Raw genomic sequence first — 137,037 nt, 5'->3', positions numbered from 1 at the left:
AATTGATGCTTTTGAATTGTGGTGTTGGAGAAGACTCTTGAGAGTCCCTTGGACTGCAAGGAGATCAAAACAGTCAATCCTAAAGCAAATTAATCCTGAATATTCATTAGAAGGACTGATGCTAAAACAAGCTCTAATACTCTGGCCACCTGATGTGAAGAACTGACTCACTGGAAAAGACCCTGTTCTGGGAAGTACTGCAGATAGGAGAAGGGGTCAACAGAGGGCGAGATGGTTGGATGGTATCACCGTTTCAATGGGCATGAGTTTGAGCAAGCTCTGGGAGAAGGCGGACAGGAAAGCCTGGTGTGCTGCAGTGCATGGGGTCACAGAGTCGGACACCACTGAGTGACTGAACAACAACTACTACTTTCAAAGGATACGCAGGGGAAAATGTATTACAATGCTACACTCAAATTCCTACCCATATAGCTACATCTTGGGTTTAGTCTTTCATCCCAAAGTGCTTGACACAGCCTTATTTGGGGATAACTCCAGCCTTCAAGCACAGAATCATGTGTCTTCATCCAGCAGCCATCAAGACCCTTTCTGTTCTTTTGGTTGAGCAGATAATAAGCAAGGGGACCCGAAGAACAGTTGGTTATATTCAGCATTATTTCTGGCAAGCTTTAGGCTAGATTGGTCATGCTGGATTTTCTGTATGGCAGATGTGGGAGGAGGTGGAATTAATATGTCTTGCCCAGCGGTCTGTACAAACTCACACTGGCTCTGGCTCAAGACATGCTTTTGTCCTGCTATATATATTATATATATTCAGTGGTTAATATTAATAAGTATTTCAAGTGTTGTCAAAGATTTTAAATGAAACTTCAGAGATCAAGCTCACATTGCAATTTTTTACCATGGAAGGAAAAAAATCTAACCAGAGTTTTCTCAGGTCTTTTAAAAAATGGAGAATAAATATTTAATGATATTTAACAAAAAAGGCATGTTGGCTTTGAATGTGTAGTAGAAAAAATTTTGATTATTGGGAATTCTTCCATCAGCTAGAATTTACTCAGTGTCCAAGTTATGGTTTATACCTTAGACTTTTTGCATGAATGCTAAGTTGCTTCAGTAGTGTCTGACTCTTTTGTGACTCTATGGACTGTAGCCTGGCAGGCTCCTCTGTTCGTGGGATACTCCAGGCAAGAATACTGGAGTGGGTTGCCATGCTTCCAGACTCAAGGATCGAACCCTTGTCTGAGTCTTCTGCCTTGGCCGGTGGATTCTTTACCACTGGCGTCACCTGGGAAGCCCTAGACTCTTTGAGTCTACGATGTGATGCTTGGACACTCCAAATTCTGAATTTCTCTGGACTGTATCACTGGTTGATAAAACCTTTCTCCATTTGCTTATATTTCAGTCTTTTTGATAATCGGTCATGCTATGAAATGCTATAATAGATTGGCAGTGGAATATCAATAACTTTTATATGAGACAACATGGATGTTTCATTTTTCAAGCACTCTGTATAGTGGTTGAAAGTTCAAAATCCCAAGGATTAAGGTTCTGGATTTTATGCTTTAAACCAAGTAATGGGTTTGGGTAATACATTTTCATTCTTTTAAGCTTTCTCTTAAACTCTATAAAATAGTGAAGATAACATTTTTAATTCCCAAGTGGAAAAGATTCAACAACTTGCATGGTCATCTTGTACATTGTTCAAAATATTAATTTAATCATAATGTAGAAATTATACAATTGAAAAATATTTTCGATGGATATAAGGTAAATTGGACTTTATATACAATGTGATAATGAAACTTTCACAGCGGTAAAGATGGTCACCTATAGAAATTTATAATTACTCTTTAATTAGCAGGAATATGAACACACATACGTGAATGCAAATTCCAGTGACTTAAGCTAATGTTAAAAGCATCAGTATTCTATTATTTTGTTACATATAGAACACTGCAGTGACTTATACTGCCTGCAATACTGGAATAAAATATCTAGTTTAACTAAGAGTAGTAATTAACTTTGTTTATAAAAAGATCAGTTGTAACTATAATCATTACAAAAAAGCTGAAGTTTCCAACATGTTTATAAACTATAAAAATCATGGTTCTATTGAGGCTGCTTTACTGTCAGTAGGGGCTTTAAAAGATAAAGTCTTAATAAATCCATTCAACAAATTTTGATGGCTTCCTGTTGAGGTATTATGATGGGTGGAGATTACATGGTGAGCAGCAAAGCAAAGCAAACCAAATCAAATGAAACTCAACCCAACAAGGAGCTTACCTTGGTGAGATTCATGGTTCAGCTAAAGGATATGTCCACTTCTACATCTCTTATTTCAAAAGAAATAACTTTACCAGGGGGGTCACTGGTGTGCATTTTATTGAAAATGTTCTGGCTTGTGTACATATTGTCTAAACTAATATAAAACCTGGTATAAGACATGCATGAACAGATGCAAGAATCAGTATGAATTGCAGTGATCTAAAATGCAGGCACTGTGTGTGTGTGTCTAAGGGTGAAAATGTCCATAACCAGTGTGATATCTGCACATGTTTATGTGAACAGTTTGATTGCCAAAATATATAGTCCTCAAACATTGTTGATATACATTTTTAGTACAGAGGTATAATTGTAAAATCTTTAGAATCTTCTCATCAGAGCATCTCCCAGCTAATTTAAATAATCTCCATATGCTAGGCATTTCCACTTACTCTTTCAGATCCAATTTCTTCCCTTCTTTGTGTTATGTATAGGCTCACCTTTTATCAGAGAAGTCCTTCCACTCTGGAGTCTGGTTGGTTCCATCAGTGGGAGGTGGGCAGGTGATCTAGAGAGTCAGAGAATAGTATGGGGTTGTTTGTTTCACTTCCTGGAGCCCGATCACTGAAGATCACAGCTTCCATGAGCTAGTCTCTCCTCTGCCTCTTCAAGATAAAGCAGGGTGAGTATCTAACCCCTAGAGTGTTCAACCATACTCTGTCTCTGTTAATTAAATTCTCAACTAATTGCCACTTTTCTTTGAGTGTGTCACCACTTTCCTACTCTTCCATCACTAACATAATTGCTCTGACTCTTTTGCAACCCCGTGGACTGCCAGGCTCCTCTGTACATGGAATTCTCCAGGCAAGAATACTGGAGTGGGTTGCAATTCCTCTCTCCAGGGGATATTCCTGACCCAGGGATTGAACCCAGGTCTCCTGCATTGCAGGCAGATTTTTTTTTTACCATCTAAGCCACCAGAGACTTAACCCCTTAGAAGTCTACCTAAAATCTGAGCATAGTCTGTTTTTTGCTACATAGGAAAAAAAATACAAAAATGCCTATTGAATCCTTATTTAGAAAGTCAGTATTATCTTAAATTATCTTTTAAAATAAAAAATAATCATAACAAAATTACACATTACAGAACAATACAAAACAGAAGTCTTGGAAACAGCTACACCACAGAAAATGTGGAAGCAGAAAGACAAACCTCCCATGATTTCACCATTGTTGTTATTTTGGTATGTTCCCATCTGATCTATTTTTTATGCATATTTTTTCAATGTATAATTTACTGTTCTTTCCTATAAATATTTCATCATAAATGTTTTTCATGTTAATATACAGGCTTCTGAGTGATTTTAAATAGTTGCACAATATTCTCTTCCATAGAGGTACTGTAATTCATCAAACCATTCTTCCATTGCTGTATAGTTAGGTGTGTTTTCTAATTTTTCTGGTAAAACATAATGTAAATAGCTTAGCTCGTATAGCATTCTCTTGTATCTTATTGTTTTCTTTGAATAAAATCAAATATTTTGAATAAATCAAGGAGTCAGAATTTGAAAAAAAATTATGCAGTTGTACTGATTTTTAAGTATGTCTACAAATTCTTTGATACTCCTCCTTTCAAGAAGTAGAGGTTAATTCTCTTCCTTTTGAGTGTGGACCAGACTGAGTGACTTACTTTTAATGAACAGAATAAAGCAGAATCGATGGTGGATGGCTTAAAAATCTAGGTTAAAAAAGACACTGTGACTTCCTCTTCTCTCTTCCAGATCACTTTCTCTGGGAGAAGTTAGCTGCTATGTCAGGAGCAGACTTCTGGAAGGGCCATAGCAAGGGACACAAGCCTCCCGTCAACAGTCATGTGAGTGAATCTTCCTGGAAGTGGATATTCAAGCTCTGGTCAAGTCCTCAGTGTCTCTACCATAGAATGCAGTAGAAGTGAGAGAGGGAAACTTCAGAAACTAGGTCCTAAGACACTGTGCCTCTCCCCTCTCTCTTGGATCATTCATTCTGGAAGAAGTGATCTGTCATGTCATGAGCAGCTCTGTGGGTTGGCCTAAGTGGCAAGGAACAGAGTGCTCCAACCAAGAGTCACGTGGGTAAGCTTGCTCAGAAGTCGATCCTCCAGTTCCAGCCATACTTTTCAGATGACTGTAGTCTTAGCTGTCAGTTTGACTGCTCATCATGAGGGACCCTGAGCCAGAATCACCCAGCTAAGCTACCCTTGAATTCCTCTCAGTAATTGTGTAAGATAATACACATTTTCCTAGACCACTGTATTTTGGGGTAATTTGTTACACAGCAGTAACTAACAGAGCAGCAAAGGAAATGCTGTTTTGCAGCATTTGTCTAAATAAGTTCAAATATGAAACACTTAGTGAGGATCCCAATTCGTGATAATCATGGCAAATTATTGCCACTAAAGGTATACGGAAAAAAGCTGGTGAGAGCCATGGGGAGAACAAATGAGGAGAGAAAGGAAGAGGGAAGAGGGGAAAAAAGAAAGAAGGAATAAAAGAGAAAAAGCAAGAGAGGGACATGGGAAAGGTGACTATATGTCTTGGTTTTCCCAGGACAGTCCCCGCTTGTGGTGTGATCCTGGTGTCATTATGAATGAGTTCCCTTTCATTTTCAAATATATCCTGGTTTGCATGATCAATTATCTGACTCTAGATACAGGCCAGCTTTCTGTCTTGCTGTTCCTTTCCCCCATGCCTCATTGATCCCTTCTCAGCAGTCTGCTCAGAAGCCTGTTTCTCACCCAACCATAGCTGCCACTGACACCTCTTCTAGGTGTCCTCTTCCTAGAGGAAGTCTCTCTTCTGCTTCCCAGTAATCAAGTGTCACAGGAAGGAATTTATCACAGCAGTTAAAAGACTGACTCAGGAATTAGGCAAACTGGGGTCTGACTCTTGATTTGATACTTAATGGCTATTTGACTTTAGGGGAATTACTTAAATTCTTTAAGCCTCAGATATAAGCTGGGAAATATATTAGTATCTAGTACCTCATAGGGTTGTTGAGGATATTAATGAGATTATGTAAGAAATTCTCAGCCTCATGCCCAGCCTATAGGGAGATGTTATATACACAGAGCATGTGTATATGTGTATACTGTTCTTAAGTATTTTATATGCATAAGATATATGATGGATATATGTTAGCTACTGTCAGCATTTACTGTCACAGAAGGCAAATTCATTTCATTGTGGCAGAAGCAATTTAGTTATGTGTTTTACTAGGAAACTCTCAAGTATGTGAGTAATTGTATTTATTAGTTTTAATATTGGAAAGAAGAGGCACAGTTTAGGAAATGTGTTAAGGAGTAAAAGTAGAAGTCAAGCAAAGACTGTGTTCTTCAGGCTTGATATGCCTTACTTTATTTATTCACATATTCCATAGGTTTACCCACTTATTCTTTCAACAAGTGTGTACTGATAATTCACCAGATCCCGGGTACTATGCTAAGGGCAGGATTGAGCAATGCTTTTCAACAAGAATAAAGCTTCATTCCCATTTCTTGAATATTACATTAAAAAGATATAAAAGATGTTTGTGTGGGACTATGAGTGACAAGGGATCTGCAGGCAAATTTTAAATATATACATATTTTATGTTTTTCAGGTTGAGTGGGTTTTATTCTAAATTAGCTTTGAGCAATTTAAGCTATTTTCTGCTATAAAAAGCAATGCATTTTAGTTTTTGACTTCATGTTGTTTTTTTAAAAAGAGTCAGAAAAACCAAATTATGTGAATATATAATTTGGAGTCCTGAAATATCAGCAGAAGGAACTGACGAGAGATAGAATTTTCTTTTTAGCCGTAGGCATTCCGCTTTTTTGTTTTTAGAAGCAAGAAAAACTAGTAGACAGAAACAGTCCTAGGTACATGGACTATATATTTCACATGCGCAGCATAAAATATTCAATAAAGTTAAGAAGGTGCCTGGAAACCAAGAGGATTCAGTAGACGAAGATAGTGTCAACAACTACAACAGGAACTACGTACAGGATCGGTTTAAAGTGCTTTGCTATATTTATCAAAAGAAATTTTTAAAAGATACTTTCTTTTTGCTATTTTTAGTCCACTTTAATAATGAATACCACTTTATATTTTTCAGTAGCTCATGAATTTCTACCTTTGTGTTCATCCTCATGGCTAAGTTGATGAACCTGATTACAAATAAGCAAATTTTAAATGAATAGAGACATCATTTAGGAATAATAATAACTAACATTCATTGTCTGTTTGCTAAAGTCAGCTCTCTACAGGCAATTTCTCATTTAATTTTCACAACTATCCTAAGACTCAGCTGCCATTGTCACCTCATCTTACATACAAAAAAGTTTAGATATGTAAAAGGCAGTAAGAGCTTTGCTTAACTACAAAGGTAGAACGTGACAGTCAGGATCTGAACCACTGAAGCTGACTCAAGACCACACCATTCTGAATGGATGGGCTAACTGTATCTCACCTGTTCATGGATATTTTCCAGTAAGTCCTTTTTGAAATAGCTATGTCATCTTGAATTCTGCCTTAAGTCTTTTCTCATTTTCTCAATTCTATTCAAGCATCATTTAACTTTATAATTATGCAGGTCCACACCTGTCTGAATGATACACTGACTCATACATTTAGTTGAAAGGTTGAAACCAAATTGACTTTTAAAAATACCATAGGAACCTAATTGAAAAATTGCATGAATCATCTTAATGAGAAAATGGCACCAGGATATCAAGTACAGACAACCTCAGACAATTGCTTTTTGAAAAGTGCTAATCAACCACCTATTCACCTTGAATGAAAAATGCCTCTCTAGCAAGACACTGACAACAGTGATTACTGACGCACTGGATGTGAGAACCATTGCAATGGCTTTTAAAGAATTGTTCCTTATTCTTTTCTTCTGTTTGGAGAAGATTTGTCTATTTATTACTGAGGTGACCAGAATTCTTTCCAGTATTGGGTACATTACAAAGTTGACTTCGTTATTTGCTAGTTCTTGCTTTTTTTCTTTCTTTTCTTTTCAGCTGTCATACATTTCCTTCCTTAGTTTGTTCCAAGGTTAGGTTATCTACTGGGGCTTTCCTGGTGGCTCAGATGGTAAAGAATCTGCCTTCAAGGCAGGAAACTCAGGTTCAATCCCTGGGTTGGGAAGATCCCCTGGAGGAAGAAATGGCAACCCATTCCAGAATTCTTGCCTGGAGAATTCCATGGACAGAGGAGCATGGCGGGCTACACTCCATGGAGTTGCAAAACGTCAGACACGACTGAGCAACTAACGCTCACTCACTAGGGTATCTGTTACAGTTGTTTGCCCAGAGCCCACAGCTCAAACTCACAGTTGAAGGTATGTTCTGTGGGTCTTTTAAACCCCTTTTTACCGAAATCCCTTCCGCCTTGTGAAATTTAAATGTTGTAACATATTGCTATGATTTATTCTTTATAAATTTACATTCTGCTTTAGTTATAAACTTAACTTCATACATTTTCTAAAAAGTGAACCCAGTTGGAATTTTTTTTGTTAAGTAGGGTCCCTAAGTCACATAGTCAATACTCAAGTGGTCAGTTCAGACCATTCATCAAAACTGCTCTCTGGACATCAAGTTCTCCTAAGGCCTTAATGCTGTGCTGTTGCCATACACCTTGGGTGTCATGAGCAGCACACTTACCACCTTAGCCTTCTTTTCTCTTGTTTTTTTTCTAACACAGAAACCATTTTCTTCATTAGTGTTTTGAGAAACTCAAAGTCCACTCCCAAGTAGCATAAAATATTATTCTTTTGTTTTTTTTTACCATCCTGGATCTCATCAAACCCACAGACACCCCTGTACAGTGGCCCCAGTGTCCACATTCCAGGGAAGGACTGGCTACATAATTTTTGGAGCCTTGTGCAAAATGAAAATGCAGGGCTCTTTGTTCAACAAAGCAGAAAAAAGGGCTAAGGTATTAAAATATAAAGCTTTTTCTTCCTTCCATAGTCTCTCAGAATGTCATGATGTTTTTAATTGGCTATTTAATGTCATCTTAAGTAAATAAAAATTTAAAATTTTAAGTTATTTGCATGACTCTTACCATTCACCTTTATATTATGCAGTGCGTTTAAGGTGCAAATATCAGAGCGTTTACCTTCTAAGTGAAATCACTGAAATAATATAATTCATATTTAATGGCACAGCTTCTGAGAATGCTTCTGAGGCATCCCGAGTCAGACTCAGGAAGGCTGGGAGGAGGAAGAGACGCTTCATCCAGCATGAAGCAAGCCAAGGGCATGCTCCTTCCAGTACAGGGATGCTTCCAAAGTGAGTGCGTGCCTCACAAGTGTCCTGGGCCCCCATCCTGTGACTCAGGGTACACACATACCTGCTCATGCTGGCTTCTGGAAAGATGCACCAGGCTTCAGCTCGGGGAGCACCTTGGAGAAGTTCAGACAGTTATTTCTTCTTCCTATAGGCGTGGTACCCCAACCCATAGTGGATAAGCCACCCTCAGGGTATTGAGATGTCAAAATTAAAAAGCTCCCAGTCCTCAGGTTAGGGGCAGGTTCATCTAATCAAGCCATGCCCTTTGGCTGGCTGCCTGCTGAGGCACCATGGCACCGCTAGTCCAGGGCACGATGGTCTCCACCATACTCTGCCCCAAGGCTCTGACTGGTTGTGGGTGCCCTTCCCCATTCCTACCCATACCTACACACAGACCCCTGCCAAAGCACTGGATTCTGGAGGCAGTTGCTGCTCAGGGTGGGGAAGGTGAAGCTGGGCAAAGGAGAGGGTGGCCAAGAACCCATCCTGGGGAGTGGGAAGGAGGACTGGGTGTGAGCAGAGGCTCTAAGCCCCTGAACAAGCTCCAATGTCTCACTGACTTCACTCACAAAACAAAAATCCAAGGGTAACATTATTAATTTCAAGATGGTGACTGCAGGGCTAAGCATTTTATATAAATTTACTTTCTATGAATTATCTCATCTCATCCTTATAACATGGGGCAGATACAATTTTTAGCTCTAATTTAAGAGATAAGGAACCTGATATAGGAAAGGCAACCTGTCTAAGACCAGGAAATGAAAGAATGGTCTACTGTGATCAGAGTTTATTATGACAGTGTAAGATCATTTAATACTAGGAAGGCTACAAAGCAGATATATTGCATGTGGAGATCAAACTGGAAAAATGTTTAATTATCTCAGTTGAAGCTGAAAGGCATTTGAGATGATTCAACACTCATTCCTTTTTTCAAACTCATCCAAAATAAGGAAATAAAGGATAGTTTAACATGATAAACTATTTGTCTCAGATTGACAGGAAAATATTATGCTTAATTTGAAACATTAGATATAATCCTATTGAAACAGGAAATCAAAAGATTCCTGCTATTGCTATTAGTACTTTACATTCTTCTGAAAGCTATACTCAATGCAATAATAAAGGAAATAGAAATATGAGCAGTAAGATAGGAATGGCAAAGACAGTACTATCATTTGCATATAATATGACTGACCAACAGAAAACTCAAGAGAATCAATAGAAAAAAAAAATGTCAGAACTAGTAGGAGTTAAGTGGCTGAATAAATCAAATTGCTTTTCCATATACCAACAGTAATCAGATAGAAAATCTACTGGGAAAAATTCCAACTCTTAAAAGCAACTGTAAGTATGCAGTAATCTAGAAACTAGTAATCTAGATCTAGTAATCTAGATCCGTTAAGTATGCAGGATCTAGAAAAAGACCTTCTAAGTATGACTTAGATAGCAAAAGCCATAAATCTTAAGAATAAATAACTGAAATAATTGTTCCTGGGTGGGACAAAAGTATTGTAAAGGCATTGTAATGTTCCCAAGTCTCAGGAAGTCCTGAGAACCAAGAGAGCTGAGGGTTTAGTTCCAGTCCAAAGGCTGGCAGGCTCAAGAGCCAGTGTTTCAGGTCCAAGGGAGGCAGGCAGGAGGAATTCTGTCTTACTTGGGGGAGAATCAGCCTTTTTGTTTTATTTAGACCCTTGACTGCTTGGATGATGCCCACTCACACTAGAGAAGCAATCTGCTTTACTCAGTCTACTGATTTAAATGTTCAGTTCAGTCGCTCAGTTGTGTCCGACTCTTTGCGACCCCATGAACAGCAGCACGCCAGGCCTCCTGTCCATCACCAACTCCCGGAGTTCACCCAAACCCATGTCCTTTGAGTCGATGATGCCATTCAACCATCTCATCCTCTGTCATCACCTTCTCTTCCTGGCCTCAATCTTTCCCAGCATCAGGGTCTTTTCCAATGAGTCAGCTCTTCGCATCAGGTGGCCAAAGTATCGGACTTTCAGCTTCAACATCAATCTCATGCAAAAAAAACACTGTCCCAGAAACACCCAGAATACTGTTCGACCAAGTATCTGGGTACTCCATGACCCAGTCAAGATGAAACCAAAAAAATTAACATTACACCTCTATAAGCTGAGTTTTCTGTTGGTCAGTCATGTTATATGCAAATGATAGTAACTGTCTTTGCCATTCCTGTATTATTGTTCATATTTCTATTTCCTTTATTATTGCATTGACTATAACTTTCAGAAGAATGTGAAATACTAATAGTGATAGCAGGAACCTTTTGATTGCCTCAGTAACTTTTCCTTTTTGTGTATCAGTTTGGATAGTCTGTATTTCTCTGCCTTCATGTTTACTCATCCTTTCTTTCTCTGTCTCAAATCTTCTATTATGTCCATGTGATGAATTTTTATTGTAAATGTTATCTATTTCAATCTTGGAGTTTCCATTTGGTTATTTTTCATAGTTTTAACTTTACTGTATGTAATTCCCACTTCTCCCATTATGCTCATCCTGTCCTTTAAACCTTTTAATACATTGGGTTCGCCAAAAATTTCGTTTGGGTTTTTCCATAACATCTTACAGAAAACCCAATACTTATAAGAAATTTTTTAAAGTTCGTATCTACTAACTCAAACATTTGTTTCCATTGACTGCTTTTTCCCCTGGTTAAGGGTCACATTTTCTTGCTTAGCATATATACTTGTTTACTTTACAGCAGGTATTATGGATATTTTTTCTTTTACTTTTTTGTTTTTGTGAGTATATGTACTGTCTTTTTTTTTTTAAATATTTATTTGCTAATTTATTTCTGGCTGTGCTGGGTCTTTGTTGCTGCACACAGGCTTTCTCCAGTTGTGGCGACCAGAGGCTACTCTTCAATGGGGTGCACGGGCTTCTCATTGCAGTGGTTTCTCTTGTTGCAGCATCGGCTCCAGGTATGTGGTCTTCAGTAGATGCACTTGGGTTCAGTAGTTGTGGCTCACAGGCTCTAGAGTGCTGGCTTAGTAGTTATGGCACATGTGCTTAGTTGCTCCGTAGCATGTGGGATCTTCCCAGACCAGGAATCAAATCTATGTTCCCTGCATTGGCAAGTGGATTCTTAATCAGCAGACCATCGGGGAAGTCCTGTTGTGGATATTATTGAAAATACGGATTTTTGCTATTTTCCTTTAAAGAGTACTGAATTTTGTTTTGGTGGGTAGTTACTATACTGGCAGATCAGCTTGCTCCTATTGAGGATTAATTTTAGGTTTTATTATGGTCTAGAGTAGTCTTACTCCTAAGGCATGTCCTTACTTTAATTCTTGGGTTGTTTGGTGAGGACTTTACACGCTCGATGATTTGAATTCCAGCGTCTCCCAGCCCTGTGTAACCTCCAGGAGCTGTTTTCACATCTCATTTCTTCCATCTTCTGTTTTCTGTTTGGGCTTCATTTCTCCCTGTTGCAATTTGGAAAGTGCTTCCAGGCAGCAAGCCAGAGTGAACATAGAGGTCGCTGCATGAATGTTCTTCCTCTCAAGGATCAAAGCCTTGAAGTATTTGCTGCACAATGTTATAGTTTCTGCTGCTGCTGCTGCTAAGTCGCTTCAGTCGTGTCCAACTCTGTGCGACCCCAAAGATGGCAGCCCACCAGGCTCCCCCGTCCCTGGGATTCTCCAGGCAAGAACACTGGAGTGGGTTGCCATTTCCTTCTCCGATGCATGAAAGTGCAAAGTGAAAGTGAAGTCACTTAGTCGTGTCCAACTCTTCGCGACCCCATGGACTGCAGCCCACCAGGCTCCTCCGTCCATGGGATTCTCCAGGCAAGAGTACTGGAGTGGGGTGCCATTGCCTTCTCCGATAGTTTCTGACAGAACACTAACTCTAATACCAGTTAATCACAACTGGACCCACAACTCTTGATTGAGTTTTTGATTTAATGCCTGCAGGTTCCCTATCATTCTAGTTTCAAGCACCTGTGAACTTTGTTGCTCTGGCCTGAGATCCTCACCTATGTTCCTGGTTATTTCCAGGGAGTCCAATTTAGGCTACGAGCTACCTTAATCTACCTAGTTAATTGGGCTTGGCTCGTGGATTATTTAAAATTTTACTTTTACTTTTTTGGGGGAGGGGAGTCTAGTTATCGTGGAGGAAAAGTTAACTTCTTCTGAGTCTCTTAAAATATTAGGGAGCAAAAACACAAGCATTAACATTATAATCAGAAAAATAACAGAAAAGGACAACAGGTATCTGTATGAATTAGTAATGTACATATTTATGTGGTAATTAATCACTATGAGAAATTGAGTTATTAGTATAATCTACTCAGCATTTTGTGCTGCTCAATTTATTTCTCAAGTTCAGATACTAGCTAAAGGACACTTTCCATAGACTTGAATTTTTGTAAATTTTAGGAAAACATATTTAAGTTGACAAATGAAGACTGACATTTGGCCATGCTTTAATAGGCTGAACACCAAGCAAATCCTATTCCTTTATTTGTTCATTTTGCAATAAGTCTTGACATCACCTTCTCCACTTTCTTAAATTTGCTTACTTAGCAGGGCACAATGCAGTTCTGATGTGCAATCTGATTTCAAAAGAATCTTTGAGACAGCTAATCTTCTGTACACTCACTGTAATTAAATATTATAGCACAAATGGTATATAAGATACTCACCTTCTTGAGAATCTCTTAGCACCAAAGAGCAACGACATAAAAAAAAGTATAGATTTTCAGCGTGTTTTTTGGGTAGATTTTTCAGCTTGAACTTTTAACTCTTATAGCACCTAGAGCTTACAAGGAATAAAGCATTATATACCATGGATTAGAAATATCTTTATTAGTTGTCTTTCCTTCTGTCCTAAACTCTCATTTTACCACATTTTAAAATCTGCTAGAAGATGAATCTCCTCAACTGTCAAGCTGCCTGCTCCATCCTTGAAAATATGCAATAGGAAATGCTGTACTGAATTAGACTAGTGGTCCAGTTCAGTTCTTTGTCTCTTCTGTAAACATCACCAAAATACATTTTGTAAGAGAGTACGGCTGCTATCTTTAACTTTCAAATCCAATAACTGATATCCACTGGCTTTCCTTTATCAATTAATGTCTTTCTCATCCCTGCCATCCAAGCTTAAATATGCGGTGGTTCCATAAGTCCACAATCACCATTATACTTTAATTTTTCTTAAAACTGTTATTATCTGGTTCAAGAAGAGGTAACTTAACTCTGGATTTGGTAAATAAATCCATCTAGCACATGACTTTCATGATTTAGTTTCATTTTTTTCCAGTCTGAGGTCCTAAGTTTTTAAAATATGCTTTTCTCGAAAAAGTAAACAAAGACATGGTGAAAACATTCAAATTGCTCAATAACAGCTCATTAAATATATGAGCTTATGGCTCCCTTCATTAAATATACCTATGGCTCCATCTTCAAAGGGCCTTCTGAAAAAAACAGTAGCCAGGCTGTGGACTACCAGGTAGGAGAAATCTGACCAGGCAAAGAGAAAAAGACCTAGCAATACTGATAGTCAAGGTGCCTCGCCTGAAACGGCCCTGCCAAAACAGCAGTGAGCAAAACCCATCAACCAAAACTCATTCCGTGCACACAGCTTCCAATTTGTTTTAAAATACAAACATACAGCAAAATAAGACCAGAGATTTGAGAAAAACCTTTAATATGAGACACCCAAAACACAAATAGGATAACAGAATGAGGCAATGAAGAGAGAAGAAAACTTCAAAGAAACTGAAATTAAATAACCAGAGAGAATAAAAGCTAGGAATATACAAAACATGAACAGCAGACAATAAAAAGTAAATTCAGAGAAAAAAAGTTTTCCTATACATACATACTTATGATACAGATGAATTTACAAATTAGGTACAGAAACTAATAATAAAATAGAACAACTGTAACAATATACTATGATAACAGTTACATGAACATAGCCTCTCTCTCTCTCAAAATATCTTCTTATACAAATTAAATGACTTTCCCATCTTAATTGGGCACTTACCATGCTCTGTAACTTTTGCAGCTTGAGGTGTGACAGTAAAACTGGCATGAATTTCTTTTTCCTTCTTCACAATTTCAGGAAAGGAAGATTTGTTCTTAGAATGGTAGATCTTAGCAACCTCAGCAAATGATTTGTATTCTTTTCCTTATTAAGTTGAAAACTTTCACCTCACTTAAAAGAAGCACTGTACAGCTTCTTGGGCTTCCCTAGTGGCTCAGATGATAAAGAGTCTGCCTGCAGTGCAGGAGACCTGAGTTCAATCCCTGGGTCGGGAAGATCCTCTGGAGAAGGAAATGGCAACCCACTCCAGTACTCTTGCCTGGAGAATCCTATGGACAGAGGAGGCTATACAGTTCATAGGGTTGCAAAGAGCTGGACGCGACTGAGCGACTAATACATTCACGTTCATGGCTTCTCCTTAACATATCCAAATTGCCAGCATCACTAATCTTGTGCTTTGGGGCCATTATTAAGTAAAACAATGGTCACTTGAACTTAAGCACCATGATACTATGACAATCGATCTGATAACTAACAGCCAAGAGATGCTGACCAAAGGGCTGATTCACAACTCAGGAAGGACACAGTGGGATTTCATCCTGCTACTATGAATGGCATACAGTTTAAAACTTATGGATTATTTATTTCTGGAATTTTCGTTTAATATATTTGGACCCAAGTTAACCACAGGTAACTGAAATCATAGAACGTGAAGCCGTGGATAAAGGAGGACTACTGCAGTTTATTTTGGGAACTGGTAGATTTCTAGGAGTTGTCTTGGTAAGATGATGCCTACAAGATACCAACACTAATCAAAAGGGCTGCTGTAGTGCTGGTATCGGAGAAGGCAATGGCAGCCCACTCCAGTACTCTCGCCTGGAAAATCCCATGGATGGAGGAGCCTGGTAGGCTGCAGTCCATGGGATCACTAAGAGTCAGACACGACTGGGTGACTTTACTTTCACTTTTCACTTCTCACTTCCATGCATTGGAGAAGGAAATGGCAACCCACTCCAGCGTTCTTGCCTGGAGAATCCCAGGGACGGGGGAGCCTGGTGGGCTGCAGTCTATGGGGTTGCACAGAGTCGGACACGACTGAAGTGACTTAGCAGCAGCAGCAGCAGCAGTGTTGGTATAATTATTTTAAGCCATTTAAATGGCCTACCTACAAAGCAAAGTTGATATTCCATTCACACGTAAACTTTCTGAAAGTTTTCCGGTACCAATGATAATTCTATAATGTATGACTCCTATTAGGCACTTTGAGAGGTTTTATGGCTCTGTGATTTATTTACTTATGGAAGTGTTGAGGAGATTAATTTCTTGGCCTGTACTGATATAGCAGACGGCATAAGATCAATGGAGGTTTGGTAACCAGCAAAGATTTTCAAGGTTTATATGTGACATTTTTCAGAAAGACGTTATTTAGTTCACAAATATACATAGAAGCAAAGTACTACATTTCTTGATTTGAGAGCAAGTATATTTATTTTATGATAACATAAGAATGTAAGACAGGTCACTTTACAGTTATTTTTTATAATAAGAACAACAGACTACAACTTAAGTTAAATGAAATTCTTAGTATGAAACGATTTTTAGCAGACCATTAACCTTTTATCATAGCCTCCTGTAAACAGTATGATACTAAAATTTTATGAATAGCTTCATCTTTCCAAAGAATAATTTGCAGAAGATACTGAGAACTGCATACATGTACTTACTTAGTACAGTACTATTTTCAAAGCATTTAAAATTTCTTAAATTGATGTAAACAACAGTCCAGTGAGATATTTTTACCTCCCATTTTATAGATGATAAAGTTCAAGAGTGATAACATGGAGAATCACCATAGTTTACTACTCTTTCCCATTTCAATTGATCAGAATACTTTATTTATTTGCAGTTTAATATTATGCTGCAGTTTTAGATGAATATCATTGTGATAAGCAATAATGAGTAAAGTTTGCACAGGTAGTATTCCTTGGGAGAATGGCAGAATTATTAATAATCATTAATAATCTTAATGAGCTAATTCAGTTTTAATCTTTATTGATAGGACTGTTCTAAATATCAATTTTTCCATGTATGCAAGGTAACTTAGGTTATAATCAAAGATAAAAATAAGTTGCATTATTTCCATTATTATAATTTTCCATTAGTTCCATAAATTCTTTGCATATTTTCCATTATTTCTCCATTATTTTTGATAGTAAATAATATTGAGGACATTCAGTGTAAGGTAAAATAAAGCTGGGCATGTTAAATGAGAAGGTATTTTCATGTAGTCAATCACAACCTTCAAAGCAGGTGAAATTAAATTATACTATATGAAATCCTAACACTTATGAGTCATATATTTCTATATCAATATAATAAATAAGTCAGATAAAGAATATAAAAAGTCTACCAAATGCAATGTCAATGCTAACAGCGTTTTCTTGGAAATAATAATACTTTTATAAATAGGCTGATGCAGAACTATCAATTTCACATTTAATAACTTACAAAACCAAAGTCAGTATTTCTTATTTTCCTGTGCAAAGCAAGGTAATAGTTGGAGTGTGTGCAATTTATATTTAATATATTCTAGAAAAGAAGATAAATTAACCTATCTTCCACATACAGTATATAAATTAAATCCATTGTTCTATTTTTGTATAGTATCCTTTTATAAACTACACTCTTTAAATTGAACAAATTTCCAATAAATAGTATTGAGTTATTTTCTCCATGTGAATATTGAATTTTTTTCTTTTTCAAAAGAAAGTTTTTCTTTTATTTTTAAAGACATTTAAAAATAATGAATTATATTTAAATTATTCATCATTACTGCCTGTTGGGCTCACTATTCCATGTGGTCCTTTCACAAGAAACAAAACATTAACTTCTACCTAATATATACATCAGTCTTCTAAACCATTTTATATTAGCCTTTATAGTATTCATTTTGACACTACAGACATATAATAACAATATGCAATAAGTTACAGTGCCATAAGATACTAATTTTATTAGTGTAATTAACATGTACCATCTGCTGTCGGAGCTGCACCGTGTTTAAAACAATAATGGCAATAACAGTGACTACTGCTACAAGAACTACCACTGTTTCCACCATCAATGTATGACTTTTTTTGAGAAAAAAAGATCTACATTTTAAATTTCTTTACTGTACACATAAAAGAATACCAGATAGTCTGTTGACCTTGGTAAATGAACAAAAACTTAAAAAAAAACTTTATATGATTCAAACAATAACACTAATTAAGTACTTTTAAAAGTTAAAAGTACAATGTAAACCATCATATTGTACAGTAGCTTAACTTCTACTTGTGTTTCAAAATTATTTCAGTGTAATTAAAAACGTGGTAAGTAATGGAGATCTATTAATGATTCTAAGGGCCCTAAGATAAATCTCAAGGAATATTCACTTTCTGAAAATAAGTTCACAGTCCAAAACCAAAGGGAATATGTTGTTGTTCATTTTTAAGTTATCTAGATCCCAGGAGTCATACATTATTCAAAAATGAGACAAATTTCTAATAAATTAAAAAAACATTTAAAATACATTCTTATATAGTCACTGGAGGAATCTATACATTTATGAAGGGAATGAAAAAGTGCAGAGTTCAGTAAATCAACACAAAAGCTCAACATAACACTCAACATCTGTAATTAGTAAGAAGATGCATCTTATCTGTCTTATGTTCAAGAATTCAGTTCAAGAAAAAATTATAATTAGCGTTTCACCTTTTCCTTCATTTCTACAAGTTCTGATTTCAGGTTTGCTTCCACACCTGAAATGTCTGCTTCTTGCATTTTCAAGTAGATAATAATCCTTTAAACTCTGCTGTAGCAGTACCTAATTAAAAAAATATGTAATAACATAAAAGTAACATTTATTTAGGATGAAATTCGGACATGATGGCATTGATCAGTTATTATAATAATGACAAGAAACAGTAAGGGGCATAATAAAAACACCCAACAATACAAGAATACAAGATAATACAAGAATCAGACTTATGAACTATTTCCTTTAACTTAAAAGTTGAATGTTTTACTAACTTATCTAATCCTCAATCTTACAAAGTTCTAGAATCTATGTAGTCATTTTTAGCTATGGTTCTATATTCTACTACACAGAATCAATGATGTTAATGGGACATTATTTTAAGTTGGTTAGATACACTATCTATAGGAACATATAAATAGTACAATCCTGCTGCTGTTGCTGCTAAGTCGCTTCAGTCGTGTCAGACTCTGTGCGACCCCACAGACTGCAGCCCACCAGGCCCCGCCGTCCCTGGGATTCTCCTGGCAAGAACACTGGAGTGGGTTGCCATTTCCTCCTCCAATGCATGAAAGTGAAAAGTGAAGTCGCTCAGTCATGTCCAACTCTTAGCGACCCCATGGACTACAGCCTACCAGGCTCCTCCGTCCATGGGATTTTCCAGGCAAGAGTACTGGAGTGGGGTGCCATTGCCTTCTCCGAGTACAATCCTACTGCTTTTTAAAAAAATGTTTAGTTTAAGTTTTTATAGTAAGGGTGATATAAAGTTCCCAGAGATTAGGAAGACCTGACTTCTGTTAGCTCAATCATGACAGTTACCACCTTAGCTAAGTAAATAAGCCTGGTGGTGGTGGTGCTGCTGCTAAGTCACTTCAGTCGTGTCCGACTCTGTGTGACCCCATAGACTGCAGCCCACCAGGCTCCCCCGTCCCTGGGATTCTCCAAGCAAGAATACTGGAGTGGGTTGCCATTTCCTTCTCTGATGCATGAAAATGAAAAGTGAAAGTGAAGTTGCTCAGTCGTGTCTGACTCTTAGCGACCCCATGGACTGCAGCCTACCAAGCTCCTCTGTCCATGGGATTTTCCAGGCAAGAGTACTGGAGTGGGGTGCCATTGCCTTCTCTGAAGTAAATAAGCCTACTTATCACTAAACATTTTAGACCAGCAATCCCCTAATTGAGTTCCATAAAACATTAGGCTTCAAAGCTTTGTGAAATATCGAATACTGCTGTTTTCTTTTAGGGAGACAAATCAATAGTGGCATGTTAAGATCTTAGTCCTATTTAAGTAACATTTAATCATGTTTATTATGATTGTTTATGTTTCTCATAGTTATTTCTAAATAGCTTTTGGTCTTCTAAGTAACATATACTGATATTATATGCATATGGACCTCATTGGTAATGATGCTATAGACAAATATAAATGCTTTAAGCTTGAGAAAAATAGGAAAAAACAGATATTTGCAAGCATGTAAATGAGCAAAACTTTCATTTTCCAGAACTAATCAGCACTCACAACTGACCAAAATTTTATAGTTGACTTTTTAAAGAAAAAAGAAAAAACTGAAAGAAAAAAGGAAAATCAAATCTCTCATTTTGGAGATCATCAACAAGTTTAAGGTATTTCTTTGGGTTGATACAAACTGAACAAATCTCCTGTATATTTCTCAACTATTTCATTCTCTGGTGATAGTGCAGTAAATAATAGCTAGGATGGTTTCGTCATCACATAGAATGAGGTTCAAATCCTGTTTTGCAGCTGAGTAGCAAGTTATCTTGGGTAATTGACTCACCAAGTCTCTCTTTTCTCTGCTGTTAAATGGGATTTCTATTTGTAAGGAAGAAATGAGATATTGCATGTAGAAGAACACCTAGAATAGCGCCAGGCACCCAAAGTAACTCAACAAAAATCAGTTGTTATTATTGTAGATGTTTGGACTCATGATTCTAAAAAACAGTAAAAGATATCCCTTAGAGGCTGATGATCCTTGATTATACGAATGCAATCTGGATTCATTCTACTGTACCTGCTCAGATACAGAACTGCAGGTTAAACAGAAAACTTTTCAGTCAAGACACTCCATGAGAATTTCAGCTGGATGAGTATTCCAGTTCATTTTTAGATCACAACTTAATAGTGGCAAACTAATGCTTTGTTATAACAACTATTCTTGAATTATAGTCCAAAATGAAATCCTTAAAAGACTGACTCTGAAATTGAGTCAGTGACCTAAGATTTAAAAAGAAATTATAATTCCATTTCTTTTAGCTATTACCTAAATGTTATAATAGAAAAACAAATGACCCCTTTCTTTTATTGTTACTGAGCAAATTTTGACAAATAGAGGTGCTAACATACTTATCTACTATGAAGTTCCTTCTTCAGACAGGATTTGAAAGTGGGGTACTTCTGAACTGTTTTATAACCCTGTAGAACAGAGGATTAAAAGTAAAGTATAAATAAAATATGGAGTCATAGATATGCAATAAATAAAGCAAAAATAAAAATGCATAACACCTGAGAGAGGAAGACAGTACCAGGGGTTTATAGCATATACATAATTTATGTGTTAATTTGATCTTGCTACTCTAAAATATTTGAGGAAAAAAATGATTTTCACTTGACTTGTGCCACCAATGCGAATGTTAACAACTAACCACTAGGTGGCAGTTAAATACACAGTATCTTTATCAAGGCAGTTTGGACGAAAACATTGTCTATGATGAATCTTGATTTTTTGTACATATATTTTTTTCTCTTTTTAAATGTATAATACTCAGAGGTATTCTTACCAAAGAAGGAAGACTGAATATTCTAGCTGAATAGACAACAGTTTTTTTTCTTTTTCTATTTGTGGCATATCAAAATAAATGTGTAAACATGCACTGATTTATGCACCATTTCACTCTTTAAAATATATTTTTGACATAAAAATCATTGAATTTCTTGAAATTATTTCACAGTGTGAGATGTGAACAGGAACGAACAGTTCAACAAACAAAAAAACACTTTTTACCTATTTTCCATATAAAAAGTACTGAATATGCAGTGACTTAAGAACCTCATGTTGCCTAGTGGAAATCTGCATCATATAAAATAAGAAATGGTAATATTTCTTTGTATATTAACAAGTCTTAAACAGTCAGTGTTCAGACTGAAGTAATAAAAATGTTTGGCAACACTTCCCCCCTCCCACCCCAAACTGGGATAAATACATTAAACTAACTGAATATGAAAACAAGTTTTTGAAATTTAAACTGATTTTATATTTTAAAAAGTATGACCTTTTATCACCTCAAATTATTTTTGAAAGTAAGTAGGACTTTATGTTTTACTTTTCAAATATATAACATTTCATGTTTATATACTTAAATGTTCATATAAACTATTTCTGAAACTTAGATGGATTTTCCCCCCCCAGTTTTTAAAAGGAGAGCAATAGGCTTGAAATGTATAGGTTTACCCGGAATCCTCTATGGAGTCTGTCTTTCATAATTCCAATAAATTCTTTATAGCTTAATTGATCATCTTTGTCAACATCAAAAATCTTGAAGACTGTGTTCACTAAATGTGGTGAAAGTTTGAGGCCAGTGGCTACATAGACAGCACGCTTAAATTCATCTAGATAAATGACACAGAAAAGGGGTAAACCATTAATATTATTTTTATAATATGTGTTAGTTATCAGCAAAGTTACAATGGAAGTTTTTTTTCTTTCCCCATAAACGTGGGTCATGATCATATGTTAATGCAACTCTTTTCATTAATCATCCTATCTTTTAGAGAGCAAAAAATTTTTGTGGTTTTGGTTAAAAGGGCCTGGTATCAACCACAGATACTTTAGAGGTTATTAAAGTGAATAAGTTCTCAAGGAACTTACATTTCAGATGGGAGATGAGACACCTGCCCAAATAATCACTGCACAGGATCATGCAGAAAGCAGCAACAGAGCACCATGGAAATTTGGAAATGTATGGTGAGTGTCCTGTAGTGTGGAGCCAGGGAAGGATAGAGAAGAGAGCCATCAGGGAAGCCTGCCAGTTTGTACATGAGCTGAGCCCTGAATAGAGGACTTCATCTTGCAGAGATGAGAGGAAATGGCAGATGAAGACATGGAAGAACACAGGTGGGGACGGGGCTGTGGGGATGAACAGGAGCAGAACGCACGTTCAGAGCATGCGCAGTCTGTACACACAGAGGCTGGGACGCTCTGACTTTGAGGCTCTGACTTTGAAGAACCTGTGTGTTCTTCAACAGACAACTGGGGAACTGAAGAGTTTTCGGTGTGTCAAGAGTTGACAAATCTGTTTTATAGGAAGGTTATTCTGTGCGTTGTCCAGGAAACATGGAAGAGGAGAGTGGATAATGGCGGGAGTACCACTGATCTGGCTCCAGCAATAGTTCTTTTTAAGTGGTAATAACCTGAATTAAGGTGCTAGAACTTGCAACAGAAAAAGAAAAAGAAAAAAAAAAAAGGCAGATCTATTCCTAAGCACCTGCCAAGAATGATGTTTTTCATTTCCTAGTTCCACAAAGTAAGAGCAGCCTTCCATTCTGAACCAGGTAAGTAGGTAGGCTCTTTCTCTTTTTTTTTTTACTGAGTAAGTAATTTTATTGATATTTTCCCTTATCTTCTTTTTTTTTTAAATTTTATTTTATTTTTAAACTTTACATAATTGTATTAGTTTTGCCAAATATCAAAATGAATCCGCCACAGGTATACATGTCTCTTTCTCTTTTTAAGGTTTACTCTCTTCCCTGACTCATTGGAAAAGACTCTGATGCTGGGGGGGATTGGGGGCAGGAGGAGAAGGAGACGACAGAGGATGAGATGGCTGGATGGCATCACTGACTCGATGGACGTGAGTCTCAGTGAACTCCGGGAGTTGGTGATGGACAGGGAGGCCTGGCGTGCTGCGATTCATGGGGTCGCAAAGAGTTGGACACGACTGAGCAACTGATCTGATCTGATCTGAGTAGATTTATTGGGCTTCCCTGGTGGCTCAGATGGTAAAGAATCCGCCTGCAATGCAAGATACCCGGGTTCAACCCCTGGGTTGGGAAGACCCCCTGGAGAAGGGAAAGGCTGCCTAATTCAGTATTCTTGCCTGGAGAATTCCATGGACAGAGGAGCCTGGCAGACTACTTGTGCAGATTTATCATGGTAATAAAACACTGGTGTGTTAAGGCAGGGCTCCCAAAGGTTTTGGTTTTAATTTTTGATAAAAAGGTTTTTTGGCTGCACTGCATGTGAGATCCTAGTTCCCCAATCAGGGATCGAACCCATGTCCCCTGCAGTGAAAGCATGGAGCTTAACCACTGGCCTGCCAGGGAAGTTCCAGGTTTTGGTTTTAAAACACTAAAATGTGTTAAGAACATCGAGATCAGTCAAAGGGTGAAATATGAAAATTTTTCAGGTTTCTTTTTACTCAATGAAAAAGTGAATAAAGCTATGGAAGGGATTCACTGTGTTTTGGAGAAAGAATTGTCATGTAGGGGCTCCAGTGTGCCCTCTCCCTGGAACTTGGTAATAAAATAATGAGACTGTCCTCTGAAATTAAACTGGGGGATTAGCACTTACTAGGTATAACATAGGTAAAATCACTGTAAAGATATAACCAAAAAGTCCTTATATGGCAAGAATATTTAAAAATGATATGACCACAAGGGAAGGGAAAATGGCCACAGAATCCTGGGAAAGGACTTGACTTGTAAAGCCTCCCCACAGGGAAGGAAGGAGCTGGCCCTGAGGACAACAGCATTCTGAATTCTAGGGCAGCTGTAGTTTTTAGTAAATTAAGTAAAACTGTCATTTTTATATAACATTCTTTTTTTTTCTTTTTTTAATGTTTTATTTATTTTTTTATATGATATTATACATGTTTTAATGCCATTCTCCCAAGTCATCCCTCCCCCCTTTATATAACATTCTTAAAACTTGGTTAATTTAAGTCCATCTCTAAGAGGTGGCATTGCTGACAAAATTCAGGTTTCTGAGCCAGCAGAGAGTACGGGTCAAGTCAGTAATACAAACAAATAATATGAATGTCAACTTGTGATGATGTGTGTGGCATGGCTGGCTGGCCCTTCTATAGGGAGACACATACCCCTCTATGTTACTGAGCAGCCATGAGGTTTTTTCCTCTTTGAACCTTTACAAACATCATTAGCTTTTCCCCATAATGTGCGATGAAAGGCAATAATAAGTTTAATACCAAAATTTAGACTGTGCTTAGGGAAAATGAATTTCCCATTGAAGTATACACCAAACTTTCAGGCAAATGGATGATGAATATGACAGACATATCTGTTAACTTGTTGTCAAAGGTTGCTAAAGAATTGTGGTATGCTTTTAATTTTTGGAAGTTTATTACTTACCTTGTCCTATAGAACGACTTGCAAAATTATACATATTCAAAGCTATTGCAAAGTCTTCTAGGTTGTTCAAAAACTGGAAAAATGACCTGAATTCATCAAATGTAATGCCCTATATTGGGAAAAATACATGTAAATATATTTAGCATTGTCAAATTAATTAAAATAAATATCCACACTTACTAGAAATAAATACAGTAAGCCTCAGCAATATATCTTCTAAGTAAATATTTCCAGGGTACTTTCTGAAACCTTCTTTCTCCAAATGGAATGTAAAATTCCACTCAATTTTTTCCCATGGGTAATGTTACTACTATTAGCAATGATAGGTGAAAACACTGTCATATCAGCACAGAGTTTAAAAAAATGCTACAATAAAAATAAAGTTTCAATTTTATTTCAAGCCTGGGTTTTTTAAGCCTTAAAAGTAAATATGATCATTAAGAAAAAAAATTTACAAACTTTCTCCTGTACATGTATTATTTAAACATATTTTGGCATTAGGTCATTAATGCCTTTATAATGACAATGCAAAATAAAAATGTCCAAAAACCCACAGGAGTGTGTTTTTACTTGTTCCTGCTATGATAAGGCTGCCAGGACAGTGGAAGGAGGTACAATGCCAAGTAGAGCTCTGGGAGGCCCAGCATGGGGCTTGGGGTAGGATCATGGATAGGATTCAGTAATGTTATTTACATAAAATGAAATTATTACCACTGTTATAGCTTCAGTTAAACAGGAGAGTTACTTAAGGTAAGCACAATGTATCTCTGATAATACAAATTTGGACACGAAGAGGTGTATTTAATTAATGTGTTGTTCTTAGCAAAATGAACAAAACTGAGAGAGAAAAATAAACTGAGAAAGGAGCAGAGGGCCAAGAGCTTAGGCTTAACAAATTCTGATCTTCCTGCTGGGGTAGCAAGGGAGGGGAAACTTATATAAATAATATTTATATAATAGGTAAGTATGTATTAGGTTGGAAGGATAGACTTCATTGAGAAGTAATGTAGTGAGCCATGTGTGTATCTAAGAGAAGAGCTTCAGGGACTGTCTATCTCCTTTTCTAGTCCTCATGACCTTTGGTCCTCTTCATAATATTTACCATTATCTGAAAAGATATCATTTACTATTTTTCCTTTACTTCTTTGTTGTATCTCTCCAATGAAATGTATTCCATGAGAGAAGGATTTTGTTGATCTTATCACTTTATCCAAAGTGGCTAGAATAAGGCCTAGTAAACAGTAGACTAAAACCTGCTGCTGCTGCTGCTGCTAAGTCGCTTCAGTCGTGTCTGACTCTCTGTGACCCCATAGACGGTAGCCCACCAGGCTCCCCCGTCCCTGGGATTCTCCAGGCAAGAACACTGGAGTGGGTTGCCATTTCCTTCTCCAATACATGAAAGTGAAAAGTGAAAGGGAAGTTGCTCAGTCGTGTCCGACTCTTTACGACCCCATGGACTGCAGCCCACCAGGCTCCTCCGTCCATGGGATTTTCCAGGCAAGAGTACTGGAGTGGGGTGCCATAATACTATAAATAATAGCTTAATATCTCCTAGACAAATGAGTGGAAATGAAAAAGCATTTTAGAAATGTAAAGTGCTATTGAAATACTATTAGTTGTTATTCTTTTGGAGAGATGGAAATGACAGGAGAAAGGAAAGGCAGAAGTAAGATGTGGTAGAAACAACACTGGCTGAGAGTCTTGGGTTTGAATCCTTGGCAAGTGTCTTAAGTGCCCGAGAGCCTCAGGTTTCCATTTTCTAAAAGAAAGTTGTCAATATCTGGAAGGCTGCTTTAAGGATTGATGAGATAATGCAGAAAAAAAGAGAAAAAATCAGTGAGAATCAATGCTGGTTCACCTGCCATATTTTCCTTTTCTCATTGTAATGATTTGTTATGTCTAAGATGTGCTATGCTTAGTCGCTCAGTCATGTCTGACTCTTTGTGACTCCATGGACTGTAACCCACCAAGCTCCTCTGTCCATGGGATTCTCCAGGCAAAAATACTGGAGTGGGTTGCCTTGCCTTCCTTCAGGGGATCTTCCCGATCCAGGGATTGAACCCAGGTCTCCTGCACTGAAGGTGGATTCCTTACTGTCTGAGCCTCCAGGGAAGTCCAAGAAAACTGTATGTTTAAGATATCTCTATCAATTAAAAGTTTTCAGAAGCTGAATTTAACTTGAAACTTTGTTTTTTATTTTTTTGGCTATCCCACGTAGTTTGCAAGATCAGAGTTCCCTGACCAGGCCATGGCAGTGAAAGCACTGAGTCCTAACCACTGGAATGCCAGGGAATTACCCAAAGAAAATTTCTTATTTTGAAATAATTTGATATAAAAAAATAGCTACAAAGAGTTCACATGTAAAAATGTATATGTAAAAAACAGTACAGAGAGTTCCCTACACACTTCACCCTATAACTGAGTTTTTTGAATTATTTTTATAATTTTCCACTGGATAAAAGAGAAAAAGCAGATACCTCAAGGCCCTAAATAATACACCAGTAGCTTGAGAAAATAGTACAGTTTCCAATATTTATTCTTAGGGAAGTGTCTATGAATTGGAAGAAATTTAGTTCAACATGTAAAACAGATTAAAAAAAAAAAACAAACCTAAGAGATTATATAAACTAATAGTCAAAAACATCAAATCCTTTTTTCCTCATTCCATGGGGCCTGCAGAATTGTTAGCACCGTCACAGTGTATTCATTTTAAACAAAGTCAAACTGTTTGCAAGTTTTCCTTGGATAGATTAACTTGATCCTTCTACAAACACAAATAGAAGGCAATACATCCCAAACATCCCATGCGTTGAGAGGTGCTTGTAACACCAGTTCTATTCGGTTGCAGCGATGCATTCAAATACCACTAGATAATGTAACTGCTCAGAACTGCTGACAAAATATGTGCCACTAAACAAACAGACACTCAGTTGTCCCAGGTTCTTAACCATCATGCCGTCCAAACTCTTTGAAAAACCTCACTTCAACTACTGATAAAATCATTCACTCATCAATAGCTGTCTTCCAGTGACCTTTTATTAAGGGTATTAGGGAAGTGAATAAAGTGTGACTGAAATGATGTCAATATAAACTATTTTATATGAGGTGATGCTTACATAGTAGCCAAAGCATATAGCTCAGCAGAATTCTCTTGTGATATTCATAATGTGATATTCATAATGTGAATAAAACAACTGTTGATAACATTAAAGGTTTTCAACATGTCTAAGAAAAATAAGGGTAAAAATAAATAAAAAATTTAATAATTTTTAAAAAAGAAAAATAAGGATATGTACCCAGAATTTTAAATTCATCAATTTTTAAAATTTAGCAGAGCACTTAAGACACACAGGAACAAAGAGTGGAATATATTCAAAGTATGTATGAATCCATAGGGGAGCAGAACTAACAGGACAATATATTTTACAGACCTATATAATTACAAGCTAATAACACACTGTTAACAAAATAAAAATGAGGATCAGATACCTTTTCTTCAGGTATACTGTAACGCACATTCTCCAAAAATACTGATGTATTTTCCACATTTGTATATCGCAAAAGAATATGAGCAAAGTCTTCTTCACTGATAGTATTCATCCCATTAGAGTAGGAAAGGAATTCTATTTCTAAAACTTCTGTTTGGAGGTTATCCATGAACCTATGACAAAAAATACATAAGCAATGAATAAGATAAGTGAAGAGTGATGGTAACAGATGGTACTTGGCCTCTGAAGACTTTTGCTCCTTACTCTGTAAAATGGGCATAACAACAATACCTTGCAGGGTAGTGATCAGACTTAAAGGAGTTCATGTGTCCTGCCTAGTACTTACTATCATAAACACTGTATACATGCTTATTACTAGTTATTGTTACTGTGGCTTACTCAGACTAAGGAATTGGTAATATTCTTTCATCTGAACACATAGGGAATAATCCAGATATCTAGACTTTTTTTTTTTTATCATTCAGTGACTTCCTATTATATTTATCAATATGACTACTGGTACACAGGCACTGATGGAAGTGGATATTTGTTGTTACAGAGAGTATCTTTAGCTAAAATGAAAGCAGCAAAGAGGTGAGTGTCACTGCATTAGATGACTCCTTTCTGACTTTAGCATGTTAACATTTTTCAATATGAGTATAAAAATTAGGCTCACCTATAAAAATCTTCAAAGTTGAGCTCAGCTTTTCCTTTCTTCCCAAAAAAGTGTACAAGAAGTGTAGTATCTGTTACTAAGTTTGTAATGTCATCAGCACGCTTAAAAAAAAATCACAATTTGAAAGTTAGTTACAGCAAAACAGAATAGGAATATCCAATATTCCCCAAAGAATGTAAATATATTAAAATTAGAGTAAAAAGCATAAATATGTATCAACGCATGCCATTACAATTAATAAGAAGTTCAAAATGTGAAGACAGAATTATAGATGAAATGATGTTTATCTTCAAAAAGCTTAAAGCTCTGATTAGATAAGAAGTATTCAACCTCACATTGTGGTTTGAGTCTTTCAAGGCCCTTTATGTGACAATACAGATACTAACGTGTTAGTTGCTCAGTTGTGTCTGACTGTTTGCAACCCCATTGACTGTAGCCCACCACACTCCTCTGTCCATGGGATTCTCCAGGGCAAGAAGACTGGAGTGGGTTGCCATGTGCTCCTCCAGAGGATCTTTTTGATCCAGGGATCGAACCCAGGTCTCCAGCATTGCAGGCAGATTCTTTACTGTCTGTCACCAGGGAAGCCCCTATGTGACACTAGATTAGTACAATTTTTGAGTAGTGCTTGAAAGGCACTACTACTTTTACCCATAACTTTAGGTTGAGGAGATAGACTGATGTAATGGGAAGAGGACAGGATTTGAAATCAGAAGACCTGAGCTTACTGACTTTTTTGATCATCGGCTTCCTTACCTGTAAAGTGGGAAAAACCCTATCTGTAATAACCATTTTGAGGATAAAACTAGAATGTGAGTGTAAATGAAATATACAAATGTCCTTATTGGTAGTCATAAGATGTTTTGGCAAAAGCATTACAACTTTTGGAGGGGGAGAGAAGATATCTCCTGTTAATTACAGACATTCTTCTCTGATTGTGTATAATCAACTCTAGTCAGTTTATTATCCAAGGAACAGCTTAACTTAGTAGGGGGAGGAAATATCAAGATATTGAGAAGCATGCCTAAATGGAGCATAAGAGTGGAGGCTCAAGCTGATCAGAAGTCAGCAAGAAGGACTGGAGTATCCATCTGCAGGCCAGAGGGATGGGATGTGGAAGGGGTCAGGATGGCTAAGAAGAGGAGCAGGGGACAGGTTTTAGAACAAGTTGCTACTTCACAAATAAGCAGTAGTGTGATGAGCAAACAGGAACAATGAACTCAAGAGTCAGATTTCTGAGCTTTAAATCCTGACTTTTCCCCTCATTGGTTAAGTGGCCTTGGGGAAGTTAATCTCACTGAGGATATTATTATCCTCAGGAATAACAACAGTACTTACCTTAAAGGGTTGTCATGAGGATTAGATAACCCCTGTTAGTCAGCACTATCACTGACATATTATAAATGCTCAATAAATGTTAGCTATTATTATTCATTTCTGTCAAATCTGTATATTCCAAGAAGTTGAAAAAGGACTAGATAATACAGGAAATAATGTTGGAACTTAATGCAAAAAAATATTTTTACATGGTATACTCTTACTTCTTTTGTGTTACTGAAACTACATATATTATACAGATCTAACTAACAAACTGCCTTACAATGAGAGGATATAGGAACACTAAAAGTTAGTGAACTCAGATAACATAATTACAAATGTTTTCCTCTGGTGTTGTCATGTTCCTGACCTCGAGACATAATACGCTGAAATGAGATGGCTTTGTTTCACACAGCTTCTAAATAATGACCTCATTCGGCCAGTTTTTCTCATGCCCATTGAGCAGAGCAAATCTTCATTTACAGTCTTTCATCATCAAAATCTTATTAGACTTAGGTTGCACTTATCCAGATAATCCAGATCCACAGAGGCATAAATAACAGTTGGACATTAGAGAGAAAAATTAGAAAATGGAAATGGTGAAAACCTTTTCCCCTCATTCAGTGAAACAGAGTACTGTTGGCAGTCATTGAAAACTATACCAGTGTCCTTGGTATCCTAACAGTGTTATATAACTTAAATCAAAGGAGTACTGAGACAAAAATAGAGACTTTATCCCTTTGATTCTTGTGCTTATTGTTAAAATAAAATGAATTCAGGTGTTTCATAACAAAGCAAAAAAAGAACCCCATGGGCCATTTACATGAAGAGCCATTATCTAACTCTGTTTTGACTAAAAATTACTTTAAATGACTTCATCAAAAATGAAATAAATTAAAAAAACCTGCATAAAATAAAAATATGTCAAATTATTAAAGAGTTTTAAGAAATTCTTTCAATGTATTTTTATTGATTACTATGTGATAATAATCTTATCAAGCTCTATTCAAGGGCTGGAAGAAACCTTCAAACTCTTGATATGTTAGTTAAGATTTTAAATAACCTACTAAAACTTACTAAGGGTTAGTAATGTTTTAAGTAAATAAGAAAAAAATCTAAATTTCATCTGTAAAGCTCAAAACAGTTTGTATAATTCCAGTACTCACAGACTGTACTCAACAGTTGCACAATAGACATATTGTACTATGAATTTATTATCTATTATTTTGGTTAGAAAGTGGTATAATTTTTCTGAAAGCAGCATATTCAGATTTTCATTATCACAGGGTTTTACTATCATTGAAAAAAATCTATGGTTAGAAACAGCTCTGAAATAAGCATATGAGAGGCCAATCTCAAGTTTACCTACCTTATGTAAAGAGACCTGCTTTACTCTCAATATTTACATTTTAAAAATAAAAGAAACAAAGAAATACAAATATATACAGATCTAAGCTTTCTTTCTGAACTAATTTGAATCCTGAAATACTGATACTATTAACAATTCAGTGGCATCAGTAATAACTGATAAGGAATTATAATGGGTTGGAATTTAACTACAGCTAATTCTCTATTATCCTCTCTAATGTTAGGAAGGTAGTAACAGAGATAATCCCTCAATAATTATTTTACCTGAAAACACAAGTTTTGTTTTCTTTTCATTTTTCTTCATACTTCCCTCCATCCAATTTATTTTCATGATGTTTTAATTAAATTAGCCAGCTTATGATTATAGCTGTGGATTGATTACAGTCAATGGTATGCTAGTAAACTAGCTTGCAAAGTGGAAAAAAAAGCCAGATTTGTGGTGTTTCCAATGTCTAATACACTCCTATCATGGCCATTTTGAAGGTACCCAATGGGATGTCACAGAATGCTGAGTTGGGAAGAGATGTGCTGTAAAAGCCAGCCCTAGCACAGGTCTGAAAGAGTGATAAACATCTTCAAGAGATCCTATGTGAATCTTATATATAAGATCTTTGAGTATATGTATGAGCCAACTGGTCTTCTGATATTAAACCTCACAAGATTTAAATTAAAGCAGATTGTGTCTAACTGTGAGAATTTCTTTCTAGCAGAGCTAAATGAGATTAAAGATAGGCTGGAGGCTGAGAGGCGAACAGTCTGTGCTGGAGAGAGATAGCAAGACAGAACTGCTAATTTGAAGCTGGGCACAGCTGGCTTGTAGGGACTCTGAGGACTAGTGTCCCCAGTTGCTCTTACTTTTAGGCACTGACTACTATGTGCCTACATAAATGATTATAGAATTAAGCACTTCTAAAATATGTGTAAGTGGAATATCCATTAGCACTTTATGACCCCAAATAGCTAGAATTTAAAAAGGTGATTTTTAAATATTAATTACTAGCCATAATCACATCATATTTATATATCACATACAGACTAAATATAGGGCAAAATGCTTTATTTACTTGTTTTAGGATTTTAAAATTGAGCACAAGTGGCAAAATTAGCATTTCTAAGTGTCTACCATGCTCTCGAGATGTCAGTTGAGTAACACTGTATATATGGGTAACAGAAGTCATATCTGATCCAGTTTACTTCTCTAGATATTTTTAAGTGTAATTTTTAAAAACAAAACTTTAGAAAAAGAAATGAGAAGCCAACTTTAAAGACAAAAAGATAACGAAAAATACATTTCTTAGTATTTACTGAAAAAGTCCTTTACGATAAGCCAGCCAGCCATCTCTAATACAGTTCTTAAAAATTCTTAATAGGAAACATAGAACAGTATTCAACCTATAACACATAGCCCATCTTTTAAAATAACAAATTCCTATTAACGGGCAAAAAGAGAGTGGGGTGGTGGGAGCCGTCTGCCTGAGTGCAGCAAAAAGGTACATGTCTCTATGGAATTCAAAAACAATAATGAGTGATGTAATGGTCGGTCTGCTTTTAATTTTCCATGCACTGGCAATCCTAACCAATATCAAGGAAAAATGTTCCTCCCTTCCTGGACGGACTGCTCTTAGCACAATTTCCCCATGCCCACCCTTGGTAAGCTGCTCACTATGAATAGTGGGAAACTGGATTGTTTACATATATTGTAACTCTAAAGCATTAGATATCTTATACTAAGTTCATGTAACATTGAAGTTTATAAGGTTAAAAGAGTCAGTGAAACTATAAATAGTATTTTCAAATTTCCTAAAAGTGATCCTAAAGTGAAAAATAATATTTCCCTTTAATTAGGTTGGAAAGTCAAGTTTTCTACAACAAGCAGGTAGATTTAGACAATTAAAGGTGACCTTGCAGCCCCTGCCAGCACAGCTGACATATTCAAATATACCAATTTACATATAGGAATTATTGCTTTCCTAGAGAAAAGGGAAAATACAAAATACATTTTTGGTTTCATCACTGTGACTCTAAAATGAAACAAGGACCAGATTAAGAAAGTGGCATGTGGTACAAGGACCTGGTTGAGGTCCGATTATACCTCTGCAAGATCTGAGAAGAGTGCTTGGCTTGTGTTACGTCTCAGTGTATCCCAGTAGCTTCTGGAGACGAGTTCCTCAGCATCAGTTTTAAGTACCTGTGGAAGTTTTTAAGAAGCACAATTGAAATCTAAAGAACAGTCCCAAACAATGATAATTTATACACTCTAATCTCTTCTAGCCAAACTTGAAAGAAAACACACTAGCTTACCTTTTTTGTTTTCTGCTGCACACAACAGTATTGTATTACATCGCTGGTAAACCCAGGCCATTTTCAAAGCGGTAACGTATATAACCACTATTTCTAAGTACAATGTGGCTTTGTCAAAAAATCACCTTCTTCACTCCCGGGCCCCATGCCCTTCTACTGAGACACACATCACTTCTAAGAAAGTGTGAAATAAAAATTTTATTCACACCTGTGTGAAGTAAATTCATTTGGAGGAGATTTTGGTAATTTTATAGCAACCTAGGAAAATTCTGCTTAACTTAAAAATGAATTGTTAGCTAGCATATGTTAGTGCATCAAAGAATCAAAATGACCACATCCATACGTTAGAGAAAATTTAGATTAATCCAAAACTTGTCAGAAAGAAGTACGTGAGTTTCAGGCAAACCACTCAGAGCTAACCAAGGATTTGGTAAGTGTGTCTATGGTAAATAGATCAGGTACTTTCTGGTTTATCCCAGGGGCACAGCACCAGCTTCCACCTCAGCACAGGCTAGTCTGAAGGTGATAATCAAGATGAAGAAGTGTTGTCTAATCTTCATATGAACTGTAGAACTTCAAGCTTAACTTGGGCTGTATAAACAAAAGTAATTAAATCTGGTTTCTGTCAGAATTTATCAGGGAAGATTTCACCGATTCTCAGGCTTGGTCTTCTTTGGGTTACTGTGAGAAGAAAAATGCTGCATAATGAACGTAGGGGTGAGTGGCTGACGATGAGAGAATTCTCATTTCTTGTGTTTGTTAATTTTCAAAAGTCCAGGGCCCCTAATGAATTATAAGCATCTGGGAATTATTTCAAAGACCTATATTTTAATTCATAATTATGAACTAGAAAACACTGCCTACTGCCCATATTTTAATAAACTCTTAATAAAATGTTTATAATAAGGTATCATTAAGCAGGAGTCACTTATATAACATAGATGTATTTACTACCATAACAGTAAACATAGTAATATGGCAAGAGAGTGTGCTCATCACCCCCTTTAGTAACTAAATAAGCTTTCACCAAGTAAAATTAGCTGAGTGGAGAGCTAACACAGTTCTTTCTCTTTTCCATAGATATAATAGAACTTTGATAAATGGTTACTAGATTAAATACTCTGCCAAGTTATCTAAATATTTTGACCGTGGATATATTTTTAAACTGTAACTAGAAAGTTGGTATACCATAAAGAAAAGGATTGTTAAACCTAAGAAACTAGAAAATAAGGCTTACTGCACAATTATTAGGAGGATAAAAGGAGATTTGTTCTATGAAGCCAGGCCTCTCCCCTACTTTCAAACACTGGTCACCATCACCCCTTCCAGCCATCACACACAGACTTTGATGACATTAAAAATATTTACAACATATGAAGGGATAAAATTAGTTTGACAACCTATACTGACATGGATCGCTATAGGAAAAAATGTATGTTCTAAGAATAGAAAAGAGAGAGAAGAGGAAGAAAGGAAGGAAAAGAGGAAGAGAGAGAGGAAGGAAGAAGCTAGAATGTGAAGAATTCAGGTACTGGAACCCTAATCCCCAAGGTGATGGCATCAGGAGGAGGTGGGGCCTTTGGGAGGTGATTAGGTCATGAGGCCAGAGCCTGCAAAGATGGGATTGGTGTCCTTAGCAAAGGGGCCTGAAAGACCTCCCTTCCCCTTCCCACCACCTGAGGATGCAGTGAGAAGGTGCCAGGAAGTACGCCCTCAGCAACTACCGCACTGAGGCTGCTGGCTTGCTGACCTTGGACCTCCAGCTCTCAGAACTATGAAAACATGATCATTCATCATAAGTCATCCACTTTATGGTATTTTTTATATTGCAGCTCAAGCAAACATAGAAGGAAAGAAGCAAAGAAATAAAATAAGGGAGAATGGGAGGATAGAAGAAAGGAAGAAAAAAGGTGGTTAGAGGGAAAAAAGACTGATTTAGAGATGGGAATATACCACTGTGGGAAGCAGAACAGTGGTGTCCTAAGGTTGTTTATGTCCAGACAGGCAAATAAATTATATATATAGTATATTTGAGAAAGGTTATACCCAGAGATTAGGCAAACTAGAGGGAAAAAAATCCCCAAATAGCAGCCCATAGAATTGGGCAGGAAACTGTCTTTGCTATTAGTGATATTTAATAACACACAGAAACATAGAACACACAGAAAACACACAGAAAAATAGAAACAAAGAAAAGAAAATTACATCTTTATAATTTGGGCCAATACAACAACTGTGCCCTGAGACACCATAATCTGAGAATTGTAATTTAAAGTCACACGGGACTGCAGGTCTCTGCAGTGTATCACAGAAATACACCCACACACAAGTCTTCCTGGAAAACACACACCCTTAACCCAGGCCTTCAAGAATCACCACAGACACATTCCAACAAATACATGCTCATAATATGAGATCGTGTGTGTGTGCTAAGTCACTTCAGTCATATCGGACTCTCTGCAACACCATGGACTTGTAGCCTGCCAGGCTCCTCTGTCTGTAGGATTCTCCAGGCAAGAATACTGGATTGGGTTGCCATGCCCTTCCATGAAAGAACGTAAGTCACCACAAGTAGGAACTAGCAGAAAAAAACAAACAATAGAACCAGAGCTGCAGATTTCAGATGTTGAAATGATTAAATATGGAATACAAAATAAGCTTAATAAATTTAAAGAATATGAAGTTGCATGTGACAGGATTTTTTAGGAAAAACATACTACTGGAAATTATTAGGCTGATTAGAAAAAGTAAAACTTCTAGAAATGAAAAATGAATCACTGAAATTTAACTGAACTGAACTATCTACAGCTAGAGAGAAAATCTAGCTGTAAAGGTAATATGAATAAACTATACAGAATGCAGTGTGAAAAGAAACAATGTGGCAAATTAAAGAGGAGTTGACAGACATAAAACATGAATATCTATGAAAGCTCTAGAAAGTCACAGTTGAGAAAATGGGAGGGAGGAAACATTCAGAGAGACACTGGCAGTAAACATTCAAGAAATAATGAAAGCAAATAATCCTCATATTTGAGAAGCCCAATAAATTTCATGATAAGTAAAAGCAGAAAGATAGATTGTAAGAAAATTGTAGAATAGCAAAGGCAAAGAGAACCTTAAAAGCACTCAGAAAGAAAATAGATTAACTACAAAAGAATAATTAGACCCAGAGCGGACTTTTCAATTTCAACAACAGAAGCCAGAAGACTAGAATGACATCACAATTTGCTGAGAACACATGCCAATCTATAATAATATACCTAGTAAAATTATCTTTCAAAATAATGGCATGTATACATATATTAAATAATTATACACCTGAAGCTAATATAATACTATATGCAAATTATGTCTCAATTAAACAAACAAATCCACAGAAATGGAAGAGACTGGTGGTTGCCAGAGGCAAGTGGCTGGAGGTGGCAGGGAACTGGGTGACGGTGGTGAAAAGGTGCAAACTACCAGGAATAAGGTAAGTCAGTCTTGGGGATGTAATCAACATACAGCCTGGTAACTACAGTTAACAGTACTCTACAGTGTACGGGAAGCTGCTAAGACAATACATCTTAGTTTTCATCACAAGGAAAAAAAATTGTAACTATGTGATGGGACAGATGTCAACTAGACTTACTATGGTGATTATTTTGTGATAAATACATATATCAAATTATGTTGTACATCGGAAACTGATATCATGTTATATGTCAATTATATCTCAATAAACTGGAAAAAAAATAAGGGCGGAATAAAGAGATTTCCTGAGAGAGGGTTTTAAAAAAATTATCAGAAGATCATCACTTGGGGATATACTTTGTGAGTATAAGATTATGAGATTTAAGAAGGGGAGAAATTAAAGAGGTAATTACTGAGAAAAGAATAGCAAATATATAAGTAATTTGAAACAAATATGGCTGATACATATTTTAAAAGTCTAACTTGGTGGATTAAAAAATACAAGGGTAGACATTATTGTTTTAAGTATACATGCCAGGAGCAGAAAGAATGGTACTAAAGAAATTTTAAACTCTACTTTTGAGAAAGAGAATAAAGTTTAAAAATAAAATAAAATTTAAAAAAATAAATAAAAAAAATTTTAAAAAAGAGAATAAAGATACGGTCCAATCTAAGACTTTATTATTTTAAGTATATTTACTAAAACTTCAAGAATAACTACATAAAGAAAAGAAATACAGTGAATGTCTTCTAAACTAAAAATAAATCCAGTTTGTATAAATACAAATGAAGAAAGGAGGAAAAAAACAGTATATAGAATGGCAAAAGTAAATCCAAATAAGTTAGTCATCACAGTAACATAAACTGAATTTCCAATTATAAAGCCCATGTTATCCACCCAGAAAAAAGAAACCGATAAAGTACACAAGATACACTTAAAAAAAGACATATCCAAAATATAAGGGAAAAAATAGGTTGAAAATGATAAACCACGCTTCTAGTAATGAAAAGCAAGAAAACAATGCCAATCTCCTCACTGAGAACAATTGAAAGAACTAGACAAAATATGATACAGATGTATCTTAAAGCATCTTAAAGACACTATCTGCCTTTTGTACTATATTTTCAGGTACAAAAGCAGTGGTGGGTAAAATTTCTGAAGCCTTAGGACAATGACAGCAGTGGGACCAAAGGCCAAAGTCATTACATTTTTCAGAAACTGTCACATTCTTCAGTTTCATATACTCACATGAAAATAAAATTCACTTAAGAATATACTTGCTGAAGAATAGAATTCGTAATTTTGTTAATTTGATCTTTGAGCACACATCTTTTTAACATTCAGTGTGAAGGGAAGCAAGCATAAAGCACTTCTGCTAATGAAGTACTATGGTTGTCTTGAGAAAAAACATCCAGGTGGTGATTTGTGTTGCAAGGTAAATTAGCCACTTTTTTCATGAACCATCATTTTTACTTGAAAGAACACCTGATAAGACCAACTATGGTTATTTAGACCTTGGTATATGGCACACATCTTTTTGGAAAATGAACCCAGTGAGCCTGTCGCTTCAAGGGAAACAACTGATAGTATTTGTTGCCCAATTTACTGAACAGATTGAATACAGAAGCATCTAAGAGAAACTGGCTGTCTTCTATGAAGTCAGGTGTTAAAGAGGTTTGAAACAAATGTAAAAATACTACTTTTCTCATTACATTTTTGAAGTTATTTTTCATAAAAAATGTTTAGGATAACACGTGTTTATTATTTTTAAATATATGAATAACTACCTTAAAATTTCTGAGTTTTAATTTCTAATATGGTAAATATATCCAAAATATGAACAAAACTTCTTTGGATTCTCAATAATCTTCAACAATGTAGAGGGGTCCTGAGACCAAAACATTTGAGCACTGTTGCTTATAGTAATTGGAGAAGGCAATGGCACACCCCACTCCAGTACTCTTGCCTGGAAAATCCCATGGACGGAGAAGCCTGGTGGGCTGCAGTCCATGGGGTCGCTAAGAGTTGGACACGACTGAGTGACTTCACTTTCACTTTTCACTTTCATGCATTGGAAAAGGAAATGGCAACCCACTCCAGTGTTCTTGCCTAGAGAATCCCAGGGATGGGGGAGCCTGGTGGGCTGCCGTCTATGGGGTTGCACAGAGTCGGACACGACTGAAGTGACTTAGCAGCTTATAGTAATAAAAATGAACGAACTAGGACCATTCATTAGATTCAATTATGTAGATGAAGCTGACAATCATGATAATGAGTCAAAGAAGCAAGACACAGAAAAACTCATATAATACGATCTCATTTAATTGAAGATCAAAAGTGGGCAAAACCAAACTGTATCATTTAAGATACATAAAAAGGCTGTAAAATGACAAAGCAGTGACTGACATAAAGGTCATGATTGTGATTATCTTTTCCAGGAGAAGGATTATGACTGGAGATATATGGAGGGGCTTCTTGGGGCATGTTTAATTTCTTGATCTATATTATATAGTAAACTTCTATTATTTTTTATTTCATATTTACATTCTATCAGCAGTAAATTTCCAAACTAAAATATATGTTTTAAAAAAAATCAAGGAAAGCTTCATCATTACTATAGGCAAAAATAGATAGTAAAAAACACAAAAAGGGAAAAGTCATATATTAACAAAAATAAAAGGTAGTATATTTGACAACTAAAATAGATTTTTAACACAAACACATTTCTAGAGATCTAGGGATAGTATTTAATCAAAGATTTAATTTGCTAAGATGATTTAAGTGATCTAAATATGTTCCTATAGAGGCAATAACAAGGCTTAGAAATATATAAAATAAAACTGGAATTACAGGTATAAATTATTAAGTCTAACATAGGAATGTATAATTTAACACACTATTTGACCAAACAAGTGGACAAAAAATTAGTAATGATAGAGATTTAAAACACATACTTAATATGTTTGATCATACATATATTACAACCCTGTACCCCAAGTTGGAGAATATACATTATTTTCAAACAGAGATCATTTATGAATATTGGCATTGTTTTAGTTCATAAAACAAGTTCAATGCGTGTTAAAAAATTATAACTGGTACATTTTTGGACTCCAATGAAATCTGGATAATAATCTTTAAAAATTTGCCAAATATAAGGCATGTCAAAGTCATGCCTTGACTTTGCATTATTGACCTCATGTTTGCCTTACTTGTTCTTCTGGATGTTTTACATTTCTTTTCACCATAATAAGATAATCAAGAGTTGACTATATAAGAAATATGAAAAGAAGTAGGGTTGTTTGGAACAAAAAAGGCTATAATGTAACTGTCTTCTAGAAAATAAAGGAGCATGTTCAATCTTACACTGTAGTAACGGATAATCTGACAGAGTAGAGGCAAAATCTACCATAAGAATGACTGAATTTTGGAACTGGCTACTGCAGACACCACAGAACTTCAATCTGTAATAGTAAAATCCAGAGGTACTGCATTTCCTGAAAGAACCTATTCCTAAAGGCAGAATCTGAGGTTATAATTAGTTCCATGAACTATACTCAAATTAGATACTTTATCACTCCAGTTGATCTACAATTCTGGAAACTAGCAAATAATTGCCAGCTAATTCATAACATTATACTATTTTTCTCTTAATGTCTAAGTAACTACAATTTGTTTATGTAGCTTAAACTAGAACCATATTAGTACCTGTTTCCTTTTAACAATACTACTCTGAAATGTATTATTTTAAAAAAATGCTTGTCTCTTATATGAAAATTATTTATGAGTTTAAAGGAAGTATATAAATTGCCACAGTTGGAAACATGGCTCATGCAATGACAGATTAGAAAAATAAATAACGAAGTCATAATTATTATTAACAAATTTTAAGCTTCATAGGGCATGTGGCATTAGAATCTCTGAGATTTCCATCTTTCACATTCTTATATATTTTTGAAATAATTAACAGGAATCTTTAAAAAATTTTAAGAGAACAGTAGGCTTTATTCCATGGAAAACAGTGAATTTTGCAGAAAAATTTTACAGTATCTTGTAAGGAATCAAAACAACCAGTCAGTCATAAGATTACCATGGACTTGGCTTGTTTTCCAACCCATTCTAGGTCCATTCCTTGTGACTTAGATATTTTACATTTAATTTATGCTGCATCAGCCTTTAGTGTATACTTGAGTCTCAAAGAGAATTAGTTTTTATAGTTTGGAATTTTTATTAAATATCAATTTCAGGAGGCACACAGCTAGAGTCTACACTATAATGGAACCTTTCAGTAGGACAATACTGAGTAGCTCACTGTAAATTCGAGAGTTTCTCTCAGGTGGATTTGTATAATTTGAGGGCTCCGTCTAAGTGACTTAAGGATGCCAGGGAAAATCAAACGGACTGTGCCTTTTACATTCAGAAGAGACCATGGCCTATTCTCAGTTGTATAGCAACTGGGCTAATCCATAAGCTATGACTTTCTGGGAGAAAGAAAAGAACGAAAGCGTAGCATGAGAATACATCTGGAAGATCATTTGCAAGAATTCCCAACTTTTTCAGGAAAAGACGAGTTTGAAGACCATAATCCTCTTTGAGAAACAACATGATACAGTGATATATTGAACATATCAAGTGCCATCTTATACAAGACTTTTGTAGAGACCAAAGGCAGTAGGCAGGCATCAAAAGTTTTAGGAAGAAAAATGGGGAGAAATACTGAGAACTAGCAAAAGTTTATCCATTAATATCTTTGGTATTAGAATTAAGACAAGACTGTACATCAGATGATGAGATCTAGCTCTTAAAATACCTGTGTCCTGCAGGAGCATAGCCTGAGAATCTGCTCCATAAATTGTACTTAACTCTTCAAATACCACTGAAAAATATAAAACGTCAATTACTCTACCAGAGTTTTGGGTTCTTGTTCACTCACCTTCACCTTATTTTAATCTAAAGCTAAAGAGAAAGAATTGCTCTGTAAATTTATAATTTTCTTATAAATCCAGGAAGGAAATAAAAACTGGGGGCTTGGTTTCACATTATTATATTCAATAAATTCCTAAACAGTCTTGATAGTAGATCTGGCTTTATAAAAGAAATAGCATTGTCAAGTATAACAGGTGAGGGCTATTTACATAAAGAACATTTAAAGGGTTGTACATACACTATTAGTAGGAGAATGGTATCCATAAAGTTGAAGACGCTGACATAGAGCACAAAGGGCCAAATGAAGTGTCACATTTCAGAATGAACCCAAGTATAGCAAAAGAAAAAAAAGAAAAAGACGACAAAATAATCAATTAGGAAGGGCAAATCATTATGCTACATTCTCTATAGAGCACGCACACAGTACAAGTGGGATAAATGTTAAAGATGAGTAGCAAAGTTTTTTAAATCTCGTATAATTAAACATTAAGTGAACCTGTGCTCATTTCAACCACTTTCATTATAACTTTTTGATGGAACTATTGCTTTGAATTAAACATGGTACTCCGAAGTACGCAGTTTTCCTGAGACATGCTTCAGCAATTCCATGTGCGATGAGGGGCAGACCTGGATGCAGCAGCATGGCGGTGGGGATGGCATGAGACCTATGCTGGAATCCTGTTCAGCGCCTGTTAGTGCCATGGACCCAGGCAACTTAATGAACCTCTCTGAGATGGTTTTCTCTTCTGTGCAAAGGTGTGAAGACTTACCTGAGAGAAATGTAATGAGGACTAAATGAGAGTAACATGTATAATGGAGATAGTACAGACCTTAGCACATAGTAAGTGTCCCAAGAAATACTATGCTCATTTCTCTCTTCTGAAGGAGTTCATTTTGATATATAAATATTTTAAAATTTAGTCTTGCCTAATTTTTGATTTGGGGATGTACTATTCAGTTTAAAATATTCTACTAATTAAAAGAGAATTCCATGTTTCACAATTAGCTAATCTTTTTGAGTATTTATTATATTTCAAACCCTGTTAAGTGGCTACACAGTTTAACTCATTTAACCCCCATAATCATCATATGTGCTCATTACTCCTATTCTTGTACAAATGAAGAAACTGAGGCACAGAAAAATTTAAGGACCTGGTTCAAGGTCACAGAGGTAATGAATGGCAGAGCTAATAGTCAAAACTTGAAAAATCTGACTCCTACAATGTCTAACATAATCTATATATTTTCACCATAAGCTAAATTTCAGTTGCTTCAAAACTCAAAAATCTCATCAGTTCAGATATGCATTGTTTAAAATATGACAGTTCATATTGTTTAAAATGTGACAGCTATTAACAATGTTACCACTAATTATTACTATTATTGTAAAACACAGTAAAAAATATTTGTAAGAGCACTGTATTGTCCTAGAGTGTTGCTTAGTTCAGAAGCTGTACTACAGATTATTTCTGGATTGTTTTAAGAAATAGTTCGGATAGCTAAATTCTATAAGTGAGATTCCAGGAGCATTAATTGAACTTTAAGATAAACACCTCTGGGATACCTATGGAGATCAGTGTCTTTAGCAACATTCGTTTCCATATAAGTAAGTGATAGAATACTTAAAAGTTATTTTTATTTGTTCTTTAAGTCTCCTTCCCCATGTATTTGCTAGATAATGTTTCACTGATCTATGTACGTTCATATAAAATAACACAATTTAGGGTATACTGATATAATTTAGATTTCATAATTCAGATAGACTTTCCCTAAATAATCCAAGTTAATAAAGTTTTACTGTATTACTGTTATGAACTTATTTGCATTATATCATCGGTATTAAATTTACTTCACCTGGGATGCAATGAAGTTTTTGTTGCTGACATGGTAGCTTTTCCCAATGTGGGTTGACTGCTATTATTATTCCCTTTCCTCTCTCCCTTTGTTACTCACTTAGGTATTTTAGTAAAGGTTACTGATTAGAATAGGATTGTTACTTTACTGGAAGATCCATAAGTCTTTTCTGGAATTAGTATAAACAAACAAACAATTAAGTGTGTATTCATTGAAACACTATCTACTTTATCACTGAGGTATACCAAAAGATTTATTAACATAATTCAACCTCCTAAATGATATTTTATCAACAACTTGCCTATCCAGTCAATCATTGGCAATCCATGAAAGTTAAAATAATTGTTTACTCTTTTAGTATATTATCAGTAGAGAGTGTCTTCTACAAGTGTCTTCCATAATTTAATCTATCGGGGAGGTTAAAAAAATACTGATAAATATACCGTAGTCAAATATTCTGAGAAATAATAAACATTAATAATCCTGATAATCTGCTTTTATTAATATAAATACACACTTTGTAAATCTACTGGGATGAAAATGACACCCATCTGCTACAGATAACCCATGTTTAAAAAAACCTAATATATATGCTTGTAACAGTGAGAAAAATAAAAAGTGTTGCAACTCTTTGAGGTTAATTATTTGAATTCCAGATAAACCAATTAAACTATTTCACAGGGCCACTAATTTGCAAATGGAACAATTATCAATTACATACTAACAAAATTCACCATGTTTCTACTATCTAAGTACCAGAGGAAGAAATATGATACAGTGGGTAAAAGTATAGGTTTTGGAGTTGGCCAGCCATGGGTTTAAATTTTGGCTTTGGCATTTAATAGTTATGGAATTTTGGACAAGATACTAAGTGTCAGTTCCAAGTGTCAGTTTTCTCATCTATAACTATAGATAATAACAGAACTGTTTGGTAGATCAAAAGAGAAAATGCATGCAAAGCATCTAATATAATGCCTCATACTAAAGTCTTAGTACCTGTCTGTTACTTTTATTAAGTGAACCTAGGATGTTGTCAGGCTGTAATATTTACTTGGGACAAGCAAAAAGAAAACTAGAAGGAAAATGGAGGGAAATGTTGCTAACTCTACCTTCAAAGTAAAATGAAACATTACTCTTCCCAGAAGAAGAATCTATAATACATATTTCTATGAATGCAAAGAAACATATTATTTCCTTGTTTTCGCTTCAACATTCATATTATTATAGTACCACTAAATTTACTCACATGTATAATTAAATCTTTGCAATTCACCTTTAAATTTTTATATGCATAATGATCTGTATTAACCTATTATATGATATACCCTTCAAATCTCATGGATAACAACAATATGGATGAAAATGATTTAATGAATATGGTTATGGATACAGATGTTTAATATCAATACTTGATATAAATATTGATATCAAAGCATATAAATACTGAAATTTTTCTACATAAGAACTTCAAGAAACAGACAGATCCAAAGTTACAGGCTTTAATTACTATTTCTCAACATGAATAAAATAATTCTTACCTAGAAAACCCACCTGAAACCATTATAAATTATTCTTACCAGCATTGCACGCTTTTCTTCATCTCCTTTAGTTTCTCTCTTTTCATTTTTTTTCCTGAATATTTCTTGAAGCTGAAAAGAAAACCAATCAAAAATCAAACACCTGATAAGAGTTTCTGGGAACCTATCTAATACCCCATGCTAGATATATTCTAAGAACAAAGAAAATAATTAGCTTCATATACACCAAGAACATTAAAACTAGTATGAATACATTTTCTGATACTAGTTTTTTTCCTAAGAAAAAGTTTTAGGTCCAGCATTTAGTTTTACTTTATGATAGTATCTCCTACAGTTTAACTTTATTGCTAAGACACAAAGACATGGAGCCTGTGGCATATACATAAAAAGAGATGAAGCCTACTGAGGAATAAAGGACACTGGACCAGAAGTCAGGGGTCTAGGCTTGAGCCCATCTTCTGTCATAAACCAGTTTCATGGATGGGGGACAGGACCTCACTGGGCTCCAATTTGCTCATACATGAACAGAAGATGGACTGAATGACCTCTAAGGTCTCTTTCAGGTAATGGTAGGAACATGGGCTCTGCATGTCTAACCTTTTGAGCAAGTTACTCTAATCATTTAAGGCTTATTTTCTATATGGGGAATATGAATAATTTCTTACCTTAAAGCAATATTTTTTTTCTTCTAGCTTTACTGAGATATATTTTTTCCTCTAGCTTTACTGAGATATATTTTTTTCCTCTAGCTTTACTGAGATATAATTGATAGGTCTTATACAAATAATGTTGTGCAGAGTAGACATTACAAGTAATTACTTAGCACAAGCACATTGCCTGTTCCAGTATTCCTGCCTGGGAAATTTCATGAACAGAGTAGCCTGGTGGGCTACAGTCCATGGGGTCAGAAAAGAGTCAGACACAGCAACTGAGCACACATACCCTGTTATACATGGCATTATTTCCTGTTTAAAATCCTCTTTTACACATGGAAGCTTAATTCTATCTTTATCTCAGTTTTCTGGTGAGGTCCCTGTTCTTGTCTGTGTAATTTGAACCGCTATCTCAATTCTTTTACTTCACTTAGTATGGCTAGAGCTGAAATCCAAAATGTATTCTCTCCCAAGATATATAATAACAATTTAAAACTACAGTACAAACAGTAAATTATTTTATTAACACATATATTGCATACTTTATCTTAGTGAAAAGTTTTTCTTTTTAGCAAGCATTATTAATATTCACTTTATAAACAGGCAGGAGGATCATAGATTTTACAAATCTATTTTACAAGTCTACAAGTAACTCTGCCCAACTCCACCTCTGCTTTTAGGAACTCCTAGCTGTTGATGTGCGTGCGTGCTAAGTCACTTCAGTCGTGTGCAACTCTGTGCGATGCTATGGACTGCAACCTGCCAGACTCCTCTATCCATGGGATTTTCCAGGCAAGAATACTGGAGTGGGTTGCCATTTCCTCCTCCAGGGGATCTCACCAACCCAGGGATTGAACCCTAGTCTCTTACATCTCCTGCACTGGCAGGCAGGTTCTTTACCACTAGCACCACCTTGGAAGCCCTTAGCCATCTACAAACAACAACAAACAATAAAACATTAGCATGGCCACTGCAGAGTAGACCATTGCTTTAAAGGAAGAGCAACTTTTTTAAGAGTGTAGAGTAAAAACAAACTGAAATTCTACAAGAATGTTTTACCTCCCACCTCCACAAACAGACAGGAGTCCCACAGACATCTACACAGGCAGCTTCCAATGCACTGAGTTCCAAAAGGTAACCTTTAAGACAGTGGGGTGGAACTTGGCCGTGTTTCCATAGAAAGTCTGTTGAAGGCTGTTTCGATTACAAGGCCCATTCTGAAAGTCCTAAAGTACAGCTGTACACTATCATGACAGAGCTCTAGTGAACTAAGTCTGCCCATCTTAGGATGTTAGCAACATCTCTCTACTGCAATGAAACTCCCCACCTCCGCACCATCGTGAGCAGCACTACAGTAAGGGACCCTTTGTGGGCCCAGCTCCCCAGACTTGCTCAGGGGCTGTACTTGGCCAAGGGCTACACAGAAGCCTTTTGACAGATCCCAGTAATTAGTTCCCTGCTTCCTTTTGAGCAGCTGCTAATTTGTTCTGGTGAGGATTTCCCTCTCGCCTCTTTCCTACCATGGGAAAGAATGATTTCATAATTTCTCTTCTGTGCTCCAGCCTCTGAAGAAAATACTAAGCTATCTAAGAGGTTTTCCAAAGGATTTTTATTGGCTTGTTACAAAGGAAAAACAGAAAATGAAATGGCTATTTATGTTATTTTCTCCTCTTTTTGCTAAGAGAGTAGAGGTAAATATTGAGTTGCACAAAGAGGCTAAAGCTAGACCTTGTTACTGGGAGGAGTAAACTAATGTTAATCTCTGTTTTGGAGAAAATCAGAAAAGGCATTTTGCCACAGACATAGATATAGGATACATGGGTTAAAAGAGAGAAATTCCAGAAGGAGAGGGTGGTTAAGATGAGTGAGTAGCTGATGATGCTGCCAGACCAGCACCAACATGGGACCAGTCAGGTAAGAAAGCCTGAAAGGCAAATACCAAGAACATGCTTATCAGCCCTTGGTCAAAGACAAGGGAAGGCAATGGGAGAATGGGCTAAGACTGGAATACAAGGCAGGAACAAGTGGAAGAGAAAAAAAATATTGTAAATCCTTTAAAGAGAAGGAAGGGAAGTTTCCACAGGCAGGCAAAGAGCTGCCTATGGCTGGGTGGCTGATATGAAAGGTCTGGGTGTGTAACAGCCCAGGATTGCCTGTCTCTCACTCCATGGAAAATATACATTTCAAACCTCCAGAATATGTGTAAACAATTATAATTATCTTCATGTGTGTGTGCTCAGTCACTAAATCATGGCTGACTCTCTTGAAATCCCACGGACTGTAACCACTAGGTTCCTCTGTCCATGAGATTTTTCAGGCAAGAATACCACAGTCAGTTGCCATTTCCTTCTCCAGGGGATCTTCCCACCCAGGGATCAAACCTGTGTCTCCTGCACTGACAAGTGGATTATTTATCACTGAGCCACCTCAGAAGCCCTATAATTATCTTTATACACTGAATAGATTTATATAGTGTAAAAATAATTCAAAATAAAGTACATGAGTATAATATACTTTATTAAGGTAAAAGCATAATACTTCTACTCTTTTTTCAACAATGTGCTGTGCTTAGTCACTCAGTCGTGTCTGACTCTTTGCGACCCCATGAACTGTAGCCTGCCAGGCTCCTCTGTCCATGGGGATTCTCTAGGCAAGAACACTGGAGTGGGTTGCCATGCCCTCCTCCAGAGGATCTTCCCAACCCAGGGATCAGACCCAAGTCTCTGGCATTGCAGGTGGATTCTTCACTGTTTGAGCCAACAGCGGAGCCCTTTTTCTACAGCAGTATTCTAAATAATGCAAAAACATAAAAAATATAAGTAAGCAATATATGTATTGATAAACTGTAACCAATAATATACATACCACCAAAAACTCCTTTTTATCCACCATCTCATTGCCATCTGTGTCAAACATGTTGAAAGCTATTCTAAAACCTGCATGTGGCTCTGCCAGACAAAAACAGGAAAGTATTTGTGAAATGGAAAAATGTTTTCAAAGTTCAAAATCCACATTAGTTGTAAACAATTCATATTCTGTGCAGAAATGCTTTAACCAAGAAATTAAAAGCAACATGTTACTATTAGTTAACTATAATAAAAGCTATAGGTAAGTATATATACTTCTGCTTCATATATTAGCACACTTAGTAACACAGTTGATAAATAACTTGAAATCTACTTGTGTGATACTTGCTGCATATCATTAACAGTAAAATCTGATTACCTTCCTTCCAAAAATAAATATTTCTTTCTTTTCCAAAGTCTGTCAGTTTGTTTGAAAAGAAAATATCATCTCAGTACATTTGAAATATTTTTAATATGTCAGCTAGTTAGAGCAGAAGAAAAAAAATGTACAACACAATGGACCAGCCTAAAATCCTGGGGAAATTATAACAGAATGACCCACACACAAAAAAAGTCAGGCATGAGAGATTACATACTTGGGGTTGAACTTCCAGAGGCTTCAAATACAGAAATATAAAATAAAAAGGACTTGAATAATTAATTCCTTATTTCCCCCAAATACAAGGAAAAACTGCTTTTCTGAGAAAGACTTTCATACACTATGAACTGCTGTAATTGTATGAAAATTATAATAAGATTCAATACCTCTTCTCCTTCCATTTCTAAAGCAAAAAGAAGAATGCTTGGACAGAAGAAAACTTGAACGCATCCTTCAAAGCAGATCTCAGTGTACATGCCTTTTTCAAAACATTTGACCTCTTTTGAGATGACTGGCAAAAAGTTTAAAAAGGGACCTCCCACAGGTACACTTGCCACTATGTGTTTTGAAATTGTGAACCCAGCAAAGCGAAGCACATAGACTTGCTTTCTTAACCAGTAATAGCTGTCTCTGAAAATAATGGAAATGAAAGCGTTTTATGCGAGTTCATTTTTTGCATGTATTTTAGGAATCTAAACTTACTTTCATTCTCACTCACTTGAGGAAGAAATAAAAAGTTACACCATCTCCAATGACCAAGTTTTAAGCTTTAAAAAGATCTTGAAGATACACACAGAAAGAAGTCCTCACAAGCATTGTTTGGAAGGGAAAATAAAGTAATAAAAAGTAAAGGTGGAGGGGCGGGAAACCATAGACAGCTAACATGGGTTATCTAGCTCACTTCCTGTGTGCTTAGTCATTCAGTTGTGTCCGACTCTTTTCGACCCCATGGACTATAACCCGCCAGGCTCCTCTGCCCATGGAGATTCTCCAGGCAAGAATATGGGAGTGGGTTAACATGCCCTCCCACAGCGGGGATCTTCCCAACCCAGGCATCGAACCCAGGTCTCTCACATTGCAGGCAGATTCTTTACCATCTGACCCACCAGGAAAGCCCAAGAATACTGGATTGGGTAGCCTATCCCTTTTCCAAAGGATCTTCCTGACCCAGGAATTGAACGGGGGTCTCCTGCATTGCAAGCCAATTCTTTACCCACTGAGCTACCAGGGAAGACCCAAACAACACCCATAATTACAGAAAAGTTAGGGTCTTTGAGTGCTGTGACTTCATTTGGAATTCAGAACTCATCTTAGAAAAAGAGTTTAAATTGAAAAATTATAATTAAATAACACCCATAATGTTTTTTGGGTTTTTTGTGTGTGTGTGTGTGTTAAGAGTCACAGCACTCAAATATCCTAACTTATCTGTAGCAAGCAAAAATCACTATATGGGATTTTTTCTAACATGCTAAAACCAATCCTGTCCAAACCCAACATGTGGTTTTCCTCACCAGTTTTGTTTTACTTGTACCTACCACTATGCTGGTTCAGACTTGTAACTTCTAATTTTGCATCCAAAGTTGTTCTAGCTAACAAGATAACTTTGGAAAAAGTCTCTGAGATACTCCTTGGCACCCACTCCTCTAATTTCCATGGTGGCATTCATCCTTGACTGGACTCAAAATCCATGGCTTTCCAGTCTGGAACGTCCTCAGGCAGTACTATTATTAACTGCACAATACTTACTTTTCTTCAGTCATTTTAAATGATTTTGAGCCAGGAGAAAAAAAGCAAGGAAAAAAAAAAAAAAGGCAGTAATTTTTGAAACACGCATGTGTGCACACATACACAACACATTTCCCAAACTTCCGGTAACAGAACTCCAACATAACATTATCCATCACTAAATTCAGAATAAAACAGTGGCTGTGTCATCTTCCAATCATAGAAGTACAGGAATTTTAAGGCTGGTTTCTAATGATGCAGTTTTATTGATGTTCTTTTTTCCAACACATCTCCATAAATATCGACAATTGGAAATTCCAATAGTCACTTTCTTGTGTTCATTTGCCAGTTAGTTTTTGAGAGGCTACCATGCGCCTGACACTGTTCTTAATACAGAAATGAACAAAAAAGATAAAATATTTGCTATTGTGGACCCACACAGACAAAAACATGTAAACCAATAAACAAATACTTTCAAATAGTTTCTGTGCTATGAAGAAAATACAACACTGGACAGGGAGAAAAAGGGAGAGGTAGAAGAGGGAGCTATATTAAGGAGAGTGGTTAAGTAGGGCTTCCCTAAGCTTTCATGTTTCAAAGAAAACCCGAATTATTTTTATTATTCGGAGGATCTTGAGGAAAAGCATTGATGGTAGAAGGAACAGAAAGTACAAATGAGACTTCAGGGATTTAAAATGTCAGATAGATGGTTGGAGCACAGTGAACTAGAGGGTGTAAGTTCCCCCATTAAATGCAATGAAATTTAACTGAACGCTTTAGTAAACTCTTCATATATTTCAAAAGAATTGATGCATATGAAAAGAAGAGAACAATGAAGCGGTTGGAGGATGTATGATGGGTCTCCTGATAGACTCAGTAGTTAAAAGACTCATTCTTTCACACTAATCTTGCAGAAAATGTGATTTGAATGAGTGTAGCAGAAAATTTACAAATTATTACCCGTCCTTACCTTTAGGCTTCCACATAGACTAAACCACAAGGATTGATGTAGGATATTAAATTCTTAATTTATGAGCATTTTATTACTATACCATAAGCCGTAATCATATTTATGGTTTTGACACTTGACAATACTATTCTTAGCATTTTCCACTGGCATTTAGACATGAATTTTGCAAGACAACGTGGATAGAACTAAACTGATTTTCAAAGTAAGAGAATCTAAAAAAAGATTTATTTCCCAAGGTTATGCTTGAGAAAGAAAACTGCATCCAGAAATAGATTTAAGGAGTACACTTACTTGTTAAAATACATAAAAGAAAAAGATACTCTGTGTAAGAAATCACACCTAGAAGAAAAATAGTATTAGTTATGCTATATATAAAATATTTCTCTTTCATATTTATCAAGTAAAATATTATTCTTATAATAGCAGTAAGTAATAGTTACAAAAAATTCAGACTTTAAAGAAGATGCTAAATATTGTTTTAAATGAGACCAATTACCATAAGATCAGAGCAAAAGAAGCAAGAAATAAATTTTACTTTGTTTCATATGCCTCTTAGAAACAAAATTCACATTAATGCTTCCAGATATATTGACACAAAAGCAAAATTATTAATATTTACATATAGCTGTAAATTTTAAACGTGTTGCTAGAGCTTTCAATATATGAATCTAATTAAAGATTAGAAGGTTGAAAATGGTTAACTCTGTGAAGTGCTTAATGACATCTTAGACATCCTTGAATAAAACATTTAGATATTCTTGCTTAGAGATTTGACTGCTGTATTGCATTCAAAAAATACAACTCTATAGCTATTACTTTTTGGCCTTTAAGTTATCATTCATTATTCTTGACACATTTCATGCTTCTATTAAGTCTAAGAAATTTTAATTTTAATTAAATGGCTTACACTTTCTGCATATTGCATCCTGAGTTCTCTGTAATCTCATGATTATAAACTTTAAAAGGAGTTTGTTAAGTAAATAAAAATATACATTCTGTTACTCAAATTCTTGCTTTTGAATGATAACACCCAAAACTAGAATTAATGGCTTAACTGATTTTCCAAGCAGATCCTGAGAAAATTAAAATCAGGAATAAGGCAATAATACTTATCCAGATACGAGACAGTTCTCATGTTTGGTAAAACAGTATAAAAATGATCAGATCGTGAACCTTAAAACTCCACTTTACCTGATGCTCTTTGAGGCTATCCTCTTTGTTACAGAACAAAGAGAAGAGGAGGCACTGTCAGGCGGTCTGTCAGGAGAGGTGAAGGCACCGAGCTAGGAGGCCTGAAAGCATTCCCGTCTTTTGTTTATACTAGAATATTGTGACCTATAGACATAGTTCTGGTTGATTGCCATGAATGTTATGGGAGAAAGATTCTGGAATGGTCAATGTGTATAAAGATACAATACCTAGATTCCATAGGGATCCCTCAAAAAAAAAAAAAAAATTGGAAATGGGCTCTGTAGCTCCACAATCCAGTCTTATTGACTGTTGTTCTAACTGATGTGGGGGAATACACAAGAGATGCCGGTTAGTGAAAAGAAGTTCAATGTCTGCTGTACATCTTTTAATTGGTAATCAAGTCAAAAGTCCCCTCAGTGAAGGATTACTTAACAGTAGGTATCTTGATCATGAGTACTACAGTAGACACTTGTTGGAAATATGGAGTTTTTGAGCTGTTTTGAGGAGTTTTTGGTTTTTGAGGTGGTGTCATCCACAGCAGAGAAAAAAAAGTGAGAAGCTCATGATAAAATTTAATAAAAATGGTCAAGGAGAAGAGAAACTACTACTAAACATGAACTGTAGATTCATGCTTTTAATTACTAAAATGGAGAATCATAGACTAATCTTTCAATTTGTTTTAAGGTCACCCAGAGTCAAAAATAAAATAACAGTAAATGCTAAGCAAATAGTAAACTTGTGATCTTTAGAAAAAGAGGATAAGAAAGATGGCCAACTAGGTTTCCTTTGAAAGTTCAATTTAAAAAATTCTAAGGGAAGTTCCTTTAAAAGCACCACACTGTTTAGTTCCTATATCCTGATACATTACAGCTGGCTATTATAACTAAGTCTGTGTAATTCATGTTTCCATAAATGTTACATACCAATTAAATTTTTGTAAAACTATCTAACATTTTCTTGCTGGGTTGTATTTTAAGCTGATAGAATTCTTTGTAAGTTAGTCTTCAACAGCTCTAAAAACTTTAAGATTCCTCTTCCACCTAATCTCTTTATTAAAAAACAAGACTGTAACTCTTTACTTTACCTAACCCAATGGTTCTAAAACTTGGGTACATGGATTACCTTGATAATCCCATCACTATGACATGGATCTGCACTGTTCTACAGGGTAGCCACTGACCACACAGGGCTACTTAAATTTAGAAATAATTAAAAGTAAATAAAATTTAAAATTCAATTCCTCAGATACAGTAGCACCATTTCAGGTTCTTCATAGCCACAACTGACTCAAGGCTATGGACTCTAGGGATATGGACATTCCGGCCACCGTAGACAGTTCTATTGGATAGCATTGAATACATTACCTTCCCTGAAAAAAATATACAAATCTGCATACAACTTAAGTAGGATTAGGACTTGCCTAAACCTATAGCTTCCAGATTTAAGCCTCCCTTTAACTAAAAAGAATTTCCTTCTTCCATCCATTTATCTTTCTTAGATTGTATTTGATCCAATTTTATTTTCCCATGAGAGGTATCAAGGAAATACTTTTTACATTCACCAATTTACCCCATTCTTCTGAGCTTTGAACTTTCTTGATCCTATCATTCCACTCTAAGATTTGAATGGCAATCTTTAACACAACTTCCAGAAAAAAATTTCTAAGAACTTTAAAGATATTGTAGCCCAGACTTCACAAAGATGTATAAACCCTAGTTATGAAAAGCCTACAATTAAAGATTAGGTGTCTCCTCCATCCAGAGTCCATGAGATGTAGGTACAAGCAATTTGAATTTCTAATTCTACTTAGATAAACATATATGACTTATAATTACTCTTATAAAGTATTTATCTTCATGTTAAATATATTATTTTCAAACCAGTATTGGTTAAAAGTGATAGAAAAGAAAAAGGTAAGTTTATATAATTGCTTTATATTTTTATTTTGTATATTCTTATATTTGAATATAAAAATATATATTTCTAAGAAAAATTCCTTGCTAAGATTAAAAGAAATTATATTGATTAGTTTCTACTATAAATATTTATAAAAAGTACACTGTAAAATAAAACTGCAATAACAGCTATATAATTTGATTGCAAGACATACATGAAGTAATGAGTTATATATATATAGATGTGGGTAATACAGTAAGTTGAAACAATTGGATTTTGCAGTGAGTTTTGTCTTTAAAAAATGCTCAAATTGTATAGCCAAAAGATATATCCAATAAGCTTTTCATACTGATTAAATTTAAGAAAATCTGTAATTGGAAGTAAACGGAAAGAAGAAAAAATAGATTTGGAAATTAGTATTTCTGAAAAATGCTTTCTGTAGGTAGATATAATGTATACTTCTCAATATGGTTAAAAAAGGGTTTTTTTAAACTGTTAAAGTTTACTTTGTTGGAAGATATGACTAATGTATCATAAATAAAGTAACCTTAACCTCACTATCAAGAAACATTCATTATTAATATTTTGGTATTTTTCTTTTTAGTTTTTTTCTCTCTGTACACACTGTAAAATTATTTAAGCATGAGGCAAATATACATGTATAAATAGTATAAGCAATACAGTGTCAGTACTAAAATACATAAATACTAAAGTTAACTTACCTTTTTCTTTAAGATTTCGAAATAACTTTGATGATCCTTTCCAAACTGGTGGTGTTTCTGATAGCATTTGATTTAATTCCTGTTATATAAAGTATCATTATACTGATTAACATAACACATATAACATAATATATAACATAGTATATATCATTATACTGATTAACAGGTAAGCCACTATTTATAAAATAGACCAAAAATATTTAAATGCCAATGCAAAAAAAATTCTCTGCTTAGAAGACCTCAGATAATGGCAGTATTTATACTACTATCTCTGTGGTCCATTCAACAGTAAAACCCAATGACCAAAAGTGTAAAAGTAAAAATGAGTGATAAAGATGCTACATTAAATTCAATTAGAGCTACCAAAAATTTCAGATAAATGTATTAATTGGGGATATATAGTACTCTTGCCTGGAAAATCCCATGGACAGAGGAGCCTGGTAGGCTGCAGTCCATGGGGTTGCTAAGAGTCGGACATGGCTGAGCGACTTCACTTTTACTTTTCACTTTCATGCACTGGAGAAGGAAATGGCAACCCACTCCAGTGTTCTTGCCTGGAGAATCCCAGGGACAGAGGAGCCTGGTAGGAGGCCATCTATGGGGTCGCAAAGAGTCGGACACGACTGAAATGACTTAGCAGCAGCAGGGCTTCCTCAGAGAAGGCAATGGCGACCCACTCCAGTACTCTTGCCTGGAAAATCCCATGGACGGAAGAGCCTGGTAGGCTGCAGTCCATGGGGTCACTAAGACACAACTGAGCGACTTCCCTTTCACTTTTCACTTTCATGCATTGGAGAAGGAAATGGCAACCCACTCCAGTGTTCTTGCCTGGAGAATCCCAGGGACGGTGAAGCCTGGTGGGCTGCCGTCTATGGGGTCACACAGAGTCAGACACGACTGAAGTGACTTAGCAGCAGCAGCAGCACCTCTTTAGGCTAAGTGGAATGACTGGATTTTTCTTTAGGGGAGGACCTTAACTACCTCCTAAAAAATCATCGGTAAGATAAGGCACAGACTGAATTTACACCAACACCATTTGTTTTTTTTTTAACTTTGTGTTGTGGACATTATGAGAGAATAATATAATTACTTCCTACTTTTAGCAGCTATTAACACTTTACCAATTTTGTTTCACTTATTTCTCTTTTCCCACTTTTCTTTTGTGAGGGACTGCAGGGCTTCCTAGGTGGCGCCTGTGGTAACGAATCTACCTGCCAATGCAGGAGATGTAAAAGACGCAGGTTTGATTGCTGGGTAGGGAAGTTGCCCTGGAGTAGGGAATGGCAACGCATTCCAGTTTTCTTGCCTGGAAAATCCCATGGACAGAGGAGCCTGGCTGGCTAAAGTCCATGTGGTTGCAAAGAGTTGGACACGACTGGGCACCAGCACCACCACATATATATATTATAAATGTGTATATATGATAATCTAATTAAGATAAAACACTGAATTTAAGTTCTGGGGCCAGTTAGAAAAGGATGGTTCCATGGAAGCCCTAGAAATGGTGCCCGCCTAATGCAGGTCAGGTATGATCAGCAGGTTTCACATACTGTCTGTTTTCTGTAGCCCATTTGGATTTAGGCAATTCTGGGGTAGATGAAGCAACTGGGCAACAGATTATACTGGGAAAGAATGAAGAGTATTTTATAGTGACTTAAAGAATGATGATATCAGATGAAGTGGGAAAACAGGCTATTGAGTTATTACAGTCACTGTTGCAATTTTTTCCTAATTTTAACCTAAATATTCAGTAAAGAATACACACTCCAATTGCTGATTAGTCAGCTTTTTTTTTTTTTTAAACCAAGCAGAAGCGGGACTATTTTGGAAAATTTAAACATTTGACTCATTGCTCGGATACTAAAACAATTTTGTATTTATTGTGCATACTTGTGTTAAGAGCAGCTAAGTGAAAATTATAAATAGGTTAATTGTGAAAAATTATTAAGGATTTGGTGAGATAACTTGAAATAATTTGAAATAAAAAAAAAAAATTAGTCTGCTAAGTAACACACTGAAAAACAAACACTAGCAAGTGCCTCTTTTCCAGATCTGATTTTTGCTACTTACAAGTGTGGTTCCCTAAAAGGCCCTGGCATCATTACCTTGCCAGACAGCTTGTTAGAAATGCACAATCTCAGATCCCATCCCAGACCTACCGAACCAGAATCTACTTTTAACAAGATCTATGAATGACTTTTATGTACACAAGTTTGAGAAACACTTTAGACGAATCCTTTCTGATGTGTGTCCTAAGTCACTTCAGTCGTGTACAATTCTTTGCGACCCTGTGGACCATAGCCCATGTATATCAAAATGCTATCCATGGGATTCTCAGGCAAGAATATTGGAGTGGGTTGCTGTGCCCTCCTCCAAGGGATCTTCCCCCCTTTCCCAATGTCCTTGTACCTTAAAAAGCCCTGTGACATTTATAAACCATCTTTTTCATCAAATAGGGAATCTCTGGGATGCCAAAGGCAGGAGAGGTATTTTTAGGGGATTTATAGAGGCCCTGAAGTCCATCTGTGAGTCCTTGCTCTCACTTCATACCGTTATTTCCGCACGGCAGGTAACAGATGCCATCAATGCTGAGTACTGTCTCACTAGGATAGCAATGGCACAGAGGTCAGAATTCACAACAACTAATGATGCTTAATGTTTAAACAACAGTAAATTCATAAAGATTTTTGTTAAAACAGGAGATTAAAAAGTATTTTGATCAATCAATGTAATACACCACATTAACAAATTGAAAAATAAAAACCATATGATTATCTCAATAGATGCAGAGAAAGCCTTTGACAAAATTCAACATCCATTTATGATAAAAACTCTCCAGAAAGCAGGAATAGAAGGAACATACCTCAATATAATAAAAGCTATATATGACAAACCCACAGCAAACATTATCCTCAATGGTGAAAAATTGAAAGCATTTCCTCTAAAGTCAGGAACAAGACAAGGGTGCCCACTTTCACCATTACTATTCAACATAGTTTTGGAAGTTTTGGCCACAGCAATCAGAGCAGAAAAAGAAATAAAAGGAATCCAAATTGGAAAAGAAGAAGTAAAGCTCTCACTGTTTGCAGATGACATGATCCTCTACATAGAAAACCCTAAAGACTCCACCAGAAAATTACTAGAACTAATCAATGACTATAGTAAAGTTGCAGGATATAAAATCAACACACAGAAATCCCTTGCATTCCTATACACTAATAATGAGAAAACAGAAAGAGAAATTAAGGAAACAATTCCATTCACCATTGCAACAGAAAGAATAAAATACTGAGGAATATACCTACCTAAAGAAACTAAAGACCTATATATAGAAAACTATAAAACACTGGTGAAAGAAATCAAAGAGGACACTAACAGATGGAGAAATATACCATGTTCATGGATTGGAAGAATCAATATAGTGAAAATGAGTATACTACCCAAAGCAATCTATAGATTCAATGCAATCCCTATCAAGCTACCAACAGCATTCTTCAGAGCTAGAACAAATAATTTCACAATTTGTATGGAAATACAAAAAACCTCGAATAGCCAAAGCGATCTTGAGAAAGAAGAATGGAACTGGAGGAATCAACCTACCTGACTTCAGGCTCTACTACAAAGCCACAGTTATCAAGACAGTATGGTACTGGCACAAAGACAGAAATATAGATCAATGGAACAAAATAGAAAGCCCAGAGATAAATCCACGCACATATAGACACCTTATCTTTGACAAAGGAGGCAAGAATATACAATGGATTAAAGACAATCTCTTTAACAAGTGGTGCTGGGAAATCTGGTCAACCACTTGTAAAAGAATGAAACTAGAACACTTTCTAACACCATACACAAAAATAAACTCAAAATGGATTAAAGATCTAAACGTAAGACCAGAAACTATAAAACTCCTAGAGGAGAACATAGGCAAAACACTCTCTGACATACATCACAGCAGGATCCTCTATGACCCACCTCCCAGAATATTGGAAATAAAAGCAAAAATAAACAAATGGGACCTAATTAACCTTAAAAGCTTCTGCACATCAAAGGAAACTATTAGCAAGGTGAAAAGACAGCCTTCAGAATGGGAGAAGATAATAGCAAATGAAGCAACTGATAAACAACTAATCTCAAAAATATACAAGCAACTCCTACAGCTCAACTCCAGAAAAATAAATGACCCAATCAAAAAATGGGCCAAAGAACTAAATAGACATTTCTCCAAAGAAGACATACAGATGGCTAACAAACACATGAAAAGATGCTCAACATCACTCATTATCAGAGAAATGCAAATCAAAACCACTATGAGGTACCATTTCACACCAGTCAAAATGGCTGCAATCCAAAAGTCTACAAGCAATAAATGCTGGAGTGGGTGTGGAGAAAAGGGAACCCTCTTGCACTGTTGGTGGGAATGCAAACTAGTACAGCCACTATGGAGAACAGTGTGGAGATTCCTTAAAAAACTGGAAATAGAACTGCCTTATGATCCAGCAATCCCACTGCTGGGCATACACACTGAGGAAACCAGAAGGGAAAGAGACATGTGTACCCCAATGTTCATCGCAGCACTCTTTATAATAGCCAGGACATGGAAGCAACCTAGATGTCCATCAGCAGATGAATGGATAAGCAAGCTGTGGTACATATACACAATGGAGTATTACTCAGCCATTCAAAAGAATACATTTGCATCAGTTCTAATGAGGTGGATGAAACTGGAGCCTATTATACAGAGTGAAGTAAGCCAGAAAGAAAAACACCAATACAGTATACTAACGCATATATATGGAATTTAGAAAGATGGTAACAATAACCCTGTGTACGAGACAGCAAAAGAGACACTGATGTATAGAACAGTCTTATGGACTCTGTGGGAGAGGGAGAGGGTGGGAAGATTTGGGAGAATGGCATTGAAACATGTAAAATATCATGTATGAAACGAGTCGCCAGTCCAGGTTCGATGCACGATACTGGATGCTTGGGGCTGGTGCACTGGGACGACCCAGAGGGATGGAATGGGGAGGGAGGAGGGAGGAGGGAGGAGGGTTCAGGATGGGGAACACATGTATACCTGTGGCGGATTCATTTTGATATTTGGCAAAACTAATACAATTATGTAAAGTTTAAAAATAAAATAAAATTTAAAAAATAAATAAATAAAAAGTATTTTGAGTATTCTTTATACACTTTCATTTATACTGTCTCTATTATATTGATATTACCTCTCTTTCTCCCTTTGAACTCTTTCCATGTATTAAACTCCATTTCTTCTACTCAGCAAAAATTTAAGACCAAAAAATCAGAGCTACCTTTTATTTGAGTTTCTTCTATGTGCTTAGCAATGGCCTAATACACACTTCTTTTAATTCTAAAAATTCTCATTATGCATATATTACTGTGTCTTAAAGAAGATAAATAACTCACCCAGGATCACACAATTAATCAGTGACTGGCCAGATCTTTACTCACTCTAAGCAGTTTATTTTTGTAATAATTTAGTTCTGTCTGGTCTAGATCATCCAACTGACACATTGATCTTTCATATCAATTTTAGGGACTTTTAAATTTTATTAAAATTTGTATTTCCGCTCAGGCTCGGACTCTCTCTCCCCACTCCCAGTGCCTATCTTAGTCTCTTAAAGGCAGTAGTATTGAAGACAGAGAATTTGATTGGCTTTTGTCCCTGGTTTCTGGGAGAAAGACTCCATATCCTTAGACCACACCAAAGTTTATGCTGAGGAGAAGAATCAGGATCGGGGCTGACCTTCAAAAACAACCCCATGACTCAAGGGTTGGGGGTGTGAGCTAGCCTGATCTCTGGGGAGGGAAGAGGAGAGGAGAAGGAACGGAGATTGAATTCGTTTGTGTGGTCAATGATTTGATCAAGCGCAGCTATGCAATGAGACCACCAATAAAAACTCTGGACACCAAGCTCAGCAGAGCTTTCAGGTTTGTAAACACATGGGTGTGCCAGAATGGGGCCATACCCTGATCCTCAGGGAGAAAGCACAGAAGCTGTGTTCCGAACCCTCCTACACCTTGCTGCGTGTGTCTCTCCATTTGCCTGGCCTTGACTTGTTCCCTTATAATGATAATTATAAATTGGAAATCGAAGTGTAGAATGTTTCTGAGTTCTATGAGTCAGTCTAACAAATTATTAAACTTGAGGGAAGTTGTGGGAACTATCTGAATTTGTAGCCACTTGGTCAGAAGTGTGGGTGGTCTGGGATCCCTTGAAATGCAGCTGGCATCTGAAATGAGGGCAATCTTTTGGGGGATTGGGTCCTTAAATCTGTGGGGTCTGATGCTAACTCTGGATGGTCAGTATCAGAATTAAATTGCAGTACTGCAAGTAGGGACTAAATAAATATTTGCTGGATTGAATTCATTTACCTAGAATTACAGACCTTTGTTGGCTAAGTAATGTCTCTGCTTTTGAATATGCTATCTAGGTTGGTCATAACTTTCCTTCCAAGGAGTAAGTGTCTTTTAATTTTATGGCTGCAATCACCATCTGCAGTGATTTTGGAGCCCAAAAAAATAGTCTGACACTGTTTCCACTGTTTCCCCATCTATTTCCCATGAAGTGATGGGACCAGATGCCATGATCTTCATTTTCTGAATGTTGAGCTTTAAGCCAACTTTTTCACTCTCCTCTTTCACTTTCATCAAGAGGCTCCTCAGTTCCTCTTCACTTTCTGCCAGAAGGGTGGTGTCATCTGCATATCTGACGTTATTGATATTTCTCCCGGCAATCTTGATTCCAGCTTGTGCTTATTCCAGCCCAGTGTTTCTTATGATGTACTCTGCATATAAGTTAAATAAACAGGGTGACAATATACAGCCTTGACGTACTCCTTTTCCTATTTGGAACCAGTCAGTTGTTCCATGACCAACCTAGATAGCATAGTGAAAAGCAGAGACATTATTTTGCCAACAAAGGTCCGTCTAGTCAAGGCTATGGTTTCTCCAGCAGTCATGTATGGATGTGAGAGTTGGACTGTGAAGAAAGCTGAGCGCCGAAGAATTGATGCTTTTGAACTGTGGTGTTGGAGAAGACTCTTGAGAGTCCCTTGGACTGCAAGGAGATCCAACGAGTCCATCCTAAAGGAGATCAGTCCTGGGTGTTCTTTGGAAGGAATGATGCTAAAGCTGAAACTCCAGTACTTTGGCCATCTCATGAGAAGAGCTGACTCATTGGAAAAGACTCTGATGCTGGGAGGGATTGGGGGCAGGAGCAGAAGGGGACGACAGAGGATGAGATGGCTGGATGGCATCACCGACTCGATGGACGTGAGTCTGAGTGAACTCTGGGAGTTGGTGATGGACAGGGAGGCCTGGCATGCTGCAATTCATGGGGTCGTAAAGAGTCAGACACGACTGAGCAACTGAACTGAACTGAACTGACAGATGCCTTTTAAAGGATTTATACAATTTTCTTGAGTACAATTTTTTAAGTAAATAATATATATGTTATAGGAAAATTAGGAAGTGCAGAAAATAAAAACAGATTGTGATCCAGGGATTAACCATAATTAAAATTTTTATTTAATCTCATTTTAATTTCATTCTTTATCTATTTATTTTTTGTTATTCTTGTTGCAAATATTGAATAATTTTCTATGTAAAGTTTTGTAAGCATGATCATATTTTCCTGCCAAACATTCTTCATTTTCATTTTAATGGCTACACAGCAGTTCTGAGTAACTTTTTATATTCTTAAAACCTGTGAACCCAGAAGAGATATTGCTTATGTGAATTATATTTAATTATATTTAATGCATGTGGAAATAGAAATGATACTTTTCTTATTGGTCACACCCCATAGCTTGTGGAATCTTAGTTTCCTGACCAGGGATTGAACTGCAACCTCAGCAGTGAAAGTGCTGAGTCCTAACCACTGTGGTGGTGGGAGTTTAGTCGCTAAGTCGTGTCCGACTCTTTGTGACCCCATGGATTTAGCCTGTCAGGCTCATCTGTCCATTGGATTTCCCAGGCAAGAATATTAGAGTGGGTTGCCATTTCCTCCTCCAGGGAATCTTCCTGACTCAGCGATCAAACCCGGGTCTCCTGCATTGCAGGTGGATTCTTTACCAACTGAACTACCAAGGAAGCACCCTAACCACTGTGCCACCAGGGAAACGATATATTCCCAAGAAATGATATATTTTTAAAACACAAAAATACATAAGCACATATTCTATTATCTCTCAGAGTGATGATGTCATCACTCATCATGAAGCCTCTAGAAAACTCCACTGTACCCTTGTGAGAGAATGAGAGTAACAGAACAAGCAACTTCTCTGTTCATTATGAAGATAGTCTTGACTTTATGGATGCCCTGAAAAGGTCTTTGCACGTTAAGAAAAATCAGTTTATATTATTTTACAATGTGCTTTATTCAACCCTATGTTTTTAGGCCTATTCATGTTGATAAACATAGGTCTTATGTATTATTCATTTTAGCTCTTCTTCATTTGTCCTTCATATGCCTACTTCACATTCTTTTATTAATCTTCTACTAATTGACATTTATATTGTTTCTGATTTTTTCAGGACTCCTGGTATAAGCATGCAAATGTTTCTCATATCTAGAAGTAGAATTTTTGATATGCATAAGATATTGCCAAATTTCTCTCAAAAGAGAAAATACCAATTTCCATTCTCACCTGGTTCCTCCTTTCTATCCTTGATAATTACTGGTATTGTTAGATTTCTGGAAGCTGACTACTTGATGGGTGTAAAACAGTATCATATAATTGGTTTAACTTGCATATCCCTGATTACTGGTTAGGTTTGCATATCCCTGATTACATACATTTATTGGCCTCTCTGGCTATGTCCATCCATTATTTTCTTATTATCTTTTTTATGTTGATTTACAGGACTTCTATATAATTATAAGATACTTAGCCTTTTCTGTTCATAGGTTGCAAGCATATTCTCCCACATGTCATACCTCTTTTAACATTGTTGACACTGCCTTTTGTGTGCCAAAATTTTTAATATTTAATTTAGCAAAATTTGCCAATAATCTCCTTTGAGTTTAGCTTTATGTATATTTATACATGTACATATCACAATGTATGCATCATAAACATATATATATGTGTGTGTGTGTATATATATATATATCTATACACACACACATTTAATTGGGTGCATGCATATGTATAGCAAGAGCTTTAACTTACCTGCTTGGAAAGTGACTTCCATGTTTTAGCAACTATAAAAAACAAACATAAAAAAGTGGATAATAAATACTTCATGTAATGTATATAAAAATCCAGTAACCATCTACATCATAACTCATGACACTGACTTTTATATCTAAAAGGCAAAGTTTTTTTTAACCTCAAGATGTGGACCTATGTATGTTATACATTTTGTATTTGTCTCATGTACTATAAACTATTCATAATAATATCAGTGGAGTAGAAAACATATTTTCCATAATCATCATCTCACTTTGGGGACTTCTAGATTTACAAAGTAAATTAACTTACTCCAAGTTAAATATCCTATGGGCTTAAAACACAAATAATGATACTCATTAAATGTTGTTAGAATATAAAATAATAGAGAAATTATAATTTTAAGGTGTTACCCGTGATCTCTGCTGTATTAATATCTCTGATTACAATTTGAAGGTTGGCTTTCTCTACAGTGAATGGGAAGGACAGGGCAAAGATAAAAAGAGATGAAGGAGAGAACAGGTGATGTTCTAGAAAGACTCAGCCTGTTCTCCACTCTTCTCTAAGAATGTTACAGTTGAATAAAATACCGGAGGTCACTTTCTCTTTCTGATTTCTCCTCACATCCCTGAAGACCTCACACACTGTAAGTCTTATAATATTAAAATAAATACCGTCAACAGTGTTGTTACTTTGCTCAGATTTGAACACTGTGAATATATAATGCCTGTTCAAGAATTATCTCCAGGTTTGGATGTGATTAAGTCCTATAATACAGCTGTGTTAGCAACTAGTAAATATTAACTATTTCAGCTACAGCACAATAATGACAAGTAATATTTTTTCTCCATGGTCATGTGGGTTTTTTTATATAATTAACCACAGTTAATATAAATAATATATCAAATTCAAGATTATAAGATAGGCATTTTTTGCTATGTACTTTTCTCTCTTTTAAGCAATGTAATAAGTCATTTTAAGATCACAAGGGAAGAACTATATTCTAAAATTTAGCAAACTGATTCCTATGAAGATAGTTTTCTTCTCTATGCAGTAACAACATCCTTTCTTTACCTAAGATAGTTAATATGGAACCCTGTAATCAAGTGATTAAAATCACAGGTCTATAAGGTAGACTTCAGCATTTAACCTTAATTATAATACTTTATACATTCACTGCAAAGACATCTTCGTTTACATAGTGAACATAACAATGTAAATAATTTTATTATTCTGTTGCTTTTGAAATATAGCAGTAAGAAAGGAAGAAAAGTAAATGGTACAAAAGTACATGCATATGCTCTTATGCAATGTTCAGAAGGTATTTATCAGAAGAGGAAGTTAGACACTCTTGAGTTTTGTAGGGTTTATGAGATTTCCAGGGTAAATTATTCACAAAAGACATATTCATTCTGCCGGATATGTCATCATGTTCAGTATTACTGGCTTTTTTAAAAATAAAACTAAAGAGCCATTAAGATTGTTCTTCAAAGGATTTTCTGATTTTCTAAATTCTTTATTTCAAATGAAGTTACTGCATATATAAGGTAAAGAGAAACTTCATTCTTTTGGACATATTTTATTTCTTAGGCTATAGGTTGATGTTCATTATATTTTTAATACTTTTAAGTCTGAACTTTTTAAACAATAAATTCTTTAAAATTAAAAAGTACTTGAAGCTACATGAAAATAATTACTTATTTTAGTTCTAGATGGAAATTTTACCTTTTAGGTTCTATATAAGTAGGTAAAATAAATTTTCTTGATTTCAAACATAAAGTTATAATCAGTGATCTGATGTATAATCTCAATTAACATTTATTTGAATTATAATTATTAAGCAAGTGTTTACATGGCATAGCATTTTCCTGTTAATGTTGCCATAAAATTAAGGATTTTAAAAAATAATGGTCCTGAATTCAAGTGATAATGATGATGATAACAATGACACCTAGCAAAGCTTATTAAGTGCCTACTGTATACTGGTATTACACTAAACATAAGTGATATCATTCAATCCTCAAAAAACCTCCTAAGACTTTGTTACTTTCACTTTTATAAATGAAGAAACAGAAGACTAAATAACTTACTCAGGTTCTCAAAGCTCATAAAAAATGCCAAGGTCTAAACACAAGTCTGTCTAATTTTAATATGCTACTTTGATATGTATATGATTTAATATTCCATCTCTGAAGCATATTTTCTTTTTAGAGGTAAATATTTCTTTTTAAAGCCCTATACTTTAAAAAAAACTTTTTACAAATATCTTGATCTTTAGTTATCATTCTTAATTACAGCTTAGAAGTACTGATTAGAAATTAACTGATGTTGACAGAGAAGGAAAAATATCATATGACATATGACATCTTTTATATTTGGAATCTAAAAAGAAATGATACAAATGAACTACTTATAAAACAAAAAGAGACTCACAGACTTAGGGAATGAACTTACGGTTGTCTATACAGACTGTTGTTCTGTTTAAAATGGATAATCAACAAGGTCCTATGTATAACACCTGGAACTCTGTTCAATGTTATATGTCAGCCTGGATGGGAGGGGAGTTTGGGGGAGAATGGATACATGTATATGTATGGCTGAGGCCCTTTACTATCCACCCCATCACAACATTGTGAATCGGTTATACCCCAATACAAAATAAAAAATAATTAAATATAAAAAATAAGCTAATGTTAATCTGAGTTTCTTGCTTAAAGAAAACACCTGACAATATGTGTTGTCAATAATAACATCTGAGATTTCAAGTGAAAATTAAAATTTTGGAAAGCTTGTATATACCATGCATTTGACAGCTTTCCAACAAGCAAAGACTTTTCTGATAAGATTCTGATGGTATTAGTGAATGTGATTTTTAAAAAACATTGTACAATGAAATATGGCAATATTTGACAGATCGATGTAATTTAATGAATCAATATTTTCCAGCTGATAGTACAAAATTATATTAATGTAAAGAAAAAAGAGCCATTCAAATATGCAATGTAGGCCAATGGATTTTAACAAAACAGATGACAAAAATGTCAGAGTCCACATTGCAACTAAACTTTAAGAAACTACCAGCAGCCAAGTATTGATATAATACCAAAGAAGAATATCTATGATTATTTGAAAAGGCTTTTGTAATACCCTTCCCTTTTCCTCCTTCAATATCTGTTAGGCAGATTTTGTTCATTTGTCAATACTTTCTGAAAACAAACACTGCAACAAATTGAACACAAAGGCAGATATAAGAATCCAGATGTCTTCTATTAAGTCAGACATTAAAGTGACTTTGTAAGAATGTACATAATGCCAAAAAGTTTGAGAACCACTGCCCTAACACATGGAAAAGTGAGAAACAATCAATCTACATTTACACTGTAGGAACCATGACATATTCAGAAAAGATACAGGAAGAATTCTTGTCCAAGTCTAACTGCAAAGCCAGTTCTCTGAGTTTTTCTGTCCAGGCTGGATATAAGAATTGATTTGGCAGAATAAGAACCTTTATCAAGAATATTAAAAATAAGGTGGGTGTTTAGTCTGATGTACTGAGAAAGAGGGAACAAATGAAATTTCTGAAAAGAAAAGATAATAGTAGGGGTTTATAAGAAGTATTAGTCATTATATCTTTTGATACATAGTATCACAACATCATATCTTTTGAAGTACTACATTACTTGGTTAGTTGTTCTGAAAAACTTACACTGCTCTACAATTTTAAAAAATAGAGATAAGAAAAAATGTTATAACATTGTTGAGATAAACTTGAGAAGTATACTTACTTTTGGGCTCATCTGTTGTAACAGCCAAAATAAAATCATATGGAGTCATGAACAACTGCCCTTCACATTCTATAGAAGCAAACAAACGAAATCGCCTTTCCCGAGATGTAGCATAGAGGTCCAGGTCTTCAACTTCTGTTCTGCCAACAGCAACCTGAAGTTAAGAAGGCAAATAAGTCTGGACTGTGTGAAGCGACACTTCCTTCTAGAAGATACATGTCTTCAATTATGTTGAGAGGGAATTAACAGAGCAAAAGAAAAAAGGTGAAAATACATAATCATAAACAAATATCCACATGAATAAAATGAATTAACGCTCAGAAGATCCTACTATGACTATCATTCAGATTCTGAAGACTTTACACTGGCTCTTTGAACTTGTGATTTCTTTCTTTAGTTTCAGTCTCGGAGAACGTTAAATTTCTGAGCTAGTAGTTTCTTCAGAAGGAACACCAACACTTGCTGAATGCCTACTATGTACTCTCTATATAGGCCTACTTATTTAATTAGAACTCTTTTCACTGTAGTCTATTAATCTTCTAAAAGAAGAAAGGGAAACCCTGACAAGCTGTTCATGGCAACAGCTAAGGAAACCATTTAATGGCAGAGTTTAGATTTGTGCTAAAGTCGCTAACTCTAGATCACTAGGGTAGAGTTACCACCAATGATCACTCTGAATTCTACCCAAAGTTAAGATAAGCAGAATGAGGAGTGTTGTGTGTATGGGGAGAAGGGAATCTCTTTTGTTTTCCTTAATTTTTAAAATCTTTCCTTGTAGATAGATAAACAATTTCTATTATTTATTTTCTTTGAACTGTAACAAAACTGTTAATGTTTTTCTTCCTGATTCCAAAAGCAATGCATAGCTACTGTATATAATTCAGAAGACAGAATTTAAAAACTTGTAATTGTTTATGAGTTTTTTGCCAAAAAAATCAGGGTTATACTATACTGTCTGGTTATCTGATTCTTTTTACTAATTAATATATCATTTTTCCATGGCACTAGTCTAGTTTTAGTAACAATGCAATATTACATAGTAAATGTTTGTTGCCTAACTAAATTAATGAATTCCACATGGTTGAATATTTAGGTAATTCATAGTACTTCACTACTATAAAACAATGTTATTAACATAATGGCCAGCCTTGAAAATATTTAGATGTATCTATAAATAGTTCCTTGGGATTAATTCCTGGGACTAAACTTAATTGGTCAAACAGTCATTTCATACACATTATCGAGATACTTCCGGGAAGCTTATGGCAATTTACATGGCTATCAACAATATAAAATTATACCTTCACACATTTCACACAAAACATTTTATATCAGAAAAAAATTATTCTTTAGGATGACAAACTTAATCTCCTTATTGCCTCTTCTAAGTCATTCCAAACTGTGTACAAACTTAAAATTATTTAAACATCCACTATTTTGAGAAGTTGTATCAAAACAGACCATAAGAACTTTCAGTAAGGAAAATACATTTTATATTTCTAAGTTACACCTTATTAAATGAAAAGCTAGGCAAATTATTAATCTTTTCTACTACTCTGAAGACTAAGACTTTTAAAAACATAATGGAAATAGTCAAATAAAAAATTTTTTAAATGCCTTTTTTAAATGGCCTGTACAACAGGTAGAATCTAGTCTCAGCCCTTAAAGAATATACGATCTATATAGGTGGACAAAATGCTAGTTGGAGGGACAAAGGTACAAACATGGAAAAGAAAGTCAGAGTAAACAGAAGAAAAGCACAATAGACTGAGGTTAGTAAGAAGACTTCCCTGGTGGCTCAGACAGTAAAGAGTCTGCCTGCAATGCGGGAGACCAGGATTTGATCCCTGGATTGGGAGGATCACTTGGAGAGCATGGCAACCCACTTCAGTATTCTTGGCTGGAGAATCCCTTGGACAGAGAAGCCCTGGCAGGCTACAGTCCATGGGATTCCAAAGAGTTGGACATGACTGAGCAACTAAGCACAGGAAGAACAACATATGAATTTTAATGTCAGGAAGAGATATGAGCATTCTAGGTTTACACAGCATATGTGAAGGTGGAAATCATCTTCCTGCAACAAAAGTTTTGCATTCATGGAAAAGTGTAGGTAAACTGTTAACAATTTCTGAGTGAAAGACTAAAGGACCGGGATTTAATCTGACAGAAAACAAAAATGGCCTTAGGAGATTCTTAAGTGAAGTAATGACAGAAAGAAAATGGTACTTTAGAAAGACAAAGCAACTTGGTAACAGAGATAAGATAGCTCAGCAGTTTATTAATAGCAAAGTCAGATAATCCATGTATTGGAAAGTTATCTGGGCTCTACCATGGGTAAGGAGGGCTTCCCTCATAGCTCAGTCAGTAAAGTCTGACAGCAATGCACGAGACCTAGGTTCAATCCCTGGGTTGGGAAGATCCCCTGGAGAAGGAAATGACAACCCACTCTGGTATTCTTGCCTGGAGAATCCCACGGACAGAGGAACCTGGCAGGTTACAGTCTATGGGGTTGCAAGAGTCAGACATGACTGAGCGACTGAAGTGCACATAGGTAAGGAGTCACTCAATCACTCAGTGTCAATAATGAGCAATAATTTCCCTGAATACTCCTCAGGGGTCCATCTACCATCTTAAGTCCCCTTCTACATCTATATCTCAGGGGCTTTTTCTTCCTCTCTGGGCAGGGGAACCAATCTTATCTGTGACCATAGTTTATTCTCCTGTTTTCTTCTTGCTAAGCCATTTCCTTGGGTCGAGGTGGCCCCTATCAACCATGACTCATCTCCAGTGAATTTCCTAGAGGACCACTCGATGTGGGGCACTCACTGCTTCTGCACCATAATCTGAAGTCATGCTTCAATCTAACACCCAGAACCACAATTTTTGCCTATTTCCTGTAACCTAACATGAACTTTATGTGTGACTTCCGCCCTTACCTGGTGCTGCCACTACTGCTCATGAGGTTCCTGTTGCTTTCTCATCAAACTATCCCTCCTTAGGCCTGGTCCCAGCACACCAAGCCTGCCTGCCTGCTGCAGCTGGCAATTTGATCTACCTAGGAACTGATGCTGACAAATCCTCCTTTTCCTTAACTTCTACCAACAATCAATTAACAAAGCCTGTTGTTCTCCCTCTAATTTCTCACATCCACCCACTGCTACTACCTTTGTTTAAGCAATCACTACTTCCCTAAAATTTTAGTCATGGCCTGTGGTTTTCGCCTCTATTCTATCCTATGTTGAGAGAAAGAAAGAAAAAAACACGTGGAATTGTGGAACAATTTGTATTCTTTGAACATAAGAAACAGTTTCAGAAGAAATCTGAGTTAAAGGTTTTCATTAAAACATCACTGTATGCATGAGTTCTACCTCTTCTTGCCTTAGCAGAAGTACCCGTCATTTTTGATAATGGCACTAGGTGCCTACTGGTCTATTTATCACCTTAAGAGAAGGTGTGGGGAGGAGTTTGGGAACGGTTTGTGCCACAAATACATATATTTATAAATATGTATTTCTATCCCTAAAAGGGATATATATACACACACACACATATTTGGTATACATATATATGGCATATATATATATATATATATATATCCTAAAGGGGAAGAATATGATTTACATATAAAAAAGATAACCAGAGCCTGAGTGCTTAAAAGGGCCTCCAGCTACTGCAGTTGTGTAGGTTCCTCCATTGCCTCTGCTCAATTTAGTGTGATAAATCACATGGTGTAATAATACACATTGTTGTTGTTCAGTCACTAAGTTGTGTCCAACTCTTTGCCACCTCCTGGACTGCAGCGTGACAGGGTTTCCTGTCCTTCACCATCTCCTGGAGCTTGCTCCAAACTCATGTCCATTGAGTCGGTGATGCAATCCAACCATCTCATGCTCTGCCACCTCCTTCTTGTCCTGCCCTCAATCTTTCCCAGCATCAGGATCTTTTCCAGTGAGTCAGTTCTTGGCATCAGGTGGCGAAAGTATTGGAGCTTCAGCTTCAGCATCAGTCCTTCCAATGAATATTCAGGGTTGATTTCCTTTACGATGGACTGGCTGGATCTCCTTGCAGTCCAAGGGACTCTCAAGAGTCTTCTCCAGCACCACAATTTGAAAGCAACAATTATTTGTCATTCAGCCTTCCTTATGGTCCAACTCTCACATCCGTACATGACTACTGGAAAAACCATAGCTTTGACTAGACGGACCTTTGTTGGCAAAGTGATGTCTCTGTTTTTAATTACTCTGTCTAGGTTTGTCATAGCTTTTCTTCCAAAGAGCAAATGTCTTTTAATTTCATGGCTGCAGTCACCATCTGCAGTGATTTTGGAGCCCTAGAAAATAAAATCTGTCACTGTTTTCACTTTCCCCCATCTTTTTGCCATGAAGTTGGCACTGCTCTAATGAACCATAGATTGGTAGTAAGCAAAAAACAATTTTCTCACCCCATCACACTAAACTGGCCTGATCCTAGAGCATTCTAGGTATTATGAGCTGGTAGGACAGGGCTCATCTGGCTGGAGGATCTAATGGGATAGAGAGCAAAACAGAAAATCAATACTTGGGTCGGTTTTTATACTTTCTGTTCACTTCTACTGACTGATTTGTCTCTTCATACTCAAATACCATAATGCTTTAATTGCTATAGCTTTTGATCATGTTTTTGACTTTAGGTAAAGCAAGACTCCATATGACTGTCAAGCTTTTAAAAATATTTTTGCTGACTGATATGCAATCTTTTCTTCTATGTGAGATTTGAAATTAATCTATCAGGTTCTGTTTTTAAAATTCCATTGATACTTTGGGAGTACACTGAGTTTTGGTGCAATTTAGGATGACTTGACTATAACAAAAAAGCAGCAGACTCACAGATATAGAGTACAAACTAGTGGTTACCAGTGGGGAGAGGGAAGGGAGGCACAGTAGAGAGGTGCTAGAGTGTGAGATACAAACTCTTGGATATAAGACAGGTTACAAGGATGCACAATGCAACACAACACAAGGAACACAGCCAATATTTTGCTGTAACAGTAAATGGAGTGTAACCTTTAAAAATTGTATAAACAATTTGAATTTTTTTCAAAACTGCCTTTTCATTTTACAGCTGCTGGGAAATTGCATTTTACACATTTTAGGAAATTATTTCATGGGATTTGCTTAAAATTCTTTTCAAGTTTGCTGAAAATGTTTAGGGAATCTTCTTCTAGCTCTAAAAAAAAATGCTATCTTTTATTTTACTGAGAAATTATAAAACATTCTACATTCGAGTTCTATAATCTCAGTCTTGTTACTTACAAAAATAGAACATATACATGTGTCTGTATATATATATATATATGGAAATAAAATTTTCAAACACACCTGTAAAATAACAGCTATAATTTAGTCATAAAAATAAATAATGATCATTTTCAGGTAACTGTGGATCCTCTAAGTCATGCCAACATAAGTAAGACAAGTGGTTTAAGAAACAATAGAAATGATAAAAGTTACATTTTTAATTACCTCATCTTCCCAAAAGAAATAAAAAATACTGTGTCAATGCAATTATTTTCTCTGGAATTTCCAACCTCAGACCTTTGCAACTAGTACTTGGATGTTACTTCTTAAGGTACTGAAACAAGGGCCTTCAGGCCACATCATTATCCTTCCTGTGAATAACAGAAAGCAAAGGTTCACTGCCAAGGCACCGGCTCATATTACTTCAGGTCAGCAATTTGAAAATTTACTCTGTAGTAAGGTCTGGTTTTCCCAAGGAGGTAAGATTAAACGCCAGATAAAGGATTCACTACTTAACAATTAGAGAAACTGATGCCTACAAGCTGATAATAACCTAAAAAGATAACTTGAAACAATTATATCAATTATCTAAACACCATAAAATGCATTACCTTTTAGCAGCTGAGAAATGGAGACCCGAGAAGAAAGGATGGAAGAAGGAAAAATAAAAACCATTTGTACTGAGTAAAATTATTTCAATTACCCATGCTTAGTAGTTTATTTTTTAAATGTTTTATGAAATCAAATCAGTACTAATTTTTTAAAGTAAAGAATGATTAAAACATGCATTTGATTTCATGTAGGATGGTGATCATTTGGTATGAGGCCCTACCTGATATTGGCAAATGTACCAACATTTTTATAAAACATTAAAAAGCAAATATCATTTGAATTTATATCTTTATTTTATATTTTCTGGGCAAGAATCTTATGAGATGTGCATGAGATTCTATTCACATCTATTTTTATTCTAGCTAAAATGATGTTCATGGAAGTATTACATTTGGCTTTCTCAAATGGCTTCAGGCTGATTTAAAAGCTTCTAAGAAGATAAAAGGGGTAACATTTTCTTTGCTTGTTGGGTGGTCGAAAGGTTAAACATCAAGTTCTCAGTGTGGGAAAATCCCAAAGTCCTCTAAGGGAAATGTTTTGATGCTTGGTAAATATGTCCATTTGGAAATATACACAACTAAAGATCAGTCAAGAAGCACTTCCCTGGCTGAGATCACACTGGGAAAAAAAAGTAACTGACCACTTATTTTAAAGTCTCCACTTGCACTGTTACATAAGCTTACATTACAGGATTCTTTATAAGTTTACAAAGTACCTTCACATATATCATCTCATTATTTGATAGGACAGTAGGTGAACGTATCTCTGAGGTGTTAGTAATCACAATAGTTTCATATGTACACCTAGCCTCTTCCTAGGGCCTTGCTCCAGCAGTGACCTCCCCTGCCTTTCCTACCTCACTGTTTTCGCCTCTTCCACTCCCACTGAGTGCTTCCCTTCAGCGCACACACATTTCTCCCATTTTGGAAGCTTTCCGACCCACCTCTCCATCCAGCTTGTCACAGCGGATTTCCTCTGTTTCAGCAAGTTCTCCCCTTCACCACTCCGCTAATACTGCTTGTCAAGGTCACTGATGACCTCCATGTTGCTAAATCCAGAGGTCAATTCTCAGTCAATTCAACTTACAGCATCTGACCCAGTTGATAACTCTCTTTTCCTTGCAACAATTTTTCCTGCCTAAGTCCACCCATTCCTCATTTCCCTCCTATTACCTAGGCAGTTCCTTTTTGGTACTTTTGTTGATACTGCCCTAGGCCAGTCCTTGGACTTCCTCTCTTTTTTGAATCTATACTTACTTCCTTAATCATCTCATCTAGCCTTTACAGATTATAAATATATTGACAAATCCAAAATTTCCATCTCCAGCATTCTGTGATAATATAAATTCCATGAAGGCAGGAATTTTTGTCTGAGTGGTACACTTTTGCTTCCCCAGTGCCTAGAAGAGTTTCTGGCTTTGAGCAAGCTCTCAAATATTTGCTGAATAAATGAATGACTGAATATGGTTGTAAGACTTACTGTAATTGTTAAATAAGGAGTCCCTTAAAAGTTAAACATACTATTAAAAAACCCAGTTGATAACTCTCTTTTCCTTCCTCAGCATTCAATGCAAGCAAATAAAGGAAAACAACAGAATGGGAAAGACTAGAGATCTCTTCAGGAAAATTAGAGATACCAAAGGAAGATTTCATGCAAAGATGGGCTCGATAAAGGACAGAAATGGTATGAACCTAACAGAAGCAGAAGATATTAAAAGGTGGCAAGAATACACAGAAGAACTGTGCAAAAAAGATCTTCACGACCAAGATAATCATGACGGTGTGATCACTCACCTAGAGCCAAACATCCTGGAATGTGAAGTCAAGTGAGCCTTAGAAAGCATCACTACGAACAAAGCTAGTGGAGCTGATGGAATTCCAGTGGAGCTCTTTCAAATCCTGAAAGATGATGCTGTGAAAGTGCTGCACTCAATATGCCAGCAAACTTGGAAAACTCAGCAGTGGCCACAGGACTGGAAAAGGTCAGTTTTCATTCCAATCCTAAAGAAAGGCAATGCCAAAGAATGCTCAAACTACCACACAACTGCACTCATCTCACACGCTAGTAAAGTAATGCTCAAAATTCTCCAAGCCAGGCTTCAACAATACGTGAACCGTGAACTTCCAGATGTTCAAGCTTGTTTTAGAAAAGGCAGAGGAACCAGAGATCAAATTGCCAACATCCGCTGGATCGTGGAAAAAGCAAGAGAGTTCCAGAAAACCATCTATTTCTGCTTTATTGACTATGCCAAAGCCTTTGACTGTGTGGATCACAATCAACTGTGGAAAATTCTGAAAGAGATGGGAATACCAGACCACCTGACCTGCCTCTTGAGAAACCTATATGCAGGTCAGGAAGCAACAGTTAGAACTGGACATGGAACAACAGACTGGTTCCAAAGAGGAAAAGGAGTACGTCAAGGCTGTATATTGTCACCCTTCTTATTTAACTTCTATGCAGAGCACATCATGAGAAACGCTGGGCTGGAAGAAGCACAAGCTGGAATCAAGATTGCCAGGAGAAATATCAATAACCTCAGATATGCAGATGACACCACCCTTATGGCAGAAAATGAAGAGGAACTAAAAAGCCTCTCGATGAAAGTGAAAGAGGAGAGTGAAAAAGTTGGCTTAAAGCTCAACATTCAGAAAACGAAAATCAAAAAAAAAAAAAAAGAAAACGAAAATCATGGCATCTGGTCCCATCACTTCGTGGGAAATAGATGGGGAAACAGTGGAAACAGTCTCAGACTTTATATTTTTGGGCTCCAAAATCACTGCAGATGGTGACTACAGCCATGAAATTAAAAGTCACTTACTCTTTGGAAGGAAAGTTATGACCAACCTAGATAGCATATTAAAAAGCAGAGATATTACTTTGCCAACAAAGGTCCATCTAGTCAAGGCTATGGTTCTTCCAGTGGTCATGTATGGATGTGAGAGTTGGACTGTGAAGAAAGCTGCGTGCCGAAGAATTGATGCTTTTGAACTGTGGTGTTGGAGAAGACTCTTGAGAGTCCCTTGGACTGCAAGGAGATCCAACCAGTCCATCCTATAGGAGATCAGTCCTGGGTGTTCATTGGAAGGACTGATGCTGAAGCTGAAACTCCAATACTTTAGCCACTTCATGCAAAGAGTTGACTCACTGGAGAAGACCCTGATGCTGGGAGGGATTGGGGGCAGGGGGGGAAGGGGACGACAGAGGATGAGATGGCTGAATGGCATCACCGGCTCGATGGAGATGAGTTTGGGTAAACTCCGGGAGTTGGTGATGGACAGGGAGGCCTGGCGTGCTGCGATTCATGGGGTCGCAAAGAGTCGGACACGACCGAGCAACTGAACTGAACTGAACTGATTAAAACACCAATAATTACCTGATACTAACAGGAGTGGGGAAAGTGATAAGAGGAAAACATGTTCAGTGATGTGTCTTTTTTTGGAATGGTAAATTTTCTTATACAATTTATATCAAGTTTCAGATGTATGTATTAAAATATATACAGTTTGTTAAAGTGATATGTAACCACTTGGAGACTGGAAATAGGATGTATAACTTTCAAACCACTAGAGGAAGAGAAATGATATAGGAAGAAAAGACCAATCTAATGCCAGGTGATAAGGGGAAAGAGATAATAACACATATACATAATACAGCAAAAACTCATGCAAACATGTCCACAATTATAATAAGCAAGATTGGGTTAAACTCCTCCATTAAAATGAGAAACTCTCATATTGTGTTTTTAAGAAGAATTATTAAATGTTCCTTACAAGAATAAAACAATACCAAGAGTGTTTGAAAATACATAGAATTAAGAACCAAAAGTGTTAAATGGGACAAAGAAAGATTCACCAAGAAGATACTACACACATGAACAAAACAGCTTAAAATTATATGGTAAAAAAATTGTTAAAAGAATGCAATCTGGTCAACTCACAATCATGGCTGAGATGTCAATACTTCTTTACTAGAAATGGATAGGTCAAGTGGAGAAACAAGAAAAAGGATCTGAGTAATAAACAAAGAAGGTGCTTATTAACTTTGATTTCAGTAAACAGAGAATATATAAACTTTATTAGTCATCATGAAAACATCAGTAAGATAAAACTGAAAGTTATACAGGTTTAATGAAATATTCATATAGTAGAGGATTATACAGGAGTGAAAATAAACTAGAAGTACATGTGTCTAGATGGATACACTTCTTAAACATTAACTTAAAAGACAAATTATAAAAAGGTAGGTACTGTTTATATAAAATGTTTTAGTTGCAAAATAAGTGTATACTATTCAGAGATACATTTGCAATAAAACTATGGAAACTTATGGGAATGATAACATGATTATCTCTTCTGGGAAGAGAGGATCATGACAAGAGAAGGTACATATGTTGGTAGTTTTTTCTTTAAGCTGCTAGTACATACACAGCTAATATGCACTATAGCATTATTGTCTATTTAAAAGTTAGATATGTTCCATTTTAAAAAACAAATTCTTTCAAGGCTTATTCCCTGATGCACATGGGAAAATGCTAAAAAGACTAAAAGAAAAAAGGCCACTTCAGAAAATTTAAGATACACTATTAAATAATGATTGGATTAAAAAAAGAAATAAAAACTGAGATTATAAGCTTTTTGAAAATAAATGACACTTAGGAATTTACAAAGAGCCCTCTGTATAATTTGGTCAATGCCATTACTGACATAAAAAAATTCATCTATGCATTTATTATAAGAACAATTAAGAATTTAAAATTAATGAACTAAGGGTTTATTTACATAGAAACTAAATAAGAGGATAAGAACTCAGGAAGTTAAAAAAGAGGATAAGATAAATTTGATGAAAATAGAAGGGAATAGACAATAAAGATAAAAGCAGAAATAAAGTCCCCCAATAAAACAGTAAACACAAAAAGTGGCATTTGAAAAGATGTAATAAAACAGACAAACCTCTATCAAGTCTGATTTTTTAAAAAAACAAAATGAATAAACATTCAACTTGAATTATGACTTATCCATAGTTTGGAAGAGCATCCAAATATAAGAAGAGACCTATAATATATTGATATCTCAATATAATATCAGTTTAAAAGGCAAGAACAATATGTACAGTATGGTCATATTTCTGCTAAAAAGGAAATGATATTTGTTTAGTTTACAGGCCTGTAAAATACAGTTTTAACAGCACTGAGGGCAGAAAAGTATTTGTGACTTATAAACTAGAAACAGGATTTAATATTTCATATTCTAAAAATCAGTCAATAAAAAATAAAAGTTGGCAAAGGATATTAATGGGCAATCCCCAGGAAACTATAAACAAACAAAAAATTCTCCACCTCACTAACAATCAGAGAAGTAGAAATTATAACAATCATGGTAAATTTTTCATACTCAAATTTGGAAAACAAATTTGACAAAGTGAAAGGGGACACTGGAAGCCCATTACTTATTGCTAGCAAAAGAATATCTTAGTATAACCGTTTTAAAGAACAAATTGATAGTTTCTATCAAAATATAATAGCTATGGACCCAGCAACTTAACATTTGCATCTACAAAGAACCCTGGATATTCACTGTAGCACAGTTAACAGTGGAAAAATAGAAACAATCAAAATTCCCATCAGTAGAGCAATGGTTAAATAAATTATGGCACATCACTGGAGTGGTCTGTGGTCATTTAAAAAGGATTCGATTAGGTAGATCTAGAAGTGGTTTTATGGTAAGAGCCACAAGACACATAGCAGAGTGAGAAAAAGCAAATTACAGAAGAATGGGTAAAAAATAAAAAGCTAAAATCAAAAAAAGCTCATTCTTAAACATAAATCATTTATATATCACATAAATACATACACATATACACATGCATACATAGACATATGCGTATAGACAGAAAAAATTGTGGAATGGTGCATTATTTCTTAAAAAGCAAACAGAACATATATTAGCTCCACTTTACAAAAGAGTTAGCTTAGCCCAGCATCTAGAGAGGACTTAATCAGGGCCACTCAGGCAGCAAATGAGTCTGAGACCAAAATTCAGGTTTCAGGACACTCAACTGAGTGTTCTTCCACATTACACAACTTGGTACACTGAAATACAAGGGCACCGATTTTACAATCCTCCAGGCCTATGTTCAAATGCCAGTTTCAATACTTCCTAATTAGGTAAGCTTGGGAAAAAGAGATTTCTAAACTTTAGCATTTTCACTGTAAAATGGACAAATTAAGACTAACTCTGCTGGCTTCCCCAGTACCTGCAATGCAGGAGACCCAGGTTCGATCCCTGGATTTGGGAGATTACCTGGAAAAGGAAATGGCAACCCACCCCAGTATTCTTGGCTGTAGAATCTCATGGACAGAGGAGCTTGGCGGCTACAGTCCATGGGGTAACAAAGAATCAGACACAACTGAGTGACTAAACAGCGAACGTTAACCACAAAGTGTGAATGGTACATGAAAATTAAATGAGAACACTCCCATCTCCTCTGGTCAATAAAATCAGTTTATGCAGAGTATCCTATGTGTTAATCAGCAGGGTCCAGAAATAGTCTTTGACACCTCAGATCCACGCATATATTTGCCAGCTCAGTACTTCCCTGTCACTCTAAGTTGGGAGTTCTCTAAATACGTCCATGGTGACCAAACAATTCCAATTGCCTGACATTTCCTTGTGGCTCCCATCTGCTTCATGTGCTACGACCTTTCTCTCAATCATCCTGACTCAGCTCCAAACATCTAGATTATGCAATATGTGCATATTGCATATGTGGTATTATGCTATACCACATATTCTACTGATATCTTGAGAGTGATGGCTGACCCTCAATGACAAAACCTCTGGCTATGCAGACAGCCATTGTCTTTGGGGCCTGATTACATAATCACTCCAAACAGTTTTTCTAGGTTACAACTGAAAGAAACAAACACAGCATACCATTAATAGTTGGCTATTTTTCCTTAAATAAGTCACATTGAATTTACCTGCAGCTATAACAAAATAGCAGAGACTGGATGGCTTAGCGACAGAATTTACTTTGTCACAGTTCTGGAAGCTACAAGTCCAAGATCAAGGTGCCAGGACTGACGTGGTATGATCTCTCTGGTTTGTAGATTGCCACGTTCTTTCTACGTCCCCACATGGCCCTTCTGCAGGGTGTGGGCACTGAGAGAGAGGGCAAGCTCTCTGGTGCCTCTGCTTACACTAATCCTATCAGATCAGGAGCCCACTCTCCCGACCTCATTTAACCTTAATTACTCCCTTGGAGGTCTCACTTCCTAATACAGCCCTAATTGAGGGGTTAGGGCTTCAGCATATGAATTTTGGGGAGATACAGACCATTCAGTCCAGAACACCAACCACAGAGCAACCCACCTGCCTTGTCCTTTACTCACATATATAGTTCTTAAAAATGTTCTTTTATAGGCAATTTACTCTCTGGAAGAACTTGAATATTTGGAGATTTAACTATGTTCCCTCTCTTTTGGATAATTTATAAACAATCAAACAAAAAAAATTAAATAAAATCAGTCTCAGACTCCTCAATCTACCTGTACCCCAGTGAGGGTGAGGGTGGCGGATCCCTGCTTGCTAGTAACAACTTGAGATTCCCGGCCCAACTAGCCTTGGCCTGTATGCATCCCAGCTGGGGGTTGGGTCGGGGGTGGGGGCAGGCATTTCCAGTCCAGGATTCCCTGTCTGCCAACACCGGCCCAGTGGTACCCCAGCAGGAGGCTTGCAGGCTGCCAGTCCCAGCCTGTGGTTCTTTCTATGCCAGCCTCGGCCCAGCAACTTGGACAAACTCTAGCAGTGAACACACCTCCTCCAACGAGGCCTGATTCCCAACCAAGGGAGGCCGCCGCTGCTGCCCTTCCAACTTTGTTCCTTCCTTGGGTACCCTCTCTTAGCCCAAGGGTATTCTTTATAATCCTGATTCCTTCTTAGTAGCTAATCCTTGTAAATGGTTAATATTTCTTTATACTGAGCCTTAACTGTTCAAGTTACCATGTGGTTTTTGTTTCTGACTGTTGAAATTATTATTGAAAAGGATAAACAAGTTTTAAAATGATGTAGTTTGGGTAGTTTATTCCCATTACCCTGGCATTAAATTTTTTGGAAGAACTTAAATGTTATCTGAATTTAATAGAAAGGAAAGCTGAGAAGGCATTATCTGGGACAAAGCTTATAAAACTACTGCCTTCATTTATAAAACAGATTTAAAAATTAAGTTTGGAGAGGATTAAGGGATGGGAACAAAATTAAAGCAACTACTAATAATAACCCAATAAAGTATTAAGTTCAGTTCAATTGCTCAGTCATGTCTGACTCTTTGTGACCCATGGACTGCAGCACATCAGGCTTTCCTGTCCGTCACCAACTCCTGGAGCCTGCTCAAACTCACGTCCATCGAGTCGATGATGCCATCCAACCATCTCATCCTCTATCGTTCCCTTTCCTCCCGCCTTCAATCTTTCCCAGCATCAGGGTCTTTTCAAATGAGTCAGTTCTTCATATCAGGTGGCCAAAGTATTGGAGTTTCAGCTTCAGCATCAGTCTTTCCAATGAATATTCAGAGCTGATTTCCTTTAGGATTGACTGGTTGGATCTCCTTGCAGTCCAAGGGACTCTCAAGAGTCTTCTCTCAAAACCACAGTTCAAAAGCATCAATTCTTCAGCGCTCAGCTTTCTTTATAGTACAACTCTCACTTCCATACATGACTACTGGAAAAACCATAGCTTTGGCTAGACAGACCTTTGCTGGCAAAGTAATATCTCTGCTTTTGAATATGCTGTCTAGGTTTGTCATAGCTTTTCTTCCAAGGAGTAAGTGTCTTTTAATTTCATGGCTGCAGTCACCATCTGCAGTGATCTTGGAGCCCAAGAAAATAAAAGTCTCTCACCGTTTCCATTTTTTCCCCATCTGTTTGCCATGAAGTGATGGGACTTGATGCCATGATCTTAGTTTTCTGAATGTGGAGTTTTAAGCCAACTTTTTCACTCTCCTCTTTTACTTTCATCAAGAGGCTCTTTAGTTCTTCTTTGCTTTCTGCCATAAGGGTGGTATCATCTGCATATCTGAGGTTATTGATATTTCTCCTGGCAATCTTGATTCCAGCTTGTGTTTCATCCAGCCTGGCATGTCACATGATGTACTCTGCATATAAGTTAAACAAGCTTATAAGGTGACAATATACAACAAGGTGACAATATACAGCCTTGACGTACTCCTTTCACAGTTTGGAACCAGTCTGTTGTTCCATGTCCAGTTCTAACTTTCTAATAAAATACTAGAAAGAGTAAAATGATTTTGAAATTAAAAAACTATATAGGTAAAATAGACCTTACAGATTCAAATCAACCGTCCCTACATCTAATTGGTAGAGTGTGTTTCAATATAGTTGTATTTCCCTGTTGCTAGTGATATTAAGCCAGAGAAGGCAATGGCATCCCACTCCAGTACTCTTGTCTGGAAAATCCCATGGATGGAGGAGCCTGGTAGGCTGCAGTCCATGGGGTCGCTAAGAGTCGGACTCGACTGAGCGACTTCCCTTTCACTTTTCACTTTCATGTGTGGAGAAGGAAATGACAGCCCACTCCAGTGTTCTTGCCTGGAGAATCCCAGTGATGGGGGAGCCTGGTGGGCTGCTGTCTCTGGGGTCGCACAGAGTCAGACACGACTGAAGTGACTTAGCAGCAGCAGTGATATTAAGCATCTTTTCATGTATTTATAGGTCTTTTGAATACCTTACTCTTGAATTGCCTATTCGGACCTTTTGTCCATTTTTCTATTGTGTTGTTTTTCTTATTAATCTGTAGATCATCACTATATATTCTGGATACTTACTTCATGGGAGTGCTATGCATCTTAAGTATCTTCTTCCATTTCAAGACTTCTTTGTATTTTCATAGATATTTTTGTTTTAATGAAGTGAATGAGAAAAATGAGTGTTTTCCAACCGAAATTGTGTTCTTTGCCTTATTTTGAAAATCCTCCTCCTCCTAGGGTCAAAATTTCATTTTCATATATTTTTCTCTAAATGTCTTAAAGTTTCACTTATCACCTTTAAGGTTGTAATCCACCTGGGTTATTATTGCAATGGGGTAGGCATCTAATTTTACTTTTGCTTCCCACACAGAACACTTCAACTCTAATCAAGTCCTACCGTTTTGTGTATCACTGTTATCCAATATTTGAGATCCAGTTTGGTTTAGCTTTCAAGATAATAATAATTATTGCTGTGATATGTAGTCAATATTTAAGATTTACTTTATCTTTACCAATTTCTTTATTTACTGTTGCTTCTTAAATTTCACCCTTTTTTCATGTTCATTTCTTCCTGATAGTCACTCTTTAATCGTTCCTTCAATGATGATCATAGATTGGTAAGCAATCTCAGACTTATGAAAAATGAATTTATTTTATCCTCATTCCTAAATGATAATTTATCTAGGTAAAGATATCTAATGGTAGTTATTTTCTCTTACCTCTTTGAAAATAGTCTAGTTATCTCCTGACTTCTATCCATTGTCACAAATTAGTCTTCAATAAGGCCAACAGCCATGCCTTTCTAGGAAACTGGTTCTATCTTCCTTTATTTTTGATTTTCAGTTTCACTATAATCTGACCATTTTTATTTATCTTGTTCAGGACTGTTTATGCTTCCTGAATCTGAGGATTAATGTTTGTGTTCCTTCTAAGAACTGTTCAGGTATTCTCTCTTAGAATACTGCTTCTCATTCTCTCTGTTCTCTGAGCCTGTAATCCCTAATTGAGGAATTTTAGACCCTTTCAGTCTATCTTCCACATCTCTTAAACACGCCTTAGTATTTGTCATTTCTTTTTTTTTTTTTTTTTAATTTTATTTTTGGCTGTGATGGGTCTTGGTCACTGTGCCGGCTTTTCTCTAGTTGAGACAAGTAGCGGCTACTCTCTAGTTGTGACCTCAAAGGCTTCTAATTGTGATGGCTTCTCCTGCTGCAGAGCATGGACCCTAGGGAACTCAGGCTTCAGTAGTTGCGGCCCACAGGCTGTAGAACACAGGCTCAGTAGTTGTGGCACACGGGCTTAGTTGTCCCACAGCATGTGGGATCTTCCTAGACCAGGGATCTAATCCATTTCTCCTGCATTGGCAGGTGGATTCTTTACCACTGGACCACCAGGGAAGTTCTGAAATTTCTTTAACTGTGTTACATTCTGTGTAGTTCCTCAAAATTATCTTCCAGATTACTAATTGCCTCTTCAGTTATGTTTTATATGCTGCCTAATCTATCCAACCTCAAAGACCATATTTTACATTGTGGGAAGGTCTATTTGATTCTTTATTATAATCTACCATTCTTCATACTGATTTCCCATTATGTCTTTAGTTAGTTCAGTTGCTCAGTCGTGTCTGACTCTGCGACCCCATGAATCGCAGCACGCCAGGCCTCCCTGTCTATCACCAACTCCGGGAGTTCACCCAGACTCACGTCCATTGGGTCAGTGATGCCATCCAGCCATCTCATCCTCTGTCATCCCCTTCTCCTCCTGCCCCCAATCCTTCCCAGCATCAGAGTCTTTTCCAATGAGTCAACTCTTCGCATGAGGTGGCCAAAGTACTGGAGTTTCAGCGTTAGCATCATTCCTTCCAAAGAAATCCCAGGGCTGATCTCCTTCAGAATGGACTGGTTGGATCTCCTTGCAGTCCAACGGACTCTCAAGAGTCTTCTCTTTAATCATTCTGAATATCCTTAACTGACAGACTCAACCAAATGATCCTATTATTAAACTGTGAGGAATATAATCACTCAGTTTGCTGAGTTTATGAGTTTATCCTCCTAGAGGCCTCTGTAGAAATTACAGCTGGCCGGTGTTTGGGGCATCTCCCTCAAAGAAGTTTTGCATTTTTTTCTGCCGGCTTTATCAGTTTGTTTTTTTTTTCACCCGGGGTAATAGAAGTGTTAACTCTAAACCCATATGAGGCAGTGTTGTTGTTTATTTGCTAAGTCATATCCAACTCTTTTGCAACCTCATGAACTGCAGCTGACCAGGTTCCTCTGTTCAGGGATTTCCCAGACAAGAATACTGGAGTGGGTTGCCATTTCCTTCTCAAAGGGATCTTCCCAACCCAGGGACTGAACCCACATCTCCTGCATTTGCAGGCAGATTCTTTACCACTGAGCCACCCGGGAAGCCCCATGAGGTAGTGTGGGATCATTTTTATACATTCTCAGGAGAGTCCTTTTTTCCACTTAGAGCCCATGCAGACATCTTCAGGCTTCCCTGTCATTGCCTAGTACTGGGATGGAGGGAGGGGTCTGGGGAATCACTCATTCATCATTTGTTCTGTTGCTGTAGGCTATGGCATTAGGGAGATGGAATTTCAGCTCCAGCTTTCCAAGGTCTTGTCTCCTGTCCCCACAAAGGCCTTAAAATCCAAACCCCCAGGATTCTATGAATACTGACTCACTGCTCTCTCACTGAAGCCACAGCTCACACTATTCTAGTTCCTAGTTTCCTCTTTACTTCTGCCCTGGCAATTTCCTTTAGTTTCTTAAAAGGGCAAAATGGTATTTAAAAGGATGTTTAAAATATTTTGATGACAGATTATGGAGCATGCTGTATGGATAAAACCAGAAGTCTAAACCATTTATTTTATTAAGTGAACATCCCATACTTTATTTAGGAGCATTTTCTTTTCACTTAAAAGCTGTTCTCCCAACACAATATACTTCACAACCAACAAAGACCAATATATACCAACTGCTCATTCTCTAGTTTTTCCTTAGAAAGAGGACTCGTGTTTAGCTGGGCCCAAGAGCACACAGAACAAGGTCATACCTCTCAGGCTTTGTTGCAGTTGGATAGGCTGTTTGATTAAGTTTTTGCTAATGTAAATAAAACTGTTTTTTGAGACTTCCTGGAAAGTCAACTTAAAGGCTGCTGACTCAGCCAGACAAGGCACAGGAGCGTAAAGGCAAGGTCATCATTCTGACTTCTTTCTCCTGACCTCAAGCCAACTGCTCCCCATGGCACTTTGCTTTTACTTATTTCAACCTATGTTATTTCCAGGCACAGGGCAATCAGTAGTCATGTACAGATGTGAGAGTTGGACCATAAAGAAGGCAGTTCAGTTCAGTCGCTCAGTCATATCCGACTCTTTGCGACCCCATGAATTGCAGCATGCCAGGCCTCCCTGTCCATCACCAACTCCCGGAGTTCACCCAAACTCATGTGCATTGAGTCGGTGATGCCATCCAGCCATCTCATCCTCTGTCGTCCCCTTCTCCTCCTGCCCCCAATCCCTCCCAGCATCAGGGTCTTTTCCAATGAGTCAACTCTTCGCATAAGGTGGCCAAAGTACTGGAGTTTCAGCTTCAGCATCAGTCCTTCCAAAGAACACCCAGGACTGACCTCCTTTAGAATGGACTGGTTGGATCTCCTTAAAGTCCAAGATTCTCTCAAGAGTCTTCTCTAACACCACAGTTCAAAAGCATCAATTCTTTGGCACTCAGCTTTTTTCACAGTCCAACTTTCATATCCATTCATGAGCACTGGAGAAACCATAGCCTTGACTAGACAGACCTTTGTTGGCAAAGTAATGTCTCTGCTTTTGAATATGCTATCTAGGTTGGTCATAACTTTCCTTCCAAGGAGTAAGCGTCTTTTAATTTCATGGCTGCGATCACCATCTGCAGTGATTTTGGAGCCCCCCAAAATGAAGTCTGAAACTGTTTCTACTGTTTCCCCATCTAATTCCCATGAAGTGATGGGACCAGATGCCATGATCTTCGTTTTCTGAATGTTGAGCTTTAAGCCAACTTTTTCACTCTCCTCTTTCACTTTCATCAAGAGGCTTTTTACTTCCTCTTCACTTTCTGCCATAAGGGTGGTGTCATCTGCATATCTGAGGTTTATTGATATTTCTCCCGGCAATCTTGATTCCAGCTTGTGCTTCTTCCAGCCCAGTGTTTCTCATGATGTACTCTGCATAGAAGTTAAATAAGCAGGGTGACAATATACAGCCTTGACGTACTCCTTTTCCTCTTTGGAACCAGTCTGTTGTTCCATGTCCAGTTCTAACTGTTGCTTCCTGATCTGCATACAGGTTTCTCAAGAGGCAGGTCAGGTGGTCTGGTATTCCCATCTCTTTCAGAATTTTCCACAGTTGATTGTGATCCACACAGTCAAAGGCTTTGGCAGAGTCAACAAAGCAGAAATAGACGTTTTTCTGGAACTCTCTTGCTTTTTCCACGATCCAGCGGATGTTGGCAATTTGATCTCTGGTTCCTCTGCCTTTTCTAAAACAAGCTTGAACATCTGGAAGTTCACGGTTCACGTATTGCTGAAGCCTGGCTTGGAGAATTTTGAGCATTACTTTACTAGCGTGTGAGATGAGTGCAATTGTGTGGTAGTTTGAGCATTCTTTGGCATTGCCTTTCTTTGGGATTGGAATGAAAACTGACCTTTTCCAGTCCTGTGGCCACTGCTGAGTTTTCCAAGTTTGCTGGCATATTGAGTGCAGCACTTTCACAGCATCATCTTTCAGGATTTGAAATAGCTCCACTGGAATTCCATCAGCTCCACTAGCTTTGTTCGTAGTGATGCTTTCTAAGGCTCACTTGACTTCACATTCCAGGATGTTTGGCTCTAGATGAGTGATCACACCATCATGATTATCTTGGTCTTGAAGATCTTTTTTGTACAGTTCTTCTATGTATTCTTGCCACCTCTTAATATCTTCTGCTTCTGTTAGGTCCATACCATTTCTGTCCTTTATCGAGCCCATCTTTGCATGAAATGTTCCCTTGGTATCTCTAATTTTCTTGAAGAGATCTCTAGTCTTTCCCATTCTAGTGTTTTCCTCTATTTCTTTGCTGAGCAGCCAAGAATTGATGCTTTTGAACTGTGATGTTGGAGAAGACTCTTGAGAGTCCCTTGGACTGCAAGGAGACCCAACCAGTCCATCCTAAAGGAGATCAACTGTGAATATTCATTGGAAGGACTGATGCTGAAGCTCCAACACTTTGGCCACCTGATGTGAAGAGCCAACACACTGGAAAAGACCTTGTTGCTGAGAAAGACTGAAGGGAAAAGGAGAAGCGAGTAACAGAGGATGAGATGGTTGGATGGCATCACTGATTCAACGGACATGAGTTTGAGCAGACTCTGGGAGATAGTGAAGGACAGGGAAGCCTGCCGTGCTGCAGTCCATGAGGTTGCAAAGAGTCAGACACCACTTAGCAACTGAGCGACCACAACAGGGCAATCACAAGCAGCCTTGGGCAGAGATCACTGTAGAGGGAGGACAGGAGGGAAAGCAAGGGGAGGAAGATCTGTACTTTCCCAGGCAGAAGCTAAACATTAAGTGAAGATCAAATTGCTTCTGACTAGTATGTGATACTGTGAGTGAATCAGGAGTTACACCACAGTGTCTCCACCCATTTTTCTAGGTCAGGTAACTGTTCCATCTGTCCCCCAGTAACTTTTTTTTCCAAAGGAATTAAACTTCCTAGGGAGTCACTGTACCCACCTACAATTAAGAGAGCACAGCTGCAGGTAGCTGAATTACATATGCACTGAAGAATGCCACTTTCTCTACAGATTTTAAAAGAATCTAAGTCCTGAATAAAACATATCACCGAAACGTGGAAGAGTCATGTTTCTAGAATTTTTCTATCAGCTGATCATCAAACTGGAGAAGGAAATGGCAACCCACTCCAGTGTTCTTGCCTGGAGAATCCCAGGGACAGGGAAACCTGGTGGGCTGCCGTCTATGGGGTCGCACATGTCGGACACAACTGAAGCGACTTAGCAGCAGCAGCAGATCATCAAACAATGCACCCCCTATAATCCCAGCAACTTCTGCCCTTATAAATCTTGACATTTAGATCACTCCACGCTGGTTCATTTTTCCATATCCTCCCAGTTTTCACCATTCTACTGAAGATCAATGTTCAACTTGATCTATGGCTTCAGCCAAGTTTCGAATTCTGAGAGATGAGGGGTGTGGGGAGGGGTGTGGGCAGAAGACACAAGTGCTATTCTCTTAAAATTTGCCAGCAGGTGGCAGGCACCTTGAGAAACTTGCCTCCTTGCCTAGAGTTTTATAAAACCTTTTAAGTAACTACCATGACGACTCAGGATAAGTTCTAGATTTTAATTATTTGGTGATATATAGGTGCAAAATTTTTGAAAGTTAAATACTTAGTTTATGATAGCACTTTTGAGTAATAAACTTTAGAATATTTGAATTGCAATCTTTTGTTGGCTTCCGCGACCTTCCTGGCTTTCTTTAATCTGTCTGGGTCTCAGCTTTTTGCAGATTTCCATTTCTCTGTTGGTCTTGTAAACTGCTGATGCTCACCAGGGCTCTCTCCTTAAGTGCTTTTCTCTTGTTATGTGTATTCTGAATAATGTCATACATTTTTACGACTTTCAACACTTGACAACTCCCAAGTCAGTATCTATAGTACAGATTTCTCTTCAGTGCTTCTGACCTATGTATTGAGCTGGAAACATCCCTTCAGCTGTCCAAAGATCCTTTGATCCACTATGAAAGTTAGAAATTCATCATCCATGTACACTACCCCTAACCTGTCTTTTTGTTATTTCTCTTGAGGACCTAGTCTCAGTGAACTGCTGCACTACCCACCCAAGTCACCCAAAACAAAAACTTGAATCTCATCCTAGACACATCCATCTCTCTCATTCCTGAAGAGCAATCAACTGCCAATCCTGTTGACCTCCTAATCTCTCTCCCATCCAGCAACTTCTAAGTGCCTCACTGTCATTTTCCTAGTAAAGCCACAACCATCTCGTCTAAAGAAATGTCACTGTTAAAAACTGCTTGCCATGGAAATTCCTTGGTGGTCCAGTGGTTAGATCCCATGCTGTCTCTACTGAGGCCCTCAGTCAGAGAACTACCATCTCACAAGCCTCAAAGCACAGCAAAAATGAAACAACATAAACTGCTTGATGTGTATTTTCTTTTTAACCAAGAATGTGGAGAACCATACCCTCTAACATTCTCTCCTAAGAGGCAATAGCATCTCATCTGGCCACCCTGTGACAAATAAATCTACCAGATCCTGAAAGTGAAAAAGTGAAGGTGTTAGTGGACTCTTTGTGACCCTATGGACTGTATGTAGGCCATCAGGCCCCTCTGCCCATGGAAGTCTCCAGGCAAGGTACTGGAGTGGGTTGCCATGCCCTTCTCTAGGGGATCTTCCCAACCCAGGGATCAAACCCAGGTTTCCTGCATTGCAGGCAGATTCTTTACCATCTGAGCCACCTGGGAAACCCAGATTCTACCAAGAAAACAAAAGAGAGGATCACCTAGTTTAACTTCCTATACAACTAGGTTATTCTACACAGAATTTAGCTATCTTCAGCTTCCCATCTCGGAGAAGGTGATGGCACCCCACTCCAGTACTCTTGCCTGGAAAATCCCATGGACGGAGGAGCCCGGTAGGCTGCAGTCCATGGGGTCGCTCAGAGTCAGACAGGACTGAGCGACTTCACTTTCACTTTTCACCTTCATGCATTGGAGAAGGAAATGGCAACCCACTCCAGTATTCTTGCCTGGAGAATCCCAGGGACAGGGGAGCCTGGTGGGCTGCTGTCTATGGGGTCGCACAGAGTCGGACATGACTGAAGTGTCTTAGCAGCAGTAGCAGCAGCTTCCCATCTATGTGACTCCTCTCATAAAATTCTTCTACATTTACACATCTGGCAAGTTCTTCAATATTCTGAGAAAGAAGAAGCATTACCTCAAGTATCAAAATGTGTTGCCTTAAAAAGAGGTTGGAAAAGGTATACAGCCAAAGAAACTTAAAAATACATGATCACTGGCCTTTATTATAGAAATACACAAAAGAAGATAAAAAATAAAAAAAAATATTTTTTCTCTTTTCCTCTTAAGATGAACAAATCATAAAATAGGTCATGCCTTACAAATAATATATAAAATAGTAGGTTAAGGTATGTTAAGCAACCTATGCTATGCTAAGTCACTTCAGTCGTGTCCGACTTTGTGTGACCCCATAGACGGCAGCCCACCAGGCTTCCCCATCCCTGGGATTCTCCAGGCAAGAACACTGGAGTGGGTTGCCATTTCCTTCTCCAATGCATGAAAGTGAAGAGTGAAAGTGAAGTCGCTCAGTCGTGTCCAACTCCTAGCGACCCCATGGACTGCAGCCTACCAGGCTCCTCCGTCCATGGGATTTTCCCGGCAAGAGTACTGGAGTGGGGTGCCATTGCCTTCTCCTAGCAGATTTAAAAAATTCTGACCCTGAAACAGAAAGGCAGTTTGAGAACAAAAATTTTTCCACTGATAAAAATAGTGCTTTAAGGTTAACTGTAGGGTTCTAAACAAAATCCTGTCAACATCTCTCTATAACATATAACATTCAAGTCCATATTTACAGAAAAATTTTGGCAAGTCAAGCTTGCACAATTAAAATAAATACAATGTCATGTGGTCTGGTCTCCCAAAGCCTGGAATTTTGACCCTGGCTGAAGTCTTCCCAATTCTAATGCTATAAATAACTACTTTACTTGAACAAAATATGAAACTATTAATTCTCACAGAATGGGGTTGTGTCTTTTCAAATGTGTATGTCCTGGGCAAATATTTAGCATGGGTTTATTTGCTCAACAAATATTTACTGTGTGCCTACTAGGACTAGAGGGCTTCCCTGCAGGCTCAGTGGTAAAGAATCTGTTTGCCAATGCAGGAGACACAAGAGATGCGGGTTCAGTCCCTGAGTCGGGAAGATCCCTGCAGGAAGAAATGGCAACCCACTCCAGTATTCTTGCCTGGAGAATCCCATGGACAGAGGAGCCTGGAAGGCTACAGTTCATGGGGTGGCAATGAGTTGGACATGACTGAGGGACTAAACAACAAGAAACCAGGAATAGGCTCCATACCAGGCAATGAAGATATAAAGGTGATCAAGACCAACACTATGCTGCTCCTTAAAAGACTAAGACAGCAGAGAAGACAGTTAACAAAAAATTGCAAAAAGTCATCATCTGGGAATACAGGATAAGCAGGGGTATTTGAACAAATCTATCAGGGAAGGGCTTCTGGAGGAAGTTCAGAGGCAGTGTCTTTAAAACAAACATCTTCAAGGTAACAGAACTGTATGTCTGTACGTTACTGTTGTTCACTCCCATCAGTTATATTATTCTCCTAACAGCTACAGGTTAATTTATATGCTAGGTTTATGTTCAGTATAAAATGAAGCTTAAAAGAGGCTTTATAAATCAAAGTTTCTTAGCTATAGTATGAAACATCAAAAGGAATCACTTCTACCACTTCAGGGAAATCAAATATAAGCATAATAAACGAAGAGACAACTCTAGTTGAAACTATTTCTGACACATGGCAGATTGAACTCATGACTTTCAGCCCCTTCCTCCTCTAACCACATTAAGATCACAATAAATGAATCTCTCAAAAGGTGTAAACACACAAGGACTGAAAATGCAAAAAAGGAAAGGAGACTTAAACACTCAAGAGAATTCATCAGACTTGTAAAATTGAAGGCCTGGAGGGGTGATAATCGACCTAGAGAAGCAGAGGCACTTCCTGGGTGCCGTGGAGGAGGAGGCCAAACAGAAGTTGGCTGACTGTCAGCACAGACCCCAGAAAGGATGAAGCCCAGGGAACACATGTTGTCATGGAAGCAGAGCAAGCAGTGGGGCTGAAAAGAGAGGATGAGATAACAGGATGGAAGCCCATCCCTGGACATTCCCCCAGCACACATGCTCTCACACGAACATGCACCTGTGCCTGAATCCAGAGGACAACTGCTCCTCCCAACTCACCTTTTCTTTACAGACGTGCAATGACACCAGAGAAAAAGTCTTTTAAAATACTGACATTTGGATGAAAAGCCCAGAGTACCAAAAGAAAAGTCATGCTCAGGTACAAAGAGCTTCTCAAATTCAGACAGGCAACAACCACAAGTAAGCAAGGAAAACCTCCAAAAAGGAAGTGAGAGCTTAGAAAATCAAACGAAAAAAAAAAAAAAAATCTGGAAGAAACAACACAATGCATGGAGTAGACAATTTTTTTAAATCCTATAATTAATATTCTTATGATACAAAGAGAACTTTAGCAGCCATAAAACAAAACAGAATGCTGAAACACATGAACAGCAGAGAACACAAAATAGTTCTTTGAATTAAAAAATTAGGATAGTTGAAATAAAACATTTAAAAGGCAGGTTGGGAGATAAAAGTCAAAGATACTTCTCATATCAAATAAACAGATTAAAAAGCTAGAATGTAAGTAAGATTAGAATTTCAATTAGATTAGGATCTGTCAGGAAGTGTAACTTCAAACTGACACAGATTCCAGAAAAAGAAAACAGAGAAGAAACTGTCCAAGAAATAATACAAGAAAAGTACGAAGAACTTCCAGATGTGAATTTCCTTACTGAAAGGATCCTTAAGTATAAGGCACAGTAAACGAAAAAATGCCCACACCAAAGCTCATTATCCTGAAATTTTCAAACACCAGGGATAAAAAGATTATACAAGTTTTCAGAGGGCAGGAAAAATAAAATGCAAAAGGAATAAGGGTAAGACACAACTTCAGTATTATTTGATTTTTAAAACAATGTACAAGAATTTTTATAAACAGCAAGCAATAATAATGTAGGTAAATAAATACAGACAATAAATAAGTAAACAAATGAATAAAATAAAAATACAAATTTGCTGAATGCTCACTACATGCTAGGAGTACCATTCTAACTCCTTTAAATATATTAACTCATTTAACTGTCACAACTCTATGAGACAGACTATTAATTTCACAGATGAGGATACAGGCATTGAGTTTCAGTAATGACACAACTAGGAAGTGATAAAACCAGAGTCCCAGCTCTCTGAGTGTGGGCTTTCAAAAACTGCACGACACTCTCTCAACTTTAAAAGTAAAACTGATTTGTTAGAAAGAAGAAAATACCATTTGAATCTTCAATGTTTCCGGATAACTGAGGTTGATTAAAAGGCTTCCCTTGTGGCTCAACTGGTAAAGAAATCCCCTGCAATGTGGGAGACCTGGGTTCAATCCCTGGGTTGGGAAGATCCCCTGGAGAAGGGAAAGGCTAGCCACTACAGTGTTTTGGCCTGGAGAATTCCGTGGACTGTATAGTCCATGGGGTCGCAAAGCCTCCGACACGACTAAGCGCCTTTCACTTTCACTTGGTTAAACAGGACACAAGCTTAACATGTGTTTGTGACGTGGGGAAGGGGGTGAAGGTTGAGGGTATTTGCTAGTATTTTAAGCATTCACTGTATAAATATACTTTGCGCTATGTATTTGTGATTTGCTACTAGAACGTCCTTAACATAGATTCCCTGCTCTAAATACATCAACAATCTCCACCAAAAGAACTGATGAACTTACATCAGATCACCATCACCGATTTGGGCAAAGAATAAAGAGTATATAAATTATATTAAAGTTCAAAACAGAATAGCTGTCTCTTTCCCCAATTATTGTCATCTAAGCCCTTCACACTCTTCCTGTCTTGCAAGAGTTTTCCTAAATGACTTCCTAGTCATGTATGATTCTTGATACACTAATAAGACAAAAGCTTCCTGCCCCTCTTCTCACTCTTGCCTTATACTCAGCTTTACCTTATATTGTCAACCACATGATGATACCTGAACAGTTTCCTCTGAAGTTTCTCTACAAGAGTTAATCCTCTTTCAGTTTCCTACTTTTACTGTCCTATCCATCTTCTCGCTTATTGACCGCAGTTAAGAGTATCTGGCTTTACTAGGGGAGGAGGGAGAGAAATATACTTCTTGAATAATTGTTGTTGTTTAATCTGGTGACATCTTCACTTGTTTTTTCTGACCTATGATAAGGAGGCTACACAGTTTTGGCATTTCCGCTCTTGGGACTCATAAACCTCCATACAATAATGCAGTGGCCTCTGGGATCTCAGACCACGCCTTTGATGCGCTCCTAAGGTGCTGAACCTCCTTGATCATGCGCTGAGGCCCGGCTCTGCCTGGGAGTACGTTCTCTCGCTATGCAGCCTTTTCTGCCATGACTTTCAGCCTGTCTTGCCCTTGGCTTCTGCTGGGTCAGGGTTTTTTATTTTGTCGTGGGTTTGGGCTTTGGTGGCTAGGTGGCGGCTGCAGCAACCTAAAGGTCCTGATGTGATGCGTCAAGACATGTGATGCACCAGGTGTGTCTTCCCCACGCTGGGTGAACAGACTCGGCTGCCCGGCCTAGAAGGTTTCGGTCTAGCTCACAGGACGTCCCTGATCGGCGGCCCCAGAGTCACACCGCGACAACCCCCAACGTCCGGTCTCACGCGCGCCCCGCGCGGCCGTCACCCCGTCTCTCCCGGCGCTCAGGTGTTAACACCTGGCGGTCCTCACCCCGGGAGTCACCTGCCGGCCCGCCCAAGCGCGCGCAGGCGCTCCCACGCACGTACCGTCTCCTTGGCAGCGGCGACCGGGATGGGGAGCAGCCCCCCGCCGCCGGGCGGGTCCTCTGGCTCTGCGGCCGCGCTCTCCGAGGGGAGCCAGTGGCCCGCCGCCCGCGTGGAGTCGGCCCTGGGGTCCCCGTACAGCTGGTAGCACACCAGGCCGACCAGACCCCCGCCGGCCGCGGCCGCGAAGCTCAGCTCCCGCCAGCGCCGCCGCCGCCTCCAAGCCGCCTCCGCCACAGCCCCCTCGTCCTCCTCCCTGCAGGAGAAGGGCCGGCCCGGAGGGCCCGGGGCTGTCCCCGCAGGCCGCCCCCACGGCCCAGGGGCGGGATGATGAGGCGAGCACGGAGGCGGCAGCCGAGGCGGCGGCCACAGGAGCCTCCGCAGCGCAGCCATAGCGGGAGCTGCCGGCGCCTCAGCCAGGAGGGGGCGGATGAGGGGGCGGAGGGGGGCCCGAAACCTCGCGAGAAGTCGGTGCGCCGAGCTTCGCGGCTGGCTGAGAGCGATCCTAAGATTGCCGCCCCTCACTGGAGTCACCTGTCGGAGCGCCTTCGGCTGAGGGGTGTAGAGGAGGGGGATCTCTGGCTGCGAATAAGCCTGGGGAGGAGGCACAACCGGCTGCTCCTCGGCCCTGCATTCCCGGCCCAATCCCGCGGTCATAAATATCTTGCGCCTGCCTCCAGAGACACCTGACTGCGCGAAAACCCAACACCGCAGGCGACAGCCCGGGTCGGCGGGGCTGGGCCGAGCCCTCGGTTGCCAGGGTGTCCCGGCGCCCCTCCGCTGACTGGGTCCTCCGCCTCTGCTTCTCGGGGGTGGGTCTCCGTTAGCCTCGCGCCCCGCTAAGAAAGTCACAACCCCTAACGGTATCCTGATCTTCAGATAGACCGTGAATAATTTGCGATTGTATCTTCAGGCGTTGCGACAGAAAATGGCACATAAAAATTTGGCTCAAGTCATAAAACTATTAAGTCAAAGAATTTTTTTATTACGTGACAGTTTCTGATATTTTGACGGGAGAAGGCTGATACTGTTTGAGGGGAGAAGGCTAATACTTTTTTTTTTTTGAAGGAGGGGGTACAACTGCTTTACAGTGTTGCGTTAAGTTTCTGCTGCGCGACAAAGTGAATCAGCTATACTTAAACATGTATCCCTTTTGAGCTTCCCTCCCAGCCGCCCCTTCCCATTCCACCCATCTAGGTGATCAGGGCACAGAGCTGAATTTCTGTGCTGTACAGCAGCTTCCCACTAGCTATGTGGATGGTCTTAGAGTCTTGTCACTCAGAGTTAAGTCAGAAAGAGAAAAACAAATAGAGTATGTTAACCAGTATATGTGGAGTTTAGAAAAATGGTACAGATAAACCCATTTCCAGGGCAGGCATAGAGAAGCAGAGTAGAGAACACACACGTGGGAGGCGTGGAGAAGGGGAGACCAATGATCTGGGAAATTAGGATTGGCATACCTGCTGTTTTTTAGTTATCCTCCATGTGTTTAAAAAACATTGCCATACCTGCGGTGATTTCATTCAGTACAACAGAGCTGTCTTGAAAGATAATTTTGGGAGGAAGCTGTTGATATAAAATAAATAATGGGTAAGCACATTGTGTCATTTTTGTTGTTTCTGTACTTGTTTGTCTGCTACACTTCATGAGAACGTGTTTATGACATTTTTATCAGTTTCCTACTATGTATGTTTTTATCAGTTTCCTATGTATGATTTACATATTGGGGAATATTCTGGAACCGCTGGAGACTCCCTTACTGGAGATTTTCATCCTGAAGTGCAATGGTGGGCCAGTCACCAAAGAATGAAATTCAGCTTGTGGGACAGAGATAACGACAACTACGAAGGGAACTGTGCGAAAGAGGATCAGTCTGGCTGGTGGTTTAACAGGTTTGATGTTTCATAAACACAGTTGCAATTGCATTGATGATATCTGACTGCTGCTGCTGCTGCTAAGTCGCTTCAGTCATGTCCAACTCTGTGCGACCCCATAGACGGCAGCCCACCAGGCTCCCCCATCCCTGGGATTCTCCAGGCAAGAACACTGGAGTGGGTTGCCATTTCCTTCTCCAATGCATGAAAGTGAAAAGTGAAAATGAAGTCGCTCAGTCGTGTCCAATTCTTTACGACCCCATGGACTGTAGCCTATCAGGCTCCTCCGTCCATGGGATTTTCCAGGTAAGAGTGCTGGAGTGGATTGCCATTTCCTTCTCCAGAAGATTTTCCCCACCCAGGGATCGAACCTGGGTCTCCCGCATTGCAGGCAGACGCTTTACTGTCTGAGCCACCAGGGAATGTTTAGAGGAATCCTTCAAATACTCTGGATCTATAAAGCAGAAGTAGATGTTTTTCTGGAACTCTCTTGCATTTTGGATGATCCAACAGATGTTGGCATTAGCCTATATTAAAATAAGTAATTGAGGTGTATCTGATAGATTACTTATAGGCAAGGGCTTTGTTAGGAATGGCAATTTCAGAATCTGGACCAGAAAAATCTCATTTTGTTTGCCTCTGAAAACCCTTAGCCTTCATAAGAATTGCCAGGATCCAAACCCCGTGTGGATGTTTCCCTGGTGGCTCAGTGGTAAAGAAGCCGTCTGCAATGCAGACACCGTAGGAGAACTGGATGTTCGATCCTTGGGTTGGAAAGATTTCCTGGAGAAGGGCATGGCAACTGACTTCAAGATTCTTGCCTGGTGAATACTATGGACAGAGGAGCCAGGCTGGCTACAGTCCATAGGGTCACAAAGGGTCAGACATGACTGAAGCGACGGCACGTACTTTGAGCTGTAGTCACAAGGGGTTTGAGTGCGTGCTGCCGCTTCAGTCATGTCTGACTTTTTGTGACCCTATGGATTGTAGCCAGCTTGGCTCCTCTGTCCATAGTATTCTCCAGGCAAGAATCCTGAAGTCAGTTGCCATGCCCTTCTCCAGGAAATCTTTCCAACCCAAGGATCGAACATCCAGTTCTCCTACGGTGTCTGCATTGCAGACGGCTTCTTTACCACTGAGCCACCAGGGAAACATCCACAAGGGGTTTAGATCCTGGCAGTTCTTATGAAGACTAGGGGTTTTCAGAGGCGAACAAAATGAGATTTTTCTGGTCCAGATTCTGAAATTGCCATTCCTAACAAAGCCCTTGCCTATAAGTAATCTATCAGATACACCTCAATTACTTATTTTAATATAGGCTAATGCCAACATCTGTTGGATCATCCAAAATGCAAGAGAGTTCCAGAAAAACATCTACTTCTGCTTTATTGACTACACCAAAGCCTTTGATTGTGTGGTTCACAACAAACTGTGGAAAATTCTTAGAGATGGGAATACCAGACCACCTGAACTGCTTCCTGAGAAATCTGTATACAGGTCAAGAAGCAACAGTTAGAACTGGACATGAAACAACAGACTGGTTCCAAACAGGAAAAGGAGTACATCAAGGCTGTATATTGTCACCCTGCTTATTTAACTTATATGCAGAATACATCATGTGAAATGCTGGGTTGGATGAAGCAAAAGCTGGAATCAAGATTGCCAGGAGAAATATCAATTACCTCAGATATGCAGATGACACCACCGTTATGGCAGAAAGTGAAGAACTAAAGAGCCTCTTGATGAAAATGAAAGAGGAGCGTGAAAAAGTTGGCTTAAAGCTCAACTTTCAGAAAACTAAGATCATGGCATCCAGTCCCATCACTTCATGGCAAATAGATGGGGAAACAATGGAAACAGTGACAGACTTGATTTGGGGGGGTGGGGCTCCAAAATCACTGTCGATGGTGACTGCAGCCATGAAATTAAAAGACGCTTGTTTCTTGGGAGAAAAGCTATGACCAACCTAGATAGTATATTAAAAAGCAGAGACATTATTTTGCCAACAAAGGTCTGTCTAGTCAAAGCTATGGTTTTTCCAGTAGTCATATATGGGTGTGACAGTTGGACCATAAAGAAGGCTGAGCACAAAAGAACTGATGCTTTTGAACTGTGGTGTTGGAGAAGACTCTTGAGAGTCCCTTGGACTCCAAAGAGATCCAACCAATCAATCCTAAAGGAAATCAGTCCTGAGTATTCATTGGAAGGACTGATGCTGAAGCTGAAACTCCAATACTTTGGCCACCTGATGCGAAGAACTGACTCACTAGAAAAGACCCTGATGCTGGGAAAGATTGAAGGCAGGAGGAGAAGGGAATGACAGAGGATGAGATGGTTGGATGGTATCACTGACTCGATGGACATGAGTTTGAGTAAGCTCTGGGAGTTGGTGATGGACAGGGAAGCCTGGAGTGCTGCAGTCCATGGGGTTGCAAAGAGTCGGACATGACTGAGTGACTGAACTGAATGGAATTTTTCTTTCTTAAAGCCACTAAAAGTGATAAACAGAAAAGTCCTCTATTACATGAAACAAACGTGTCTATTTCAGGATGCTGTGTCTGTGTTTCTTTCATTTTCAGCCTGTTGGGTTTATGTATTCAGTACCATAAGGAAAACTCTGTGCTGGGTCCTTGTTTTATCACCAAGATTCCTTCAATTTCTGCTTCCTCTGAATTCTGAAAATTTCAACAGAAGCATTTATTCTCTGCATATATAATCCAGTTCTTCTTCTGGCATTGTTTACTTTGAGCTAAATACAATTTGTGTATTTTCTCATAAATTTCTCACATGGCCTAATAGCAGAGTTCTTGGACAGACTGATGAATTTTTATTAGATGCATATGAAAAGCCAAGTAGGTATAAAAAGAATTAGGGAGGTAATACAATAAGGTATTACAGATAAGAAACATGACAGAAATTCTCTACCTAACATGATTTCAGATATATATCTAACTCTATATAATTTCTCTCTAGTTAAAAAAAAATTTATAGAGTTCCTAAAAGCCATTTCTTTGGCTCAAAATCAAGTTCCGCTGTGAGAGTTGCTGGGTTTAGTAGGTTCTCCAAATACTCAGAAGGCTTTGGGTAAAAGGTCTCTCTGCATGCAGAAGTTATTCTAATTATAGCTTTCCTTCGTACCTCCCTCCTTAAAGCTGTGGTGGTGCTGATTTAGTCACTAAGTTGTGTCTGACTCTTTGTGACCCCGTGGACGGTAGCCCACCAGGCTCCTCTGTCCGTGGGGATTCTCCAGGCAAGAATACTGGAGTGGGTTGCCATTTCTGCCTCCAGGGGACCTTCCCAACCCAGGGATGGAAACTGTATCTCCTGTGGCTCCTGCATTGTCAAGCAGATTCTTTATCACCCAGCCACCTGGGAAGCCTTCTTTGGAGACTCATTTCCTACAAAATAATGGAATATAGGTGATCACCTTCTGAACCCATGAGCCTAATTAACCAAAACGCTCCAAGCTTATTAGTAAACCGAATATAAATACTTTCTTCATAGCATTTTTCATATGTCATTTCCCTTCTCAAAACCCATGCTGCTGTGCTGTGCTTGTTCGCTCAGTTGTGTCAGACTCTTTTCGACCCCATGGACTGCAGCCCGCCAGGCTCCTCTGACCATGGGGATTCTCCAGGCAAGAATACTGGAGTGGGTTGCCATGCCCTCCCCCAGGGGATCTTCCCAACCCAGGGATGGAACCCAAGTCTCCCGCATTGTAGGCAGATTCTTTTACCCTCTGAGCCACCAGGGAAGCCCTTCAAAACCCATAATTGCCCTACAGTTGCTTTTTTCTTTCCAATTACAATTCCATCCCATGACCCAATTATTTTCACCTTTTAATACTTTTAAAATTGCAAACAAAATGAGTGACTTTTAAATTTTGAAAATGTGATATTTAAGTGTAATATGTGTCATGCCTAAGCAGAAATGTCCTGTTTAATAAAAACTCCTATTAAAAAAATCCTGCTTGTCTAGTTTTATTCATTCTGAGCACTAGAATCTTGACTGGTTGGAAGAGGAGCAATTATATCTGAGATCCTACATCAGGGCAGATGCATCCCGCCCCCACCCTCAGGCCTACTCAATTCTGACAGAGGGAGGCCACCAGCCAAAGGCTGCACCAAGCCACTGCTCTCTTGGGAAAGTGGTCCTCATCTTCAGTGCTGTTTTCCTTGGGGGAATAATTGGCAAAGTCAAAAGAGAAAGTGATGGGAAAGTATGTTCTGTGGAGTTGCAGCCTTTTCTTGGTCATTTGTCTTCAGAGAGCCAGCCTCTGGGAGCCTAGAACTTTATTCCCCAGCATCCAGAGCCATGGAAACCCATTTATGGAGGGTGCTAAGGATTCTTTTTCTATTTTGACCAGCTTCCACTGCCAAAGACAGGTTGATAATGGTTTGCACTCTGACCTCTCCCCTTGGTCAAAGTAAAGCCTCCTAGCTCCACGAAACCAGATCATCTACTTAGTCCAACTGCTTGCACATAGTAGGACTTCAACAAATGTTTATTAAATGAAGAAGGGAATTTATTATTGTTGTGAGGGGTAGGGGGAGAGGCTAAGATAGGAAGGTGAATTAGGAGACAAGAAAATGAAGTAGGTCATCTGATGCTAAAAAAGTTGATAAAGTAAGCAACACATCCTAAAATATAATTAATGCAAATAGAAGGATAAAAGGAGAAAGCAAGAGGTCGGCATGGAAAGGTTGTGGTCTTGACGAAGGACAGATTCAGAAACAAATTTTGTGATTTGAAGCCATCCTCTTACATTCTGTAATTTGGCATAATCTAGCAACATTTAGCAGAGAAGGCAATGGCACCCCACTCCGGTACTCTTGCCGGGAAAATCCCATGGACAAAGGAGCCTGGTGGGCTGCAGTCCATGGGGTTGCTAGGAGTCAGACACGACTGAGTGACTTCACTTTCACTTTTCACTTTCATGCATTGGAGAAGGAAATGGCAACCCACTCCAGTGTTCTTGCCTGGAGAATCCCAGGGACGGGGGAGCCTGGTGGGCTGCCGTCTATGGGGTCACACAGAGTCAGACACAACTGAAGCGACTTAGCAGCAGCAGCAGCAGCAGCAGCATTTAGAGCCTTAAAGCAGTAAGCTTCTACTTGGTTCTTTCTGTGCTCTGAGAAATTCCAGCCTGCTCCATGGACAAAGTTCAGTGACTTGACCTTGATACTTTCCTTTTGTTCTTACATGTCTCACTGGTGACACCACCAAGCTGTTAGTGGTATACATTTAAATACCTAACATCAAGACCAGTAATAATATTACTTTGACCATTACATTTGTCCTATCTGATTTGTGTAATTTCTGGTTTTATATAAGCTCCACAATCTTTGCTGATAGTGTATCACCGTTCAATTCTTATTGTCTTTATCCTCCATTTGGTGGCAGGGACATCTTTTTTTATGTCTTTTGGAAACAAGGACTAGTAAAGCTGGCTGCCTGAAACATGTGAGCCCTTTCTCAATAGTCCAGTTCTCATGCCTGATAGTAATTAAAGTTTTCAAGCCCACAAAAAGCTGTCTTCTAGTGAAGAATGGCCTCTGAGTAATATATCCGTCATCCATTATGCAAGCATGACACTTGGGTAAGAAAACAAATACCATCTTTTTAAAGGTATTGGCTGTAACTACTAGAGTTTAGCATATGCATATGCTATGACCCATTAATTTCACTCCTATATGAAATATTCAACAGCAATGAGTATTTATGTGCATCAAAAGATATATAGAGGAATATTTGTAATTGGCCAGAAACTAGAAAGTATTCATAAGTTCATCAACAATGCTCTGGATTTTTAAAAATTGTGATATAGTCACAAAATTGACTGCTGTTTAGCAGTGAAAATTACTAAAATGCAGCTCCATGTAATTACATGGTTCAAAGAAGGCAGGCACAACAGAACTGTGTTATTCTATTTATAATGTTCAAACACAACAACATATAAACATATACATGTGGTGTCAGAAATCATGATGGTGCTTTCTTTGGGCACAGGGTAGTGACTGACAGTGGAAGAAGGGGGGTCCTAGAGTTCTGTTCATGTTCCGTTCCTTGATGTGGGTGCTGGTTAAACAGGGATATTCCCTCTGCGAAAATTCCTAGAACTATCCAGTTACAATGGCTAATGGTATATCATTTTAATGCATATAATACTTCAACAAAAAGTTTATATATTAAGTCAATGCAAACTTAACTGCGGTTTTGAACTGTGAATTTTAAATCATTATCAGTTCAGTTCAGTTGCTCAGTCGTGTCCGACTCTTTATAACCAGGCTCAAACACACCTTTATTAATCAAAACAGGAACCATTACAATCAACACATTTTTGCCAATGAGAAAATAAGTTAGTTTATCCCTGTACTGTAAAAATCCTTCAAGATTCAACAAACTCTTGGAATATTTCTGCCTCCTGCTGGTTGTGGAAGCATTTCTTCTGCAAAAAGTTGTCGAGATGCTTGAAAAAATGGCAGTTGGTTGGCAAGAGGTCAGGTGAATATGGTGGATGGGGCAAAATTTAATAACCCAATTTATTCAACTTTTGAAGCTCTGGTTGTGCAATGTGTGGTCAGTCATTGTTGTGGAGAAGATTGGGCCCTTGCTGTTGATCAATGCTGGCTGTAGGTGTTGCAGTTTTCAGCGCAGCTAATCAATTTGCTGAGCATACTTCTCAGATGTAATGGATTCATGGGGATTCAGAAAGCTTTAGCAGATCAGATGGGCAGCAGACAACCAAACAGTGACCATGACCATTTTTTGGTGCAAGTTTGGCTGTACAAAGTGCTCTGGAGCTTCTTCTTGGTCCAACCACTGAAATGGCCATTGCTGGTTATCCACTTTTCATTGCATGTCACAATTGATCGAGAAATAGTTTGTTGTTGCTATGTAGACTAAGCAAAGACAGTACTTCAAAACAATGATTTTTTGATTTTCAGTCAGCTCATGAGGCACCCGCTTATTGAGCTTGATCTTTCCAATTTGCTCCAAATGCTAAATGACTGTAAAATGGTTGTCGTTGAGTTCTTTGGCAACCTCTTGTGTAGTTTTAAGAGGATCCGTTTCAATGATCCTCTCAATTGGTTGTTGTCAACTTCCCATGGCCCACCACTAGGCTCCTCATCTTCAAGGCTCTTGTCTCCTTTGCAAAATTTCTTGAACCACCACTGCATTGTATGTTCATTGGCAGTTCTTGGGTCAAATGTGTCATTAATGTTGTGAGTTGTCTCTGATGCTTTATGACCCATTTTGAACTCAAATTTTAAAAATTGCTCAAATTTGCTTTTTGTCTAACATCATTTCCATAGTCTAAAATTAATATAAAATACAATGCAAGTAGAAGTTATTAGCAAAAAAGCATAAAGTGAGAAATGCACATTAAAATGATGTATAACATAACCATATGTGTTTAAGAATGTATTCCAATATCAAATGGCAAAATTTAACAGTGAAAAACTGCAATTACATTTGCACCAATCTAATAAAAAAATAGATTTTCTTCCTAATGCTCTTGAATGATATGCTACTTACTATGGTGTGTTAAAACTTGCTTAGTTATGTACTATGTGACTTAAAAGAAATTGAGATTATAAAGCATTAAGAGGAAAAATTGAATGAAGAATTGGAAACTAACAGAAAAGGTAGATAATCTTGATACAGCCTAAAGAGATTTTTTTTAGCATCTATAATGATATCTTCTGTTTAACTGTTTTAAACTTTTCAGTTTGTAAGGAAGTATAGCTAAATAACAGTGCTGTGATAGTTTCAGGTGTGTAGCAGAGCGACTCAGCTATACATATGCATGTATCCATTCTCCCCCAAACTCCCATCCCATCCATAGCCTAAAGAGATTGAATGAAAGAGCATCTTAAAAAGTGTTCTAATAAAAACAAAAAGTGTTTTAGTACCTGAAAATCCTTAAGAAGCTGCTCATGAACTATTTTCCTTATTTAGTAAGGAAAGGTATTTTAAGAAACAACCTAGTGTTTTATCTTCTTTGACTTCCAGCACTCTCTCCTGTGAGATGTCCATATGGACAGGCTCAGTAGGTACCTGGTGGTAGGGCCTAGTGCAACCAGCATATACCCTCATCTCTGGCTTGAACCCCAGACTGTCAGGTATTGGATGGGAAATTGTTTTAAGGGCAGATAACCAAACAGAAGGGCAGCCTTCAGAACAGATGGAAAGCTCAGCACCAAGAGGGAACCATTAGAGAAATCAAGCATAGCATAAGGTAAGTCTGTGTATGTACGTGCAGAAGCTTAGCGGGACAGCAAACCAGTCTCATTTCTTGCCAGCTCCAGTTGATCTTTACGTGTTCCCCAGAACACTGTGCTGAGCAACATTTTCAGACCAGGTCCAGAATTTCCAGTAAATAACACCAGAGTGTCTCTAGTTGAAAACAGGAGGACATCTGGATCCTGCCTACTTAAAGCTCTCTTTAAACACCCACAGTCAGGCCTGAAGCATCTTGGTACAACCTTTGGACTTAAAATCCATGAAAATGTGCACACATTTAATTTTTTTCTGATGAGTGAAAAAATTAAATAATTTTCTCTGGGTCACGCAACCAGAACTGGAGCCTTTATATTCTGCCCTCCATCTACATAGTTTCTGTATTGCAATCAGAAACTAAGAATTTAAGACAATTTCTCTTAAGATGCATTAATTTGTGAACAGTAGACTAGAAATTGCATTAGCTCAAATAAGAGATATTCTTTATGGATAAAATCCACATCAAATTGGGGAAAAGTGGTACCATGAGATAAAAGTGGTACTGTAAGTATGTAAGTAAGTAAGGTAATCAGGTAGGCTCTACAAACCCACATAGTAAGAGTTCAAGGACATTTATTCTAACATACTGCTGTGACCATGTCACAGTCTAATTTCATCAATCTCTATGAATCTTAGTTCAGAGGCTAAAGAGAAAACGTTGGTTTTGTCTAGCCTAGAGGGGCTGTATATTTTAGTTAGTTCCTTACTCTAATACTGATCTGCTGTGCCTGGAATGAAAGAGGTGGAGTCACATGTAGGAACGGGTTTTTGGAAAATGCAGGAATTGCTCTTCTTAGACAGCTCGGTGTGCAGGCCCCTGTGCTGTACTGGTAAAAGTTTAACAGCTGGTTCTGGGGTAGAAGGCAGGAGAGCCCTGATTTGTAGTGTTTACAGATTTCCACAGTATAAATACTCCCACCATGGCTGATTTCAAGCTACCAACATGACATTACCAGTGGTAGAGTTGTAAAAAGATGCACAGAAGCACCACATTATATAGAATTTGCGTGATACACATATCAAAAAGGTAATAGGAATAGTAAAATAATTGGGGAGTGATGAGTTTCTAGCACTTACTCCTTTTGATTTTAATATAATTTATCTACTTATAAATTTATATAACATTTTAAAATAATGCCTCTTACAACTTGGCTCACTAAATGCCTGAAAATGTAACAATCAGTTCTTTTGAGCTAGAGCAAGCAGGCTGCAGAACACTGCTACCGGATATTTAAAGATTACTATATCCATTAAGGGGGGCTTCCCAGGTGGCTCAGAGGTTAAAGCATTTGCCTGCAATGCGGGAGACCTGGGTTCGATCCCTGGGTCAGGAAGATCCCCTGGAGAAGGAAATGGCAACCCACTCCAGTATTCTTGCCTGAAGAATCCCATGGACGGAGGAGCATGGTGGGCTACAGTCCACGGGATCGCAAAGAGTCGGACATAACTGAGAGACTTCACTCACTTCACTCACTATATCCATTAAGGAGTCTGGGAGATCTTGAAGATCAGTGTTTGACACCAGAAAGAAACAGAACAGGAAGGATGTATTGTGTAGCACAGGGAACTCTACTCAGCGCACTGTGGTGACTTGAATGGGAAAGAAATCCAAAAGGGAGGGGATATATGTACATTATGGCTGATGCATTTTGCTGTACAGTAGAAACTAACACAACATTGTAAAGCAACTATACTCCAATAAAAATTAATTAAAGTAATTTGAAGGATGTAAATAAAAATATGAACACAGTATGGGGAAAAATAGAAGGACACGAAACTAACCCCCAAAAGATCAGGATTAAGAATTTGCCTTTATCCACAAATGGCAAGTGAATTTACCCATCCTTTAATCAAGAAGAGGGTTAGAGACTTCCCTGGCAATCCAGCAGTTAAGATTCCACACTTCCACATGCAGGGGCCGTGTGTTCAACCCCTGGTTCCTGCCTGCTGTGAGGTGTGGCCAAAAAATAAAACTAAAATTAAAAAAAAAAAGAAGACGGTTAACAACCTTCTCTCTCTTCTTGGGGTTGTTCATTGTTTTCGAGCAACCTGCATATAGATATTACTATGGAATTATTTTTATTCTTTCCTATAAATTCTATTTGTTTTTCCAAAGAGTTGGAGTTAAAGAATCATCTCAGGTATGGATGAGTACAACTGACTACTTAGAACCAAATAAAGACTATTTTTGTTTTGAATTTGCAGCTACTTAGATGAAAAGCATTGCATTAACAGCTGATACCAAATAGGGATGAACTTCATTCGATATTGACAGGTTGTTGGGTCTTGCTGTATGCTAATATTAATCTTTAGGTTTGAATAAAATATGTTATTTCAAATTTAAAACACAGCAATATAATATACCTAAACAATACTTGAATTTATTATGTTTAAAATTCAAGGGTTTTGTTCACAAGAAGGTATTCACTCTTAAACCAAAGTAATAATTAAGTGGTTTTGGTCACTATGTAGTATCTTTTTATGTTAGAATAAATCAGTTTGCCTCAAACACTAGAGATTAATCTAAAAACAAAATGTCTCAAAATATGGGTGTTCATAAATTTCTTGGCAACTGAAGCGTATAAAAATTCTTGTGCTTTGAAAATGATTGTTTTTTTTTTTCAGGATTGTCTCAAATCTTGTGTTCAGGAATCTGTAAACCTCAGACCACCACATCAAGGGAAATAAAGCGAACCTTTCACTTGGTGACAAGACTTTATAGAACATCACTACACAAGTTGCTCTAAGATCATCATGCAGGTGCAGGGGGCTCCTTGAACAAATTATTCAAGAATAAGGAGGTCTGTTCCTTCATCCTTCCAGTGTTATACAAGAAAACAATGTTTGATTAGAATTTCATTGTGTGTAGTATTTGTTTCAGGGCATATGCTTTGATCAAAATCTATGTAATGGAAGCCTGTGTTCTATGATATCCAGAATTAATCATTGAACTCTTGACTATGGTTAAATATAATAATTACATTCACTTACTTATTAAACACCTATGAGCCTGTGAAGAGTTTGTCTCTAAAGTGAATTTTAAATAAAGAGGAACATCAAACAGCGATAAAACCAACATATGAAACTCAAGGTCATTAATACAAACCAGGTGCTTTCTCAAAGTGAGAATGAATCAAATTAAGAAAGAGAAAGAGCCAAAAGTTGAACAGATGTAGTAATTCATCATTTTTAGTTTCTTAAAAGTAGAAACAAATGAGAAATAAATTTCAGAACACGGTGTGAAGATTCCTTTTTTCTCATTTCTCATGTAGGTTAAAATTAAATTTCCTTCTAATCTTTCTCCGATAATTGTGTCTGATTGATATAACACCCAAGTGGAAGAGGCCACCAGGCAGTCAGAGATGTGAAACCGGAGAGAAATCTTAAAAGTGGTACCACTATGCAGCTTTGTGTTGAAACTTAGAGTTTTAAATGTTATTTTAATTAAAAATAACATACTTTAAAAGAAAGTTTATATATACTGAAAGTGGATTATGTTAGAGTCAAAAATTATAAAATTATGTGATATTTACATAATAATGGTAGCTTGCAGATACATCTAAAGAAATACTGTGTTGTGTTTAAGAGCACTTCAGAAGTTGGAAGTGCATGTATAAATATCTTTATGTACACATTTGTTTTGCTAAAATATCAGTATTTGAGTCTCATAACTAGAATCACTCATCTTCTTTACTCTCTAGTTTTAAGGGATGAAGAACTGAAGTAATTAAAAAAAATAGGTTTGTGAAAATCAGTTTATAAAGCAAAGTTACTGAATTCTATCTTCCAATTAAATTTTACCTTGAAATTTGGATAGAGAATCATAAAATGTTAGGTTGAATGGGGCCATGGGGATAATCTAGTCCAAAACCTGTGTTTTAGAGGAGGAAATTGAATGGATTGTGCCTTATCAGGAGGAATGCTGTAGTCTGAATTCTGTTTGCTTCCCCTCTTTAACAGGACTCTGCTGGATTCAACTTCTTCCTGAATGCTTCTCCCATTCCAAGACTGGTTTAGTCTACCCTGCCACCTGCTTTCAATGAAATACCTTCAACTTTTCCATCATAACTGACCTCCCCCCCCCACACACACACACACAGTATAATGTTCTCCTTTACTTGTTTGTTTATCAGCCAATTAGAATGTGGGAGACCAGGGCTCGATCTCTGGGTCGGGAAGATTCCCTGGAGAAGGAAATGGCAACCCACTCCAGTACTCTTGCCTAGAAAATCCCATGGACGGAGGAGCCTGGTGCAGGCTACTGTCCATGGGGTCTCAAAGAGGCGGACACAACTGAGCAACTTCACTTTTACTTTTCAGACTGTAAGCTACAGGAAGATGATGTGGAGATGGTGTTTTGCCATTTAGCAAACACAGACAGTGCTTATTACATAGTGAGAACTTATGCATTTTTTGAATGAAAGGCAAATAATTGTTTTCATAAAATTATGTAGAAGGCATGCAAATTCAACATGAACAGAAATTCCTAAGGATGTTAAAGATATACATTAAATTGTTCAAAGTTCAGAAACCCACTATTGAACTACTAGGTTAAAATGATTCCCCTGAAAAATACATCACAATCATAACAGCTCACTGAAATACAATATATTATATTGATAACTTTGAGGAACTTGTAGTGGGTCTGAGTTTACTGAAGTCAGTCGTGAAAGGCTGTTGTCTGAACCTTTCATCTCTTATTTTTTAAAAAATACACATAAAGGTTATTTGCTGTTGTGATTGTGTCTTTTTTCTTGTGTATTTTGGTTCATGCAGTTTTATGGGTGATACAATTCTCAAAGAAGAACTGCTCTTTGAAATTTCCTGGCCATCCAATGGCTGGGGCTCTGCGCTTCCACTTCAGCGGCACAGGTTCTACCTCTGGTGGGTGAACTAAGATCTGGCCTGCCCCGCGACTAGGTCAAAAAAGTCAAATGAAAAAGGAGCTGCTCAGACTACTCTAGAATCCAGTTCCTTGCTGTTTCACTTACTTGGCTCGGCTCCTTGTCCTTGAACTCGTTGCACAATTTCATTGCCAGCGAGAAACGTACAGCCTTGTTCGTAGGAACGGCTTCAGTCAAACACTTTCAGCGTCAACACTTTTACGATGTCCTGACAGCTGCATCGAATCGGCTGAAGCTGCATTTTATTCCCCATCAGGATTATTGACATTTTCACAACTTTTCCTGGATTTTTTTTTTCTTTGCCAAGGACCTCCTCAGAATGGTGCTGTTTTTCTGTTTTCATATTTGGAAATGAGATTCCCATGAGGAATTTACCAACAGCAAACCAGGAGCTGGAGAAGTGAAACTTGGCAGAATTCCTTCCTCTTTGTCAAGGTCCCTCTTGGCCTTATCAAGGGTCTGGCAGTGACTGTGCCCACACCGTCCCCTAGTGGCTGGCCCCACAGTGGGCCCCTCAGGGCCGGGCATCTCCTGTGCCCTGGTGACTGACAGCAGTTTCTCTCAGAATATGGCTTTTATGCCCAGGGGCAATCTTTCAAAGATCTGTTTTCTCTTGTGTGCAAGAGAAATATATTTATTGCTCTTGTGTTTTCTGACAGTTTTACATCTTTGAATAAACATTCTATGACTTAGAACCGTTCTAAGTGGAAATAGAAAAATAAGTTCAAACATCATAGTGTGTACTATAGGTTTCTGAAAAAGTCTTAGAGTGCCTGTTGATCAACCAACAGATATTTCTCAAGCTTAAAAGTTTACCAGATACTGTTGTGGGCACTTGTTATACATTCATGAACAAAACAAAGATCCCTGCCCGATGGAGTATATGTTCTAGTATCAGAAAGTATGAGAAGAGCGCTATAATGAACTTTTCCTTAGAGTAACATTCAAACCAGGTTACTTGTAAACGTGATGTATTCAATAACTGTGCTATTGTGAGCTGTGTTTTTGCATCCAGTGATGTAGTTGATATTTGTTTCACCTTCTCTAACTTGCAGTCAGGGTAAGCTGTTAGTGACCACAAGGTGGTACCCGCCCCAGGCCATACAAATGTGTTACTCGGCTCCCATATGCTAATTTTCTCACTCTAGGGTGGCCATTATGGAGAGATTGGTATGTCTTCCTAAGTTCAGTTCAGTCGCTCAGTCGTGTCCGACTCTTTGTGACCCCATGGACTGCAGCATGCCAGGCTTCCCTGTCCATCACCAACTCCTGAGCCTACTCAAATGCATGTCCATTGCATCGGTGATGCCATCCAATCATCTCATCCTCTGTTGTCCCCTTCTCCCCCTTTCCCAGCATCAGGGTCTTTTCCAATGAGTCGGTTCTTTGCATCAGGTGGCCAAAGTATTGGAGTTTCAGCTTCAGCATCAGTCCTTCTAATGACTATTCAGGACTGATTTCCTTTAGGATGGACTGGTTAGTCTCCTTGCAGTCCAAGGGACTCTCAAGAGTCTTCTCCAACACCACAGTTCAAAAGCATCAATTCTTCAGCTCTCAGCTTTCTTTATAGTCCAAATCTCACATCCATATATGACTACAGGAAAAACCATAGCTTTGACTAGATGGACCTTTGTTGGTAAAGGTTTTTACCTTCTCTGATTTTTACTATGCTGTCTAGGTTGGTCACAGCTTTTCTTCCAAGGAGCAAGCATCTTTTAATTTCATGGCTGCAGTCACCATCTGCAGTGATTTTGGAGCCCAAGAAAATAAAGTCTCTCACTGTTTCCATTGTTTCCCCATCTATTTGCCATGAAGTGATGGGACTGGATGCCACCTTAGTTTTCTGAATGTTGAGTTTTAAACCAACTTTTTCACGCTCCTCTTTCACTTTCATCAAGAAGCTCTTTAGTTCTTCACTTTCTGCCATAAGGGTGGTGTCATCTGCATATCTGAGGTTATTGATATTTCTCCTGGCAATCTTGATTCCAGATTGTGCTTCACCTAGCCCAGCATTTCTCATGATGTATCTGCATATAAGTTAAATAAGCAGGGTGACAATATACAGCCTTGACGTACTCCTTTCCCAATTTGGAACCAGTCCGTTGTTCCATGTCCACTTTTAACTGTTGCTCCTTGACCTGCATACAAGTTTCTCAGGAGGCAGGTCAGGGGGTCTGGTATTCCTATCTCTTTAAAGGCAAAAAGCTACGTCTTCCTAAACTCTGTGCCAAAATGCAAGTGGTGCCCTTCCAGTCTTCCTTCCTGGCCACTTTTCCCAATGCTCTGCCCACCGGGGGTGGACACTCACAGCCCCCCTCCTTCAGCATCACTTGCCTGAAGAACTCCTGGGCAAGCGTTGCCTGGGGCCAGGCTCTGGTTCACATTAACAGGCTTAGTTATCTCAGGCCTCTATGGTTGAAAAAATGGGTAAATAAAGCTTTAGTACTCTTATCTCATTACTGTGCTTAAAAGACATGAAATTGCAAAGTAATTTAAGAAATTACTTTTTCATTTTCTGACTTTTAAAGGAAATGAGTGCATGTGTGCCTGCTCAGGCATGTCCAATTCTGCAGCCCTGTGGACTGCAGCCTGCCAGGCTCCTCTGTCTATGGGATTCACCAGGCAAGAATACTGGAGTGTGTTCCCATTTCCTTCTCCGCTGGATCTTCCTGACCCAGACCCAGGGATTGAACCTGCATCTCCTCCATTGGCAGGTGGGTTCTTTACTACTGAGCCACATAGGAAGCCCAAAGGAAATATAATAATGTATATTATTAATGTTGTAAAAGATTAAACACTTGTATCTCCATTCTTGTAATGATGTCTTTTATTTCTAACTAATTCTAGGGACAATGAACAAACTCATCAATTGTTTAAATTTATTGATTTCCTAAATTTTATAAATAAATTTTCTTATTTGGAAAGGTGTCATTCAAAAAAATCAGATGTCAATTCTATACCCTCCAAAAATATACTTTATTTTTAATATTGTTGATTTAATTTTATTATAATAAAATATCCTTTAGTGTTTATATGGTATTATGTTTCAGTAGGCTGAAGCACATTTATATAATTTAAAATACTGTTTCTTTATTTGTTTTTTAGAAAAGTATTTATTTTTATTTATTTATTTGGCTGTGCCTTAGTGTGGCATGTGGGACTTTTGTTGTGGCATTGGAACCCTGAGTTGCAGATTGAGAACTCTTAGTTGCTAGGATTCAGTTCCCTGACCAGGAATCGAACCCAGGACCCCTCCATTGGTTGTGCAGAGTCTTAGCCACTGGACCACCAGGGAAGCTACTTGTTTCTTTACTTAGAAAATGGAGAAAGGAAAACAAAGAGGCTTAGTGGCATCTGTAGATACATTCATAGTAGTTCAGTTCAGTTTAGTTGCTTAGTCATGTCCGACTCTTTGTGAACCCATGGACTGCAGGGCTTTCCTGGTTCCATGTCAGGCCTCCCTGTCCATCACCCACTCCCGGAGCTTGCTCAACTCATGTCCATCGAGTTGGTGATGACATGAAACCATCTCATCTTCTATTGACCCTTCTCCTCTTGCCCTCAATCTTACCCAGCATCAGGGTCTTTTCCAATGAGTTAGTTTTTCATATCAGGTGGCCAGAGTATTGGAGTTTCAGCTTCAGCACCAGTCCTTCCAATGAATATTCAGGACTGACTTCTTTTAGGATGGACTGGTTGGATCTCCTTTTAATCCAAGGGACTCTCAAGAATCTTCTCCAACACCACAGTTCAAAAGCATCAGTTCATTTGTGCTCAGCCTTCTTAATGGATATGTCCAACACTCAAATCCATACATGACTACTGGAAAAACCATAGCTTTGACTAGACAGACCTTTGTTGGCAAAGTACTGTCTCTGCTTTTTAGTAGGCTGTCTAGGTTTGTCACAGCTTTTCTTCCAAGGAACAAGCAGCATCTTTTAATTTTGTGGCTGCAGTCACCATCTGCAGTGATTTTGGAGCCCAAGAAAATAAAGTCTCTCACTGTTTCCTTTGTTTCCCCATCTATTTGCCATGAAGTAATGGGACTGGATGCCAAGATCCTCAATTTTTGAATGTTGAATTTTAAGAAATCTTTTTCACTCTCCTCTTTCACTTTCATCAAGAGGCTTTTTAGTTCCTCTTGGCTTTCTGCCATAAAGGTGGCATCATCTGCATATGTTATTGTTATTTCTCCTGGCAATCTTGATTCCAGCTTGTGCTTCATTCAGCCTGGGATTTTGCATGATGTACAACCAGTCTATCCTAAAGGAGATCAGTCTTGGGTGTTCATTGGAAAGACTGATGTTGAAGCTGAAACTCCAATACTTTGGCTACCTGATTCGAAGAGCTGACTCATTTGGAAAGACCCTGATGCTGGGAAAGATTGAGGGCAGGAGGAGAAGGGGACGACAGAGGATGAGATGGTTGGATGGCATCACTGACTTAATGGACATGGGTTTGGGTAGACTCCAGCAATTGGTGATGGATAGGGAGGCCTGGAGTGCTGAGGTTCATAGGGTTGCAAAGAGTCGGACACGACTGAGTGACTGAACTGGACTGAACTGAACTGAACTCTCCATAGAAGCTAAATAAGCAGAGTGACAATATACAGCCTTGACATACTCCTTTCCCATTCTGGAACCAGTCCACTGTTCCATGTCTGGTTCTAACTGTTGCTTCTTGACCTGCATACAGGTTTCTCAGGAGGCAGGTCAGGTGGTCTGGTATTCCCATCTCTTGAAGAATTTTCCAGTTTGTGGTGATCCACACAGTCAAAGGCTTTAGTTTGAATGTAGTCAATGAAACAGAAGCAGATGTTTTTCTGGAATTCTCTTGCTTTTTCTATAATCCAGCGGATGTTGGCAATTTGATCTCTGGTTCCTCTGCCTTTTCTAAAACCAGCTTGAGCATCTGGAAGTTCTTGGTTCATGTACTGTTGAAGCCTAGCTTGGAGAATTTTGAGCATTACTTTACTAGTGTGTGAGATGAGGGCAATTGTGCGGTAGTTTGAACATTCTTTGGCATTGCCTTTCTTTGGGATTGGAATGAAAACTGACCTCTGCCAGTCCTCTGGTTACAGTTGAGTTTTCCAAATTTGCTGACATAGTGAGTGCAGCACTTCCACAGCATCATCTTTTAAGATTTGAAATGTCTCAGCTGGAATCCTATCACCTCCACTAGCTCTGTTGGTAGTGATGCTTCCTAAGGCCCACTTGACTTTGCACTCTAGGATGTCTGTCTCTAAGTCCGTGATCACACCATTGTGGTTATCTGGGTCATTAACATCTTTTTTGTATAGTTCTTCTTTATATTCTTGCCACCTCTTCTTAATATCTTCTGCTTCTGTTAGGTCCATACCATTTCTGTCCTTTATTTTGCCCATCTTTGGATGAAATGTTCCTTTTGTATCTCTAATTTTCTTGAAGAGATCTCTAGTCTTTCCCATTCTATTGTTTTCCTCTATTTCTTTGCATTGATCGCTGAGGAAGGCTTTCTTATCTCTCCTTGCTATTTTTTGGAACTCTGCATTCAGATGCTTATATCTTTTCTTTTCTCCTTTGCTTTTCACTTCTCTTCTTTTCACAGCTATTTGTAAGGCCTCCCCAGACAGCCATTTTGCTTTTTTGCATTTTTTTTTTCCATGGGGATGGTCTTGATCCCTGTTTCCTGTACAATGTCATGAACCTCATTCCATAGTTCATCAGGCACTCTAACTATCAGATCTAGGCCCTTAAATCTATTTCTCACTTCCACTGTATAATCATAAGGAATTTGATTTGGGTCCTACCTGAATGGTCTAGTGGTTTTCCCTACTTTCTTCAATTTAAGTCTGAATTTGGCAATAAGGAGTTCATGGTCTGAGCCACAGTCAGCTCCCTGTCTTGTTTTTGCTGACTGTATAGAGCTTCTCCATCTTTGGCTGCGAAGAATATAATCAATCTGATTTTGGTGTTGACCATCTGGTGATATCCATGTGTAGAGTCTTCTCTTGTGTTGTTGGAAGAGGGTGTTTGCTATGACCAGTGAGTTCTCTTGGCAAAACTCTATTAGCCTTTGCCCTGCTTCATTCCGTATTCCAAGGCCAAATTTGCCTGTTACTCCAGGTGTTTCTTGACTTCCGACTTTTGCATTCCAGTCCCCTATAATGAAAAGGACATCTTTTTTGGGTATTAGTTCTAAAAGGTCTTGTAGGTCTTCATAGAACCATTGAACTTCAGCTTCTTCAGTGTTACTGGTTGGGGCATAGACTTGGATTACTATGATATTGAATGGTTTGCCTTGGAAGTGAACAGAGATCATTCTGTCGTTTTTGAGATTGCATCCAAGTACTGCATTTTGGACTCTTTTGTTGACAATGATGGCTACACCATTTTTTCTAAGGGACTCCTGCCCACAGTAGTAGATATAATAGTCATCTGAGTTAAATTTCAAATCCTGGAAGATGATGATGTGAAAGTGCTGCACTCAATATGCCAGCAAATTTGGAAAACTCAGCAGTGGCCACAGGACTGGAAAAGGCCAGTTTTCATTCCAATCCCAAAGAAAGGCAATCCCAAAGAATGCTCAAACTACCGCACAACTGCACTCATCTCACACGCTAGTAAAGTAATGCTCAAAATTCTCCAAGCCAGGCTTCAGCAATATGTGAACAGTGAACTTCCAGATGTTCAAGCTGGTTTTAGAAAAGGCAGAGGAACCAGAGATCAAATTGCCAACATCCGCTGGATCATGGAAAAAGCAAGAGAGTTCCAGAAAAACGTCTATTTCTGCTTTATTGACTATGCCAAAGCCTTTGACTGTGTGGATCACAATAAACTGTGGAAAATTCTGAAAGAGATGGGAACACCAGACCACCTGACCTGCCTCTTGAGAAACCTGTATGCAAGTCAGGAAGCAACAGTTAGAACTGGACATGGAACAACAGACTGGTTCCAAATAGGAAAAGGAGTACGTCAAGGCTGTATATTGTCACCCTGCTTATTTAACTTATATGCAGAGTATATCATGAGAAACACTGGGCTGAAAGAAGTACAAGCTGGAATCAAGATTGCCGGGAGAAATATCAATAACGTCAGATATGCAGATGACACCACCCTTCTGGCAGAAAGTGAAGAGGAACTGAGGAGCCTCTTGATGAAAGTGAAAGAGGAGAGTGAAAAAGTTGGCTTAAAGCTCAACATTCAGAAAACTAAGATCATGGCATCTGGTCCCATCACTTCATGGGAAATATATGGGGAAACTGGAAACAGTGTCAGACTTCATTTTTGGGGGCTCCAAAATCACTGCAGATGGTGATTGCAGCCATGAAATTAAAAGACGCTTACTCCTTGGAAGGAAAGTTATGACCAACCTAGATAGCATATTCAAAAGCAGAGATGTTACTTTGCAACAAAAGTCCATCTAGTCAAGGTTATGGTTTTTCCAGTGGTCATGTATGGATGTGAAAGTTGGACTGTGAAGACAACTGAGCGTTGAAGAACTGATGCTTTTGAACTGTGGTGTTGGAGAAGACTCTTGAGAGTCCCTTGGATTCCAAGGAGATCCAACCAGTCCATCCTAAAGGAGACCAGTCCTGGGTTATCATTGGAAGGACTGATGTTAAAGCTGAAACTCCAATACTTTGGCCACCTGATGCAAAGAGCTGACTCATTGGAAAAGACCCTGATGCTGGGAAAGATTGAGGCCAGGAGGAGAAGGAGGCAACAGAGGATGAGATGGTTGGATGGCATCACCGACTCAATGGACATGGGTTTGGGTGGACTCCGGGAGTTGGTGATGGACAGGGAGGCCTGGTGTGCTGTGGTTCACGGGGTTACCAAGAGTCGGACACGACTGAGCAACTGAACTGAACTGATCTCATTCTTTTATTCCAGCTATATAATGCTCCATTGTGTGAGTGTACCATAATTTATCCATTCATTTTCCCATGTGTAGAAATTTATATTGCTGCCAATAACTTGTAATTACAAATGATAAACAATGTTGGGCAAATGTTCTTGTAATTTATTGAGAGTATAAGCCATGACTTATACTCTTAAATCAGCTCTTCTCTTTTTCTCAAGTTAGACACATGTAGAACTATTCAAAGACATTACTTCCTTTCTTATGTGCAAAAGATTCCTTTTCCATTGATTCATAACACTGTGCTTGCTGCAAAACTACATCAGAATCATATAGCCTGGAAAACTGTAAGGACATTTTGTGGAAGTAGACATTGTACCACGTATTTGTATAACAGCAAGGCAAGTGTGGTCTCTAGGAAGTATAGGTAAAGTTGATTAGATTGCAGTGTATACTTAAAAGCTGAATAATGCACTCTTGTAAAACACTCTTCAAAATTATTTAACTTCCCATGATATCATCACAGCATGTGCAGAAAAAATCTTTAGTGTTATCTTTTCCTGTCACATGACTAGTGCAAACAAAAGAAATCCTTATCTTTTTGTTTCTATTCTGGCCCTTCATAAAATGGCATTAAGCACCATTCAAAATTTACACAGTAAGGACTTAGTTTGAGGAAAAAAGATTCATTTTGTATTTCAAACAAATTGTTTGATGCTAAATTGTAAAGCAAAAATTTTCTCAACAACTGTAGGTTTCTAGCATTTTACATGTGCAGAAAATATTTTAGCTTTAAAACCATTTTCCTAGATATTTTTACATGTAAGTCTCATAGCAAGTCTTGGCATAGAGAATTATGCAAGAGTTCTTATTGTATAATAAGAGTTCTATAAGTATAATATATTATACTTATTTTGCAAAAGAGGAAAGAGAGGCATTTAGAGAGTTTAAGGAAATTTCTGTGGGATGTAAGATTCTGAACTAAACCCTGAACTAGAATCCAGTACATTTTCTTTTTCATTAAAAAGTGAAATATGCCTATTTCATAGCATTATTGTGGTCGCCAAATAAGGTCATAGACTTGAAAATGTTAAAGTTGTACAGAGGTAGTAATTTTATTATTAAAGTTTTGGGGCTTTTGCAACTATGGGTAAAATTTATATTTTACTATTTTATATACATATATATTTGTATACATATATGTAATACAAGAGACTTAACAGTTGGAGAGCTATAAATTCCACAGTAAGACTCAAAGTGTTCATGTGGGGAAATATTTTATAGATTGAACTGGTAACTTTAGGAGCAAATGATGATGTTATATATCCACTGTGGAATAATTAACAGCATTATATATTGTACAGAAGTTAGACCTTGAAACAAACCTCATTAAAGGTACTTGATCTTAGTTTTAAACCTTTAAGTATCTGCTTTAAAAGTGATCAATGTACGTACTGGCTACTTTAGTTATCCTGCTGTGAGATTCATATAACTTTGATCTAACTTTCTTTGATTTAACTCTGCAATTAAGAAGATTTGGTTCAAAGTAAAAGCTCATTGGTTGATGTTTTCCACTGATGTGATAATGTTTACACAGATGTGCTTTGAAATCTTGATTATGGTGGATTTGGGGGTCCTACCGCAAGACAGATTGCTGTTATTTGAAAGGTGAAATAATATGACACTTACCTGGTACAACCTTTAAAACAGACTTAGCTGCTTACATTTCTAAAGTGATTTATTTGTTTATTGTTTTAAGCCAGTGTTTTTGTTTTATTTCATATCTATCAACAGTAAATCACTTGCTTTAAGGACTCTTTTATAACTTGGTTGCACAAGGGTCAGTACTTAGGGCTGTAGTGATGAAAAGGTGTAACTTTACCTACTTTAAGGCACCTGCCAATTAATTAGCAAAAATCCCTTCACAGCAAATAAAATAAAAAATCCCATCCATCTGCACTCCCAAGTTGAGGCCTTTGTTAAGCAGACCGTGAAATGGGGCTGAAAAACTCATTTTCAGTGAGTCCCTAAAACTTTTTTGCTTAGAGGAAGTGTAAAAGCCTGCCAAATGATTCTCAACACTTTGGCCACTGAAAAACTGTAACATAAAGATCTTAAATTTAACTAGTGGTACAAAACCAAAGTTTGAAGTTTTAAATGCATGTGTATCCAGCTCCTTCACCTCAATGACTTTGGATCTGACAAATATGCACTGGGCAGTTCCACATGCAATTTTCAGGGTCTCAAAAACACATCAAGAAGCAACACCATTTTCCATTTATTTGTTTTTATAATTCAAATGTGAACAATCAAAAAAATTTAGTCTGAAAGCAAATGCAACTACGAATAGGGAGGTATTCTTAGACTGGATAAGGATCCCAGAGGTCACCTGTCATTTATGACCCTATTACAGATATTCATTTTCTGTTTGTGATATCCATAAGAACATGGACCATCTCTTTTCAGCCTACTTGGATTTATTCTTAATCCCTAGATTCACAATTAGATTATGTTATTATATTAAGTTGCTTAAAAGTTCACAAACTTAGCACACAATTTTAAATTTCCATGCAGATAGAAGGTTATATCATGTGTTATCTGAGTAAAGATAAACATTAAAGAGAACCTGGGTAGGGGGCGGTGTGTGTGTGTTCCTAACCTAACCTTGATTATGTAAAGAAAATCCCCCATCTAAATGATAAAAGAAACGAGTAATGCTTGTACATTTTATTAGTGTTTTAAAATTAGTGAGTTAAACTGTCAAAAGCTTTGATTTTCCTTTCATGTGTGTCTGGGCAGGTCTAAGCCTCGGGTAACGCCCTTTTTCCTTCTCCCTCTCTTACCTTTTTTTTTTGCACCTGTCCACTGCAGGCTCCCAGCAGCTCCCAAGGGGTCCAATTCTCTCCTTTCCTTTTCCTCCTTCTACCCATCCCCTCCTCCCTGCTTCCCTGCTCCAAGTTTCCCTCCCCCCCGCACCCCTCCTTTCCCTTCTTCAATCTACCTGCCAAGTTGGGCTCCTTTCAGCAGCGATCTATCACTGCAAAGGAGCTCACATCAAAGGCGATAGCACGGCCGCAGCCGCACGGCATCACGGTTGTTCCAGAGACGACCGCAAAGAGGGGCCTTGACTGCGCCTCCCCGAAGTTGCTGGCCAGCTCTGGCCAATAGTGGGAATGATTTATTTTTTATTTTTTTTTTTTTTTGCGACTGCCACTGATAGAGAGCCGTCAAGGGCCCCTTCTGGTCACTTCCGAAGAGCAAAAACGTGTTGAGAGGAGGCCGGTTTAAGATTTCAAACGGAAACCTCCCCAGCGCGCATGAAAGGACTTGATTAGCATATGTCAAGAGGACCCGCATATATACTGTGTGTATGTACACAGGACTCTGATCTGATCAGTTTGCGGAGTTGGAGCCCCAGCCCCCAGCCCCAGCCTTAGTATTGGCAGCGGCAGCCTATAGATGTTTCTGCAAGGCCAGCAGCCGGCTCCCACCTACCCCGGGAGAGAAGATCGCTCCAAGACAGTGAAAGCGTCCCTGCTCTCAGTGCAAAGCCCATCCTGCGACCTCACGGGAGTAACCGGGCCTTAACTTTTTTTTTTTTTTTTTTGGCGCTTGTTTGGCCATCATTTTTTCTCATCCAACTCCCCATCCCCGCTACCGTTTTGCTTGTGGGGTGGGGGTGTCTTTTGTTTTCCGGATCTTCCGCCTCGCCCTCTGGCCGCTCCATGGCTCCCTTAGCCGAAGTCGGGGGCTTCCTGGGAGGCCTGGAGGGCCTGGGCCAGCAGGTGGGCTCGCACTTCCTGCTGCCTCCTGCCGGGGAGCGGCCGCCTCTGCTGGGCGAGCGCCGAGGCGCGGCGGAGCGAGGAGCCCGCGGGGGCCCCGGGGCGGCGGAGCTGGCGCACCTGCACGGCTTCCTGCGCCGCCGGCAGCTCTACTGCCGCACCGGCTTCCACCTGCAGATCCTGCCCGACGGCAGCGTGCAGGGCACCCGGCAGGACCACAGCCTCTTCGGTACGTAAGGGCGCCCGCATCCCGTGCTCCTCCCTGCTCGCCTGCTGAGTGACTCCGGCTTGCGCGGGGCCGGGAGCCCCAGAGACCCTTTGGGTGCCAAGTGCGGGCTGGGACTTACGGGACCCCAGGATTTTGCCTGTCCGCCGGCCTCTGCGATCGCCGGCAGGCCTGCTGCTCCAGACGCTGGAGGGGGCGGGAGGGGAGAGGGAGGTGCTCCTCCCGCACCTGGCTGCCTGGGACGCAGAGCCCTGGACTCGGAGCCACATCTTTCCCGCACTTCTTACCTCGCAGTTTTTAAATTTATTTTTAATCCCTATTATTTTCTCCTGAGCCCCCCACGTTTTCCCCAGTAACTGTCCACTTAACAAAAGTTAACAACAGAAAGCCTTCCGCTTCTTTCGACCGGCCTTACAGCCAGGCAGTTGATGATGCTTTTATGGTTACTGCTCAAAAATAAGAAGCGAGCTTTTACTTGTCTACCTAGAGCACCACACATGTTGAGCAGGTAACAGATTAACTCTCCATGGGCACCGTCGCTCCTGTCAGGCTCACCTGCTTGCAGTTCTCTGCGCTGTTAAAGTTTGGTGAGAAACAAACAAACAAAAAGCTTATCGGGCTACAGAGCATGCCCAGTCCCTTAACCAAGATCCTCTTTAGAAATTATGAAATCCTGAAGCAAAGATCTTGGTATTGACCATAGGTAAGAGGAAGTAGGGAAGCGAAAGAAGACATGGGTGGGAACACAAAGAAACATGTTTCTAAATACCTCCAACAGTGCCTGGGAGCAGAAGGAGTTAAAAGAAAGGAAAAAAAAAAAAAAATCCCAATGATTGTTAAGGCAGATTGCTAAGAGACTAGATTGGGAAACCATAAAGTCTCTACTGCAATTCCTCCTTACTTAGCTATGTGACTAGCATGTGCTCTAACCAGTGAGCCTGAGTTTTCTTTTCTTGTCTGTACAATGATGGGGTTAAATCAGGTGATTCTTTTTAAGATGCTCTCGTGCTCTAACAGCCCAGGATCTTTCCTCTACTGTGGAAGTGTTCATCATATTCGAGTTAACTGGCTAACACTCTTGAAGGATTTTGATCATCCAACTTGGAACTTCACTAGATAGAATCATTATACCTCTTTTTAAAGACTCCGTTTACCTGTCAGCAGCAATGTGAAAGGGCCTACCTAACACAGGGTCAGTTTTCCTTCTCGCTTCCTTAGCAGTGGAATTCTCTGAGTCTTATCTCTGAAGGGCCCTCTCTTGTTCTCATCCCTTGTTCTTATTTGGCTTTCTCTTTTTGACTTGAAGTCCTCATTAAAACTTTGGAAAAGTGTAAATCTCAGTTTGAGGGGGCATTTGTAACCCTAGATGTGGAAATGAGCATGTGGTGGTCATTTGGTAGCACTTAAAGGCTTAGAAAATTAACTTTTTAAACCCCACATGTTTGCAACTTCCACTGATCTCTTCCAAATTCCCACTGACTATGAGTCCAGAGTGTCATGACCCAGTGGCCAACCTTGGGGTCACTTTCAGAAAGTGGTTTCTAAATTGAAGAGACTGAAATTCCACATCTAAAGAACTTTGCTGACACCAGGTGGCTCAGTTCCCTCGTCTTGAGTAATTACTGAACTTCACGTGTTACAGAAAAACCTTCCAGCTACCAGAAAGATTTGGAAATGAGGGCAAATGTGTTAATGCCTATAAGTAGAACAGGTAGAAGTTAAGCTTAGGTAATAGTCAGGCTCCCCCACCCCCCAGCCCCTCTGATATACAGTGGTGGTAGTGGTGATGTTACTAAGTTCAACTCTTGTGACCCCATGGACTGTAGCCTTCGAGACTCCTCTGTTCATTAGATTTTCCAGGCAAGAATACTGGAGTGGGTTGCCATTTCCTTCTCCAGGGCATCTTCCCGACCCAGGGATCGAACCTGTCTCCTGCTTGGCAGGTGGATTCTTTACTGCTGAGCCACCAGGGAGGTCCATGTGATACATGGTATAACTTTGGAAATTCTACTTTTAAGATACTTGTAATTTAACTATGTCAAGTAGTTCTTCTACTTTGTGTCTTTTTATAAGACTGACTCTATGGGAAGGAATTAGTAAATATTTGCCAACTTGATAACATTCATTAAACTGGTATTTTATTCCATTCTTTAAGATACAGATGTTGCCTATCAGAATGACCATCTTAGTGGAAATTTTGTTTTTGCTAAAATTTTGTATGCTTATTTAGTAATTGCAAAAATATGACTTGGACTGATTTTTGTACTGGGTTAAGTCACTCTAAGGTGCAGGGGTACTTATAGGAACAAAATATTTACTGTTACACAAAGGAAGGATAACCCAGATTAGTATGGTAGCTTAAATGAGTAACAAGCTCTAGAGTACATTACAGTGCATCCCAGTGGCATTTGATAGCTAAAGCACCATAATTTACCACAAGGAAGTGTAGATGAGAAGGAAGTATATATTCAGCATGCATGTGTCATATTGAATGGACTTCCCAGGAGGCTCAGTGGTAAAGAGTCCACCTGCTAATGCAGAAGTGAGTTTGATCCCTGGGTCAGGAAGATCTTCTGGAAAAGAAAATGGCAACCCAATCCAGTATTTTTGCCTGGGAAATCCCATGGACAGAGGAGACTGGCAGGCTGCAGGCCATGGGGTCACAGAAGAGTCAGGCATGACTTAGCAACTAAACAACAACATCAACAGCAATATTATATGATTCTCTTTGTCTTTGCCTTCTTTTCTTAGTTCTTCAATGATTAACTATGAAATTATTTATTCTCTCTAAAATTTATTTCTTTGTCATCAAAGTAAGAATTCTGAAAATGCTTAAGGTGTACTATTTGAGATGTTAAAGTAGATAACATTTTTGATTATTTATACTAATTTGACCATGATTAAATAAAAAATTCACAATACTGTGTTTTAAAATTTTAAAACCACATCAATAGAATAAAAACAAAAAGTCCCAGTGAGGCTTAAAAAATTCCCTATCTGAGTTAGCTCTGTATTTATAACAGAGTTTTTCTGCACAGTAGTGTAGTAGAAAGATTTTACCTAATACGTAAACATGGAATCATTACTTTAAAAAAAAGTTTAGCCTGAGATCAAACATATTCCTTTAAAGGCTTTTCCTTTCTTCTCCCCTATTCTCCATAGATTTGTCTGATGTGGTTGCATTGTGGGTTGACTCACCTGTTTATTATGATTTTTTAAAAGGCTAGCTTTGAAAATGATACCAGAAAGACAAAGTACCTCCAAGTCTTTTTATGGGACACTGGGCATTAGAAAATCTATCTAAAATCTGTGATTACCTCTAAAGGAAAGTTTTTCATGTCTACTCTTTGTTAAGGAATTAGCTTAGTTGCCACCTCATATTATAAATAAGAAAGACTTGTCAAATCTCATTTAAGAATCAAATGATTACAAATTACTGTGTGGTATACTATTTCCTTGTGGAGAAAAAGGATCAGAATTTAAAAGTGTGGCTAAAATCTTTAAGAGGAACATGAAAAGCACATAACCTTTTTCCCATCAGCTCCCATGAGAAACCACAAAATTATTTCGACCTTGTTATATGTATATGAGGCTTTGCATATCGTTTAATGAAGTTGAAGCTATTGAATATAATTATTCTAAGAATATTTGTAATTGCTTGTCTTTCTAAAATTAACATGTTTTTTGACAAGATAGCAGCATTATTTTAAGATTAGACTTAAAGTGCAGGTGGTTTACGATTTAGTTGTGAGAAAAATGAATACATTATAAGATCTGTTTTATAATTAATTTATATGGAAACGAAACTTTTATTGTACTTGAAAACTAGTTCTACTATGCTGTCTAATCAGTTAATCAGTTCCTGTTCTTTGAAAGACAAGAGTGTCTTAATGTAAATCAGATACCTAAAGAGAGTTAAGTTACAAGTGAGCCACAGTACACTTTCAATTTGAATGTAATATTCATTACAACTTCAAGTAATTATACATTGTAAGTATATCCTGGATGAAATTCCATCAATGTGTCTTTTTCTACCAGTCATGTTTAGGGTCTTTATTTTTGTTTCTAATAGGGATCACTGATGAGCTTGGTAGTAAGTTTAATTTTCCTCTACTTCCTACCTCTCTATCAGTTATCATAATGGCTATCCTCTGGGGTCTGTGTCTTCCTACTATATATCTTTTCTCCTCTGGGCCTTGGGCAAGCTGCTTACAGGAAATTTGGCAGTATATTGTTGCTGTTAGATCCTTGTTAGGTCTAGTGTTCTACATGATCTCCTAATAGTTTGAAAGAGCTCCTTTGAGCTCTTAAGAATCTATGTTTAGAGCTTAAGCATCTATGTTTCTGCCAATGAATGAATTAGGATCTGGGCAGAACAGAGCCCTTCATATAAGCAAATAGCCAGATTTTGTATTTTCCCTTGGCCTTAGTAATATCATGTGTCCAAACAGAAACTTGTAGTACAATAAATCAAGAAATGACTTAAGAGCAAGAGTTAGGCTAAATGGTACACATTTATACTGTCATGGATCTTAAGACAAGGTGAAGGGGTGAAGGTAGAAAGCTATTGAGGAAGGCAGTTCCAAGCATAAAAAGTCTGTCTATATACTTTTTCAGCAAAGAGTCTAAAGAGAAGAACAAGACAAAGACACTAGTCCAAAGGTTAGTGTGTGCCAAGGAAAAGAATGATGCAAAGGGAAGCATTAAGGGTTTTATTTGTTGTTGTTGTTTTTGTTTATAGTGTATTAATAGTGTTGAGTGGAGAGTTTTTTTTGTACTAATTTACCTGTTTGTTGTTGTTTAGTTGCTCAATTCTAGAAAGTTTCTGAAAGTGAAATCTATTTGCATGTTAAATTCTTGGTATTTAGCTATCATATTTCATGAATTATAAAATCATTTAACTTTTGGAACCATAAAATTTATCTTTAAGAATCATGGGATGAGAAACAGCATATTATATAATCTATAATTTTTGAAACTACTTTCTTGAAGCAGTGTTCCAAAGTATAAACACTGAATTAGGACTCAGAAGATATGACTCCAAGTATCTGTTCTGTTAATTACAAATATCATTATCTTTAGGCAAACCTCAGTTTCTTTGTATGTAAAATGGAATAATAATATCTTCCATACTTATTTTAGGAGGTTGTTTTTGAGGACCAGATGGGAAAGTAAAAGTAGAAGCCCTTTATAAACTACTAAATACTAATGCATCCATATAAAGTATATTGGCTGCTGCTAGAAAAAAATTTACTTAGTTCATACTAAGCAAAAGCAAAGCAAAACAATTAACAGGACATGGTTATAATTAGTGGAATCAAGGAGGACCAAGAACATCTCTATTATATACTAATTTATGGTAATAATAGCTTCCATTTATTGGTTGCCTAAAAATGTTAGTCCTTACCACTCTCCTGTAAGGAAGCATTTCACCCTTTTATGTATGAAGACATTGAAGTACAAAAAAGACAAATGACTTATGTACTCAGTAAGTTACTAAACTGGATTCAAACCCTGGTTAGTTTTGTTTAAGGTTTTATACCTTTAACGCTATATCACAATGAACAATTTTTTCTTTTTTTAGTTTTTTTATCTATAAAATGGGAGTTTCATCATAATGACAATTGTACAGCACTTTTCAGTTTATGAAGGACTTCCACACATAGTATTTTATTTAGCAATTTGATCTACTACTCTTTGGAAGATTTTCATTAGTTGTATGTTCTTTAATAAATGCAAATCATTGTTTTGTTTATAAATTCAGGTATCCTGGAATTCATCAGTGTGGCAGTGGGACTTGTCAGTATTAGAGGTGTGGACAGTGGTCTTTACCTTGGAATGAATGACAAAGGAGAACTATATGGATCAGTACGTATTTTTTTAAAAAATTACTGTAATTCATTAAATAATGACTATCCATTTTTTAAGTAAAATAGCTACCAATAATGCATATCAGAAGAAATATATAAATATACATACTTAAGTAGAAATGAAAAATCTTTATCTTGATAAATTTCCATATGTTTATACTGTAGTATAGCATTAATAACTCACTTCTACTTCTTAAACCCTAAACCTTTATTGCTTTTAGTTCACTAGTTCTTTCTGCCCATTATCCTGGGACCAGAGATAGGAAAATGAGAGCAGTTTCTTCTTGCCTTGTTAGATTCTTTACATTCATTTAATATAAATTTTCTCTGCCCATTACTACCTTCGTAGGTAGGTAATTATATATCACTGACTTGCTGACCTTTGCAATATAGGAAATGATTTAATGAAATCTTAGGATACTGTAAACAACAACAGACAATGGCAATACACTAGTTGGGCCATATCTGATGTCTTCATAATTATAGTAGCTGTGCTCTTGGAGTTGCATTGGGAAGTTTTTAAGCTCATCACTGGGGATAAGTGCACACATTTGTAGGTCTACCATAAATATTTTAAATATGGAAATACTTTAAAATTTTTAAACTTTTCAGGTTAATATTTCATCAGTGTAAGATTTTTTTCTTTTCTTTTTTAAACGACAAAACAGCAACAACACAAGAATTAGAATAACAGGATAATATAAAGTTCAATCTGCAGTATGATGTAGATCTTTATCTTTCATGGTAACATTATTTATTTGCTCACAGTTGCTTATAATTGATATAATTTTAAGAAAATTGTTACAGTGTAAATGTGTGCCACTCTCTCCCATCATCTCACATGAAATTCCTTCTTAACGTCTCAATTTCTGTAGCTATTTCCAAAGAGAATTTAGCTTTTATGGTTTATCAGATGACACTATTGGGTACTTTCTTTTTTCTTAAAATCTCAACTGAGACCACAATGTACAGTTAGAATCTTAATATACACTGAGGAAAATGGGTTATCATATTTCAGTAAATGGTATTCCACTTAATATCTATCGTTTTAACGGTAAAACTTGCCCTTCCTGGGCTTTATGTCAGCTCAGAAGAAGGATAAAGAATGCATTTTGTAATCTCGTAAGAGTAGAATCACAACTGAAAGAGAAAAACATGCACGTGGTGGCTCAGATGGCAGAGAATCTGCCTGCAGTGCAGGAGACCTGGGCTCCATCCTTGGGTCAGGAAGATCTCCTGGAGAAGAGAATGGATAGCCACTCCAGTGTTCTTGCCTGGAGAATGCCATGGACAGAGAAGCCTGCTGGGTTACAGTCCATGGGGTTGCAAAGAGGCAGACACAACTGAGCGACTAACACTTTCACTTCAGTCTTCCCTCTTCATGTATGTGTCAGATTTTAAAAAAAGCAACTGTAGTCAGTGTCTTGGGACAATATGCAGTCCATCTTGAAATGACAAGAAATTACCGGGCTTTTACTACATTTGGTGCATTTACCGAATAGTAATATCCAGACCCAAGTTAATCATGGGTATTGTATAATTAAATAATTAATTCCTAAAGGGAGGATATATGATTTGGAGTGGTGATCTTGAATTAGGAATTTGAATGTTAGCAATGTTGAATTTAGCAATTTGAATGTTAGCAACATCTTGAAATGTTTCAAGATGATAGTAGAGATTTGCTGTGTAGAACTTTGGCATCTAATGATGGAACAAGATAAACTACAAGTCTGTTTGATGGTTAAGGTGTGGGAATTGAGATAAAATGAAGCATGGTCAAATTTAGAATATTTATTAAGTATTGGGTTGGCCAAAAAGTTCATTTGTGTTTGCTGTAACAGCTTATGGAAAAACCAAATGAACTTTTTGGCCAACCCAATATTTGGCAATAAAATTGAAAATTGACATTCAACTTAAAGTTCTTTGAATTAAATAAACTGCTGGATAGAGTCACCTGGGAGAAAGAGTTTCAGGTAACATGAGAACTAGAACAGAACAAAGCAGAAACAGTTTATCCTTTCTCCTTCTTTGACAAGGATATAATTATAGACAAAGAAATAAAAATATAAAAGTTGAGATTTTTCTAAGGAAATTTTCTTAGAAATATCATTTTTGATGGTAGCTATCTTCTGTCTTGTAGGAGAAACTGACTTCTGAATGCATCTTTAGGGAGCAATTTGAAGAAAACTGGTATAATACCTATTCATCGAACATATATAAACACGGAGACACTGGCCGCAGGTATTTTGTGGCACTTAACAAAGATGGAACTCCAAGAGACGGTGCCAGGTCCAAAAGACATCAGAAATTTACACATTTCCTGCCTAGACCAGTGGATCCAGAAAGAGTTCCTGAGCTGTACAAGGACCTACTTATGTACAGTTGAAGGGGGTTGGTGTCTTTACTGAAGAACCAAACTACAACTATTCCTTCTTGTTTCTGTTCTCATCATAAAATAGGAGCCCAGGACAACATTCAGAATGTTATGGAGTCTGTTTTCCACTGGGATACTGACTTTGGAAAGAATATTGAGAACAAGAAACAAAAAATATTTTCACTTGAAGTAGGTCAAGATCTCTTTTTACAAGTGGATTTAGTTTCCTCGGGTACACAGCTCAGTCCTCACTCATAGATTGAAGCTGAAAATCTGTTCAACTGTGATCCTGGGAATTCAGCCTAGTTTGCTGCTGGTGCCTCACCTCTCTGGAGTATGTTTACTTTGAAGGTTACATTACACATAGATACTTCATGTTGAAGAGATGGATCGACATAGTTGGCCAAGATTATTGCTATATAAATTCTAAGAACCTTCTAGGATTTTGCAGGTGATGACATTATATGTAAAAAGTTGGGGTGAAACATGGACTAGGAAACAGGCCACAGCAAGATGGACTGTTTTTTTAAAGGATGGACCTATTTATACATTTTCAGTTGGCAAATATTTATTATATATATTTATTTATTAAAGAGTATATTTTTTACTGGTATATGAAGATAATACGAAGAGGAAAAAAAAAACAACCAAAATTTCTTTATCGTACCATTCTTTCTTGTGATGTCTTTGGCCGTCAAGAAGACTTTGTTATTGCTACACATTAAGCATAGAATAAGATCCTGAATTTCTTTTAAAAAATGAAGTATAGCACAGATTATATATTTTTTGCAATCAGTTGCCTTCAAAATGTAACATTGGTTTCTTTGGCCTAGAAAAATTCTGTATCAATTTGTATTGAATTCAACACACATTCAAAAAGGGAATTAAACACTGATATTTTAATGTTTTGGTGTCATTCCTTTTGAGGTGAAGTTATTCTACGTATATAACATATTTTTATGGTGACATAATTCTAAGTTCCTGAGAAAAATGTTATATTTAGCAAACTTCTAATGTTGAAAATTACTGGACATTATAAATCAGCTATGCTTACTTATTTTCTTGACTTAGTGTGGCAAAGCTCATTTCTTTTCATTCACTGTGATCATAGACGGGGCTTCCCTGGTGGCTCAGATGGTAAAGCATCTGCTTGCAATGTGGGAGACCCAGGCTCGATCCCTGGGTTGGGAAGATCCTCTGGAGAAGGAAATGGCAACCCACTCCAGTACCCTTGCCTGGAAAATCCCATGGACGGAGGAGCCTGGTAGGCCACAGTCCATGGGGTCATAAAGAGTCAGGGACGACTGAGCAGCTTCACTTTCACATGATCATAGAAAGAATGAGTCTTAGTGGAACCATGGTTAATAATAAGGGCTCCATCTACCTATCTGAGTGTGCCATCCTTTCCATTATATCTCCTAATTTGTCATTTTGCAATAGACATTAAGCCTACTATATACAGAAGGAAGTGGAGTCACTCAGTCATGTCCAACTCTTTGCGACCCCATGGACTGTAGCCTATAAGGTTCCTCTGTCCATGGAATTTTCCAGGCAAGAGTACTGGAGTGGGTTGCAAGATACTGTTAAAAACTAAGGAAAATACAGTAATCAAGACAGAAGTGGATCCTGCTTCATGAAGCTTGTCATCTAGCAGGGGAAACTGACACAATAATGGTGAATTGTGATGTACTCTATGAAAAAAACAAGGTTCAGACAGAAAAAAAGAGAGGATAAATTTAGATAGGATGGGTCAGAGGCTTCTCTAAAGAGCTGACATTTCTTAAAGGATAAGGCTAAGATGGGGCTTCCCTGGTGGTTCAAATGGTAAAGAATCTGCCTGCAGTGCAGGAGACCTGGGTTTGATTCCTGGGTCAGGAAGATCCCTTGGAGAAGGGAATAGCTACCCATTCCAGTAATCTTGCCTGGAGAATCCCATGGACAGAGAAGCCTGGCAAGTTACAGTCCGTGGAATTGCAGAGTCAGATATAACTGACTGACTCACACTTTCACTACATTACTTTCAAGAGAAGATTAAAAGCCATGATGGAAGAGGAAACATTGAGTTTGGAGTCCTTAAAGCAAGAAGGAACTTTGTGGCTGCTGCTGAGTAACCAACTGGGAGAGTGGCACACACAAACTTATAAAACCACACAGATACAGTCCTGTAGTTTTTATTTGCTCCTACCCGGCCGTTGTCAGTGTTGCCACCCTCTCACATGGCGGTCATCACTGGGGATGGGGAATAATCACGGAAACAGCTCCCACCAGTTAGAACACAGAAGCCTTGTAAAACTGACTGCTGGGCTCCAGCCCCACCGTTTCTGATGCATGTGTCTGAAAGGGATCCTAAAAACGTGCATTTTAAACAGGGTCCCAGGAAACATTGATGCAGTTGGTCCAGAAACCCATACTTTAAAAATCACTAGTCTAGACCAGGGTTTTTCAAACTTTAGTGTACATGCAAAAACACCTGAGGATGTTGTTAAAGGACAGATCTGTTAAACTAGGTCTGGGTTAGGGGATGGAGAGCTGAACTGTTGTATTTCTAACAATATCCCAGCTGATGCTCGATACGGTCATACCACATATCACGCTTTGAATGCAAGACTGACTGTTGCTTTAATGTTCTCTAGAGTTATTCCTATTGGTTCATCCTCTCATGACTTGAATACATTAATGGTGGTGTATGGTGTGACGGTAGGAAGTTCCTCACATACCTTTAATAAAGCTATATGGGAACGTGTGTGTGTGTGTGGCTGGAGGAGTAATATGTGCACTTGTGTGCATACAGTGTAAGAGGCAGCAATATAGCTTAAAATCTATTGCTTTCATAAATGTAAAAAATGGTTTAGCAGTAATATTTTCATAATAGTCATAATAAAACAATTTCCATTTACTTTTATTTGTCAGTAAAAGTAATAAACTAATTTTGGTTCACTGCTGTACATCTATATTGAATGCATGTGATCCAAAGCAAGCATTATGCAAGTATTTCAAATCATCAAAACAATGCCGGTGTCTAAACTTACAGCTGTGGAGGAAGTCTTATAAATTTAAAGAGAGAATCCATTGATCAAAGATGGCCCACAATGAATATCCTTACTCAATCAAAATTTCTTCTTTTTTTAGATATAACAAGAATATAAGTTTAACTTTTTTATGGTGATAACTACCTGTAGAAATTTGGGATATGAAATATGATTGAAGCAATGATTTTATAAACCTTCAGATAACTAAAAAGTCACTGTATCTTGCATTCTAATTCTACTTATATATTGGCATGTCTTCCTATGTCAGAAAAACAATTTGTATTTACTGAATTTATACTACTTGAAGAAGTGATTTATTTGATATCTTAATAGGTTTCACTTGATTTCACTTGATATTCCTAAATGGAAGTAGAGTGTGAGCATATTAATTCATACATGGAAGGATAAGAATAATTTGGTTTATTATCAAATTAATATTTTGAAAATAATTTTATTCTCAGGATGCTTGGGGAAAATTTTGCCCATTAGTCATCCTCTTGCTTCTTTATTTTAAATGTTTTATTGTGTGTGTGTGTGTGCGCTAGTCGCTCAGTCATGTCTGACCCTTTGTGACCCAATGGACTATAGCCCATCAGGCTCCTTTATCCGTTGAAGGAGCCAGGCAGGAATATTGGAGTGAACACTGGAAGAATACATTTCCTGCTCCAAAATGTTCTATTAGAAGTCATTTACTACTTTACATTTTCCATTCTTTCTTGCTTGAAATGTTAATTATCATTTGCAAAATTTACCTGCAGTAATGATAAAAGAACATATGTAAATCAACTTTCATTAACATCTACTTGCTAAAATAGAACAGATTGATCTCTTTCCTGCTTGAGTATTCCCCACAGGTCCCAGCCATTGCCCTGCATGACTAGATATAACTAATACTTGGAGACCAAGGTTCTTCTCTTTAAGAACAGTGTTTCTTAGAAGAAGCAGTGTAGGCCCCTTGCCATGGGATGGCTTCCAGTTGAGCAGCACACTTCTGTGAAGGGCAGTACTTGATCCTGATGCTACCACTTCCATTTAACAGTGGAGATCTCACTTGCCCATCATTCCTGGAGAGTGTGTAGGTATCAGATATAATCGAATTCATGGTGGTGACAAAAGGGCTTGCTATTTTCTCTTTGGGTTGCTCTGTTTTAATGCTGCTGCTGCTAAGTCACTTCAGTTGTGTCTGACTCTGTGCAACCCCATAGACGGCAGCCCACCAGGCTCCCCTGTCCCTGGGATTCTCCAGGCAAGAACCCTGGAGTGGGTTGCCATTTCCTTCTCCAATGCATGAAAATGAAAAGTGAAAGTGAAGCCGCTCAGCTGTGTCCGACTCTTAGCGACCCCATGGACCACAGCCTACCAGGCTCCTCTGTCCATGGGATTCTCCATGCAAGAGTACTGGAGTGGGGTGTCATTGCCTTCTCTGTCTGTTTTAATGATGGACCAATAAGTGGCTGGCAACTGATCTGTACTCAGAAATGAAAACACTATTTGACAGAC

At 37.9% G+C, this 137,037-nt stretch overlaps 2 protein-coding genes and 1 long non-coding RNA gene across 6 annotated transcripts; 2 read left to right on the top strand and 1 right to left on the bottom strand.

Annotated features, from left to right (window-relative positions):
- Window positions 1–16,019: 16,019 nt before the first annotated feature.
- Window positions 16,020–97,945, bottom strand: MICU3 (mitochondrial calcium uptake family member 3). 3 transcript variants are annotated; one of them, XM_025279275.3, is made up of 15 exons: window positions 97,357–97,814; window positions 69,024–69,177; window positions 65,239–65,270; window positions 56,036–56,114; window positions 52,518–52,565; window positions 49,172–49,254; window positions 45,693–45,764; window positions 42,500–42,538; window positions 33,673–33,768; window positions 28,896–28,996; window positions 28,221–28,392; window positions 24,732–24,840; window positions 21,817–21,974; window positions 20,712–20,780; window positions 16,020–18,419 (listed from the first exon to the last, which is right to left on the bottom strand). In XM_025279275.3, the coding sequence occupies exons 1-14, from the start codon at window positions 97,744–97,746 to the stop codon at window positions 20,712–20,714; spliced, it is 1,602 nt and encodes a 533-aa protein (XP_025135060.1). In that variant the 5' UTR covers window positions 97,747–97,814; the 3' UTR covers window positions 16,020–18,419. The 3 variants fall into 3 exon arrangements, with proteins under 3 accessions (XP_025135060.1, XP_025135071.1, XP_025135068.1); XM_025279286.3 differs by lacking the exon at window positions 52,518–52,565 and having other exon boundaries at window positions 97,357–97,945; XM_025279283.3 differs by lacking the exon at window positions 42,500–42,538 and having other exon boundaries at window positions 97,357–97,800.
- A 9,256-nt stretch (window positions 97,946–107,201) lies between these two features.
- Window positions 107,202–111,593, top strand: LOC123332209. The gene is made up of 3 exons (XR_006549000.2): window positions 107,202–107,469; window positions 110,136–110,311; window positions 111,471–111,593. It is a non-coding gene; the product is annotated as an uncharacterized LOC123332209 (long non-coding RNA).
- An 11,612-nt stretch (window positions 111,594–123,205) lies between these two features.
- On the top strand, window positions 123,206–133,408 carry FGF20 (fibroblast growth factor 20). Of its 2 annotated transcripts, XM_044937982.2 has the most exons (4): window positions 123,206–124,267; window positions 130,029–130,132; window positions 132,275–132,375; window positions 132,594–133,408. In XM_044937982.2, exons 1-4 carry the CDS (start codon window positions 123,982–123,984, stop codon window positions 132,646–132,648), a joined length of 546 nt encoding a protein of 181 aa, XP_044793917.2. In that variant the 5' UTR covers window positions 123,206–123,981; the 3' UTR covers window positions 132,649–133,408. The 2 variants fall into 2 exon arrangements, with proteins under 2 accessions (XP_044793917.2, XP_006080221.1); XM_006080159.4 differs by having other exon boundaries at window positions 123,225–124,267; window positions 132,275–133,408.
- The last annotated feature ends 3,629 nt before the right edge of the window (window positions 133,409–137,037 follow it).

Source organism: Bubalus bubalis, chromosome 1, assembly GCF_019923935.1.
Source record: "Bubalus bubalis isolate 160015118507 breed Murrah chromosome 1, NDDB_SH_1, whole genome shotgun sequence".
In the NCBI taxonomy this organism is placed as follows: Eukaryota; Metazoa; Chordata; class Mammalia; order Artiodactyla; family Bovidae; genus Bubalus; species Bubalus bubalis.
This window is presented reverse-complemented; position numbering and strand designations above follow the sequence as displayed.

Coding starts and splice junctions, on each gene's coding strand:
- MICU3 (XM_025279275.3), bottom strand. CDS start 97,746: ATGGCTGCGCTGCGGAGGCTCCTGTGGCCGCCGCCTCGGCTGCCGCCT. Junction 69,178..97,356: donor TCGCCGCTGCCAAGGAGACG/GTACGTGCGTGG, acceptor TCTTAACTTCAG/GTTGCTGTTGGCAGAACAGA. Junction 33,769..42,499: donor ACCATTCTCCTACTAATAGT/GTATGTACAACC, acceptor AAACTTCCACAG/GTACTTAAAACTGATGCTGA.
- FGF20 (XM_006080159.4), top strand. CDS start 123,982: ATGGCTCCCTTAGCCGAAGTCGGGGGCTTCCTGGGAGGCCTGGAGGGC. Junction 124,268..130,028: donor GCAGGACCACAGCCTCTTCG/GTACGTAAGGGC, acceptor TTATAAATTCAG/GTATCCTGGAATTCATCAGT. Junction 130,133..132,274: donor AAGGAGAACTATATGGATCA/GTACGTATTTTT, acceptor TCTGTCTTGTAG/GAGAAACTGACTTCTGAATG.